Raw genomic sequence first — 112,614 nt, 5'->3', positions numbered from 1 at the left:
TAACAGGAAAGGACTGAACATCAGTGTGATGGGGTGGTCTGGGCAAGACCCCTGTCTGAGACTCGCCACCCTGCTTTTAAATTCCCCCCGGACACTACCAGCCCCCTCCAGAGCTCCCTAGGCCCCTGAGTGCCTACAGATGCCACCTTCCTGGAAGGGTTTCACCCCTTTCTTCTGGCTGGGGACTTGGGGAAAGGTGAGCCTGGGGTTCTTGAGCCAGGGCCCCTAATGACAGGCCATCTCCCCGCTGCAGGGCACTAAGCCCCAAACTTCCATGCCCACCACCGCATCCCAAGCCAAGCACATGGAGCATCTCTCTGGCATAAGCTGCCAGCATGCACGTGCGTGTACACACACACACAAAACCACAGGAGCCCAGCCTACACACATACATGCGACCACAGGAGCCCACACGACCACGGGAGCCCAGCCTCCACTATGTGGAAGGTCAAGCACAAAGGCTTTGTTAAGTGAATGTTCCCAGACCCCTGGCTGCTGGGACCCCTGGGGGAGTCACGGGCACCACCCTGGTGAGCCAGCCACCATACCCTCTTTGGACAGTGGCCCAGGCCATCTCCTCCAGACCAAGGTAGGCAGCTGCCCAGACCAGCAGGGCCCCAGCCCTGCACCCACTTCCCCTCTTGCCTAATCCAAAACTTGGCTAAACAGGGGACCCCCGGCCTGGTTCACATTCCCCTCCTCTGGTGACCCGGTAAAGCCCCCAAGGACACCAGGCCCTCCCTGCTCCTCTGAGAGGTCCCCGGTCACCAGTACCTGGAGGAGACAGACATCCCAGCCTAGGGCAGATCAAAATGTAATCCTGATTTTTTTTTTTAAAAAGTATTAAATGTCTCTTTCTACAGCCTCTTGCCTGGTTGTGGGGCGGGGCGGGGCGGGGCGGGGTGGGCCCTCCCGAAGGGGTCTCCAGCCAGGGTGGGGCCCACGTGAGCACCAGCCCAGAGAGCCTGGGAGGGATGGCTGTCATCTGCCCAGTCGCCAGCACAGCCCCTCCCCATAGCCACGGCTGCATGAACAGCAACCCCTCCTGCATCCGTGAGACACATGCCTAGGCTGTTTCTCCTTTATTATGTGAGCCCCTGCCGTCACACACCTCAGTCACACAGGAACAAAGCAGCACAAAGGCCCTGGGCCCATTCCCCTCACGCAGAGCCTCGGGGAGCCACATCTGACCAAAGGCTTCCCCGGTCCTTGGAGGCTGGTGCTCTCAGCTCCCCTGCTTGAGGACGCTGTAAACCTGCTCCAGCACATGGCACAGGCCCTGGTCCTTGGGCGTCCTGCTGGCCAGGGAGATCTGAAACAAGGAGGCCTGGTGCCTCAGGGCTGCAGCCTGCCAGGGGGCTCTCCTAACCCAAGCACGCAGCCGTGTCCCTAAAGCCACACCTCGAGGCCTGGGGACGTCATCCTTTGGGGGTGAGGTTCCTCCACACCTTCCAAATCCTGCTCTTACACGTGCCCCCCTTGTGTGCCAAGGCCACCCCACCCCACCCACCTAGCACCGGGCTGAGAGGTGACCAGTGGCAGCTTTAAGCCCTGGTCACGGTTAAGTCTGTCAAACAAGCAAATGCGTGAAGCTATCTCTCTGCAAAGCGGAGTGGGTAGTGTCTTCTGAGAACGACTCTCAGGCAGGAAATATGCGGAGCCCCTGCCGACACGTCCCGTTAACCAACGGTAGGGCCAGCGGGCTAAACAAACCCACTCCCAGCACCAGCCGCTCTGCTCGGTTCAGCTTTGCTGCTGCTTAAGATTCAGAACCCCTCCTGCACCTCCGTGGGCGGCCCCGGGACAAGCAGGGCCCGGAGCAGCATCTCCAGCTGGGATGTCCCAGGGGTGATGAGGTCTACGGGGCTTTTGCATTTTCATCTGCGTTTCGATGGTGATGTCCACCAGCGTCACCACCCCCATGTGATAAAACACGACTTTTCTTTGGTAGCATTCATTTCTGACTGAAGTATTTTTGTATAGGCCCAGGTAAGAACTCACTTCTCTTCAGGCTGCCCACGGATATATTCGGGGGGTGGGGGGGCGGGGCCCCTGGGGCTCCCGGAGATCTTTATAAAAGGAGGGGTTTGCACGGGACTCGGCATGAGTCTCACCTTGAGCTTGTCGAGGTAGGTGTGCTCCTGGTTCCAAGGCTCCTGGAACCTGACGAGGTCAGGGGCGCCCTTGTAGAACTCCACCAGCAGCATCTAAGGAATGGGGAGCAAGTGAGCCCCAGCAACCACGCTTCCCGGGCAAGGCACTCAGGATACAGCAGCAAGTGGGACAGACACTGCTGCCACCCCTCAGGGGGCCTCTAGTCTAATGCAGTGTGGCATGTAGACGTTACCCAGGTCCTGGAGAAATTAGGGGCTTGGCAGGAGGGCCCCCCGGAGGGGGAGACAACTTCCACAGAAGCAGCGAGCACACTGAATGGGATTCTTTATACCCGCCCCGGCCCTGACATGGCTCCACGGTTTAGCCAGAGCAGTAACATCAGTGAAGTCACAGGTGTGACGAACTAGCTCCGTTTGTTTAAGTGCCTGCTTGCTATTCGTCTGAGGAACACCTGAGGTTCTCACGTGTCCCCACTTGGAGAATCTCTGGCAGCTGCAGAGGCCCAAGGCGGGAGCGTCCCTAGCATGTTCCAGAACAGCCAGGAGGGCGACGGGGGAGAGGTAGGAGGGGCTGAGGCAAGGATCTGGGACTGGATCCTAAGAGCCCGTGATTTTCAGGAGCGGAAGAGGAGCCTGACTGGGCCCTGATGTGGCTCATTCAGTCAGCGCTTCCCAAGTCCTACAGTGTCACGTCCATCCAGCTGGGCGCCCTTGGCTCCCACCTGCTCCTCCCAGGGCACCCACCCCACCCCCACCCACCTCACGCGGTAGTGAACTCACCATCTCATGAAGGACGTCATTAGTCAGGAAGCCATCCTGGACGTAGGCCATTTCCACGTCCATGGGGATGCCATAGTCACTGGGCCTTTGCTGGTAGAGACACACGCCAGTCACCACTAGCTACCCCCAACCCGGCCCCCCTCCAAGATGGCAGAGCACAGCAAGAAGTGCCCAGGGCTGGGAGTCAGAGAATTAATACTGCAGGCCTGGCTCTGCACTCGGATCAGATCCAGAGCCGCGCGAGACCTTAAAGGAACCCAGGGCTTCCCTGGTGGTGCGGTGGTTGGGGGTCCGCCTGCCAATGCAGGGAACGTGGTTTTGTGCCCCGGTCCGGGAGGATCCCACATGCCGCGGAGCGGATGGGCCCGTGAACCACGGCCGCTGGGCCTGCGCGTCCGGAGCCTGTGCTCCACAACAGGGGAGGCCGCAGCAGTGAGAGGCCCGCGTACCGAAAAAAAAAAAAAAAAAAAGGAACCCAGCAATGCGACTAGGGAAGCAGGGTGGCACCCACCCCACCACACACAGAGGAGTGGCCATGGCTCCGGAATTCCTTTCTAAAGCTGATTTCTGACCCCGAGATGGACTTGGGGAATGAAACCAGACAGGGCTCAGGAAGGAGGCTACGTTGGTGGCAAAAGCAGCATATGCTACAGGTAGAGCACCCACCTTTTCAACAGCCCTCACCCCCACTGCCTCAGGGCAATGATTATGTTCCCATTTCACAGATGAGAGAAGCAGGCCCCAGCTCCCCAGATGAGCTCGGAACAAGAGTACTGGCTTCCTACTGCTAACAAGGCCTCCTGACCCCTCCCACGCCCACACAGGGGCCCGCCCACGCCTCACAGCCTACCCCCAGCAGCCCCGCCTACCTCAGGGGGTGGCATCACCCAGAAGGGTGAGATCTTGGACTCTGGGCCCGGGTTACCAGAGTAGTAAGGGGCTGGGGGAGGAGAGAGAGAGAAGGGACTGGGCATGGAGGCACGGTGGCCCGCTGGGGCCCCACGCCCACCCCTTCCCGGGACTCACAGCAGAGCAGGGCGAGGCAGGGCTGGAAGCCGTTGCTGGAGCCCTGCAGCCGCAGCTGGTAGTCCATCTGCGCGACGATATCCTGCAGCGACGGCAGCGCCGGGCTGTACGGGTGGCTATGATACCAGCCCACCAGGGACAGGCCTCGCAGGAGCAGGCTCTGGTAAATCTGGGGGCAGAGAGGCACAGGGCCGGGGGCTCTAGCAGCCCTAGTGCGCTCACGTGCCTGGAACCCATCCAGCCCCACGCGGCCAGCATTTAATGAGCGCCTGCTGTGTACCAGGCCTGAGGACACAGCAGTGACAGAGACACACCCTGCTCCACCCTCAGCGAGTCCAGTGGGGGGGACAGTCAACAAATAACGTAAAAAAGTTGCTGCTATATTCCCTGGCGGTCCAGTGGTTAGGACTCCACGCTTTCACTGCCCAGGGCCTGGTGTTCAATCCCTGGTCGGGGAACTGAGATCCCACAAGCCAAGGGGTGCGACCCAAAAAAAACCAAAGATGCTCCTCGCATAAATCTAAGGTAAAAGGTTATTTTGCTCACTGCTGTATCCTCAGCTCAAGGAACAATTCCCGGCACATAGTAGGCGCTCAATCAATAGTTAAATAAAGAGGGTAAAGAGAAAGGAAGAAGTGGGCGGAGAAACGTGCGAGCGCCGAATCCACACCCATTCTGTGCCCTGTGACAAGGTGAGTGTGGAGCGCAGGCGCGTACTAAGTACCCTATGAAAACATTAAGGACGGCAGCTAATACTTATCGGCCTTTACCAGGTGCCAGACAGGCTGAGAGGGGAAGGGGCCGGCGGCGGCGTCCGTACAGAAGGAAGTATGACGGTGGGGGTCACAGGTGAGGGGACCGGAGGTCACACACACCCATTTGCACCCTTGCTGAGCGGCGACACGGTGCTAGGCGCCATGACGCGGTAGCCAAGACAGCTGTGTCCGCGCCAGCCCTCCCCAGAACGCCAAGTCGCCGTGCGCCCCCTCACCTCCTCTTCCACAGCGGCCGCGGTATCCGCGTCCCCCAGCCGGCTCCGACAGGGGAAGGCTCTCAGCACCGTGAGCACTGCGCGGAGGCGGGAGAAGGTGTGGACATCGACCCCAGCCCCAAACACCCCCCTGCCCACAGGCCCCAAATACCCACTCTGACTGTTGATGTCCCAGCGGCCGCCTAGGTACCCCACGACCTGGCTGCGGGTCAGGTGGCTGTGGAAATCCTGGGGAGGGGAGGGACATTGGAAGACCCACTCAGACTGCACACCGCCGCCCCAAGGCCGTCCTGAGGGCCAGGGCCCCTGCGTTGTGACGGGGTCAGCCCACCCACCTCCTTCTTCATTCAGACATTGATTGAGTGCCTACTGTTTACCGGTAGCGAACAGAGCAGACAAGGTCTCTGCTCTCATGGAGCCAACCTTCCAGGGATCCTCTGGTCGGGGTGGGGGTGGGGGGACACCCCCTGCCCAGGCCTGAGAGCCCCTGACCCCTAAGGGGCAAGGTAGGAACTGGGCACACACCAGCAGGAACAGCACGTTGCTAGAGATGGCCACGTTGAACGGCTGGAACTTGTTGATAGCTGCGAAGGATGTTACTTCCACCAGGGTGTGTGGGTTCCTGAAGGAGCCAGGAGGGTTCCACAGCCTCAGGAACCCCCAGGCCCTTCCCTCACCCCCACGCTGGCTCCCCAGCTGCCCACAGCCAGCTCGGACCTGAGGCCTTGTCTCCACCCTACCCCTGCCTTTGTTCCCCATACGCCGGCAAGAGCTCACAGCGATGGGGGGTGAGGGTCCCGGCAGGCATGGGGTGTATCTGACCTGGCAGAGTCTCGACTACCCAGCATGCAGTAGCGCACAGGCACCCGGATCTTGTTTTCCACCCTTTTCCCTGGGAGCGTGGCCTCTGCGGGGTTGGGGGGTAAGGGGGAAAGAAAAAAAAAAGTCAGCGTCAGTTCCTTCCCCAGCCAGGAACTAGAAAATGAAGACCAGGCAGCCGGAGGAAAAAAAAAAAAAAACAACTCCAGGGGCAGCCTTAAAAATCAGGCAAGTGGACTGGGAAATCAGGCGGCAGGTTAACAAATCAGACAGAAGAGATTTAAAAACTCAGATGAAGGGCTCAGGAAGTCAGGTGAGGACCAGGCAACGGGGCAAAGAAATCAGGCAGCAGGGCTAGAAATCAGCCAACAGGGCAAAGAAATCCTATGGGGGAGCAAGGAAATCCGGCAGCAGATAAAGAAATTGGGCAGTGGGACCAAGAGATGTAGTATTAGAGCTTAAAGAAGTCAGGCAGTGAGAGTGAAATTAGGCAGCAGGGGCTGGGAAGTCAGCCAGGCATCTCGGGGGCTCTAAGGAAAAGAAAGGCCAGACTTGCCCCCACCTGAGTTCCGTCGGCCTCCTGCCCTTCCTCCTCCCCTCCTCCCCCCACCTCTCACCAAGGTAGACAGACTCCGAGGGGCCCTTCACCGGTGGTCTCCGACTCTTGTCCTCTGCTGAGACTTCTGTCAGAACCTCCTCCTCCTCTTCCTCCATCATTAGCTCCTCCTCCTCTCCTTCGCTGGCCGGGCTCTGGCGGGGTCGGGGTTGGGGGGACAGCGACGGGACTTTCAGCTGGCTGCTCCCTACCCTCCGGGCAAGTTCCACAGAGACCTCTGGCTGGCCTGAGCCTTCGGTTCCTGTCGTTGCCCCAGGTGCCCACTAGAGGGAGGGAGTGAGCAGAAACAATCGAGGCTGTGAACTAGCCTCGCAGGTTCGAATCCCGCCTCTGCCTATTACAAACAGACTTCGGGCTCTAGTCTCCTCATCTGTAAAGCGGCACAATGACCTCCAGCCTCACAGGGGTGGCGTAAGGGTGAAATGAGAATGCGTGCAAAGCATTTAGCATATGCCCTGTTGCTCCATTCATCCAGCAAGCAAGCCAGCACTTTGCATGGATTATTTTACCAGATTCTCTCAATAACCTCTCCCCCTACTCTCTCCTCAAGACCCCTTGCCGAGGTGACCTCTCTGTGTCCAAACACAATGGTCACATCTCAGTCTCTGTCGCCCCGCCCCCCTCTCGGCAGCGTCTGCCCGGGTCAGTTCCAACTTGCCCACTTCCTCCCCCCTCAATGGCTGGCCTGATTCACCCCATCATCAGCCACCTGGATCTGTACAATCACCTGCACCCCGATTCCCCGGCTCCTACTCTCACGCCCCGGCCCCAGTCCGTCCTCCCTACACCCTACAGCAGCCACCAGAGGGCGGCCGTGAGCACCTGAGTCAGGTCCCGCCCCCTCCTCTGCCCACAGCCCTCCAGGGCTCCCACCGCCCTCAGGGTAAAAGCCCAAGTACACCCCCCAGCCCATGAGGTCCTGCACGACTTGCCCCTGTCCTCCCCCCCGCCCCGGCCCTGGTCCTCACCTCCTCCCTCTCTGCCCCTTGCTCACTCTGCTCCAGACACACTGGAGCCTCACTGTTCCTCAAAAACACCAGCCACAGTCCAGCCTCAGGGCCTTTGCATGTGCTGTTTTCCAGAAAGCCTTAAGGCTCCCTCCCTCCCCTCCTTCAGTTCACTAATCAAATATCACCTTCTCAGTGAGGCCTTCCCTGACCACCCTAACCCTCCCACCACTCCCATCCCCTGCCCCTGCTTACTTCCGCCAACGTACAGTAAGATAGACTTATTTGTTTCTCTCTCCATGAAGGCAGAGATTTTTTCTCATTTTGGTCTCTGTTTTATCTCCAGCACCTAGAAGAGGGCCTGGCACACAGGTGGCATTTACTAAAATACTTGCTGAATGAATAGCCCTATGGCATGGTGTGAAAGTTAGTTTTAAAAGTCAACTTGGCTAGGATATAGTACCCAGTTATTTAATCAAACACTAGTTGAGATGTTGCTTTGAAGGCCTTGGGTAGATGTGGTTCACATCTACAGTAAGCTGACTTTCAATAAACAAGATTACCCTTGATAATGTCAGTAGGCCTCATCCAATCAGTTGAAGGGCCTTAAGAGCAAAAACTAAGGTTTCCTGGAAAACAAGGAATTCTGTCTCAAGACTGCAGCATCTACTCTTGCCTGAGTTTCCAGCCTGCCAGTGGCCCTAAAGATTTGCCAGCCAGGTGTGTGTGTGTGTAATACACCTGGGTACCGTTATCATCTCTATTTTACATATGAAAAGGACTAGGAACCCAGAGAGGGTCCTTGGCCAAGTTCAACCCAGCTGGTGAACATTCAAAGAATATCTATTACTATCATGGCATTCAAGACCCTCCCAGATCTGGTCCCTGTCGATGTCTCCAGCCCCTTCAGCTACTAAGGCATCTGAATGTCCAACTGCATCAGCTAATAATGGTTCCCTAAGGAGGCATGTGTTGCTTCCTACAAGGCTTTGCATATGCCATTCCTTCCTCTGGAAAACTCTTCCATTCATCTTTCTCTGACCAACTCCTGTTCATCCTTCAAGGCCCCAGCTCCAACATCCTCTCTCTGGTACTCCTTATCCAACAGTGAGTCAGGGAGGCTGAAGGACGCACCTCATCGGCAGCAGCTGCAGGTATATGGAGCTGGTTTCGCCGGAGCCAGGCAGCCTTGTACTTGTCCAGTTTCTGGCCCTTGTACTTGACAGAGGCCCAGCCACAGCCAGACTTCTTGGCCGGGTTCACCAGCTTCTTGCAATGGGTGGCCCAGGCGCTGGGTGAGTTGAACACCTGGCCCGTTTCCTGCCACACAATCCTCCCATCGGGCTGCAGGTCTCCCACGAACTTCTTCCCCTGCAGTGACAGTGGGCTGGCTGAGCCCAGGAGCTGGTACCCATCAAGACCCCTCCTCTGGGAAGTCCTCCCTGACCCCATGCTGCTTCCCAGGGTTTGGTAACCGCTTCCTGCTTCCTTCCAGGAAGGCTTCCAGCTTAGGTACCATCCCGATCAGCCTGGATTGGAACTGTCCAGTTATATGATTGTCCCCCCTCCCTTCACTGGACTGTGAGCCCCAAAGGGCAGGAACAGGGTCTGTCTTGATCTTTGCTGTGTCCCTAACACCCAACACAGCCTGGCACACAGCAGGTGTTCAATTCACAAATTGCTGCCACTCACAAAGGGCACAACAACAACAGTAACAATAACAGTAATAATAGCAAACACTTATAAAGCACTTACTGTGTAGCAGGCATACTGCTGAGCACTTTATTCACTGAATCCTCACGCAACCCCATGGGAGGAAAGAAAATCCCATTCTACAGATGGGAAAACTGGTATACGGAGAGGTTGAGTGAGGTCACACAGTCAGGAAGGCACTAGTGTCCTCTCTGAGCCTAAGTTTCTCCTTTGTGGAGTGGAGTGTTTGGTGAACAATGTTCTCCCGCCCAGAAGGGCTCGTGCTGGGTCAGGATGCTCCGTACCTCAGTTTCCCCTCCCCACACCGGGGCTCGGCCTGCTGCAAGAAAAGTACACTGGACTCCGGTTTCCCCTTTTGCACCAGCTAGGATGGGATGCGGCTAGGGGACGCTCACCAGATAGTAGATGGACAGCACCCCGGCGCCGGGCTCCAGCAGCGCGTCTTTGAGGAGCACCCGCAGCGTGACCGCGCGCCTGGTGAGCGCGCCCCCCGGCCCGCCGCAGCCCCCTGGACCGGCCCCGCCGCCACCGCCGCCGCCTCCGCCGCCGCTGCGCGCGCCACCCGATACCCCCGGCCGCTCAGAGTCCTCGGCCTCCGCCTCGTCCTCGTCCGGCGCCTCCTCGCCCGCGCCTCCCGCGGGGGACAGCGGCTCCGGAGCTGCGGGCAGCGACAGGCTGCAGCGGGGCCGCGCACCCCGAGCAGGTCCAGCCACCCCACCCAGCGCCTTGCCGGCCCCCTGCCAAGCCCGCCATACCTGCCATGGCCGCTCAGCCCCACGCCCAGCGGGCTTCTGGTTCTTTCTTCCCGGCACGTGACGTGGCTCCGCCCCGAGGAGGGTGGGCGGGTCAGCAGGAGCGAGCGGGGAAAGTCAGGCCTCGGGCCTGCACACGCTGGAGAAGGAGGTGGCGGCTCAACCCTCCGGGACCATTCGGAAAAATGAGGCCTGAGGCCACCTTCCATGGGAGGGGGCTGGTAGCCGAGAATTCAGAGTACCATTGGGGAAACTAAGGCCGGGGACTTAGGCTTTCGGAGAACCAATGACTCCACCCGAGGCCATCGCCTACAGGATTGAGGCCTGGGGCTGGGGGACAAGGGGGGCTCAGCCCACTACGACGAGCGAGGAAATTGAGGTCCGCGGCCGGGACCGGGGAGACACTGAGGCCTGGGATAATGAGCCACACTGCCCTGGGGCTACGGGATAGAATGGGGAAGTAGCCCCGTGCCACGACAGTAGAGCGCCCAAGCCGGTCGGCAGTCTCTAAAGGGTTAACTTCCACCCTCCCCGGCGGCCCTCGACTGATTCCATGATTGGATCACAACAGAGCCAGCCAACCAATTATAACTGGGTCATTTCATCTTCAGCCAATAGACGGTAGAGGCTGGATTCCTTTCAGCCAATCAGTGGTAAAGTGCTCCTCCTCTAGCAGTCAGCAGGAGACTCCGGCCTCACGCATCCAATCAGTTGTAGGGTCTTGTCCTCAGCTAGCCAATCAGCTTGCGGGTCAAACCTGGCTCGCGGCCTCCACCCCCCACCCAACCCTAGCGCTCCGTGCGTGTGGGCTGAGCCCAGCAAGTGCTCCGCACAGCTGCAGCCCATTCTTTTCTCGGTGGCCACTGTCCCGGGACCTCTGCTCCGAGGCGCAGGGCCACCTCCCAGCGCTGGGACTCACCAGCCCCTCGCAGGGCTTAAAGCACGGGGTGGGGGCTCCGTTAAGCTGCAGGGCACATTTGGCTGGGCTCAGCCGCAGATGGGTGTACCCGACCCCGGTCTGGAAGAGGGGACAGGATGTTAGGGGCGTGGGTGTCCAGCCAGGATGATCTGGAATCAGACTGGACCTGGCTCCAAATCCTGCTCCACCACTTCCCAGCTCTGTGACTTTTGCCAAGTGTCTCCACCTCCCTGTTTCCTCCTGGGGATAATAATTCCTACTTCAGAGTTGTTAAAGACCAGGGCTTGACAAAGAGTTAAGAGCTAGAGAATGTGAATGACTATTATTACTCATGATGAAATAAAATTTGTATTTTAAGGCAGGACAAGAAAAAGTAAACAAAATTCTCTGTTTGTTTGGACCTCCTTCCTCCTTCTCTCCCCAATCTGCATTACACATTAACCAGCGATCCTCAAACATGGGAAGATGGGAATGCCTACTCAACAGTAAATGTAACTTCTTAAAAGAATAGTGTTCTTTCCCAGCTCTGTAGGGGATCAGGATGATTTGCTCCTCCGTGGTTTTTTTTTTTTTCCGGTACGCGGGCCTCTCACTGTTGTGGCCTCTCCCGTTGCGGAGCACAGGCTCTGGACGCGCAGGCTCAGCGGCCATGGCCCACGGGCCCAGCCGCTCCACGGCATGTGGGATCTTCCCGGACCGGGGCACGAACCCGCGTCCCCTGCATCGGCAGGCGGACTCTCAACCACTGCGCCACCAGGGAAGCCTGCTCCTCCCTTTTACGGGCTTACCTGGACTATCTATCCTTGGTGAACTTTATGTAAAATATCAGTATGTCATTTTGATGTATGATCCTTTGTCTCAAGGCGGTCCAGTGGTTAAGACTCCATGCTTCCACTGCAGGGAGGGCGCGTTCGCTCCCTGGTTGGGGAACTAAAGATCCCGCATGCCCCGTGGTGCAGCGTAAATAAATAAATAAAATGTATATGACTGTGCCTTCAGCTTCTAATAGGCAGAACAGCTCTCAGCGCTTTCTGAGAATCTGCTTCCTCTGTTATAATCCTCAGTTTGGCACAAATAAAATTCCCTTTTTTCTTTTTCTTAACTTGATAGTTAAATTTCATTGACACTCACTTTGTGTCCAGTCCAAACCTCCTTTCGGAGTCATCTCACCACCCACGCAGGAGCTAGCAATCAACTAGGCATCCCCCAGACCCTTAGACTCAGCAGAGCTCAAACTGGCCCGTTTATTCCCCCATACCCTTGCCTACTTTCTCTTTGGCTCTCTTATAAAACCCAGGGCTGGACCTCGAGCCTCTCCCATCTGGATAATTTCCTAGGGACTCAGGTCTCCACACTCACCCACACCCTGTCCATCTCTCACCCTGGCTGGCCCCAGAGAGATCTTTATAAAATACAACTATGACCACCTCCCTCCCCATTGCCTTTGATAAATAAAATTAAAACTAACTGCTGTGTGGACTTCCCTGGTGGTACAGTGGTTAAGAATCTGCCGGCCAGCACAGGGGACACAGGTCTTAGCCCTGAGCCTAGAAGATCCCACATGCCGCGGAGCAACTAGGCACGTGTGCCACGACTACTGAGCCTCCACTCTGGAGCCCATGAGGCATAACTACTGAGCCTGCGCTCATAGAACCCATGCTCTGCAACAAGAGAAGCCACCTCAATGAGAAGCCCGGGCACAGAAAGGAAGAGTAGCCACCACTCGCCGCAAGTAGAGAAAGCCCGTGCGCAGCAACAAAGACCCAACACAGCCAAAAATAAATAAATAAATTTATTTTGTTAAAAAAACAACTAGGGCTTCCCTGGTGGCGCAGTGGTTGAGAGTCCGCCTGCCGATGCAGGGGACGCGGGTTCGTGCCCCGGTCCGGGAAGATCCCACATGCCACGGAGCGGCTGGGCCCGTGAGCTATGGCCGCTGAGCCTGCGCGTCCGGAGCCTGTGGTCCGCAATGGGAGAGGCCACAACAGAGAGAGGCCCACGTACCGCAAAAAAAAACAAAAAACAAAAACAAAAACAACTAACTGCTGTGACCTTATTAACCATTAACCATTTACAGCACCCCTATATGGCAGATAGTATAATCAACATTACCAGACAGTTCAGAAGATGAAGAGGTTGCCCAGAGGTACACAGTTCCTGAGTAGATTCCAAAGGCTATTCTTTGCTATGCGTATAAAGTCCAGGCAGCCCTATAACTACTAAGGAAATTGAATTTGTAATTTTAAAAGTCCCTAAAAAGGGACTAGGTATCTTCAAGATTCATAAATTGTTTAGCTACACGTTCATTTCTGTAGCAGACCTGACAAGTATTTGAGGTCAAAACCCTATGTGTTTTAAAAAAATGTTTTTTACCATGCTAATAAAAGTATTCATTTGCTTGGGGAAAAAAAAAAAAAGTCCCTAAAAAGAAATCTCCAGGTCCAGATGGAGAATTCTATGAAGGTTCAAAGACGAATTCCCAATTCATTTTTTTAAAAGATTTTTTTGATGTGGACTATTTTTAAAGTCTTTATTGAATTTGTTACAATATTGCTTCAGTTTTATGTTTTGTTTTTTTGGCCGCGAGGCATATGGGATCTTAGCTCCCTGACCAAGGATCGAACCTGCATCCCCTGCATTAGAAGGCAAAGTCTTAACCACTGGACCACAGGGGAAGTCTCCCCAAGTCATTTTATGAAGCTAGCATCTCCCTGACACCAAAACCAGATAAGAAGAGTACAAAGAAAGAAAACTACAGGATATACCTCATGAATCCAAACACAAAAATCCTTACCAAAATATTAATAAATAGAATTCAGCGATACATAAAAAGAATTATATACATCATGACCAAGTGAAGTTTATTCCAGGGGTGCAAGGCTGGTTCAGTATGCCAAATTCAATCAGTGTTTTCCACCATATTTAAGAGACTGTGGTGGGTGGAATAATGGTTCCCTGAAGGTGTCCATGTCTGAATCCCCAGAGCCTGTGAATATTCAGCTTACATGGTAAAGGGGATTTAAGGTTGCAGATGGAACTACAGTTGCTAATCAGCTGACTTTAAAATAAAGAGATGATCCTGGGACTTCCCTGGTGGTCCAGTAGGTAAGGCTCCACACTCCCAATGCAGGGGGCCCAGGGTTCAATCCCTGGTCAGGGAACTGGATCCCGCATGCATTCCACAACTAAGAAGCCCGCCCGCCACAACAAAAGATCCCACATGCCACAACTGAGACCTGGTGCAGCCTAAATTAATTAATTAATTAATTTAAAAAAATAAAAATAAAATAAAGAGATGATCCTGGATTATCTGCTGAGCCCATTGTAATAACCGGGGTCCTTAAAAGTGGAAGAGAGGGCTTCCCTGGTGGCGCAGTCGTTGAGAGTCCGCCTGCCAATGCAGGGGACATGGGTTCGTGCCCTGGTCCAGGAAGATCCCACACGCCACGGAGCGGCTGGGCCTGTGAGCCATGGCTGCTGAGTCTGCGCGTCCGTAGCCTGTGCTCCGCAACGGGAGGGGCCACAGCAGTGAGAGGCCTGCGTACCGCAAAAAAAAAAAAAAAAAGTCGAAGAGAGTCAGGAGGAGATAACTATGGAAGAAATTCAGAGTGATATGATGTGAGGTTCTTACCCACAGTTGCTGGCTTTGTGGATGGAGGAAGGAATGAGGAAAGCTTCTAGAAGCTGGAAGAGGCAAGGAAATAGATTCATTCTTTGAGCCTTCAGAAAGGAAAACAGCCCTGCCAACAACCTGATTTTAGCTGTGTGAGATCCACGTAGGACTCCTAACCTACAGAGCTGTAAGATAATACATTTGTGTTGTTTTAAGCCTTTAAATTTGTGATAAGTTATTATATCGACCACAGAAAACTAACACACAAGCTAAAGAAGAAACATCATAAGAACGTATCAATTCATGCAGAAAAAGCATTTGACAGAATTCAACACCCACTCATAATAAAAACTCTCAGCAAACTAGGAACAGAGGGAAACTACCTCAACTTGGAGAAGCACGTCTACAAAACTTCAGTTAACATTGTACTTAATGGTGAAAGATGGAACACTTTTTTTTCTTTTGGCCGCACCGCGTGGCATGTGGGATCTTAGTTCCCCAACCAGGGATTGAACCCGTGCCCTCTGCAGTGGAAGCATGGAGTCTGAACCACTGGAATGCCAGGGAAATCCCACTTTTCCCCTTAAGACTGGGAACAAGGCAAAGATGTCCACCCTCACCACTCTTATTCAACAGAGTCCTGGAAGTGCTAACCAGCACAATAAGACAAGAAAAGGAAATAAAAGGCATACAGATTGGAAAGGTGGAAGAAATGAAACTAACCCTATTTGCAGATGACATGATTGCCTGTGTACAAAATCACAAGAAATCTATCAAAAACGTCCCTTGAACTAAGAAGTGGGTTAGTTCAGCAAGGTTATAGGATAAGAGATCAGCACACAAAAATCAATGGCATGTCTGTATGCTAGCAATGAATGTGAAAACTGGAAGTAAAAATACAATGGCGTTTATAATTACTAAGAAAGAAAGAAAGAAAGGAAGGAAGGAAGGAAGGAAGGAAGGAAGGAAGGAAGGAAGAAAGAAAGAAAGAAAGAAAGAAAGAAAGAAAGAAAGAAAGAAAGAAAGAAAGAAAGAAAGAAAGAAAAAGAGAGAGAAGGAGGGAGGGAGGAAGGAAGGAAGAGAAAGACCATGTCTGTGGGTTGGAAGACTCAACACAGGACATAAAAGATGTCAAGTCTCCCTCAACTGATATACAGGTTTAGTGCTATTCCTGTCAAAATCCCTGCAAGATTTTTGGTAGATACAAACAAGATTGTTCTAACGTCCAGGCAGCCTAACGGGCTTCCTGGACATTGTATCACTCTCTGGTCTCATCTCCTCACCACTCTGGCACCAGACTCCGTTCTCTCCCTTCCAGGCCTTTGCTTAGGCAGGTTCCCCTCCTGATGCCCTGGCACTGACAGCTCCCAGCAGCTCTCTCCTCTGTTCCCTTACTCCAGCCAGGCCTCCCTGACCTCTTCTGGGCACCAGAGAGGAGGGGATTTCCCTAGGATCTCGGGACCTGCCCAGGCCCAGCCCCCATCCAGCCCTGGCAGGGGAGGGAGCTCGGGAGCTGAGAGAAGAGAGGAAATTCCCCTGGAACCTGTTTCTCTGCTTCCTGGCTCAGCTGGGGCACCCACTGTAGGGAGAGGCCAGGCCAAAGACTCGCCATGGCCTTGGCCCTGAGGCCACCCCGGGTCCCCAAGCCCAAGAGCAGCCTGCTCTCACACTACCACGAGAGCTTCCTGGAGAAGAAGGGACCCCGAGACCGGGTAAGACGGGCCAGGGAGCTGGCGCTGCTGGGTGGCCTAGGCAGGTGCAGCACCTCTCTGAGCCTAGACCTCCGCAGCCGGCCAAGGAGAATGCGGTGGGTGCTGGGTGGGGCAGGGCATGGACTGGGGGCTGGGAAAGGTTACGTCCCGTCCCTCTGTCTGTCTGTCTGTGTCTCTCTCTGTGTCTCTGATTCTGATCTGAGCTCTTTCTCTGTATTTTTCCCTGCCTGGCTCCATCTCTCTCTGTCTTGGTCTCTTTATGTCTCTCTCGGATACAAACAGGATCAGCGACTTTACTCCAGGAAATGGGGAGTCTTCTGATTCCCACACCTCCCCCCTCCTCCCCCCCACCCTGAGCTAACTCTGTGAACTTCAGACCCAGGGGTCAAAGTCAGTACAGATTGTGAGGAGGCACAGTGAGAATTAATGGGGGCTACGTCCCACAGGACCAGATACTGGCCAGGGGCCCAATGTGTGTGTGTGTGTGTGTGTGTGTGTTTGTTCTTCTCAGAATAAAGCCCAGCCTGGTTCCCACTAAGGCCCATCACCCTCCCCATCCGAATACTCATCTCCTACCAGTGCGCAAACCAACCAGGCTTTTCTCTGCCTTTGCCCTGGCAGTTTCCTCCTCCCGACCTTCGGCCTCCACGCATCCACATCCTCCCCAGCCTAGAAAGCATCCAGAGGCAGGAGATCTCAGGGGTTAAGAAAGAGCGCAAGGGCCCCAGAGGATGAGACCCAAGTTCACATCCCTGCTCCGCGCGGTCCTGACTCCCAAGCCGTGTACAAGTGACTCTGCATCTTTGTGCCTCGGTTTCCTCTATTATAAAATGGAGAGAAAAAAAAAAAGGACTCCCTTGGTCGTCCAATGGTCAAGATCCCACACTTCCGCTGGAGGGGGCGCAGGTTCTATCACTGGTTGGGGAAATAATATCCCACAGGCCACACCATGAGGCCAAAAACATAAAATTAAAATTAAAACTAAAACAATAAAATGGGTTGAAAAGGCCATAGGTATGGTTACAGAAGAGAGATATCTCTCTTTTTTTTTTAAATTTATTTTTGGCTGCGTTGGGTCTTCGTTGCTGCGCGCAGGCTTTCTCTAGTTGCGGCGAGCGGGGCCACTCTTCCTTGTGGTGCTCAGGCTTCTCATTGCGGTGGCTTCTCTTGTTGCGGAGCACGGGCTCTATGTGCAGCGGGCTTCAGTAGTTGTGGCACACGGGCTCAGTAGTTGTGGCTTGTGGGCTAAGAGCACAGGCTCAGTAGTTGTGGCACACGCACTTAGTTGCTCCATGGCATGTGGGATCTTCCCGGACCAGGGCTCGAACCCGTGTCCCCTTCATTGGCAGGCAGATTCTTAACCACTGCACCACTAGGGAAGTCCCAAGGGATAACTCTTAATATGCCAAGGATATGACTCAGCGCTTTGCATGTATTAATTCACCCAATTCTCACAACAGTCTCTAAGGCAGGTACCTTTTTTTGGTTTTTTTTGGCCATGCCAAGAGGCATGTGGGATCTTAGTTCCTGGACCAGGGATCGAATCTGTGCCCGCTGCAGTGGAAGCCCGGAGTCTTAACCACTAGACTGCCAGGGAAGTCCCAGGCAGGCACCATTATTATTGCCATTTTATAGGTGGGGAAACTGAGGCACAGATAGCTTGAACAATGTGAAATGGATGGCACATAGCTGGTGCATGACAAAGTAGGTCTGACCATGTGAGTTTAATCACTTACTGCTGAATTCCCAGTGCCTGGCATATAGTAGGTCTTCAGTAAATGTTAAATGTATGTATGTAGTATGTACCTATGGATGGACAGATGGGTGAGTGGGTGGAGGGAGAGATAGGTAAATGGATGGCTACAGAGAGCTATACTTCGGAGACACTGGAGGTTTGGTTCCAGACCACCACAATAAAGCAAATATATATTATTTATGTAGGTATGTATTTACGTATTTATGTATGTATGTATTTATTTTGGCTGCTGCCAGGTCTTAGTTGCAGCATGTGGGATCCTCAGCTACGGCAGGCGGGCTTCTCAGTTGCAGCATGCAAACTCTTAGTTGTGGCATGCAGGATCTAGTTCCCCAACCAGGGATTAAACCCAGGCCCCCTGCAATGGGAGCACCAAGTCCCACCACTAGACCACCAGGGAAGTCCCACAGTAAAGCGAATATTGCAATCAAGTGAGTCATATGAATTTTTTGGCTTCCCAGTGCCTATAAAATTTATGTTTACATTAGACTGTACTCTATTAAGTGTGAAATAGCATTCTATCTTAAAAAAACAATGTACGTACCTTAATTTAAAAATAACGCTGTTGGAAGAATGGCACCGAAAGACTTCTTCAAAGCAGGGTAGCCAGAAATCTTCAATTTGTAAAAAAAAAAAAAAACAAAAAAACAATATCTGTGAAGTGCAATAAAATGAGGCATGCTTGTAGACAGGTGGATGGATGGGTGGGTGAGTACATAAATGGCTAAAAAGGATGAATGGATGGATATGTGGCTGGATGAATGGATGGGTAGGCAGATGGATGAATTGATAGGTGGATTAATGGATGGATGATCGCTGTCAATATAAGAGCTACCCTCGTTATCAATATGGACTAACTAAAGTACCTCCTCTTTCAGGAAGTCTTCCCAGATTTCCCAGTTGGAGGGCTTCTCTCCTCCTCTGTGATCTCTTGGTCCAGGATCTATCCCTCCCTGAGGGTGCTAATTTCTCTTCTTTGGAGGATTTAAGTATCTATGCTTTCTCTATCTTTCTAAAACATCATTTTATTTTATTTGGCTGCACCATGCAGCTTGCGGGATCTTAGTCCCCATCCCCACCCCTCACCCCCAGGGATGGAACCTGTGCCCCCTGCAGTGAAAGCACGGAGTCCTAACCACTGGACCGCCAGGGAATTCCTGGAATGTCATCTATTTAGAAAAAGAAGGCATGCCCCATTTATTATTTTGCCTGCAACAGAGCTGAGCGCAGAGTAGGTGCTCAGGGAATATTTGGTGAAAAAAAACTCTAGAATCTTATAATCTGATCTGTATCAACCCCTTCGGCCTCCAGAGAGCTAGGACATTTGGAATTCAGAATCCTGAGGGGGAAATCCTGACTCTACAGACCTTCTAGTGTCCAGAGCCTTGTGAAATTCTGACTGTAGACTGAGCACCTAGCCCAATGCCTGGCACCTAGGAGATGTTAAATTTACAGGGTGGATAAGGGAACAGGAGGTTATATGTATGTATGGGTGGATGGGAGGGTGGAAGGATGAGAGGGTGGAACAGATGGATGAGTGGGTAGATGGATGGAAAACCATAAAGTGAGTTAGCACAAATTACTCCTAAAGCTCCCACCCCTGTAGGTTCCCTTTGGTCCTTTCTCAGAGAGTAACAGATCCCCAGAAGCCGGGCCATGGATGAGGAGGGCTTCCCCGAGAAGGCAACACTTGTTCAAAGACCCAAAGCAGGTGATGAAGGAAACTATGTAAAGATCTGGGAGAAGAGTGTTCAGGCAGAGAGAACAGCCAGTGCAAACGTCCTGAGGTAGACTATGATGGAGGTACCCAGCCTCGCCACCTCACCTCCTTCTCTTTCTCCAACTCTGGTCCACAGGATTACAAGAAGTTCTGGGCAGGCCTCCAGGGCCTGACTCTCTATTTCTACAATAGCAATCGGGACTCCCAGGTAAGGATGGAAATGAAGGCTCAAGAATTGGCCCACCTTGACCCCAGGGACCAAGCAGAGGACGTGAATGGTATGTCTAAGACAGGGGGCCTGAGGGGCCACAGGCCTGGTGCTCAGACCCTGTCTACTGTGCCCCCAGCATATGGAGAAGCTAGACCTAGGTGTGTTTGTGAAGCTCACAGATGAAGCTCCCTGGGGGAGCTCCCATGACCCTGGCATCCACTTTTGCTTGGTCCTGCGGAACCAGGAGATCAAGTTCAAGGTAGGTGTCTTAAGGTGGGGCTGGTAGGAGACCCTTCCTTGTTGTCGCACCCACCATTAACACATACTAGCATGGAGTCACACAAAGTTTACCACTGGGTTGGTGACACTGGGCAAGTCACTTAACCTCTCTGGGCCTCAGTTTCCTCAACTGAAAAGTGGGATAATATATGTAAAGTGCCCAGAACAAGATCTGATCCACAAGGACCATCACTGCCATCATCCAATCTTTTAGCTAACATTACTGAGCACCTACTGTGTACCAGACACTCTTCTAGTGTCACGGCAGTGACTAAGACAATTAAAAATCCCTGCGCTTAGAACATTCTCTAACACCATACCCAAAAATAAACTCAAAATAGATTAAAGACCTAAATTTAAGGCCGGATACTGTAAAACTCCTAGAGGAAAACATAGGCAGAACACTCTTTGACATAAATTGCAGCAATATCTTTTTGGATCCACCTCCTAGAGTAATGGAAATAAAAACAAAAATAAACAAATGGGACCTAATTAAACTTAAAAGATTTTGCACAGCAAAGGAAACCATAAACAAAATGAAAAGACAACCTACAGAATAAGAGAAAATATTTGCAAACGATGTGGCTGACAAGGGATTAATCTCCAAAATATACAAACAGCTCATACAGCTCAATAAAAAAAAAAAAAAAAAAAAACCCAATCAAAAAGTGGCAGGGGGCTTCCCTGGTGGCGCAGTGGTTGGGAGTCTGCCTGCCGATGCAGGGGACACGGGTTCGTGACCAGGACCGGACCAGGAGGATCCCTGCGTGCCGCGGAGCGGCTGGGCCCGTGAGCCATGGCCGCTGAGCCTGCGCATCCGGAGCCTGTGCTCCGCAGCGGGAGAGGCCACGGCAGTGAGAGGCCCGTGTACCGCAAAAAAAAAAAAAAAAAAAAAAAAGTGGCAGAAGATCTAAACAGACATTCCTCCAAAGAAGACATACAGATGGCCAAGAGGCACATGATAAGATGTTCAACATCGCTAATTATTAGAGAAAAGGAAATCAAAACTACAGTGAGGTACCACCTCACACCAGAAAGAACGGCCATCATCAAAAAGTCTACAAATAATAAATGCTTGAGAGGGTGTGGAGAAAAGGGAACCCTCCTACACTGTTGGTGGGAATGTAAATTGGTGCAGTCACTATGGAGAACAGTATGGAGGTTCCTTAAACAACTAAAAATAGAGCTGCCATATGATCCTGCAATCCCACTCCTGGGCATATATCTGGAGAAAACAGTAATTTGAAAAGATACATGCAACCCAATGTTCACTGCAGCACTATTTACAATAGCCGAGACATGGAAGCAACATAAATGTCCATCGACAGATGAATGGATAAAGAAGATGTGATTATATATATATATATAGTGATATATATATATGTGATATATATATGTGATATATATGTGATATATAATGTGATTATATTATATATATATATATAAAGCCCCTATGGCTGGAGCAGAGGGAAAGAGGGGGAGAGAGGGAGGGAATGAGGGTTGGGGGGAGGGAAAGGGGAAGGTTGTACAGGGCCTGTGGGTGACAAGGAGGACCTGGGCTTCTACCTTGAGGGAGGTAGGAGTCAAGGGAGGGTTTCAAGCATAGGAGATATATGATCTGACTTATGTTTTTTTTAAATGTTGATGTAATAACATTAAATAATAACAGTACCCCACATTACTAAGAACTTATATTCAGACATCATTCTAAATTAACCTGTTCACGCTCATTTAATCTTCAAAACAGCCCTTGGACACACAGGGACTCTTATTCCTCACTCCCATTTCACAGCTGACTAGACCGAGACTCATCGACACAAAATCTTTTTCTTTCCCTCCCTAGGTAGAGAGTCTGGAGTCTCGGGAGATGTGGAAAGGCTTCATCCTGACGGTGGTGGAGGTAAGGGTGGTCGTCCTCGGCCCCTCTCTCCCCCATTCCCTCTCTCCCCCATTCCCCACTAGGCCTGCTCAAAATCCTCTTTTTAATTTCCAACCTTCATTCCCCAAACAAACCTCTCCAGTATAGCAAACTGGTCACAAACTGGCGGCCTATGAGCCAGATGTAGCCCATAAACGTCTTTTGTTTTGCCAAAAAAGTGCTATAAATTTAAAAGTCATTGGCTTCCCTGGTGGCGCAGTGGTTGAGAGTCCGCCTGCCGATGCAGGGGACATAGGTTCGTGCCCCGGTCCGGGAAGATCCCACATGCCGCAGAGCGGCTAGGCCCGTGAGCCATGGCCGCTGAGCCTGCGCGTCCGGAGCCTGTGCTCTGCAATGGGAGAGGCCACAACAGTGAGAGGCCCGCGTACCGCAAAAAAAAAAAAAAAAAAAAAAAAAGTCAGCTGCTATCACTTAAAAAAAACCAGGAGTGTTAGTAAACATTCCTGATTTCTAGGTTACTCATTTGTTCCCAGTCTGCCCCCTGCAGGCCGTTGAGTTTGAGACCCTACATGCTAGCATTTGCTCTGTCCTCCTCATCACCGAAGTCCTCTCTATGCCCTCTTTGCCCCTGAGGTGTCAGGTGGCTCTGGAGCCCCCAGACCTGGGTTCCCATCCTGGCTGTATCCGCACTCTGGCCTCAGTTTGCCCCTCTGTGACATAGTCACAGCCTCCCATCCCCTGACGCCCCAATGCCCCCCTCAGCTCCGTGTCCCGTCCAACCTGACCCTGCTGCCCGGACACCTGTACATGATGGCCGAGGCCCTGGCCAAAGAAGAGGCACGACGTGCGCTCGTGATGCCCTCGTAAGTGCCCGAGGGTCTCCAGGATGGTGGCGGGCTGGACAGCCTGGAGCCGGAGAGGGCAGTGAGTGGCGTCTCCAGGCGTTGGGTCTTGAGCGTAAGACTGCTTCCGGGAAGGGGCGGGGAATTAGGTCTCACAGCTGGGAGCCCTACTGGGTGTTTGGGGCGGGTCTAGCTGCCTGGGGGCGGGCCTGGCTCTCCATGGGCGGGCCTAGGGGCCTGGGGGCGGGACAAGTTTTCCAGGAGAGGGTATAGGTGCCTGGGAGGCGGGTATGGGTCTCTGAGTGTTGGCCTGTGTGCCCGCAGGACAGCCTGAGCCTCCAGAGGCAGAGCCTGGGCCTGGGGTCGGGCAAGGCAGGGTCTCCAGGAACCATGTCGTGGACGGGAGGGCAAGGCTGGGGGCCCAGGGGCGGGGTTACGTGGGGAGGCGTGGCTGTGTCTCTGGGGGCGGGGCCTGTCCTGGTGAGTGACGCGGCCCGCCCTAGGTGCTTCCTGAAAGTGAGCCGGCTGGAGGCTCAGCTGCTCCTGGAGCGCCACCCCGAGTGCGGGAACCTGCTGCTCCGGCCGAGCGGGGACGGCGCGGGCGGAGTGTCGGTCAGCACGCTCCAGACGCTCAACGGGTGCGCATGCGTGGCCCCGGCGCCGGGGTGGGAGAGGCGTCGGGCGCGGGGTTGTGGTTAGATATAGGGGCGGGGCCGGGCAGAATGTGGAGCCGAGGGCGGGGCCTCCCGGGATTGAATCCATACAGGACGGTCCTCCTGGGGGGCAGTGCCAGGACCAGGCGCAGGGTTTTTCTAGGAGGTGGCGTCTTTCGAGGGCCTGGTCCCCAGCAGAGACCCACGCCAGGATGTGGAGTGGTCAGTGTGCAGGGGAGCAAGTCGGGGTTAGGCCCTCCATGGTGGCGGGGTCCGGACGAGAGGCAGGCCATTTTTTGTCCTCACCCAGGCCACTCACTTGCCCCTGCCCTTGCAGGACGCCGGTGGTCCGGCACTACAAAGTGAAGCGCGAGGGCCCCCAGTACGTGATCGACTTGGAGGAGCCGGTGAGCGCTGGGCCCGGGTCCCGGGAATTGCAATGGCTGGGGTCTGCTCCCCGTCCCCGCCAGCCCTGATAACATCCCCTATCTGACCCCAGTTCTCCTGCACCTCGCTCGACGCAGTGGTCAACTATTTTGTGTCGCACTCCAATAAGAAGCTGATGCCCTTCCTGCTGGACGATGACTACGAGAAAGTGATAGGTTGGTACAGCCTCAGGGAACTCAGGGGCCCAGTCCACGCCTCTCCCGCCCCCTCCCCGACCCGGACACCCTTGGGTCAGCCCCCAGCCGCCGTGCCTCCTTCAGGTCGCCCTCTCTGTTGCAGGCTACGTGGAGGCGGATAAAGAGAATGGCGAGAGTGTGTGGGTGGCGCCCTCGGCCCCCGGCCCAGGTGATGCCCTGTCCCCGCGGACGCCACTGGGGCAGAGTGGGGAAAGACCTAGGAACCTCATGGCGCGACCTGTGCCCAATCTTCTACCCAGAGTTGCAGGGACCGAGAAATTACCCAGACCTTGCTCTCTAGGGGCTTCCAGGTTATGGAGGGGGCGGGCATGGCTGGGCACAGATAGTCCCAGCCCTGAGGAGTCGAAGCTGGGGCTGGGGGGGTGGGGGGGGAAGGCGCGGCACCTAGAGCTGGGAGGAGAGGAGGCAGGGCAGAGTAGAGGGGAGTCTTCCTGGAGGAGGGGGTGTTTGCTGAAGGTCTCAAAGGATTTCAGTAGGTAGAGATGGGAAATCAGGGTGGGAGGTAGTCCCGATTACGAAGCAAGAAGAGACTGGAAAGGTCTGTGGAGTGAGCAGTATAGTTCTCCCTGGGCTGGGCAGATGCTTCGGACCCCACGTGCATGATGGGCCCAAGTATACATACATACATACAGGCCACACTCATGAACACAAACCTGTATGTATCCACCTGCATAATCAGAAGCCCTATGTAGATAGTGGCTCCACACATGCATGAATACGGGTGTCACACAGTTCCAGTCCCATGTAGCACACATATCCATACCTCACGTCACAATCACATACGTACACAAATGCAGACATACCCACTCAAGAGCACAAATTCAGACTTTTACACATACATGCATGCACACACTAATGTAGACAAGCACCCAAGCACATACCTTAGCATCCATGCGATGTCATGCACACATGTGTGTATAAACCCTTTGCATATATTCAACTTCCGCAAATTCACCCAGTGTCCATGTATATGCTACACAGGGACACACACACACAGACTCATAAACAGGCACGTGCACAGACACACATGCACAGGGACACATGCATGCAACGAGGTGTGCACATACATCCTCACCCTGAGGTGTCTCTGCACCACGTGGGCCCTGACAGTGACCACAGTTTCCCACCAGGTCCTGCACCCCCTAGGGGTGACCCTAAGCAGCTGCTTCCCTCGTCCATCGCACCTGTGTCCAGCCAGGACAAGCTGCCCCCACTACTGAACCAGGATGAGAACTATGTGATCCCCATTGGAGATGCCCCAGCTGCCAACTATGTGAACAAGGACGGTGGGTGGTGGCTGGGGTGGATGAGAGCTGGAGATGAGGAGCGGGCTAACGACTGGATGTGACATGCCACGTCTCTGTCCACGCAGTGCTTTCCCCTAGTCGACCAGTTGTCCTGAAGCCCAGGAAGTTGGCCATGTTTCAGGCAAAGACTCCAAAGCCACCCACTGTGCCCAAGTCAGGTAGGGGTCCCTCTTCCCAGCCCCCTGCCCATCCAGCCAAGAGCCAGCCTCAGCCTTCATCTGCCTTCTCCACCAGAGCCCAAAAAAGGCCTCAACAGTGGCCTGGCCAGGAAGCTGGCAGTCAGCTCAGCGCAGGCTCTCTCCTCCCCGACCACAGGTAAGGGGTCAATGCAGGGTGGGCTTCACAAGCGGGGGACCCGTGTGGTCACACATGGGTGACCTCCACACTTGGTTTAATGCTCTGCTGTGTCCATCTTGAAATTCCTCATGTCCACTGAACACATTTTTCACTTTATGCTGGGCCCCGAAAATTCTGCAGCAGTCCTGGGTGGATATAAGAGAGAACAGCCTGGACTGGGGAATCCCTGGTGCTGCTGAAGCCTCAGGGACCACCCCCCTCCCCACTCCCCAGGGCTGGCAGATGTGACAGCAGAGCTGAAAGTGAAACTGCAGAGGAGACTGGCGCTGCAGCACGCAGCCGAGTGCACAGGGGACCAGCGGGCCAATCTCCAAGTGTGAAGCGTCAGTCACTCAGATCCCTCCTCCCAGAATTAAAGCTCGCGACCCCAGGACCTGCGTGTTTGGCTTGGCTGGGTGGGGCAGTGCGGGGTCCTTCAGATGACTGCCCACAGTGGTCCTCAGCAAAACCTGCCTCCTGACCCTCAAGAAAAGCCTTTTTGGGGGGGCTGTGCCTCACAGCTCATAGGATCTGAGTTCCCCGAGCAGGGATCGAACCCGGGCCTCAGCAGTGACAGCTCCGAGTCCTGACCACTGGACTGCCAGGCAATTCCCAAGAAAAGCTCACTTTACAGCAAAGAAAGCTGAGGTCCAGAGAGGGCTAGGCACACCCAGTGCCACCCAGCCCTGAAAATAATACCCGCAGCACCGCCTGGCCAGTGTTTGACCTTTATTAGGAGGTGAGGTGGGGAGGAGGGCCCGCCCCCGTGCCCGCTCCCCACTGGTGACCCCCATCAGGAGTTAAGGCTCCAAGCAGCAAGTGACAGGAGGGTGCCCAGCCGAAACAGCCGAGGCCTGGAGGCGCCCCCCCCGAAATCAGCCCGGCTGAGGGGCCGTCCCGAGGCCTAGGTGAGGCTGGTGTTGGAGCTGCTGGTAGCACTGCCCCGCTTCTGCAGGCAGTGCACAGAGCTGGGGACCTGTAGGCCTGCCGTCACGTGGAAGCTGCCACACCACACCTGGGGCACGGCGTCAGGGGGGACACAGAGAGGCTCAGTAGTGAAGCCAGCCCTCACGCCACACCCGCTCTTACCCCTGGGCCGCGGAGGAGGCCTCACCGTGAAAGCCGGCAGCAGTGGCTGTGTGAACTTGGCCTTGAAGGTGTGCAGCAGCTGTTTGGTGCGGGCGTTGTAGAAGGACAGGAGGCCTGGGTTGGAGGGCAAGAGGGACAGGGGGACCGGTAAGAGGGGTTTGGGCAGAGAGACGGCGGACAGGGGTGGCCGGAGAGGTCAGCGGGGGCTCGGGGTCACCTTGGTGGAAGTCGCAGTGCACGCCCAGGCAGTCGGGCACGGGGGTGTCCAGCACCTTGGCCTTGTTGGCGTGCTTGGCAGTGAAGCTGACCTGCAGCCAGTTGTTGACGTACAGGCACCAGGACGCGGCTGTCTTGCCCAGCTGCTCGAAGCGGCCCAGGCTGCGGTAGGCCACCCCCAAGCCAAAAGCCTTGCTGTCCGGCTCATAGCGCACCTCCCAGTAATGCTCCCCGCCATCAATCAGCGTGTCCCCTGTGGGGCGAAGCGGGCAGGGGGGACTGGGTAGAATCGGGTCCCAGGTACCCTTTCACAAAGGGGCAACCAGAGCCCAGCTATTCCCTCCAGATACTGCTTGGTCCTCAGCTGTTCCTTCCAGATACTCCAGGCGTCCCTAGATATTCGTTAAGTCCGGATCTTCTCCAGGCCTCAACTAGATCTCAGCTACTCCCTGAGTCCACATCCTCCCCAGACCCCGGATCCAGATTCTTGCCGCCTCAGCTACGCCCCGATCCAGCTACTCCTGAGCTGCAGCTTCTCCGCACACTCCTGCCCCACCAGATGGTAGCTTTTCTCCTCACTCATTCCCAGAAACCAGCTACTCCCTAAATATATGCCCTCCTCGCCGCCACCTGCCACAAAGTACAGACCATACTGGCCTCCTCATTTACCCTGGCTTCTTTTTCAAGCTTTTTTTCTGGACAGTGGTGATTCCCCTGAACTCCAGGTCCTCCTCGGACTCCACCTTCTCCTTCACAGGATCCAATCAGTCCTGTGGTGCTAACCGCTCCTCTCATCCTAGCCATTCTCTCCACTTCTCAGACTCAGCGACTCTCTCTGGCTCCTCCACTCACCCTAAGCCACTTCCCCGAGCCCCTGTCTTGCTTCAGCTCCTCCACAAACCTGCCTGCTCCACAGGCAACTGTTCTTTCCAGCTACTCCCCGAGGCTCAGCTACTCCCTGAGTCTCAGCTACTCCACAGACCCCAGGAAATCCCCTCTCAAGCTCCTGCCCAGCCACTCCCCAGTCCAGAGCATCCATAAGCTCTGATTCCCCCCAATAATCCCTCAGCCCCAAATCTTCCCATTCCTCCAGTGTCACAATAACACATTATTGGGACCATTCCCACAGAAGCTTTGTTGATAGCTGCCTCAGTTTCCCCAGCCAAAGGAATTCTCTCCCACCACCCCCCATCAGGGTCCTGCCCAGAGTTCTCCTCTCTCCTCCCATCTTCCCTCCTCCTTACCCAGCACCGTGTAGGACTCAGCTGTGAAGCGATCCCGTCCCCCACGACCTGAGGGCATCCTCTTGGGAGATGGAGTACCTCTGTGGGCGACAGGGAAGGGGAAGTCTCAATTCAGAACTCACCTCTCCCATCGGAGGGCTTCCCTGGTCCACCCCAGCCACCAGGAACTTTTCATCATTCCTTGACTGTCTGTGGTTCTTTTCATACACAGGGCCTCTCATGTCAGAACACACCAGTGCCCTTCCTCATCTGGAAAACTCCTATTCAACCGTCAAAACCCATTTCAAAGTCTCCTCTCCCTTCATTCACTCTTTGGGTCCCCCAGCTCCACATCCCTCCCTCCACCCCAGCCTTGAGCACACTGGGCTTTGTGTGTCCATGTCCAGCTTGATCTCCTCCACCAGAGAGTCAGGGAGGGGAGAGGGCAGGCTACCTGGCTGGGGAGTTGACGGGAGACGCCGTCCGCCCCTTGCCATCTTTCTCGCGAGCTTTGATATCCTGCACCTTCCCGCCCATGGCGTCCCACTCCACGGAGAGATCATCCACCCGCAGGTTCTGGTGGGATGTGGATGCATCCAGGCGGAACATGAACGCTGGGGCCAGGCAGACGTGGGAGTCACAGAGATGGGGAAACCCGGAGGCACAGAGAGAGACAGACAGTGACCAAGACAGACCATGACAGGGACAGAGAACAGAAAAACACAAAGAAACAGAGACTAAGACAGAGAGAGAGCAAAAGAGACCAATGGACAAAGATTCAGAGACAGAGAGATACAGAGACAACAGGCAGAAAGACACCAAGAGACAAGATGGGGAAGAGTGGAGAGGGCAGAACATGTAGCCAGAGGAGTGAAGACCAAGGGCTTGTTGCCTAAAGGTATCCCAGGTCTGAAGCCATTTTCAAACCACTGTGCTGCCCTGTGCTTCCACTGGGGATTAATCCCCGGAAAGGGGATGGGCTACAGCATGACAGAGTTAAGCAAGATTGCAGAAGGACTTCCTATCAAGACATTCAAAGGTGTCACTGTGGGAGGCTAACAAATCTGACTTCAGTACTGATATCCCATTCCCAATTCTGTAGCGTGCTTAGCCATTTTTTGTAAGACAGAGAGAGAGAGAGAGAGAGAGAGAGAGAGAGAGAGAGAGAGAGTGTGTGTGTGTGTGTGTGTGTGTGTGTGTGTGTGTTTGTGTGTGTGTATGTGTGTCTACAAACCAGGTATAATGGGATCAACTTCAAATGCAAAGAACAATACCAAGTTTATACCAGACACTCAGGCTAAGGAAGCTACTGTGGACCGAGCACTGAGCTTCCTGGCAACCATGGCAAAAAGGGTCATAGAATCCCACTTAGAAGATTCTCCTCAGACACCAGTCCCTGGGGCCCTGGGAGTAAGGGGTTATGCTGTCTCAGCCAGGGCAGGGGTGGGAGCCAGTCACCTGGTGTCTCCAGGGTCACTGGCTCAGAGAACTCGCCTGAAACTGCCTTATTACAGGCCTTCACACGGAAATTCATGTATTTCATGTCAAACTTGAGACCTACGAGACAACAGAGGAATCAACATTGTGTACACTTTGAGCAATAGATTAGAGGCCCCTGTGTCCCACAGTAATCCCACCACCCTTCATTCTAAGGAGTATCTTATAAATGACATCCCTGAGAAACCATCCTTGCCCTCATTCACCTGTGGGGTATCACTTGGTTCTGCCCACAACCCAGACTGGCCAATCAGGATGCTTTATGGCTCAGTCACACCAATTGGTCCAGGGATAGGCACATGACCCAAACTAGCCAATCAGAATCTGCCCTGGGACTCTTAGTGTTATAAGAGCAGATCCTGTCTTTCCTCTGGGCTGGCCAGCTAGGAGGAAGCCCCTTTTGAGAAAATTTTCCAGCACGTCAGCAAGCCTCCTTGAGAATGCAGGCCCTAGAGCCAACGAGTGCCGGGAACGGAGCTGAGCGAGTCATTTGCTGGAACCCCTGGATCTAGCCATGCCTGGTTCCTTACTTTCCATACTACTAGAATATATCCTACCCTCCATTTCTATACTTTTTTAAAAATATTATTAATTTCTTCTAATCTTACAAAATAAAAGCAACCATCAAGCTGTCTTCTCCCTCAAGCAAAACCTCTTTGGAGAGCTGTCCACACCCCCCTTCTCGGCTGCTTCACTCCCTCTCCTTCCTCTGGCCTTGTTAATCCTCATCTTTCAGGATCTCCTGGCTGACCACTCCTTCCTTCGTGGAACATTATCTTTCCTTGGCAGCCATGGCATTGCCCTCTCCTGGCTGCCCCCTCTGATTGCTCCCCCTTGGTCTTCTTTGCAGGCTCCTCCATACCCTCAAATGTATGGGTGCCTCAGTCTGGAACCCCTGCTCACCTCACTCTGCTGACTGTCCCCTTCTCACCCTTCAGACACCACCTCTCCCCCCACAGCACTCACAGCCCAACCTTTAGCTCAGACCACACGTCCAGCTGCCTCCTGGGCATTCCTCACAGGGAGCCCATTCTCTGGGCATCCCAAACAACACTTAGTACCCCTTGCTCTGAAATCTCCCATAGATCCCCTTGCCCTCAGGGTAAAGTCCCCGTTCCTCCTCTCCCCTCTCCCTACAGTTGTTCCCTCTGCAAACTTAACTAGTTCCAGGCACAAAGGCTCAGTGTTCTGGCCTCTGAGCCCTTGATCAGGCTGTTCTTCTGCCTGGAAGTCTGTTCTACCCCCCTTCTCTTTTGGGCCTCAGCCTGGCTGTTAACCTCCTCCAGGTGCCCACCCAGACTGCCTCACCCTTCCTTGGAGCCCCTTTTCTGAGAGTAAGGTGGTTTGCTCAGCAGCGCCATCTACTGCCCCAGAGCTAAGACTACCTACCACCCAGGAGGCTTGGTTTCAGAATCACGAACCCATCTGACTTTTGACAGCGCGTGCCTCAGTTTCCTACTCTGCGACCCAACAATCATATCCCCAACACTGAGCAGGGTTCACATGAGGATGAGACGGGTCAAGGAATGTAAGTTATAAACTCTTAACCAAAACCTTCCTGTCTTCCAAACAATCAACGAGAGAGTAGGTGGACTGCAAATAACCACATAGGTTATTTACATAGGTGAGCGAATTCATCATTATCTTGAATATAGCAGGTCTTTTGAGGGATTCAAGTTCCTGCCCTATGGATTTTGGAAAAGGCCAGAGAGGTAAAGAGGATGCATCCAGAAGCCTGTGATGGAGAAGATCTACACCTTGATGATGGTGGTGATTACACAAATTTACACATGGGATAAAATTGCACATGGGATTACACAGGCACACAAGAATGAGTGCGTGTAAAACTGGTGAAAAGTGAATCAACACTGCAGAATGTACCCGTGTCAGCTTTCTTGTTCTGGTATTGAGTTCTAGTTATGTAAGCTGCCACTACTAGAGAAAGCTGGGTATAGCCACACAAGGGACTATCATTCAGCCTTAAAAAAAGAAGGACATTCTGACACAGGGTACCACGTGGGTGAACCTTGAGGACATGATGCTCAGTGACATAAGCCAGACATACTGTGTGATTCCACCTATATTAGGTACTTAGAGTAGTAACAATCATAAGGACTGGAAGTAGAATGGTGGGTGCCAGGGGCTGCGGGGAGGGGAATGGGAGTTAGTGGCTAATGGGGACAGGGGGACTTCACTGGTGGTCCAGTGGTTAGGACTCAGCTTTCACTGATGAGGGTGCGGGTTCGATCCCTGGTCGGGGAACTAGGATCCTGCAAGCCATGTGGTGCGGCCAAAAAGTTAAAACAAACAAACAAACAAACAAACAAAGCTAATGGGGGGCTTCCCTGGTGGTGCAGTAGTTGAGAGTCCGCCTGCCGATGCAGGAGACACGGGTTCGTGCCCCGGTCCGGGAAGATCCCACATGCCGCGGAGCAGCTGGGCCCGTGAGCCATGGCCACTGAGCCTGCACATCCGGAGCCTGTGCTCCGCAGCGGGAGAGGCCATAACAGTGAGAGGCCCGCGTACCGCAAAAAAAAAAAAAAAAAAAAGCTAATGGGGACAGAGTTTCAGTTTTGCAAGATGAAAAGTTCTGGAGATGGTTGGTCAGGAGGATGGTAGCACCACATCATGAACGCACTGAAAAGCTGATCTGTATACTTAAGAATGGTTAAGATGGTGAATTTTATGTTATGTGTATCTTACCACAATAAAAAAAGATTTGGGGAAAAAAATGGGATGTGTTTGATTCCCATGCAAAGGATAAGCCAAGAGTTTCTCAGGCCCTCTTGCAGGTTGCTGGCTTTTCTTTCCTGCAATTAGCATGATCATTATTAACCATGCATGCTGATTACAGATAAGGAGCAGGCTGATTACAGCCCAAGAGCCCTGGTGACAGTTATCTTGTCAGCAAGACTCTCCCTGCCCCTGAGGGTTTCCCTTGGCTCAGGCGGCTTCTTAACTCATTAGGGACCCCTAATTTTATCTTCCTTCAGACCCTCCCCTACCAGCTGGATGGATTCCCCGAGGCTTTCTGCTCTCTTATAACTGCCAAGGAAATCCCCAAATCCTGGGAGGGTAGTCCCCCAAACACCAGTCCACCAGAGGAGGGATTTTCACCCGCTTTGCTTCCCCACTACTCCAAGGATGGTGCTTGGTACCCTGTAGGCATTAAGTCAAAATGAATGAATGAATGAACGAACGAATGCTGGATCATAGAGATAAGACAGGGATGGAGGAGGCCCTCTCGCCCCGTACCTCACTCAGTTCCTTCATCTGTAAAATGGTGATGATAAGCATGCCCATTACATGTGGTAAAATGCTTAGCTCATAGTAAGCCCTCAGCACATGGTACAGTGGCTGTCACCAGTATCCTTTTCATTATTGTTATTTCTGCTGCTCCCCATCAGTCCAGCCCGGCTGCTCTCACACCCCACGTGCCTCGAGGATCCTCCATGAGCCCCAGGTTGACTGATGGGGAAGGGTGAGCTGCCCTTACCGGTCAGGGTGTATTCTGTCTGCTGGATGCCCTCGATGACCATCCAGGGCTGGTCCTCCTTGAGGCGGGGCGGGCCCTCAAAGTTGGTCCGCCGATACTCCAGCACATAGTGGTCAATCTTGTTGTCCTCGTCCGGCATGCGCCACACCAAGGTTACACAGTTGTCGGCCACCAGGGACTCGGCCAGGTCAATCACAGGGGCGCTAGGCACTGCCCAGGACAGAGCAGAGAGGGGTGTCAGGGTACTGTGCCTGCAGGGGCGGGCCTTGCTGTAACCCCGCCCACATAATAGACCTTCTTGGGGGCGGGGCATCCTCCAGATCCCAGGATTAGGGGCGGGGTCCCTCTGGGTTGTGGGGCCTGGGGGTGGAACCTCCTCAAAGGGTGGAGGGTAGGGAAGAGCTTTCTCAGGGTTTAACCAACAAATGGCTGGGCCTTCTCTGGATTCCACCATTTAGATGTAGAACATTTCCAGAACACTACCAACTGGGGGTGTGGCCTCTATGGGACTCCACCCCTGGTGGGTGGGGCTTCTTCAGGGCTCTGCCACAGGGTGGGTCTTCCTCATGGCTCCACCCACTGGGGGGTGGGAATTCTCAGGGCTCCACCCCAGGGCGGGGCCTTCTGGGGTTTCCACAAATGGCTGTCAGCCCTACTCTAGGCCTTATCTCAGGGCCCCCCAGACTCCCGGGCCATTTCCCTGCAATCTTGGCCCTCCAGCCCTCCAGCAAGTTCCCCTCTCACCAGGCAGGAACGTGAGCGCCTGTAGCATCCTCCGCTCCTGGGCAAAGTCCACCATGAGGTGACTCATGTTGTCGCTGACCTTGGCTTTCAATGACAGCCGGAAGGCGGGGGCCATTGTCACACTGCAGGGAAGGAGGTGGACGCCCAGGCCTAGTCCTCCGAAGTGTGTGTAGGGGACCCCCTCCCCCTTGTTCCTGTCCAGTGCTCTGGGCCAAGGGACCCTCACCTGGGCATTCCCACCTTCACAACAGGGGTGGGGCAATGGGGTGGGAGCCAGGTCCCAGCATCTTACCCATCTTTGATTTGCTTGGCAGCCTAGAAAGAGGGACAGAATAAAATCCAAAGAATTGTGTTGACTGAATCAGAAAGCCAGGATACAGATAGGAAGACTGAGGCCCAGCCAGGCATCTATGTGGCAAAGTGCCCCAACACTGGGGCGGAAAACCTTGGCTGTGCCCCGAAGGGATAGGGGGCGAAGACAGGCTCCCACCTCCACCTCCTGCCTAGTACCCAGTACATACAGTTGGCTGATTTAGCAAATAAAAATTTTATAGGATGCGCAGTTAAGTTTGCATTTCAGATAAACAGGAAATGATCTTCTAGTATAAGTAGGTCCCATCCAATATTTCAGACACACTTATATTAAATATCGCACGTGACATATGACTAAAAAATTATTCGTTGTTAAATCTGAATTTCAGATAAAGAATGAATATGTATTTTTGTGTAAGTATGTCCCATGCAACACTTGGGAAATATTTATACTAAACATTTGCATGAGATATACTAAAAAATTTATTTGTTCTTAAATTTGAATTTCAGATCAACCATGAAGAATTGTTTTTTTTAGCATATGTCCCATGTGATCTTTGGGATGTACTTAGACTAAATATTGCATGGGCCATACTTATACTAAAAAATTACTTGTAGTTGATCTGAAATGCAAATGTATCTGGGGGTCCTGTATTTTATCTGGCAGCCCTACCAGTCTGGCTTCCGAGGCACCGACCTGAGGAAAGTCCTCGCGGTCCGTGGCCTGCAGGGTCTGGTTGGCCGTCTCCAGAAGCTCCTCAGAGCTCTCCAGGGCTCGCGTGCAGGCAGCCAGCTGATTCTGCAGGTGCCATGACACCGAGAGAAGAGACACCTTACTCCACTGCCTCAAGCCCTCCCAGGGCTCCCCACTGCCTTCGGGATCCAGGGTACCATGCCCTTCTCCAACTGCAGATGGGAGAGGGAGGCTGGCCCTCTGCGGGCAGGGCATCAGAACCACCTGGGGATCCCTTCCTTAGATATGCACATGCCCAGGCCACACCTAAGCCCAGGGCTCCACATCCCCCAGGGATGGGAATCTGGGGTGTTAGGAGGTTGCCCAGGAGGTTCTGGTACAGCTCCAGCGACCCCAGCTTGGAATCTGAGACCCCAGGAGACTCACAGGGGGTGTTTGGCAAGGGGTGATGCCCTCAGATCTGGGGCACCAGTGGGAAGGGCTGAGAAATTGGAAGCGCTGGGTGAGGACAGGTGGGGAGGAATAGCCAGATGTACGGGTGGGGCTGCAGCAGTGGAGAGGAGGGGTGGATGGGAGAGGGGATTAAGGAGGAGAGCAGGTGGGTGGGACATTAATAGATCATGGCCAGGGAGGAGGCTGGGAAGACCCCGGGAAAAAGAGGAGGTGTGTCCGACACCACTAGAGGGTCTGGCTCTGGACACCGGGGACACTTGGGGACATCTCTGGGAAGGGGCACGGGAGGAGGAGCAGGTTTGGAGGACGATGCTAACTAAGGTCAGCTGGGCTCTGCTGAGTGCGAGGGGTGAGATGGGGGATGGCGTCTGGGCGGGGGTCCAGGAGAGCTCCCTCCCCCGACCCGCCCACCACACACACACACACACCTGCAGCTCATAGGCGCGGCTGGCACGGTCCTGCTTTATCTTCATGAGCATGCCCTCCTTCAGCTCCTCCAGGAGGGAGAAGAGGGACTGGAACTCGGCTTCCAGGTCCTCCTGCACCTTGGCCGAGTTCGCCTTGGAGAGACATTGTGCGGTCAGAACGGCTAGGATTGTCAAAGCCGGTGCTCAGGTGGGGAAACAGGCCTGGCCGTGGCAGCCAGGCCCATGAGTCCCATGGACATCAGCAGATTAGCTCGTATGGCTGCCCCTCCCTCCCTCCTGGGGGGTGACTTCCTCACCTCCACGTTCAACAGCATCTGCTTGAGGGAGTAAATGAAACTCTGAATCTCTTCATTTTTCACAGCCAGTGTCGTGATGATCTTCCGCAGAGCCTCCTGCCCCCAGGGAAGCGCGTGCACAGGTAAGCCCCTCAGCCTGGCCGGGCTCCCCGACTTGAGGCCCCCCATTCTGTCCTCCAGGCATCCAGGGAGGGCATGCGGGGGCCACTGTGCCAATGAGCTTGGGCATCCACCAACAGCAGGCCCTGGGCGGAGCTGTGGCCCTACAACCCTCAGGAAGCGGGCAGGCATTAGGCACCCTGTGCGTGCCCATTTCACAGGGGAGGAAACTGAGGCTCTGAGAGAGCTTCTCAGGAAGGGACAGACCCTGGGCCCCAGTTAGGTCTGCCTGAGCACAAAGCCTTCAACCAGGTACCTATATCCTGAGAGCAGGGCATGATCCAGGGTGAGGGGCTAGCTTGGGGAAAGAAACCCCAGAGGAAAAGGAGGCCTGCAGAACATGGGCTCATCTAGGGAAGAGGATACGCTGGGAAAAGGGATTAGCAAGGAGAAAGGAGGTACCTGAGGAAGGATTAGAGAGACCAGGTAAGTGGAGAAAGGCAAGGAGGGCTGGAAGAGGGGATGCGGGAGGGAAGGAGGCCGCGTGGGGGGGATGCTGCTGGGGCCTGTATCCCTAACCCAGGCCTCCGACGGGTGCTTTTCCTGGGGGCGCGGGATGGATGGGGTCACCAGTGCTGAGCTGGCGGGGCGTCCTCCGAGGAGGGGCGGGGCGGGGGCCGGGACACCTGGTCCGCAATCCGGGTGGAAGGCGTGGGGGATGGAATCAAGGCTGGGTCCCGGGTACTGGGAGGGTGAGGGGGACATGGAGGGGATGTGCCCGAACCCAGGCCAAGATGATGTGGGGTCGTGGCGAGGGTGAGGGGGCTGAGTCTAGCATCGGGGCTAGATCCGGGCGCGGTTGCGGTGGGGGTGGGGCTTCGGCCGCAGAGCAGCTGGGGCGGGGGGGCGGGGAGGGAGCTGCGGCATCACCTGGTCCCCTCCTCTTGTATACCCCCGCCGCGGGCCCCACCCCGCCCCGCCCCGCCCCGGTCTTACCCTCTGGTCCTCCATGGCTGCAGCCCAGGTCGTCCCCGGCCAGGGCCGCGGGTCTCACTCGCTCTTCTAGTCCCCAAGCTGCCTTTGCCGCTGCCGGTAGCCAATGGCCCGCCGAGCCCTCGCTGCCGCCGCCGCCGCCGCCGCGCCCCCAGTCAGCGCTCCATCACTGGCCGCAGGGCGCAGGCGCGCCCCTCGCGGCAGGCTGGGAAATGTAGTCCTTCTTGCGCTAGGGTCGCCGAGAGCCGAGACCCACAGAGCCCGGGTCGTACCAGCCGACATTGCTAATGATGTCTGAGCTGGAGAGAGTCCGGAACTGGGAGGCAGGATGCCTGGGTTCGACTGCCATGTGGCCGTGAGCCTACCCTACTCCTAGTGCCTCAGTCTCCCCACTCTCTCACCCACACAACTTCTCAGCTGCCACTCAAACTGGAATTCCACTGCAACCCACCTCCACCTGGCCCAGAGATCTGCCCCCTGCAACTACTCACGGCTTACATTTACTGAAAAGCCAAAGTCTTTTGCCCAAGCGGATGTTCAGCTTCCAATGCCGCCTTTCCCTCCCTAAATCACAACTGAACTCCTATGCATCCCACAAAGCCCCAGGCTCTCACATCTCCTCCAGAAGCCTCTCTGCCTGCCCAGAATCCATAGGGCTAGGAGGAGGCTGGGAGGCACTTCCTGGGAAAGTGTGGGCAGAGCGCCACCGCAGGGGCCTCCCTGTGGTTGACAGGAACAATTCTGCCAAGAACACTGACCCTCTTCTTTCTGGTTGAAAAAAAGGAGGTCACACTGTGGTTGGGGGTGAGACATTGAGGCCTAGGAGTCTGCCTCCTCCTCCAGGGTGGGTACTGCCGGCTGTGGGGTGATGCGTGCAGGGCTGGGAGAAAGTCCAGAGCTTGTGAACCCCCTCGACTGGGCCCCCAAACTTCTCCCCAGGCTGTGGAGACAGGGGAGCCACCCTACCTGCCGTGGGACTCAAAGCCATTAGCAGAAATCCCTTCCTCTGAACCCCAAAGGAAGACAACTTGGAGGCAAAATAACTGAGGCTAGGATTCTGCCATTCTGTCCGCTGCTCAGGCCTCTGCCACCTGCTCCCCTCCCCTCCCCTTGCCTCACCTGCCCTTCAATGTGTCCCCCCCAGTCTAGGTGTGTTTGTATAGTCTTTTAGAAGGATTTTCACTCACATGCTCTCCATCACATAGGCATACTGCTTTTCAAATTAAAAAGAAAAAACTTCTGGGAAACTGAGGCAGGAGGTGACAGGAAGTGGAGCCCCAAGCAGCAGTGGCCACCAGGCGTCTGCTGGCTGCCCGGGTGTCACATATACCTCTGTGGTGGGGGTGGAGTGTCACATATGTCTCTGTGGCAGGAAGTCCGTCACGTAGGAGGGGGAGGAGGGGGCAGGATGCCAGCTGGGAGAGGAGAGCCTGATGGGCCAGGAATGGGTTCCCTGGGCATCGTGCTGCTCCTCCTGCCACAGCTGTGGGGTGAGTACTTGGGCCTCCCTCCCCTCTACCCCCACCCTGTTGCGACCCATCACCCCAGCTTCCTGCCCCACCTATACAGAGCCCCTCGAAACCTCAGTCTCTCTGCTCTGCCAAATAGGCCCCATCTCTCTCCCTGATACTCAGAACTTTACAAGGGTTGGAGGGTTCTAGCAAGGATCCTCAGAGGGGCCCACAGGATAAAATTCACACCATGACCTGCGTACGAGTCTTGCGTGACCTGGCTCCGCTGGCCTCTCTCATCTCCTCTCTCCTCTGCATTCCCTCTCTCCCCCGTGGCCAGCCTGCTAACTCTTCTCTTTTTTCTTTTTTCTTTTTTTTTTTGCGGTACGTGGGCCTCTCACTGTTGTGGCCTCTCCCGTTGCGGAGCACAGGCTCCGGACATGCAGGCCCAGCGGCCATGGCTCACGGGCCTAGTCGCTCCGCGGCACGTGGGGTCCTCCTGGAATGGGGCACAAACCCATGTCCCCTGCATCGGCAGGCGGACTCTCAACCACTGCGCCACCAGGGAAGCCCCCTCTTTTCTTTTGTTTATCCCAGCACATCAAGCTTGATCCCACCTCCGGGCCTTTGCACCTGCTGTTCCCTCTGCCTGTTCCCTGGATCTCCTCTCTCTAGCGTCAGCTACAACTGCACCCCAAAGACCAGGAACTTGAAGGGGAGTCTAACAGACACCCCAGACTTCTCATGGCCCAAAGCAAACTCTTTCTTCCCCCTCCAGCCCTGCTTCTCCCTCGGTGTCCCCCATCTTGGCCCAAAGCCTCCACCATTCACAAAGTCCCTCAGGTTAAACCTTGGCAATCTGCCACTGTCCCTCTTTCCCTCTCTCTCAATTCAGTTCTTCTTGTAGTCCTTCTGGGGGCAACTTTCAAAATCTATTCAGACTCTGACCACTTCTTTCCAGGGTCCGGCCCACATCACTGGTCTCCTGGACCCTCACTTCCTGGCCTCACCTGATCTCCCTGTGTCATAGTCTGTTCTCACCATGGCAGTCAGGGTGATTTTTTTAAAACTTAAATTGGACCACATTTCCTCCCTGCTCCCCTGGTTTCCCATCACACTTAGGTTAACAACTAAACTGCTCCCCTTTCCCCGCCCCCACCTCTGTACCTCCACCACACCCCACCCCCATGGCCTGCAGGCCTCGAAAAAGCCATCCCCTGCTGACTTCTTGGATCCCACTTCCTCTCGCCAGCAAGCTCTTCTCCAGCCACGGGGCCTCCTCACTGTTCCTGCAACTTACCAGGCACGGTCCAGCCCCAGGACCTTCGCACGGCCCATTCCCTCTGTCTGGAGTGCTCTTCCTGCATATCTTCCTTCCCACGACTGACTACTTCTTACCATTCAGATCCCTGTTCAAATGTCACCTCCTCCGAGAGGCCTTCCCTGACCATCCTCTATAAGTAGATCCTCTCACTTCATCCTTATCCCCTACTGCCACTCCCCTTTCCTTTCCTCCATCAGGATTCTCATTTCACGACTCCCAGTGTCTCTCTCTCCCCACAGAACCTCAGCTCCACAAGGGTAGGGATTTTTGTCTTAGTCACCTCTGTGTCTGTGTCCACAGTGGCCAGGACAGGGTCTGGCTCACGTGAGGCAATATTTGTGTGGTTGAGAGCTGGACACGTCACACAGTCCACCTTGAAATCTCGCCAGTGCCAGGAGACTTATCCCCATTTCACAGATGAGGCCATTGAGCCTCAGCAAGAACCTTGCAAAGATCACACAGACAGCAAGCTTTCAGACTCTTACTGCCTCATCCCTGTGGGCTGGCTAATGCAGTAAGTCACACACACTTACACACACTGAGAAAGGCCTCACTCACCTCTTCTGTCCCTCAGCCCTGCAAGGAGCCACAGGCCTGAGTGTGCAGCAGGCACCCAAGTTGCTGCAGGTGCGGCAGGACAGCCAGGTGACCTTGGCCTGCCAGGTGATGCAGGCCCAGGCCTGGGAGCGGCTACATGTCGAATGGACCAAGGATGGTGACATCTTGTGCCAGACACACATCATCAACGGCAGTCTCACCGTGGGTGTCTGCGGGCCTCGGGGCTGTCTCTCCTGGCAGCCGCCTCGCAATCTCACCCTGCAGCTGGACCACGTGAGCCTCAATGACAGTGGGCTCTACGTGTGCTGGGCGACCGTGGAGATCCCTGATTTGGAGGAGGCCCAGGGCAGTGGGACACAGCTCCTGGTGGAGACAGGTATGAGAGCATGTGCGGGCAAGCCGGGGACTTGGAACTTCTAGAAATCTTAAAACTGTAGAATCTCAAACTCCTAGAAACATAAATTCTCCAAATCAGATTCCTAGGAACAGAAAGTCTGCAGATGCAAGAAGTTTGTAAACCAGACAGCCTCTGTTGCAACAACTCCACTCTGCCGTTGCAGCATGAAAGTCACCAGAGGCAGACCTACAGGAATGGCGGGCCTGGATGCCGATAAAACTTTATTGAAAACAATAGGCAATGGGCCGTATTTGCTGAGCCCTGTTCCAAGATATCACAATTATAATAACCCTTGAGGGCTTCCCTGGTGGCGCAGTGGTTGAGAGTCCGCCTGCTGATGCAGGGGACATGGGTTTGTGCCCCGGTCCAGGAAGATCTCACATGCCTTGGAGCGGCTGGGCCCGTGGGCCATGGCCACTGAGCCTGTGCGTCTGGAGCCTGCACGTCCGGAGCCTGTGCTCCGCAAGGGGAGAGGCCACAACAGTGAGAGGCCCGCGTACCGCAAAAAAAAAAAAACAAAAAAAAAACCCCTTGAATATATATAATCCTGGATTCTGATTCAAAACAATCCTCTAAAACATGCTATTCAAGTACATCCTACAAACAGAGAAATGCACACACTGTAAGTGGCCAGCTCAATGGATGTCTTAGTCTGTTTGGCCGCTGTTATAACAAAACACTACAGACTGGGTGGCTTATAAACCACAGATTTATTTCTCAGAATTCTGGAGGCTGGAAATCCAAGATCAAAGCACCAGCAAGGTTTTGTTCTGGTGAGAACCCTCTTCATGTTTCATAGCTTGCACCTTCTAGCTATGTCCTCACGTGGAAGAAGAAGCCGGGGGACTCTCTGGGGTCCTTTTTTTGGGGGGGCATGCCGCATGGCATGTGGGATTTTAGTTCCCCAACCAGGGATCGAACTTGTGCCCCCTGCACTGGAAGCATGGAGTCTTAACCACTGGACCATCAGGGAAGTCCCCTGGGGTCCCTTTTATAAGAGCACTGATCCCATTCATGAAGGCTCTACCCTCATGATCTAATCACCTCCCAAAGGCCCCGACCTCCAGTTACCATCATATTGGGGGTTAGGATTCAACATATGAATTTTGGAGGGTTGTATACAAACCACAGCAATGGATTCTCACAACCTGAACACACTTGGCTACCCACCACCATGCTCAACACACGTATCTGCTTCCTCATAGATGCCATCCTCATGCCCACCCCACCATCCTGACCTCTAACAGCATAAATCTATTTTAACTGGTTTCACATTTTACTTAAATAGACTCACAGAGTATATTCTGTCTCCGACATCTTTCACTCAACATGGTGTCTGGAAGATTCCTCCATGTTGGTGTGTGGAGCAGTGGCTCATCCTTGCTGCAGAGCGGCCTCCATCACCACCAATCATTCCAATTTCCTACTGATGACCATTTGGGCATATTCTGGGTTTTAGCTATTATGAATAAGGCTGCTGTGAACAATCTAGAACTTGTCTTTTGGTCAACATATGGACACATTTCTATTGTACCGAGGACAATTCCAGAATCTCAAACCACAAGATAGAATCTTGCAGTTCTAGAATCCTAGGGACATAAATTCTAAGCTCTGAGAGTTACAGCATATGTTCTGCATGGGACTGTCACTCCTAAGGAGGCAGTCCTTTGTTCTTGGGAGCAAAGAAAATCTTACTCTTGTTATGTACAAAACATCTATATGCAGACAGCCCATAAACAGTGTTACAGAATGTCTGCGGTATTAACATTTCATCGGGGAACAAATTAAGGTTCTTAGAAAGTCTACTTAGGGGAGTGATAATGAAAAAAGTTGAGAAACACTGAAATAAAGGAATGGAAGATTCTAGAATCTTAGAGTTGTAGTCTTAAATACTTTATTTACTTATTTTTAATATTAATTAATTAATTAATTAACTAATTAACTTATTTTTGGCTGTGTTGGGTCTTTGTTGCTTGCACAGGTTTTCTCTAGTTGCCCTGAGCAGGGGCTACTCTTCGTTGCGGTGCATGGGCTTCTCATTGTGGTGGCTTCTCTTGTTGCGGAGCAGGGGCTCTAGGTGTGCGGGCTTCAGTAGTTGTGGCTCGAGGGCTCACTAGTTGTGGCTCGCAGGCTCTAGAGCGCAGGCTCAGTAGTTGTGGCACACGGGCTTAGTTGCTCTGCGGCATGTGGGATCTTCCCGGACCAGGGCTCGAACCTGTGTCCCCTGCACTGGCAGGTGAATTCTTAACCACTGTGCCACCAGGGAAACCGGTCTTAAATACTTTAAAAAGAGAGACTCTTAGAATTTTTTTTCCTAAATATTTATTTATTTATATTTTGGCCGTGTTAAGTCCCAGTTGCAGCACTCAGGTTCTCTAGTTGTGGCGCATGGGCTTAGTTGCCCTGCAGCCCGTGGGACCCTAGCTCCCTGAACAGGGATCGAACTGGTGTCTCCTGCATTGCAGGATGGATTTTAACCACTGGACCACCAGGGGAGTCCCAGAGAGACTCTTAGAATTTTGCAATCACAAAGTGTGTAGGAGCAGAAAATTCTAGAATTCCAGAATCCAGAATTGAAAACCACTGACTCTCGGGAATTCCCCGGGGGTCCAGGGGTTAGGATTCCACGCTTCCACTGCAGGGGGCACGGGTTCGATCCCTGGTGAGTCGGGGAACTAAGATCCCGCAAACCGTGTGGCGCGGCCAAACAAATAAACAAAAAAGAAAGCCATGGACTCTCAAGGCTGGAAGCCACTTTCCCGATCAGCTAAGCCAGCTGCCTCACTTTACAGAGGATAACGCTGAGGCCCAGCAAGGGCCAAGACACATCCAACCACACACACAAGCCGGGGATGCAGCCAGCTTTCTCCAGAGCCCACCTCATGCATTTCCCCCACTCGGCATGACACCCCATTATAGGCCAAACCATAAGGGCCGGAGACCCAGGTTGACCCAATGGGGTCCTGCTCTCTCAGCGGTTCCCGAGGGCCTTGGGCACATGCCTGGCCCGTATCAGGCAGAATGAAGCACCACCCGGGCTCCCAGGCCCAAGAGACGCCCATTTGTCTCCAGCTGGCAGGACCCACCCACTGCCTGCCTCCGGGGCGGTGTGTTATGGCTGTCCTGCCTGCCCCCCACCCCTCCAGTGATGAGGGGGCCAATTACCAATTAGCAGAGGCAGGGTAGCAGAGGCACCAGGCTGTGAGTTGTTGGCAGCTGTGAGGGAGCGAGAGTGAGCGGGCACAGGTCCAGCTCCCCACAGCTGGCTTTCCCAACCCTGAACAGCTGCTTGGAACCCTGGGACCACTGCCAACTTTAGAACCTGCAAGATGAAGGGCTTGGGGGCTCTGGGTCTCGTCTTAGTCACAGGAGAAGGCGCCTTTGACTGGGGTTCATGTCAGTTATACAGACCTGAAAGCACATCCCCATTCTGCCATTCACTTGCTGTGTGACCTTGGGCAAGTGACTTGACCCTTCTGTGCCTGTTTCCTTAGTCATCAAAATTCAGCTAATAGTGCTTTCCTCATCGGATTAGGTGAATTTAAAGTGATTATATCTAAAGAGTTTATTGCAGGGTCTGGACATAGTAAGCCCTCAGTAAACATAAGTTTACTGAAGACTTACTATGTTCTATGATACTGATTATTCAGCAAGACTCAAAAATTCAGGCCCGTGTAAGTTTTTGTTTTGGTTTGGTTTTTTTCCTTTCCTTTCTTTCTGAAACAGGGAAGGGAGAGGGAAGCTGAGGGGAGAAACACCTTTGTTCAAAGCAGGGCCCAGCTGTTGCTTGTGTGTGTGTCTCCAAGCAAGTGACTCAGGCTCTCTGAGGCTCAGTTTTCTTGGGATTGACACAGTGTAGACGCTCAAAAAACAGGAGCCATGAGGACGATAGATCCCATGATCAGGATGATGGAGCTCATGGTGGTGTTCGTAAAGTTCCTGGTGAAGATGGTGGAGCTCAAAATGAGGATGATGGAGCTCATGTTCAGGGTGATGGGGCTAAGGGTGGGGATGATAAGGCTTGTGATGGGAGCGGTGGAGCCTATTATGGCAGGAATGGGGCTCATGACAAGGGTGGTGCAGCTCATGGTGGGGATGATGGAGCTCATGATGAGAAAATCCCGCAGTTACTTCACAATAACCCAGGAAGATAGGAATGATTAGTATCCTTTTTTCAAAAGAGGAAACAGGTTCAGGGCAAATCCCTGCCTGAACTCACAGAGCATGGCAGGGGCAAGAACCCTGAGGTCCCACACGGGGTAGACGGGCTCTTACCCTGAAGGAGTGCAGGAAGCTGGACTCGAAGGTGAGCTCCCCTGAGACGTAGGTTTCTTCTCGGCAGATGGCTGGCTACTGAACCGGAGCTTCTCAGGTGAGTTCCGCCCACGTGTCCCTCCTCCAGCCCTGCCCCCCGCGCCCCGCCCCCCGTCAGACCGCCCACAAACCACCACCGCCTCCCCAGGGCTCTCCTTCGCACTGCTGGTGACTGGGGCCGTGGCCGTGGCCGCTTTCGCTCTGGGCGTCTGGATCTGGGGCCGCCGCCGCTGCCGGAACAGAGACGCAGGTAAGGAACGGCGCAGGTAGCCGCTCGGAGGGCGGACGGTTCCCACGAGCACCGCCATCCACTGGCGACCCCGCCCCCTCGCGGCGGAGGCGGGAACTGCAGCTGCTTGACAAGGATGGAACGCAGACCCTTCTGACTTTGATACCTGCCCCTTTTGGGAGGAGCGAGGGTGAGGCTGGGAGGCAGAGAAGGGAAATAGATGGGGAAGGCTGGCCCCTACACCCATGTTTTTCAGAGGCATAGACAAAGCCTCCAGAAAGTGGGCTGGAGAGGGCCAGGCTCTCTTAAGTGATTCTCCCCTCTTGGTGTCATATCCCCCTCCTTCCAATGCAGGGAATCCAGTCTACAGCAATGCCCTATACCAGCCCCGGAAGGCCCCAAGGAAGAGTGAGGCAAGGCCTGTGTAGGGGAAGGTGCTGGACATCTCCAGCAAGAATCAGAAGGGCCAGAGCTTCTATTCGATCTCTTTCCCCTGGCCCCCCACCCCCAAGCGGCCTCTGGCTCCCAAGTCTTCCTCCAGCCCCAGGCCCAGTCACCCCATCTCTGCAGTTGGAGTCCTCCCTCCTGGCCCAGGCTCCTCTGGGCAGCCAAGGCCAAGAGGATTCCTTGAAGTGGGAAGACGAATCAGAACCCCCAGAGACCCAGAGAGGACCCCCCAGCAGCTACGTAAAGATGTGACTTATTCCAAGAGGATCACGAAGTCCAGCAGTTCACCCTGAGACACACCCCCTCCTCATTTCTATGAGGCTGGACCTCTTCCTTGCCCACAGAACACCCAATAAAGGCTCATGAAGAAAGCAAAGCCAGAATTTGTGGCAATTTGGGAGTGCTAAAGAGATCTAAGGAGCCATCAGGGGGGTCTCAGAGGACCACTGTGGTGAGGGGGCTCTGACGACTCGCAAGCCTTCCGCCTCTTATCCTTGGAGAGACATGTCCAATTAGCAGAGAAGTGATGCCCCTGGCTTCAAAACAGTGCCCGGAGCTGGACGCACCACCCCTCCCCAGCTGGTATCTCCCACCCAGGCAGGCTTGGAGTTGGGTGCAGGGGGAGATCGGGGCTTCCTGGCATTTATCAGCCCCCGGGGTCTCCTGCCCGACTGTCACCTTGAAGTGACACCAGCTGGGCCTGGCTGCCCTCCCCCACTTCTGCTGTTTCCATGGGGACAGATGTCCTTTCTGCAGCATCAGCCCTTGCCCGCCCGCCCGCCCCGATAGGGAGGAGGGGCAGGGTGGGGGCAGGGTTGGCCTGAGAGCCTCGCCCCCTCCGTTTCTCCATCTTTTTAATCTGCTGGTCTCCATCCACTGTCTCCGGGTTTTTATCTGCCTCCATGCCTCTCTCTCCCTGCCTGTCTCCAGCTCTCTGAATTCTGGTCCCTCCCCGTGAGCCATTCAGGCTCCAACCCCAGCTCCATCCCCAAAACGAGGAGCTGGGGATGCTCTTCCCCCTCCAAGGGTCTGCCTCCCCTCTTCCTTCTGAGGGGCTGAGATCCCCACCTCCCAGAAAGGACACTTGAAACACACAATAACTTATTTATTTTCCAGGCCAGAGGAGGGCTTCGAGACCCAATTCTGATCCGTAGAACCCAGAAGGAGGCTGAGCAGGGCGGCTCTGATGAAGACCCAGAGCCTGGAGGGGCACGGGGGTCTCTCCATACAGCCTTCCCCAGGACTGGAAAGACCTCCACCGTTTGCAGCCACTGATCTGGGTCCTCACAGCCCAGGGCGGGGGCGCTGAGGTTCAGTCAGGGGGTCTGTGAGACCACGGGGTACAGCAGGGCCAGATGCTCAGCGCCCTGCACGGGCAGTGGGCGGGAGCTATAATGGAGCACCAGCTCCGGCACGCTGGGGAAGGGGCCGCTGTACTGACCCAGCACGAACTGGTTCTCTCGGATCCGAGCAAACTTCAGATGCAGGAAGCCCTGGCTGCTCCTGGAGACAGGAGTCAGAGGGGGTTCCCAGCACTCCAGACCCGCCCACACTCTCCAACCCTAAAGCCACCCCCTCGTGGCCCCCAGGAGCCCGACGCTGGCATCCCCTAATATTTCTGATTAACAGCCGCTTGGCGTCAAGCTCTTGGCTAGTTGCACACTGCGGGGATGCCTTCCGAACTTGTCCCCTATCAAGACAGGCTGGAGCTCCTACCAGGTGGGGGTCCCTCCCCAGGAACACAGAAGGCACTTTCTCTCCAAACCTCTTGACACCTTGTGCTACCTGTCCTGGGCTCCTCACTAGTTACCCTCAGTCTAGGGTCCCTGGTTCCCCTCAAGCCCTAGATCTACGGTATGACTTCCTCTCCATCTTCTTGCGTACCTCCAGTGACAGGGAGTTCATTCTCAGTCGGAACCAAGCTGGTGGCCTCTATGGAAGCCCCGCCCCCTGGCCTGGAAGCCCCGCCCACGAGCCCCATAAGCCCCACCCCCTGGCCTGAAAGCTCTGTCCATCAGTCCTGGAAGTCCCGCCCACTGGCTGCTGGAGACACACCCCTCTGCTCCGGAAAGCATGCAGTCCTGTGACCCTCTGTCCCTCCAGGGGGCTGCGGTCTCACCTGAGGGATAGGGAGCAGTCCTGGGGGCTGGTCTCGCTGAGCCGCACGAGGTAGCTGCCTTCCTTGCAGAGCGACAGGAGGTTCTCGGCATCTGCCCGGCTCAGAGGGCCGTGAAACCACCTAGGGGGTGGGGACAGAGGTCTCCTGAAGGGCAATCAATCCCCCTTTCCAACACGTCCTGGGGCTGGATGCAGGCACAGCTCTTTCAAGGACTTGGGACGTCCAGGCAAACAAGTGAGACAAATTCCCTTGGATTTCTCAAGAGGAGCCTGGTTTTCAGGCAGACAAGGTTCTCCCTGGGAGGGAGCTGAACCCAGGTCAACCTGGAGCTGCTCTTCCAATTCAGCACATACCCCGACCTTGATTTTTACAGCCTCCCTCAGCTGAGTCTCCAAGAGTCCTCAACCCCTCCCTAATCCCCCAACTCGAATCTCTTGCATATCACTTGCATGAGATTCACCACATCCTGTATCCCCAACCCACCTGTACCATTTGTTACATAACATTTTTCTTTAATGTGCTCAAAGAGAAGTTAGCAGTGGGAGCGAAGTGTCAAAGACAGATGAGCACCAAATAGTTGTTTGTATTGAAAGAAAATCCCCTGTGCTTGTGTTAGTTAGGCAGTTCTGTACTGCCTACCTAAGAGGTTTGGGAATGACTGTGATAAACACACCCTGGTACTCACAGGGCTGGGCTCTGGGGGCTCGGGGAGTTCCCTGAGAAGCTCCTAGACTGGAGAGACACAGAGAACACCCAGACTCTCCCAGCTTGTGAGCTTCACCCCAGCCTAAAGTTGGGACCCCTTCAAAATCCTGCTCCTCCCACTTTCACCACAAGATCTCCTGGGGGTGAGAAAGATGTCTCTTTGATCTCAGCCTTATAAACCCCACTCAAGGGAAGGGAGGAAATCCCCTTTTATTCTGTGTGAGGCAGGCACTGTCTTGGAGGTGTTGAGCCCAAGGTTTGGAGAGGTTAAGTGACTTGCCCAAGGCCACATAGCCCTAAGATAGAGAAGGGATTTGAACCCAGAATCTGACGCCGGAGGGAATGGAGACGCCATATGATTCTGCTTTGCACCGAGCTGGGTGTCTGGCCCACAGAAGACACTGTCACCCAGCGAAGATTAGTTGAAGAAATGAATGAAGTGGATGAGTGAAAGTTCCTCCAGCCCCCCTGGCCCGAGGAATCTGTGGCTGGTGTGGGGCAGGGAGGGATTCAAGTCCACCTTCAACTTCCCCACTTACGGCTGTTTCTCCAGAGGCAGGGCCGGGTCCACGCGCTCTGCAGGCTGGGGGCTTCTGGGTGGGAGTCTCCGGAGTTCCTTGGCTGAGCCTGAGGTTCTTTCCCACTCCGGACCGTCAAACTGCACTGGAGAAGGTTTAAAGAGAAAATGGTTAAGTCCCGCCTATCTCAAGAGAGTGGGGTGGGGGCAAGCCAGTGGAATTTCAGTAGGAAGGCGGTGCCAGCTTAGGGCAACCTATCAGAACCCAGAAGAGGAGGGGTTGGGCTTAAGGCTGGGGCGGGATTGGTATGCAAGCAACCAATTAGCCTTCAGAAGAAAGGGGTGTGGTCATTCTTGAATCTGGTGGCATGGAAGGGTGGGCAGTTCCCTGAGTGATAAATCAGAGAGCAGGGGGTGTGGCTAGAGGGGTGGGTGGGAAGTTCTGCCGGATTTTGGCCAACTCATAGAGCTAGAAAACCACCCTCAATATACAGACAGGTAGACTGAGGCACTGAGCTCCAATTTCCCTCACAGTCATACAACTTCTGGGGCAGATTTGGGTACGCACAACTCTTCCTGGTCCAAGTTATTTTTTCCTTTTTTTTTTTGGCCGCACCATGCAGCATGTGGGATCTTAGTTCCCCGACCAGGGATAGAACCCGTGTCCCCTGCAATGGAAGAACGAAGTCTTAAACACTGGACCGCTAGGGAAGTCCAAGTTATTTTATTTCTTAAAGCTGACCTTATTATTCCCTCTTTACAGAAGAGGAAACTGAGGTTCAGAGACTTATCGAAGCTTACCCAACTCAGTTACGAATTGACTCCAGGAAATGCTACCTTCTTCCACAACGGCTACTGTGTAATTGAGCACTTTAGAACTCAATTTACAAGTACCCTATTCGATAGGTACTAGAATGATCCCCATTTTACAGGTAAGGGAACTGAGACTCAGGGAGATAAAGGGATTTGCCCAAGTGACACAAACCCAGATCTAGTCTGACATCAAACCTATTCCTGCACTATACTGAGCAGAATGAGTAGGTTCTATTGCACTCTGAAAGGGGTTTCAGGGAATTCCCTGGCAGTCCAGTGGTTAGGACTCTGCACTTTCACTGCCGAGGGCCTGGGTTCAGTCCCTGGTCGGGGAACTAAAATCCCGCAAGCCACGTGGTGTGGCATCAATCAATCAATCAATCAATCAATAAATGGGGTTTCAGTCTCCAAGGCAGTTACAGGTTCTCCTGGGAAGATTATGACTATCAGTCATTCACACTTCAGTGAGAATTAACAAACTACCAAAGTGACAGGTGATGGGGATTTACTCTCTAAGTTGAAACAGGGGATTTGACCAGATCAGGAAATAGAGGGACACAGGCATTCAGAGGTCAGGGTCAGAGAAGCACCTGCAAATGCCTTGGAGATGTGGTCTTTCTTCCACTCCCAGGGCTGGTCATACTCGTCTGCTGGCCGTTCATCCTCCTGGGGCAGCCGGCTCTGCCGAGGTTTCCACCCTGAAGGAGGCCCATCTCCCAGATCTTGGTCCTGCTCCTCATAGGGAGTGTCATATAGCTGCACCCTCCTGTATGGCAGTTCTGGGAGGCCGAGGACACTGGTCAGCTCCCACTCCCACCTGGGACCCTATCACCTTCCCCCAAGCTCTGCCCACTCACCGCTCATGACTCGCTGGGCATCGTAGGGCTCCATGTAGCCGTCATCCGGGGGTGACGGGTGAGGCTGGGCATCAAAGGGGTCCGAGTACTCGGTGTCGACTTCCAACTGAAGACAGAAAGGAAGGGGAGGGAGTCAAGGGCTCAGGGGGACCAAGCCTAGCTCTGAATACCCCTGCTGGGCGATACTACACCTCTTGCCTGCTGTCTCTGTGTCATCTGATACATCCCCTCCAAGCAAGTAGTTTTCTCTTCCACCCGCGAGCGTTTGCAGATAGAGCTTCCCTTGCTCTCTTCCTCTGTGCTGTTCTGATTCTCCCTGACACAAATCCTACCTCCCTCCTTCAATCATTTTAATGATTAGGTGCCAGTACTGTTCTAAAGGCTTCACATATATTTACTTGTAGTACCAATACTCAGTAAGTACCTTATCCCCATTTTACAGATGAGGAAACCAAGGCATAGAGAGGGCAAGTGACTTGCTCAGGGTCACACAGCTGATAAGTAAGAAGCAGCGTTTGATCCTAGGTTGTCTGCTTCCCCGAGTCCCTGCTTCCTCCTACCTTTCTCTGTGCCATTAACCACTACCTGACACAGCCTACCGTAACCCTCTTTGAAGCCTTCTCTGTCTCTCCACTGAGGGTTTGGGGTGGACCCCGTGATCCTCTAGGAAAAGTACTGGAAAAAAAAAAAGCATGGGCATTGGAGGCAGGTTTGGGTTCAAGTTCTAACAAGCTAGAGCCATGTGACCTTGGGCCAGTCGCTTCTCTTCTGTGAGCCTCAGTTTCCACTTCTGTAAAATGGGAGTAATAAGAGAGGAAGGGTGGAGAGTAGTGGTGAGGATGTTTAAGTGCCCGCAGGAAACTGACTCACTCAGATCTGTTTAAGGAAGATCCCTTCAGCTGCTAAGAGGAAGGGAAGCTGTCCAGAGGGATCCAGAAGGGGGGAATCAGGAAGCAGGAGGACAGGGGCACAAAGCCAGTCAGAGAGGGAGGAGGACAACCAGCGCTGTGCAGTAAAAAGGGGCAGATATCAAACTCCACCAAGCGGATGGAGGATTGGGGAGTGTCCGGCTGGTGCCCTGGTCTTTCCCTGGGGTAACACATAAAACACGCTCCCCAAAGTCCTGGGGAAACCTAGCCTGGCCGCCCCACCCAGTCTCCTGGGGCCACCCAACCTCTGGGCCTTAGCCACACACCTCTTCCCGGGGGCTGCCCAGCAAGACCTTGGCTCTGGCCACGTCGACTGCCTCCACCTTGATGAGCCGGTGCTTTGGAGAGTCGTACTTGGTGTCTCCAGGGCCCTTGGAGTCCCCGGGCCCCGCGGAGTCGGTCTCTAGGCGGCCATCTGCATCCTCATAGGGGTCCTCGAAGTCCAGATCCTTCTGTTCCCGGTAGGCCCGCAGGATGTCGCTGTCCGTGTAGTCGGGGGTGGGCGGCTGCGGAGGGGGCCTCCGACCGCCAAAGCTCAGGTAGTCTCGTAGCCACTTGGCCATTTGAGCGCGTGTCACCCCAAACCTGGCCACTGTCAGAAGAGGACCCACATGCCCTCTTCTGGGCCCCCTTCCTCGGCAGAGTCCCCAGGGAGGAGCAGGGGGAGAAGGAAGGGAGGAAGGAGGAGGAGAAAGATCAGGTGTGACCCTTGGCTGGGCTCAGAGGAGGGGGAAAAGGCGGGTGGGGGGAAAGGAGGAGACAGAGGAGGGAGGAAGGGGGAGGAGAAGCAAAAGCGCACCTTAGCCCGGCTCTGGAAGGACGGCGGGGGAAGGGGGCGCCGCGTAGGGCTCTGAACGCTGAGCGCGGGGTCGTCCAGCCAGAGCGAGGGGCATCCGCGGAGTTTCCGCGGGCAGCGCGCTCTCCTTGCACGGCTCGGCCACCCGTTGCCTCCGGGAAGCTCCGGGATCCCCTCCTGGGGGCGGGGGCGGGGAAAGCGCCGCCTGCGGACGCCCCCAAGCCCTGGCTCAGCCCGGACGCCTGGGTTCTCAGGGCAGCGGGCAGGCTCCCCGGGGACTCGGGCGCCGCGCGCAAAGTTGGGCCGCGGGGACGGTGACCCCGGTGCGGCGCATCCTTTGTTGCGCTCCTCGCCGCTCCGGGGGGAGCCCCAATCCCGCGGCCCCCGGCCCGGCCGCCTCGATCCGGCCCCAGTCGCGGGCACAAAGGAAAATAAAATCTCCAATCCCCCTTCACGCTTTCGGGGAGACTTTAGCCGCAGCCGCCGGCGCGCGCCCGGGAGGTGGGACTTTGGGGAGGGGGCTCTCAGACGGACGCCCCAGCCCCTACCAGCCCCGGGCCGGGTCCCGGGCAGCGACGTCAAGGCTTCCCCGCCCCCTCCCCTCCCCTCCCCCTGCGCTCCCCCCGGAGGTGACTGAGACCTTCAGCTGTTCTGGGGAGGGAGGGGAGCATCTGCCCGGGGAGGGAGGGGGTATGCGGGGCGGGAGGGGTGGGGGCCGAGGCCGCGGCGGCTGGACAGTGACCCGGAGGACCGAGGCTGGCAGGAGCGAGCGAGGAGCACGGGAGGTGGAAACCCACAGGGGCTGACCTTGCTCCGGAGAGCGAGAGGTGTTGAGATGGGGAAGGGGGAGAGGGAGGGGAGGTGGAAATTGGCCGGGAAATGGAGGGCTGGACTTGACCGCGAGCAGGGGTGAAATTGACCAGCAGAGGGGGTGAGCGTGACCACTATTGAGGGTTGAAATTGAACCAGGATCTGGCGGCGAAACTGACCAGGAGACTGGGTGTGTGGAAATTGTTCCAGAGGTCACCGGCTAAAATGGATATTGACGCAGCCGAAGGAAGGGGGGTTTGCAACGGAAGGGACGGGGTTCTGGCTTCCCCTCCCCCAGGAGGGCTCTTCTCCGTCTCCTCTCCCCAGGGGACTAATTGCAGGATGGGGGAAGGGGTTTGGGGCAGCTGGCCAGGGGAAAGGAGATGGTATCTGTGCCTGGAGTGTGCTTTCGGCATCTGTCCCTTTGTGGTTTCTGGGAGTGGAGGCCGGGAGGGGGACAGAAATGAGAGGTGTCTCGCCTGGCCTGGCTGCCTGTTGGCAGCTGCAGCTGTCAGGGGGCGAGGACACTAAAGGATTTGCGGGGAGTAAGAGAGGCAAAGGGAGCTGCTGGCCAGTTCCAGAGCAAACACATTTTTTTTTCTTTCCCCGTAAGGGGGCTTGCTCAGTGACCCCTAATAGAAAGAGTAAGAGAGGAGTAGTCAGGAAGGATGGAACCTCAGATTCCCTTCTCCAAGCCCCCTAGGTTGGGCGTGTGGCTTGGAGGGGAGGCAGGACCAGACACAAGTCAGAGCTGACACTGCTGTGAGCTCTCCCCCACTCCGCCCCCCACCAAAGAATAGTGGGGCCTGGGCAATGCCTATGCAGGCCACGCTTTGCTTTCCTGATTTGAAAAATGGGGTTTCTAATAGGAAAAACTCAGAAAGCTGGAGGAAGGATCGTCAGGAGGATGTGGCATTTTTTCCTGATGGGGAAACTGAGGCACAGAGAGGGGATCCACACCCCGCAGCTCATTTCTGCCTGGATGCTGTGATATGGCCTGGCTTGGGGTGGCATTCGACCCCCATCAGGTCTCTTCATGGAATCAGAGGTTCTCCATCTCCCCTCCACTGTTAGCCCCATTTTCCAGATGGGGAAACTGAGGTCCAGAGCCGATGAGGCAAGGCGCCTCACGGCAGCAGGGGCATCCGTATGTCCTCCCCTCCTCTTTCCTGCTTTGGCTGAGTTGGCCTCCACACGAACCTGTTGAACTCGGTCCTCCCTCCCGAAAAGCACTCACACAGACCCCCACCCCACCCCGCCCTCTCTGATCAGCGACAAGGCAGCATCCCTGGGGACTGCCCCGGGAGCACTGGCAGGTAATTGTCCTGTTTTCTGTCAGCTGCAAGGCAATACCCGGCTCCGGGATGAGCTGTTGACAGATCTCATCAAATCCGAGTCCTCTCCCTGTCAGATAAATACGCTATGTCTAAGGTATAAATATTTGAAAGGGGCCTTCTAATTCCGGTGTGTGTCAGGAATAGCAATTAGAGGCCCTGGAGGTAGAATCAAAAGGCGTTTGACTTTCCTGCGCTTTTGAGCTGGCTTCTCCTGGGGCTGCCCCCACTCCCACTGCAGGAGCAGGGAGGGGGCTTGAGGAGGGGCGGGAGATGGTGGATGAGGGTTAGAGCCAGGCTGGAGGTCCTGTGGCCCTGCAGTGGTATGACCTTGAATAGCCAGTAACCTCTTGGGTTTTGCCTTTCTGATTGGGGGAGGAGGGAGCAAGAGAGCAAAGCCAGGAGGCGGGCACTGCATGAACAAAGGCAAGAAGGTGAGTGGTCTGGGGGTCCTGGGCTGAGGGGACCTCTTTTCCCCCAGTATTCAGGGTCTGAAAGACGGTCTATCAGGGTCTCCTCCACCAAGGTCTCCTCCCGGGTAGCGCTGGGTTTCTGGAATCCCAGCCCACCTGACCTTGAGTAAGTAACCTGGCCTGTTTTCCCATCTATGAAATGGAACAACAGCTAACCTCTGTTGAGCGCTTACTGCCTGGCACTGTTTTGGGTGCCTTAAAAAAAAATTTTTTTTTAATAAATGTATTTATTTTTTACTTATTTATTTTGGCTGCATTGTGTCTTCGTTGCTGCGCACGGGGCTTTCTCTAGTTGCGGCGAGTGGGGGCTACTCTTCGTTGAGGTGCGCAGACTTATTGCAGTGGCTTCTCTCGTTGCGCAGCACAGGCTCCAGGCGCATGGGCTTCAGTAGTTGCGGCACTTGGGCTCAGTAGTTGTGGCTCACAGGCTCTAGAGCACAGGCTCAGTACTTGTGGCGCATGGGCTTAGTTACTCCACAGCATGTGGGATCTTCCCGGACCAGGGCTCAAACCCGTGTCCCTTGCATTGGCAGGCAGATTCTTAACCACTGCACCACCAGGGAAGCCCCTGAATAGTATTTTCTTGTATGGCATACAGTAAGTGCTCAATATATGCTTAGGGTGGATGGGACCTCAGGAAGAAGCCATAGGAGGTCCCCGGCTGGGGGCTGTGCCTGCTCTTGTCTCACGGATCCCCATGTCTGCAGGGGAGATAGGAGCCAAGGCACCAGGACAGGAGGGAACCAAGTGGGGATGACCCATGGTGGGGCCTATAACCTCCTGATCTGATGGAGGAGACACGGCCCTGATTTAGGAGCTCCTAGTCTGATAGGAGAGATGACCTCTGCTCTCAGAAGCTCCTGGACACAGCCCTGCCTTCAGCTCACAGTCTGATGGGAGAGACATGGTCCTGCCCTCAGAAGCCCCCAGTCTGACGGAGGAGATGTGTGCAAGCGTTAACAGGCTCCCAGTCGGAAGGGAGAGGCACGGCTCTGACCTTAGGAGCTTCCAGTCTGTTGGAGGAGGCATAAGACTGACCTTCGAAGTACCCAGTCTGACACAGGAAATATGTGCTTGCTTTCAAGGGCTCCCCGTCTAACACTGGCCTTCCAAGGCCCCAACCTGATGGGGGAAGCACAGACCATTCCCTGGAAGCTCCCAGTCTATAGGGTGTGGTGATCGAAGGTTTAGCCTTGGAGCCTCGCAGTTTCAAAGCCAGGTCCAGCCCCTCACCCACTCTGAGCCCTTGGCCAAGGAGCCTCCTGCCATCTGTAAAATGGGGCGGTGGGTAAGGGAGCATGTGCCCGAGGGCATGGGTTTCAGAGCCCTGGCATGGAGGGAGCTTGGGGCAGCGCTTGGCCCTCAGTGAGAGCTTGGGAAGCAGGAGCGGCCCCTTGTCTCCTTTGTGAAGCCCAGGCTCAGGAGGGAGGGGGTTCCTGCATAGGGGAGACCATCCCCCCAGTCCCTCTGATGTGCTCCGGCAGCCAGGCAGCCCCCAGGGGAGCTGATGGCGCAGATTCCGGATGAGGCCTGACAGCTCCCAAGGACCAGATGACAGACATGGAACTCGTGGGGAACGGGGACTGTTGGCAGTGAGCGGGGAAGGGCAGGCTCCAGAGAGCAAAAAGGGGGTGTGGATCTCGGGGTGGCGGGCTCAAGGCAGGGAGCGAGGGGGGGTGGAGGCTGAGGCCCTGGAGGGTCAGCACACACAAGAGACCCCCTGCCCAAAGTGTTGCTGTGCTGTCCCTCTGCCTGCTCGGCCCTGGGAACCCCTGCAAGAAAATTGGGGGCCAGGAGCCAAACTGTTCCCAGGACACGGGTGGGAGAACAAAGCGTAAAAGCCTGCAGGGAAAATAAGAATTAAAGAAACAATTCCAGTGCACTGTGGAGGAAAGGGGAGGGTGGCGGAGAGTGGGCAGAAGCGTGGGGCTCCCTGGGCCTCAATTTCCTCAACTGTGAATGGGGAGCTACCCACTCAGGCTACATACATTAATTGAGCACCTACTAAGTGCCTGGCTGGTCTTAGGTGCTGGGGACACACTCATCAACACATGGACCCTTGCAAAGCTCACTGTGCAGGGGGGTCTGCAGGTAGACCCTCAGGTGGCCCCCATGACCCCAACCTCCTGGTTGTCACACCCATGTGAGCCCCTCCCCTGGAACGTGGGAGGGATTTGTGGCTTGCTTCTAAACGTGGAACACGGCAACAGTGATGGGCCGTCACTTCTAGCAGACTCTCCTCATGAAGCCAGTCCGTGCAGGCAAGGAACCGAGTGTGGCCTCTGGCTAACGTTCCGTGAGTAAGTGATTCTGCCAACAACCACGTGGGTGAGCTTGAAGCGGATCCTACCCCAGTCGGGCCTTCCAGTGAGACCCCAGCCGCAGCCAACATCTCAGTTGCAGCTGTAACGGACCCTGAAGCCGAGAACCCAGTGAAACCACATCCAGATTCCTGTTGTTTTAAGCTGCTAGATTTGGGGATCACTTGTTACACAGCACTAGGTAACTAATACAGGGAGCCACAAGCAGTATGCACACCTCCTAAGGTACTCCCATCAGAACTACCTTACCCTGCCTTAACTGCAACATTAGTGCCACCTCTAGTATCATTTGTTTACATCTTATTATGATATATGAGTAAATATTTTGGCTTTGCAGTCACAGAATCGCTTTATTATTTTTTTTTGCAGTACGTGGGCCTCTCACTGTTGTGGCCTCTCCCGTTGCAGAGCGCAGGCTCAGCGGCCATGGCCCACGGGCCCAGCCACTCCGCGGCATGTGGGATCTTCCAGGACCAGGGCACGAACCTGTGTCCCCTGCATCGGCAGGCAGACTCTCAACCACTGCGCCACCAGGGAAGCCCGAATCCCTGTTTTAATCACTCACCTCTGCCACTGGAGAGCAAAGGCAGCCATGGGTGATATGCACACAAATGGGTGTGTAGGTGTGCCAATAAAACTTTATCTACAAAAACAGGCCACAGGCCACCTTTGGCCTGTGGATCACAGTTTGGTAACCCATGTTTTAGAATGGAGTCAGGTTAACAATAATGTTAAGTAAATAATAGCAACGGATGGTGCACGTACAAGGCAAAAATTGTGGTGGATTAAGAGCAATGGCAGTTCAGGAAAACAGTCTGAAGGAATGAATTGAAATGAAGCAGAGAGCCCTCAGCCCCCCAATTTCTTTTCACAACTACTTAAGCTGGGTGACTTCTTTACTTTTTTTGTTTTTATTTTTTATTTTTAGGCTGTGCCGAGCAGCTTTTGGGATCTTAGTCCCCCCACCAAGGATTGAACACAGGGCCTCGGCAGTGAAAGCGCCGAGTCCTAACCACTGGACCGCTGGGGAATTCCCTGGATGACATTTTAACCCAGAGTCTCTGAATGGCCCACGTCCAGGGCACTGTCTGCAGGATGCTGAGTTGGGGGAAAAACGGGCAGTGGTGCGCTGGTACGGGCTTCACAACTGGCTCTGGCGTGGGGAAGTGGTTTGAAGCATCTGCCGATTTCCATGGTGTAAACACTCCGTGGTGGCCAATTTTAAGCCATAAATATGATGCTGCTGGGTGCAAAACTGGGAAGAGATGCACGAGCCATCAGTTCTCACTAGCTGCCAGTGTGGGCTGGCTTCAGTCCCCACTGTCAGGGCTTTTTTTGTTGTTGTTGGTCACGCCGAGAGGCACGTGGGATCTTAGTTTCCCGACCAAGGATCGAATCCACGCCCCTTGCGGTGGAAGCGCGGAGTCTTAACCACCGGACCGCCAGGGGAGTCCCCGTCAGGGCTTTGGAATCAGAACCACCCAGGTCCTGTCTTCGCAGCCATGGAGCTGTAATATAAGACCCCCAAGCCCTCATCAGAAGCCCTGGCTGGACCCCGGTTCACCTCGTGCTGCCCCTAAGCAAGGAAATCACCATAGGAAAGCAAATCCCCAAAGTGGGGGCGTTTCATCCCCTAAACTCTGACAGTGAAAAACACAAAGCCTCATTATCAAATGCCAGATGACAGTCTGTGTGTGTCTGTGTGTGGGAGGAGGGCTAACATCTGTGACCCCGGGAGGGGCGGGAGACCAGAGATGGGGGCTGATCAAGTTGGGAAGCAGTCTGGCGGGGGCACAGGACCTTCGACTAGAAAATACTGCAGCAGGAGGGGAACACACGAGCTGGAATCTGGCAACCTTGAAAGAACATGAGCTTTGGAATCAGACTTGCTGGCTTACATGACCGTTATCAGCTTTCCACTGCTGCTTCACAAATTATCCCCAAACTGAGTGTATGAAACACTGAACATTTATTATCTCGCAGTTTCTGAGAGTCAAGAGTCCAGGACTGGCTAGGTTGCGTGCTTCTGCAGCCCCCTCCTCAGATGCTGGCAGAGAGAAGGCACCCCCAGGCCAGATCAGCAGGTTCCTTTCATGGGTTCCAGATGGTTCTGTGGCGGGAAGGGATGGAGCCAACCACTGGTGGGTGGGCTCACCCACGTGCCCAAAGCATCTCAGGATGTCAGCCGCGACGACCTCGAAGTCCTGCCAGAAGCTGCTCCAGGGATGTCGCCATGTGAGCTGGGGACCCCGAGCTCCGGAGGGGGGAAGGTGGGGGGACGGGAGAGAAACTGAGTCCCTCAGCTGAAGCCCTTGCTGACCCCACCAGCCTTGGAGGTCATTTGTACTTGTCCAGTGGTGACTCTGGTTGGTCCCAGGGCCTCCTGCCCCGACTATGGGCTGGAGCTGGCTGTGTGATCTTGACCTGGGGAAGGGCCTGGGGGCAGGGCTCAGTTGCTGCCGCTGCTGTCCTCGCTGTCGGAATACACACCCAGCTGGCTCAGGGAGGAGGTGCCAGACTTCTGGGGCGCAGGGCCAGCCACCTGCCCGTTCCTCATTGCATCTGGGGGAGAGGCGAGAGCTAGCCCACCGTGCCTCCTCGTCCCGGCAGCCCACCTCGGGACAGTTCCAGGCGGGCTCGGCCTGGGTGAGGCTGGGAGAGCGGGCTCGGCCATTCCTGCTTGTTTGCAGCCTTTGTGGAAAGTGCCTGGCAGACCCATCACGGTTTAAACCCGCACACCCCTTGACCCAGCAGTTCCGCTTCTGAAAGCTGATCTAGGTGGGCAGAGGTGCCCGTGCCGGGGGTGCAACACAGAAAACGGAATCACTCCAAGTCCCAAGTGACAAAGAGGGGCAGACCCTGGCTCCACCACCCACCCTGGCTGTGTGGCTTCACCTCTCTGGGCCTCAGTCTCCTCATCTGATAAATGGGATAATAACTGTTCTGATAACAATGGCTCATGTATCTACAAGGCTCACTGGTTGCCAGGATCTACTGCAGGCACCCGACATGGAGCAGCTCATGGAATCAGCCCCCAAACCCTACGAGGCCCTACGAGGTTGGTCCCGTTGTCATGAGCATCTTCCAGGACAGGAAACTGAGGACCGGGGTTGAGGGCCCTTGACCGAGGCCACAGAACGAGCGCGCGGAGGCGGAGGGATGCCTGCCCTGGAAGCCTGCTCTTTCCACCTCGTCGGGCCGACCTCACCCTAATTCTCCACCTCCCCAGAGTCCGAAGAGCCACACACACAGAGCATCGGCGACACAACCACCGAGGTGCGGACGTCCAGGAACCAACCTGGAGGCTGGGGCTGGTGTCTATGTACAACGGAAGACTGGGATATGGGCGGCCGTGGGATCGGACAATTTGTCCTACACGCCTCTACCTGACTCGGGTTTTAAAAGCGAGCACTTGCTCCTTTTGTAATTACAAGAAAAAAGGGAACGGCAGCCTTTCTCCCCTTACCCCTGGTTGGGGGCACACCTCACCCAGCACCGGGACAACACCGGGGGTGCTGTTGCCACCTGGTGGCCGCCCTTGGCACTGCATGAAGCTAAGGGACTGCAGGAACCTACCTGGGGTGGGCAGGACTCCTCCTCGCTGGATGCTGCGGCCCAGGTCTGTTTTCTTCACCACAACCAGGCCAGACAGTTGGGGACTGTTGCCAAAGGTGCCCACACTGCGCTCCCAGCTCTCCGCCTTCCTCTTGGCTTTTGGGGCCTGCAGTTTGTGGCGGGGGTAGCAGGGGGCAGGCATGACTGGGGGGTCTGTCCCAGATCCTGCTCCTTCTCTGGCAGCCCGGTTCCTAGTCCCCAGATGAGTCAGGATCTTTACCATTCCCACTCCCCCTGCTGTGCTGACCAACTCTCTTTCTCCTGCTCGAAACTCCTCTGTGGCCCCCCACACCCTGCGCTTACACTTCCTAAATCACACCGTGACCACTCACCTCCACGCCTTTACCCATGCCATTCCCTCCACCTGGAATGCCCCTTTTGCTTCTAGTTCACTTGGTGAACTCCTACTCATCCTCCAATACCCATCTCATGTATCTGCTCCCCTGGGAAGCCTTTCCTCACATTTCAAGCTCAAGTGCGTGCTGCACATCTGTGCCCGCAGTGGCCTCCACTGCCTTATTAACTGCCTCCGCAACCAAGCTGTGGGGTCCTGCCTTGTTCACTGCTGGGTCTGTAGTAGGTGCTCAATCAACATGTTTGAGGGAATGACAGAAGATGGGGGCACCCACTTTGGGGACCAGTTAGCGGGAGGCAGAGAGGGGCTCAGCCCCACCTCCAGCTCTTCAGTCGCACCAGAAGGGACCCCTTTTATCTGTTTGATGTTTAAATAGAGGAACTGGAAACCACTAGATGCAGGAGGCCCTGTCGGAGATGGGAGCTGAGGGTGCAGGGGGAGCATGACGGCAGGGGGCTGCCCGCACAGAGCTCACCATCTGGGGAGGAAGAAGGTGGATGAGCAAGTAGATGCTCAGGACACCACTGTCTTTTCCTTTTTTTGGCTGCACGGCATGAGGGATCTTAGTTCCCTGACAAGGGATCAAAATTGTGCCCCCTGCATTGGGAATAGGAAGTCTTAACCACTGGACCTCCAGGGAAGTCCCCAGACACCACTGTCTTGATCAGTGATGTGAAAGAAAGAAGTCAGGGTGGTGTGACAGCGTTGGGGGGACAGCTACTGCTGATCGGGGGTCAGCAGAGCAGAGGTCAGAACGCAGTGCTGAGGTCAGCAAGCAGAGATGGGAGGCAGGACTGAGCCTGGCCCATCCGAGGGGGCTGGCACAGCTGGGGTGGGGAGTGGGGGCAGGAGGAGGACACAGCAGCCTCACTGCCTCCCCCGTGTGTGGTAACCGAGACAGAGGCCGTCCGCTGGTGGCGCAGGGAGAGACCGGCAGTCCTAGCCGAAGCTTGCTTATCTGGCACCACTGAACTGACTGGCGGAGCTAGCTGCTATCCTTCACCTTTCATCAAACGCCATTACATGTCCCCATTAAACTAAACCCAGGGAACAGAGGAGTGAAAGAGAGATGTTTCCGTAAAAGTTATGGTGAAGTTTGTGTAAAGCAAAATACAAGAAGTCCACCATCAAATTAGCTACGAGCAAGGTAACTGTAAGAGACTGGCAGGTAGGCTTCCCTGGTGGCACAGCGGTTAAGAATCCGCCTGCCAATGCAGGGGTCATGGGTTCGAGCCCTGGTCCGGGAAGATCCCACATGCCACAGAGCAGCTAAGCCAGTGCGCCACAACTACTGAGCCTGTGCTCTAGAGTCCTCGAGCCACAACTACTGAGCCCGTGTGCTGCAACTACTGAGCCTGCAAACCACAACTACTGAGACTGCGTGCTGCAACTATTGAAGCCCACATGCCTAGAGCCCGTGCTCCGCAACAAGAGAAGCCACCGCAGTGAGAAGCCCGGGCACCACGACGAAGAGTAGCCCCCGCTCGCTGCAACTAGAGAAAGTCAGCTCAGCAGCAGCGAAGACCCAATGCAGCCAAAACTAACTAACTAACTAAATAAATTTATTTAAAAAAAAAAAAGACTGGGGGAAATCATACAAGGCCAGACTGCTTTGAAAGTACCTTCAATCTCTTGTTCCACTTGGAAGAAAAAAAGAAGAGGAAGCTTTAGACCATGAATTCTGAGGCTGGTTTATGCAAGAGAGACAGCGTGAGAACTCTGATCAAGGACACAGCCTCAAGGAAAACACCTTGGTTCTATGTCAAAACGTTAATGGGTGAGAGTGAGAGTACATGACCCCCAAACCTGCTCTCTTCAGACACTTACAGAATTCTCAGCTGGAACATGGCTGCCTCAGTGAAAGACTACATTTCCCAGCCTCCTTTGCAGCAGGATGTGGTCAGGTGGTTCAGTCCTGACCAATGGGGTGTGAGCAGAAGGATGTACTCAATCAAGGGTAGAGTTACCCTCAATGTCCTCCTCCCTTGTCCCCACCTCTTTCCACTGGCTGGGATGCAGACGTGGCACTGAGCTGCCTTGCAATGAGGGCATCATCCTTGGGATGGCAGGACAGTGAGGACCCAGACACCAGGGTCCACCTTCTCTGTTCTGCACAGCCCCGCACAACTGTTATTCAAGAGAAAAGTAACTTCCATGTAGTTGAAGTGGCTGTCACTTGGGTCCTGTCCAGTAGCTGGACTTGTATTTAACTAATACAGACCAGGAACATGTTTTGAATTAAAATAGTAAGTTTCTGGGGGTGTCTGTGCTATTTATGATTTTCCACTTTAACCCCCTCCTTCGATTAACAAACCAGAGTGGCCTTGACCACCTTGGATAAGACACCTGTGGCAGAAAATGCTAGCTCCCTCCCCACATCCTCTTCTTTCTTTCTGCCAGCAAGGGCAGCTAGAGGAGGCAGCTCCCAGCCTCCCTTGCAGCAGGATGCAGCCATGTGACTATGCCCGGCCACTGGGACTCGAGGGGAATGGAGGTGGGCTGCATGTGAACCCGGGCCTCCAGGCGCTGGCTGGTGGTCCTCCACACATGCTCCGCCTTCCTGCAGCTGGAACCCCAGGGTGCTCTGAGCCAGCTGTGACCGTGGAGTTGGTATCCATGTTCTAGGACGGGGCAGAACTAGGAGATGGGAGGAGCCTGGATCCCTGAGTGACTGCATGGAGCAGGGCTGCCTGGGAGTCCAGCCCAGGACTGTGAAGTGACTGAGAAATAAACATCTGCCTGATGTCTCTAAGTGTGGGGAGTCTCCTTGTTTCTGCAGCTGAAGCAGGGGTGGAAAACTACAGTCCAGGAGGCCTGCCACCTGTTTTTGTAAATAAAGTTTTATCGGCACCCGGCCACGCCCACTCATTCATGTACTATCTACGGCTGTTTAGTGCTATGATGGTAGAGTTGACCACTTACGACCCAGACTGGCCTTTCAAGACAAAGTTAAGCCAACCTCTGGCTTACTCTGTCCCTGCTTCACCTGAGAGCATGTGGAGATGCAGGCGGGCCCCACTCACCTCATCCAGGATGGCAGTGGGGTTGGGCAGGAAGGCCTGCTGGGGCTGGGTGGGAGCATCCTCCTCCTCTGAATCGGAGTCTTCCAGGAGTCTTCGTTTCCTAGATTCTTCCACTAAGGCCCTGTGGGAAGGAACGTGGGACTTGGGAACGTGCTCTGTTGTGGGACAATGGCCGGGACCCCCCCACACACACTGAGGTGCACTGCCTGGCTGCCCTGTCCTGATCTCACTGAGTGGGGGATGGGGATGCACAAATAACTTAAAAAAAATTCTTTGTCCGGGGGCTTCCCTGGTGGCGCAGTGGTTGGGAGTCCGCCTGCCAATGCAGGGGACGCGGGTTCGAGCCCTGGTCCAGGAAGATCCCACATGCTATGGAGCAACTAAGCCCGTGCGCCACAACTACTGAGCCTGCACTCTAGAGCTCACGAGACACAACTGCTGAGCCCATGTGCTGCAACTACTGAAGCCCGCGTGCCTAGAGCCCATGCTCCACAAGAGAAGCCACTGCAGCGAGAAGCCCGGGCTCCGCAACGAAGAGTAGCCCCTGCTCGCTGCAAGTAGAGAAAGCCCGCGCACAGCAACGAAGACCCGACCCAACACAGCCAAAAAAAAAAAAAAGTTCTTTGTCCACTGAGCCCAGTGGGGTGGTTAAGTGCCTGGAGACCAGAACCAGTCCGGGTTTGAACCCCAGCTGGGGGGCCTCAGTCAGGGCTGTACTGGGAGCTCCTTGAACCTCAGTTCTCTTGACCACCGTTAACGACAGAGCCAAACTCAGAACAGTGCCTGGCACCGAGGAGGGGCTCAATAAATGCAGACTCCTCTCACTGTTATTTATGGTATCACTGACCTGCCAACCCAACAGCAGCTAGTATGTGCCTGACCGTGTTCCAGGCCATGGATGCAGAGGTCAGACCAAGTCCCTGTTCAGAGTTTAGATGAGGGGAGATAGATAATAAATCAGGAAAGGGGCAAATCAACAAGAAGTTTCTAGAGAGTGGGAGGTGCCGGGCAAAAGCATGAACACAGCAGGACTGAGCCCATATCCTCAGAAAGCTTGGCTCACCAGGCCAGCCCTTGGGGTGGCCTCTGGATCTGGACTTGGGGGCTCCCTGTCCCGACACTGTCTGTGCAGACACGGGGTCCGCACAGGCACCCGCTCTCCTCCTGGGTCTGGGGTCTCGGCCGTGCCGGGTCAAGGTGCCTGCGTGACCGGCCCCCAGTGAGAACCCCGGGCTGGGTCTCGTGGGCCTCCCCGGGGACCGCCCCTCCCTCTGCTGTCACGTCCCATCTCGGCGGATTAAGCCTGTCCTGTAGGACTCCACCCGGAGAGGCGTCTGAAAGTCTGCGCCCGGTCCGCCAACTCTGCCCCACCTGCCTTTTCCTTATGCTGATTATTCCCTGTAACTTTTCACTGTAATTAACTCATCAAACCTGGGGGCGATCCTGGGGGCCCTAACACAGACGCCACGAGACACAAAGCGAGATGGGGAGGGGGATGCGGGGAAGGCCTCCCTGAGATGGTGACGCGTGAGGGAGCTGTGGAAAGATCCGGAAGGGGAGGTTCCAGGCAGAGGGAAGGGCCCTGTAGAGGCTTGGGGGGGGGCGGGCACGCGGGGACTCACGCCGCCTCCCGCTCATCCTCCGCCTGCTCGTGCTTCCGCTGCTCCTCCTCCGACAGGCGGTGCTGCCGCAGCATGGCCTCGAAGTCCACGTGCGCCTGCCGCTGGTTCAGGTCCTTGAGCTCCTGCAGGTTCTCCAGAACCTCCATCTCCAGCTTGGAGTCCTTGGTTCTGTTCTCCAGCACCTGGCAGGTGCGCAGACGCAGGGCTGAGTGAGCTGGGATTCCACCCCTCCACGCGGCCTGCCTGGCCTCTGGGGTCACCACAGGCAAGGGGAGACCCCCCCCACCCTGGGGCCTCGATCCACAGCACCTGGTCCCGCAGCTGTACCCATTTCACGGCTCGGAACACTGAGGCTTGGGGAGGGAAAGTGACTGCCCAAGACCATGTGGCTGGGTCAACGGTGGAGCCAGGTGGCCTGGGCTTCCAGCCTGGCTCCGTCACTAAGCGAAAGTAATAAAGATTAAAAAAAAAGACGATCTGAGCAACTGGTGTATGCCAGGCTCCAGGCCGTTTCCAGACATAATCTCGTTTAATCTTCGAAATAACCCCCACTTTACAGACAAAGGAACTGAGGCTCAGAGAGGTGAGGTCGGCCCCGCCAGGTCTCAAGAGAGGTGGCTTTGGAGCCAGGCGGGGCTGGGAATGAATTCTGCCTTGGCTACTTCCTGGCTATGTGACCCTGTTGAACTAACCTTCTGGGAAATGGCAGTTGTGGTGGTTTGAAAATACGTCCACAAATTCTTTCACGCTCCTCCCTTCCAGAGGTGGAGCCTAACTCCCCTCCCTGTGAGGGTGGGCTGGTGTAGTAACTCGCTTCTGATGACCACAACAGGATGAATGACGGTGTGTCCCTTCCGAGACAGGTCATAAAAGGCCTGGGCCTCCTCCTTGTTCTCTCTGGGACTCTTGCTGGGGGAGGGGGAGAAGCCCCCATGTTGTGAGGAGGCTCAAGCAGCGCTGTGGAGAGGCCCACGTGGACAGGACATGAAGCCTCCAGGGAATGGCCACGTGAAGGGGCCACCCTGGAAGTGGCTCCTCCAGCCCCAGTTGAGCCATCAGATGAGGCAGCCCTGGCAGACAGCTTGACTGTGACCTTGGGAGGGACCCATAGAACCATCTAGCGAAGCTGCTCCTGGATTCCTGACCCTCAGAAACTGTGGGATAATAAATGCTGGAAGTTGCAAGGTTTTGAGTCGACTTGTTACACGGGGACAGCTAACCAGTACCAGGGTAATAACCCCATGCTGGCCAGTGTAGCAGTAACTAGAGCAGCACATGGACAGCACTGAGGGAGCTCCAGGAATACAGCAAACTGCCTCTAAGGCCTATTTCCCTCCCTGCTGCTCCGCACGGCTGCTGAAGACATCAGATCAGATCTGGCATGGCTTGATCAGAAAACATAGCTGGCAGAGGCGTGAGGGTCCAGGAAGAGATGGGAATTATGGGGGTGGGAGGAGACAGAGGAGAACATGGACTTTCTACTATTTATGAGAAAGACGAAAAAAAATGTCCAGTTAAAGATGAAAATAACTTCTTTAAGGGACAACAAAAGGAGTATCAACATTTATGAATTACTATGTGCCAAGCTGTGTTCTAAGAGTTTTATGTGTATGAACTCATTTAACCCTCACCACAAGTGCACAAGGGGGGCACAATTCTCATCTCATTTTTTTTTTTTGGCAGTACGTGGGCCTCTCACTGCTGTGGCCTCTCCCGTTGCGGAGTACAGGCTCCGGACGCGCAGGCTCAGCGGCCACGGCTCACAGGCCCAGCGGCTCCACGGCATGTGGCATCTTCCCAGACCGGGGCACGAACCCGTGTTCCCTGCATCGGCAGGCGGACTCTCAACCACTGCGCCACCAGGGAAGCCCCTCATCTCATTTTACAGATGAGGACGCTGAGACACAGAAAGGCCAAGTGCCTTGGCCAAGGTCACACAGCCAGGATATGGTCAAGAGAACGTTTCCTTCTCTGTTTCTAGTCTTAATCCAAACTAGCCTAATGGGAACCTCCTTAGAAAACTGCGGGGCAGCTGGCTGCAGGAAGCACCTGGCGTTCTGAAGTCCAACTTCCTGACTCCCTGTGTTAGTTTTCTCTTGCTGTGCCACAATTTGCCACCAGCCCAGTGGCTTAAAACAACACGAATTCATTGTCTCCTGGTTTCTGTGGGTTGGGAGTCTGGGCCGACACAGCTGGGTTCCCTGGCAGTCTTGCTAGGCTGAGATCAAGGGCCCAGGGCCCTCTTCTGAGCTCACTCAAGCTGTTGGAGAATTCAGTTCCTTGTGGTTGTGGGACTGAGGTCCCTGCCTTCTTATTGGCTGTTGACTAGGGGCTGTTCTCAGCTCCTAGGGGCTGCCTGCTGTTCCCTGCCACGTGGCCACTTCCACAGTGTCGGTCCTTCATGTCTCTGACGTCCTCTGTCTCTGACTCTAGACCCGTATTAAGGGGACCATCCGGATAATCTCCCTTTTACAAGGGCGACTGTGCCACAGTTTAACCTAACATAACTCAGTCACAGGAATAGGATCCTTGTATGCACAGTCTTGGGCCTGGATGAGGTGTGTGACCAGGAGTCAGGGCTCTGGGCACATCTTAGAGTTCTGATGACCACACTCCCCACCCCATCACCCTGCCTGGAGGCCTGAGGCAGGAAGGGGCACTGATTCCACCAGCACCCAAGCACAGGCACACGTGTGTGCATTTACACATACACACACACACACACACACTCACCTTCATGGGGTTGTTCAGCTCCTCGTCCTCCCGTTCCTTCTGCACCCTCTTCTCCTCCTCCTCCAGGAGCTTCTCAGCCTGGAAGTTCCGCGTGGCTCCATGTTCCATGGTGTAGTCTGTGTTTTCGGGGTCTGTCTGGGAGGGAAGATTGGGCAGACATCACCTCCTACATCTCTGAGCATCAAGAGCTCCTGCTGAACAGCAGCCAGCAGCCTGGGACACCTTCTCTCCGTGTTTCACTCCTCTTAATACCAATTCTTTCTTTTTCTTGCCTTACGGCTTTGGTGAGTACAGTTCTTTCTTTCTAGTGCTCCTGTCCCCTTCTGCAGAATTGCTGAACTCCCCAGCATAGACCTGCAGACCCTTCTCCACCTGCCCACTCCCTCCCTGCTGCCCTTCACCTTCTACATGTTTGCAAATAAAAGTCTCTGGGTCTCTTCACATATCCTTTCTGGTGTGTGTGTGTGTCTGTGTGTGCGTGTGCACACACTTGACCTTCTTCCCTTAATTATGAATTACATATCAAGTATGTATAGAGCATGCTCCTATTTGTGTTTATAAAATGGAGAAGCAAAAATATAACATGGTATCCTGGATGAGACCCTGGAACAGAAAGGTGACATTAGTGGAAAGATTGAAACCCATGTCATGTCTGGAATTTGGCTAACAGTAATGATCCAGTGTTGGTTTCTTATTGTGGCGGATGCACTGTGGAAATGGAAGACGTTAACAGGAGGGGACGCTAGTGAGAGGCAGATGGGAACTCTCTGTGCTATCTCTGCAACTTCTCTGTAAATCTAAAAGTATTCCAAAATAAGAAGCTTACTACTTAAAAAGAAAAAGCAGGGAAGAGAGTGATGCCTGTGTGTGCATGTGTATGCAGGGCACTTTTTTTGAAAGCCATACAAGAAACTGTTATAAATGCCTCTATGCATGGGGGCTGGCTGGGCAGAGCGGAGCAGTAAACACATTTTCCAGTGTTAATCCTGCACTGCTGTGGGAATTCTGTTTTTACCATATGCTCGCTCACACACACACACACACACACACACACACACACATATGTATATATACACACATATGCAATCCTAGTTATTTGAAATTCTTCACTATAAAGGCCGATTTATAACATTTTGCCATACTTCCTTTAGTCTTTAAAAAAATTCATATGTATTCATTAATATCTAAATATATACATACTTCATAATTCAGGTAAAAAAACCATTTTCTGGAGACAACCCATATGTCCATCAGCTGGCAAATGGATAAAGAAAATGTGGCCCATCCATACAGTGGAATATTATTCAGCCCTGAAAAGGAGTAAAGCACTGATACATGCTACAACATGGATGGACTTTGAAAACATGATGCTCAGTGAGAGATGCCAGACACAAAAGGCTACAGAGTGATTCCACTGATAATGAAATGTCCATAACAGGCAATCCACAGACACAGAAAGTGGATTCGTGGTTGACAGGGGCTGGGGAGAGGGATGGGGAGTGACTGCTGATAGGGTTGGGGCTTAATTTTGGGGTGAAGAGAACATCATGGAATTAGAGAAGACAGCTTGGTACGTCAGGAATATAAACCACTGAATTATACAATTTAAAAGGGAGAATTGCATGGCATATATATAAATCATATCTCAGAAAACTGTTGTTAAAAAAGTAATTAAAGTATCATTTTTAATGTATTTTGTTTATTTTAACCAAATCTTGTTTTTTAACCGAAGGAAAAAAGTCCCTAGCAAAAAAAAATGCTCAAACAGTACAAAGGTATGTGAAGTGAAAACTATAAATTCTCTTCATCCTTTCCCCAAATCTTTAATACCACCCTTAGAGTAACAAAGTGAAAAGGTGACTGCTACTGGCTGTGCAATATTCCACTGTACAGTAGTTTGTCCCTTGAATCCCCTGTCACCGTACATCTAGGTTGCTTCTGGTTTTTTGCCTTTATAAACAACACTGCTGTGAACTTCTCCCCAAACCTTTGCTGTTTCCTGCGGAGAAGGTGAAATGGGATTTCCCTGGAGGGAGAGGACAGGAGCACTGACCCCCAGGGGAGGAAGGACCAGCCTGGCCGGCCACCTACCTTGAAGGTGATCTCTGCCAGGCAGCGCGTGCACTTGATGTAGAAGCGGAAGATGGGCAGGCCCAGGTAGGACTCGTTCTGCACTGTCTCTTTGCGGGCGTTGAACTTCTTGCCCTTGTAGATATATTCTCCACATGTCTTACACCTGTGGGTCAGGACAGGGACTCAAGCCATCTCGGTACCCTGGTTCTTACTGGTAGGACGCTTTAGCATTCTGGCAGATGGCTGCTTGCATACCTCCAGGGACGGGAAGCTCCCCACCCCCCCCAAGAAGACTGCCCCACTGTGTGTACTGATTCTCTTAGACGGCATACTCTTCTCATTAATATCTGCCTGGGTCTCGGCTGAAGTGTTGCCTTCTTGGGAAGCACCCAGACTACACAGACTAGGTGAGACTCGCCTATCACCCATTCCCGGAAGCAAGCCTGGAGTTCATGGGGCATCCTGACCTCCAAAGGGCGGATTCCACCAGGAGGGGTGCCACAAGGAGCAAGGCAGAGCTGGCGCACCCTGCCCTCCCGCGGCCCCTCCTGCTCAGATCGTGTGCTCCCTGGCCTCCTGGCTGTTCCTACAAACACCCCAGCTCGGCCCCTCCTCCGGGCCTTCACCCTTGCAATTCCCATAGCCCGTGACACCTTCCATCCCTCAGATCCCGGTTCTGCTGGCATTTCTTCCGACGTTTGCCTGACCACCCAGCGAAGTGCCCTCCCTCCCTGGCCACCGTCCAGTCCCTCTCTCTCTCGTGACCATCTATGTGTCCTACATGCACCTTTCGTGAATACACCTGAGCCCTTGTGTATTATCTCTACTCCCCACCAGACGGCTCGAGGGGGTCAAGTCTTTTTTATTTATTTACTTTTTTTATTTTTTTTATTTTTGGCTGCGTTGGGTCTTCGTTGCTGCGTGTGGGCTTTCTCTAGCTGTGGCGAGTGGGGCCTACTCTTCATTGCGGTGCTCGGGCTTCTCATTGCGGTGGCTTCTCTTGTTGCGGAGCACGGGCTCTAGGCGCGCGGGCTTCAGTAGTTGTGGCACGCGGGCTCAGTAGTTGTGGCGCACGGGCTTAGTTGCTCTGTGGCATGTGGGATCTTCCCGGACCAGGGCTCGAACCCGTGTCCCCTGCATTGGTAGGTGGATTCTTAACCACTGTGCCATCAGGGAAGTCCCTGGGCGGGGGGGCAAGTCTTGATGCCCACAGTGTCCCTGGCACCCAGCCAAGGCCCTGGTGCACAGCAGGTGCACAGCAGGTGCCCAGTAAGTGACTGCTGAGGGAAAACGAATGAAGGAGGGGAGAAAGAATACGTAAACACGGGCTGAATTTCACTAACAAAGGCGGCTTTGATTACCATTTCATTTCAGAGGGGCTAAGATATGAAAAATTGTGGTGAGGTACAGTAATTCCGAGGCGGTATGAAGGACGAGGCCTGGGGACTGTGATGGGGAGGGAAGGATGGAGAGAGTTGGGAGGGGGATCCGGAGGGTCTCTCTGAGGGGGTGAGATCTAAGCCAAGTCTTGAAGGGTGAAAAAGAGCCAGCCAGGGCTTCCCTGGTGGTGCAGTGGTTAAGAATTTGCCTGCCAATGCGGGGACACGGGTTTGAGCCCTGGTCCGGGAAGATCCCACATGCCGCGGAGCAACTAAGCCCGTGCGCCACAACTACTGAGCCTGCGCTCTAGAGCCCGCGAGCCACAACTACTGAAGCCCGCACACCTTGAGCCCGTGCTCAGCAAGAGAAGCCACCATAATGAGAAGCCCACGCACCACAACGAAGACCCAACTCAGCCAAAAAAGAAAAAAAAGAGCCAGCCATGTGAGAGCAGAAAGAAAAGTGTCCCAGGCAGAGGCAACAGCTTGTGCAAAGGCCCTGGGGCGGGAACGGACAGGACTGCTGGAGGATGTGAATGTACATACAGGACCCTGTCTCGTGTGCTCACTCTTACTACCAGTGACTGAGATCTCAACACAGGTACCAGCTACCAGCTGGGAGCTCCGAGACATCAGGGAGATTAGTCCTGAACGGCAGGAGGGTGAGGTCTGGCACGGTCACTCGCTCACTGGGTCCACGTCTGAGCCAGGACCGACGACCTGGTCTGAGCACTGGGGACGGGACGCTCTCTGTGGGTGCCGGGCACTGGGTCTGTCCACCACGACCAGTGCAGGGGCCCCGTGGGGTCGCTCACCTCATGTTGAAGGGAGCCATCAACCGCACCACGTACTGCCGGTCTTTGGGCAGCTTGAGCTTGGGGATCTTTGAAGGGTCGAAGTCGGGTGGGTAGTATTTCTGTGGGGAGGAAGGAAGGGTCAGGGGAGCTGCTTTCAGATGCAGCGGCAGGCCGGGGGCAGAGGGAAAGGGCTCTGGGGAGCTGTGTCTGGGGCCCCAAGACCACTCCCACGTTTGAGGATTTGGTGAGAGGACTCCTAGGACTCGCATACACTTGTCCCCATGGCTACTATTCATTACAGCAAAGGGATACAGAGAAAAACAAGCCAAGGGAAAAGGCATGTGGGGAGGGGCCCAGGGAGACTGGACACAAGCTTCCAGAGACTTCTCCTGATGGAGTCAATTCTCCCAGTGATATATTGTGACAACGTGTGTGAAATGTCCCCCAGGGAAGCTCAGGAAGACCCAGCACCCAGGGTTTTCATTGGGGGCTGGTGTGTAGGCACCTCTACCCGGCACGTATGACAATTCCAGACTCTAGACTCCCGGAGGGGAGCAGGTGCTCAGCATAAACCGCACTGTTTGTACAGTTTAACCCCAGGGAGCCATTCTTTTCAGAGAACATTGGGAATCATCCCAAAATTCAGGTTCCCGGATACCAGCCAAAGTCCAGCATTGCAAGCCAGCCTTTCTAAGGCAGCAGCCTCAAGCCTGTTGCATTAACTCTTTCTGCACAGGAGCCTGAGATGGGAGATGTGGGGAAGGAGAGTTTGGATTATGAAAGAGAACTACATACGATAATCAGAAAATAAAGCACTTTGCATTTGGAGCACTTACTAGGCTTCACGTAGTACACAGAGAGCTTTATGTCTCCTGCCTCATAGAATTCTTGCAAAGATGCTATGACACAGAGAATGGTGTACCCGTTCCACAGAAGAGGAAACTGAGTTCTGGTGGTTTCAGCTACTCAGGGTCACACAGTGTGAGCAGCAGAGCCAGGATTCAGACCCAGGGACACAGCTCTGGGGAAACTGTGGTACAGTGATTAGAAGCATCAGTTACAGAGCTGGCGGGGAGGGGTGTCTGGGTTTGATTCCTCTACTCTCTGGCTATTACATAACCTCTCTGGGCCTCAGTTTCCTCATCTGAAAAAGGGATAACCTGTCCCCCTGAGAAGACGTGATGAACAAGGCACTTAGAGCTGTGCCTGACACAGAAGTATCTACCAACAAGTTATGGAAATAACTGGGCTGCCAGTTGGATCCTCGGGATGGAAGGACTTTCACGGACTTGAAGTAGGGCACACTGCACTGGGGCTGGCTGGGGCTGAATTCCTAATATAGGTGTTTAAAAGATTAGAGCACTGAGTCACTGCAAGGGACATCATCCTGGGCTCCAAGCCACCAGTCTGGAGGTCTCCTCTCTACTCCGTCCAGACATCTTAGGCTTACACACTCCCAGGCTGGGGGAGCTCACCCCCTCCCTGGGAGCACACACCCTGCTGAAGGGCGGGGAACAGGGACTCAGAATTCCGGAGCGCTCTTCTCCAGAAGCTGAATCCTGCCTTCCAGAGACCAGCTCCACACCCCAAGAGTCTCAGTTTTCCCCAAAAGAACTGGGAGAAGTTGAGGCAATTGGAAGGGTCCCTGTCAGCGGAGCAGAAGAGCTTAGCAAAGCCTAATCCCTCCAAGGAACACGATTGGCTAGAACCCCAAGCGGGGAGAGACTTAACTAGAGCCACGCCTCCTGGAGGGGAGGATGTAAAGTGGGAATAACAATATCCTAAGGAAGCTCCTCCCCCAAGGGAAGTGATTGGATAATTCCATTCAGAAAATCCAATCAGAAGTGATGGGGTAAATAGCCTAAGCTCCGCCCCCACAGGTGACTGGGTACACCCCAGACTCGAAGGGAAGGCTTAGTGAAGGCCCACCCCCCGCAGAAGGTGATTAGGAGGAGTCTAGAGAGCCCCGCCCTGCAGAAGGCCTTTGGGGAAGAAAGCAAAGGCCCTAATAGAGTATAAATAGCCCTCTTCGGCCCGAGCTCCGAGATGTCCCGCCCCAGGTCGAAAACCCTAGTTGCCCAACACTTACGTTTAAAACTTTTCGCTCCGACATCTTTACCTCCTACTCTTCTCACGACCACGAGAGTACTGATCAGGCTGAGTGCTTGTCGAACTTCCCCGACCATCTATCCCTTCTATTTCCGCTTCTGTCACTTCCTTCGGCCACTGTTATTGGCTGCTGCGTACACAGCTTGCCTTTTCATTGGTTCAGATCCCCGCCTGTCAACATTCGAGTCCGTCTGTATTCCCTCCCCAGTTGCAACCTCGGTAAGGGCGCAACAAAAGGTTCCGGCGAGGGCTTCGCTAGTGGCGCAGTGGTTGGGAGTCCACCTGCTGATGCAGGGGACATGGGTTCGTTCCCCGGTCCGGGAGACTACCACATGCTGCGGAGCAGCTAGGCCCATGAGCCATAGCCGCTGGGCCTGCGCGTCGGGAGCCTGTGCTCCGCGGCGGGAGAGGCCACGGCAGTGAGGGGCCCGCGTACCGCAAAAAAATAAATGAATAAAATAAATTTAAAAAATAAATAATAAAAAAAAAAGGTTCCGGCGTCGCAGTGGATTTGAAGTTCCGAGGAGAAGGCGCTGCGCCCTCTAGAGGTGAGCAGCGACTGGTTAAAATTTCGTCGTCACGCGACGTGGCTGCTGGTCGCTACATTACCTGTGGTTTGTTCTTTTATTCAGCAAATGTAGAAGTCAGCGTTGAGCGCTTACCTTGTGTGTTGGGCTCCGGGAACCTACACATCGTTCCCGTGTCCCTAGCGCTCACCTGAGGACTGGGGCAGTTCTTACGATCCACGCAGCTCCACAAAGAAGCACCCCGGACGGCCCCGCCCCCCAAGTTTATCTTGAGTCACAGTTAGAGACTCAAAGACCAGGCTCCAAACCTACCTCCCCCTACAAACACTCGCTCCCAGATGTCCCCCCCGTTGTTGGCCTCTGAGTTGTCCCCCTAAAGAGGTCGTTCCTTCCCTAGCCTCTTCCCTTCCTTTTACAAATGTTTGTGTCAAAGACGTGCTCAGTCACTGGGGACACATCAGAGAATAAGACGTAAGATTTCTGCCCTCATGGAGATCACAGTCTGTCTGGTGGGACTGATGGGACAATAAACACACACAAAAACCCTTTCGGGTCCTGGTAAATGATCTGAAGATAATAAAACAGGGAGACATATGGAAAGTGATGAGAAGGGGCTACTTGAGATGTATGAGTGTCCTATGGCTGCTGTAACAAATTACCACAAGCTCAATATTTTTAAACAACACATTTATTAGAGTTTTGGAGGTCAGAAGTCTAAAATGGGTGGCAGGTTCCTTCCGGAGGCTTCAAGAGAATATCCATTTCCTTGTCTTTTCCAGCTTCTAGAGGCTGCCAGAGCTCTATGGCTCGTGGTCCTGGATCACTCTGACGTCTGCTACCACTGTCACATCACCTTCTCTGTCTCCCTCTGACCCTCCTGCTTCCCTTTTATAAGGTCACTTGTGATTACCTTGGGGCCACCTGGATAATACAATATAACTCTACTTCATTTTCATTAACTTTAAAAAATATATTTATTTATTTGGTTGGTTGCACCAGGTCTTAGTTGTGGCAGGTGGGCTCCTTAGTTGCGGCTTGCTGGCTCTTTACTTGTGGCATGCAAACTCTTAGTTGCAGCAGGCATGTGGGATCTAGTTCCCTGACTAGGGATAGAACCTGGGCCCCCTGCATTGGGAATATGGAGTCTTAACCACTGCACCACCAGGGAAGTCCCCATTTTCATTAACTTAATGAAAGATCCTCAGTCTTTTAAGGACCCTCAAGATTGTTAAATTAATCACATCTACAAAGTCCCTTGTGCTGTGTAAGGTATCACATTCACAGGTTCTGGGGATTAGGACATGGATATCTTTGGGGGGGGGTCTTTATTCTGCTTGCCCTAGATGAGGTGGTCAGGGAAGGCTTCTTGGAGGAGGTGACCTTGGAATTGAGACCTGAGTGAGATGTACAGAGAAGCTCCTGGATTGAGAAAATCCTTCAGAGCCTGGCTGTGTTGTCCCTTCCTCAGAGAGAGCTTCCCAGACAAACTCATGTCCCATTGGTGTCCACCCACAGTGGGGCTCACAACTGGGCAGCTTTTGAGGTGAACCAAACTGAACTGAACTGAATGGATTCATCATTCCATCCCAGGCGGAATACCCACGACCCCTGCCCTGACTCCCCCAGCCCCATCTCTTCCTCTGGTCCAGCCCTGACCCCGTGTGTGGCAGTGGGGATTCACTGTGTGTGTGTGTCCTGGTCTGTCCTCTCCTCCCAGGGTCTCATGTGGATCTGTTAAAAGAAGGAAGAGTCCTGATTCTAGTGACAATGATCCTTTTCTAATTAAACAATTTAAAAAATCTCATATTCACAGTTCACAAAACATTGCACTGTGTCAAAGGAGGCAGGGAGTACATCCCCATTTCGCAGACTGAGAAACTGAGGCTCAGAGAGGCAAAATCACTTGTCCAAGGTTGCCCAGCAATTCGGCAGCAGTGAACCCAAGCCAGTCAGGTCCCATCCACCCTTAGGGGGATGTCAAGGGCACAAGCCCCTCTTTGGGGGTGCAGGGAACCCCCACTACTTACCCAGGGTCATGGAGGCAACGGCGGGGAGACTCCAGGCGCTTGATTCCCCATAGTCAGTGAGGTCCAGAGCAGCCACCTGGATGCAGTACTTGGCTTGGGGCCTCACAGCCTTGAGGGTGAAGGATGTGCCTTCAATTGGTCCCACCTGAAAGCAGAAGGCGGTCTGGGTCAGTGGAAACAAGGAAGCTATGTGATCAAGCTTTCCGTCCCCATGTTCGAGCTGCTGCTCCAAGACTCAGGCATCAATGTCAATCCTCAGCGGCATGCCCTCTGCAGCCCCCTGTACATCTTCGGACATCTTAAACATCTTGCTGAGCAGGGAGAGCCTGTCCCTCCCTGGCCAGCCAATTCTTGGTCGACCAGGAGCATGCCTTTCATATAAAAACCAATCCACCCCGAGTCCACACCCCCATCCATCCCCTCTCTCTACTGGTCACACACCAGCCCACATCCCCACCCTGCCCTAAATCACCCCAGGGCCAGATGCCAAGCAACTAGAGACCACCCTGCAGCCGAGCCCACTGGAATTATTCAAACTTGTTTACCCTAAGCTGCTCACCTGCCCCGCCTAGCCTTCCCCGAGGAAACCCCAATCCACCTCTGGCCTGGGCTCTCCCCTGGTTCCCACTTCAGCCTCCTGATGTCCCAAAGTTGCCCACATGGCCCCGCGTGGCGTGATGTGTCCTCTTTTCTGGGGAAATGTAATAAATTCTTCTTTCGATGGCCTTGACCTCTCCATGTCCTCACTCAGGCACCTCCACAGATTAAAATCCCTGGGCACCAATGAGACACCCTCTCAGCTCTGCCTTTCGGGTTCTCCGCCCTGTCCCCTCTGTCCCCGCCACTCCACACTCTCCCTCCAACATCGGGGTCCTCCTCATCCTTGGCATGTCCCATGTCAGCCACCACCGGCAGCTTCCCAAGTTCAGGTCTGACTATGTCCCTCCTTCCTCTGCACAAGCTGTCCCATATGGCAGCTGGATGTGACGCTTTACATTTTAAATTTAGATTAATTAATCATTGCACAATCTTGCGAATACACCAAAGTTACTGGCTTGTGCACTTTAAAACAGACAGCTTCGTGGCATGTAAATTCTGTCTCAATTTTAAAATTGCAAGCATTTACAAAATTAAATTAATGAATACTACATCAACTTTAAAAGCCCATTCCGCACTCCTCACCAGGTTGCAACCGCTTGGCAGCCTCACGCGGCCCGAGGCTACCGTCTTGGACGGTGTGGATGTGGAACATTTCTACTGTTGCGGAAGGTTCTAAGGGACAGGATTGCAAAAGCCTAAACCCTGCAAAGACTCAGCTCCTCAGCCCAGCATCCAAGGCTGCCCAGGACACAACTGCCCTGCCCATATGCTCACTGACTGATACCCTGCCTTTATTTTTTAAAAATGGAAAACAATATATTGGTGCTCTCAATTGAGGTGAAATTCACATGACGTAAAATTAACAATTCCAAGGTGGATAATCTAGTGGCATTTAGTACATTTACAGTGTTGGGCAACCATCACCACCATCTAGTTCCAGAACATTCCATCCCCCCAAAAAGAAGCCCCATCCCCATTAGCATTCACCCCCTCTCCCTCCCCCAGCCCCTGACAACCACTAATCCAATCTCTGTCTCTCTGAATTTGCCTGTTCTGGACATTTCCCATCAATGGAATCACACACTGTGTATCCTGTGTCTGGCTTCTCTCACTGAGCATCGTGTTCTCAAGGGTCCATCCACGTGGTAGCGAGTGTCAGGGCTTCTCTCCTTTTCATGGCCGAGTGATGTTCCCGTGTGTGGAGGGACCACATTGTGTTTATCCATCATCCGTTGATGGGCACTTGTGTTATTTCCACCTTTTGACCATTGTGAGTGGTCCTGCTGTGAACATTCGTGTACAAATAATTGTTCGAGGCCCTGTTTTCAATTCTTTTGAGTAGATGCCCAGGAGTGGAACTGCTGGGCTGCGTTCACGTCGCACACCAGCACCCCAAGCTGTGACCCACACCCCACTGTACCTTTGCACATGCTCTTCCGTTTACCCGGGAACCGCTCTCCCCGTCACCTCATCCTCCTCACCTGGCGGAAGCGGGCAGCTCCGTGACGCTTGTAGCGGATCCGGTACTTGAGTGAGAAGATCTCTGGGAAGGGCCAGGACCGGGGGGGTTCCCATTGCACCCAAAGCCGCTGCCCAGGGAGGGGGCTCAGGCGCACACCTTCTGGAGGGTCTGGTTTGACTGACGGACAAGCAGGAGGCAGGGTCAGCGGAGGGCACATTCATTCATTCATTCAACCAACCAACCAATAAATATTAATTGAGGGTCTGCTGAGTGTCCAGGGATGTTCTGGATACTGGGGACACAGTAGTCCTGTCACGTTGGAGCTCAATCCCCCCAGGCAGAAGATAAGACACAAGAGGCAGATCCGAAGGTCATAAAGAGGAGGGAAGAAAGCTCAGGAGTGTAAGGAGGGTAGTGGGTTGCAATGTTTTTGGAGACATAACTCACATACCAGAGAATTCACCCTTTGAAAGTGTACAGTTCAGTGGTTTAGTATATTCACAGTGTCATGCAACCATCACCACCATTTAATCCGAACATTCCATCTCCCCAAAAGAAGCCCCATCCCCGTGAGCAGTCAGCCCCCCATTCTCCCTCCCCAGCCCCTAACAACCACAAACCCACTCTCTGTGTCTGTGGATTTGCCTGTTCTGGACGTTTCCCATCAATGGAATCACACACTGTGTGTCCTTCGGTGTCTGGCTTCTCTCACTGAGCATCGTGTTCTCAAGGTCCATCCATGTTGTACCAAGTGTCAGGGCTTCTCTCCTTTTCATGGCTGAATAATATGCCATTGTGGGGATGGACACGTTTTGTGTATCCATTCATCAGTTAATGAGCATTTGTGTCGTTTCTAATTTCTGCCTATTATGGATAATGCTGCTGTGAACATTCATGCACAAGTTTTTCTGCAAACGTGCTTTCCATTTTCTCTTAGATATATACCTAGAATTGGAATTGCTGGATGACATGGTAACATGTTTAGCTCTTTGAGGGACTGCCAGTCTGTTTTCTAATAACCACCAGCAGTGTATGATGGTTTGCAATTTAAAACAAATGCTTAGGGAGGACTCACTGAGGAGGTGACATCTGAGTTGAGCGCTAAAGGAGGTGAGGGAGTGAACAGTGTGGAGACCTGGGGGAAGAGCCTTGCGGGCAGGGGGAACAGCATGGGTAAGGGTCCTGGGGCAGGACTGTGCCTGGTGTGTTGGAAGAACAGCGAGGAGGCCCCTGTGGCTGGAGCAGAGTGAGCGAGGGTGGGAGAGGGAGGAGGGGAGGGCAGGGAGGGGACAGGAACAGATGGTGGGAGTCTTGGAGGGCTGTAGGCAGGGCAACAATGGGACCTGACTCAGGTGCTCACAGGCGCCCTCTGGTGGCTGCTGTAGGGAGGACAGGTTGTGGGAAAGAGGGCAAGAGCCCAAGGGGTGACCCGACTGGAGTGCTCACAGGCACCCTCTGGTGGCTGCTGCGGGGAGGACAGACTGTGGGCAAGAGGGCAGGAGCCCAAGATGGGACTTGACTTGAGTGCTCACAGGCGCCCTCTGGTGGCTTCTGTGAGGAGGACAGATGGGGGTGAGGGCAGGGATAGGGGACCAGGATGGAGGGGCTGCCACTGGTCCAGGTGGGCGGTGATGCAGGTTGGACCAAGTAGGGGCTCAGGAGAGGGGAGAAGTGGGCGGATTCTTGCTGAATTGTGAAGGTAGAGCCCACAGAATCCGTGAGGGATGGACAGGATCTCATCCTGACAGGTGGGAGGTGGGCGTGCGGGGGGGGGGGAGGAGCAGAAGCAAGGGTGACCCTCCGCACCCCCACTGCTGCCCCTACTCACTGACGTGCTCTGGGACGAACGGCACGAAGCTGCTGCTGACGCCCCGGGGGTGGACAGCCGTGATGTTGAGCACATAGGGCACCATGGAGAACATCTGGATGTCAGGGATGATACAGCTGGTGGCCTCCGGTGTCTGCTGGAGGCAAGGCCAGCTCTCCCCATGGGCTGCCACGCCAAGCCTGGACACCGAGTGCACTGTGAGGGTCCCAGCACTTCCTGCTGGCCCCCTGTGCCCTGGACCCCAAGTAGGGACAGCAGGTGAGGAGTCCTGCTCTTGGCTGTGTGATCCTAGGGACCCCTCACTCCAACATCACAGAGCCCGGGGGACCCAGGGTCGGGGGTAAAACCCCACAGGGAGATGCTAGGGTCCGGATTCTAACACTTTCTGGGGGGACTTCCCTGGCGGTCCGGTGGTTAAGAATCCGCCTTCCAATGCAGGGGACACGGGTTCGATCCCTGGTTGGGGAACTAAGATCCCACATGCCGCAGGGCAACTAAGCCCACGCGCCACAACTCCTGAGCCCGCGTGCTCTGGAGCCCACGTGCCACAACTAGAGAGAAGCCTGTGCACCACAGCGAAGAAGAACCCGCATGCTACAGCAAAGACCCAGCATAGCCAAGTAATAATAATAATACAGTTTTTAAAATAAATAAATAAAGCTTTCTGGAATGTCAACATTCCAGCCTTAGAATTCCAACATTCCCAGGTCTACGATTCACAGATTCTGGAAGCCGAAATAATAAGATTCCAATTCAATCGAGTTCTGACACCCCAAGATTTCAGACTCTAGAGCCTGGAGCTCAGCACCGTCCACAGAAACTTCCACAGCATCCAAAACGTTCTGCTTCTGCCCTGTGGATATGAAGCGCGGCTAGTGCAACTGAGTGGGACTTTTTGATTTATTTCATCTAATCTGAATGAAAAGTTTCCACCTATCAGAAAGCGTGGGAAAGTTCCTCAGAACAACTCAGGTGTGTGAATCTACTTTTCCAAACACAAATGTTATGAAATCTAATCAGAGATCAAGAATATCCGATTGGGGGACTTCCCTGGTGGCGCAGTGGTTAAGAATCCATCTGCCAATGCAGGGGACACAGGTTCGAGCCCTGGTCCGGGAAGATCCCACCTGCCGCGGAGCAACTAAGCCCGTGTGCCACAACTACTGAGCCTGCGTGCTACAACTACTGAAGACTGTGCACCTAGAGCCCATGCTCCACAACAAGAGAAGCCACTGTAATGGGAAGCCCGCGCACCACAATGAAGAGTAGCCCCCGCTCACCACAACTAGAGAAAGCCCGCGGGCAGCAACGGGAAGACCCAAAGCAGCCAAAAATAAATAAATAAATTTATTTTTTTTTAAAAAAGAATTTCTGATTGAATGTTTAGCACCTGAATTGAGGTGTGACACATGTGTAAAGCACACATGGAATTCCATGACTTAGTATAACAAGACCGAATGCAAAATTTCTCATTAATTTTTAAAGTATTGATTACATGTTGAAATAATACTTTAGATATCCTATTAAATGTTATGAAATCAATGTCTAGTATGTTTAAATATATGAATCGTATATAAGCATGTTAAAGTACATTGCATTCGATCATATTAAATGATAAACATTTGGAATATTTAGATACTATTTAAATAAAATATTAAAGCCAATGTCACCCATTTCTTTTTCTTTTTTAAATGTGGCTTCTAGAAAATTTTACCCTCCACATGTGGCTCACAGTACATATTTTAGGGAGTATATTTCTAAGGGTTGGTGGTGCTCTAGAATTCTGAGGGGTTCAGGCTCTCACTAAGTCCCCAGCTGCCCTGATCCTAGGGGGTCAGCCCAGATGTAGAATCCCCAGGAAGCCCTCCAGGCTCTCTGACCTGTACGTGGCAATGAAGGACGTGGGCCTGGAGGAGTTTGGAGCAGGCGGCAGGGTCCAGGAGCAATCCACTGCAATCGGGTACCTAGAGGCCTGGCACCGCACCCTGGGCTGGGTGGCAGCTGCTCGGGGACCCGGAGAGAGAGGGAGAGCGTGAGCTTCTGATTCACCCGGGACTGTCAAAGCCCTACCGTGGATTGGCCCCAACTCACTGCCAGCCAGTGCTGGGCACACATTAGGAGCCTAATAAAGGTTGTGGAATGAATGAGTACCTGAATGAAAGGCACCTACATCATCTCTCACTCTCGCTACAACCCACCAAGGCAGGAACTATTAGCCCATTTTCCAGATGGGGAAACTGAGGTTGAAGGAGCCACAGAGGGGACCTAGGGTTGGCGGGGATTTCTGGTGGGAGGGAGATGCTTTACCGGACCCCCTCTTTGTAATGGTTTTGTTTTGAATCACATGAAATGAATGGATACAATTAAAATTTCTTTCTCTCCCACCCTCCCTTCCTCCGGGCTGTGGCTGCCACTTCCTGGTCCCTTTGGGGTAGCTCTTGCCCTCTCTGTGCCTCAGTTTCCCCCACCCATGCAATGGGATGGTAACCCCCTCCCATCAGCAGTCATACAGAAGGTGTGTGAGCTCCCACCCCACCCAGAATGTTCCACGGCAGACAAAGTCCAGTCCTCAGAGAGTGTCCCTCTGCCCTGGCTCCCCCTACCCACCCTGGATCCCCACATACCTTCTCTCCCGCAGCAAAGTGAGCAACCCACCCAGAAGGTGAGGGTGAGGACCAGGACAAGTCTTGGGGCCATGGCTCAGGCGGGATCTGCTTTCAGGGGCTGGGGCAGGGAGCACCCTCAGGCAGGCAAGGGACTCAGGTCTCACCCAGGGGAAAGCCCAGCCCCCAGTCGAGGCCCCCTACTTCCCCTTCCCCTTCTGACTCACTGCCTGGTTCATGGGGCTCTGGAGGAGGAGTCCCCAGTCCCTTCACCGGCCACCCTCAGTCTCGGGTGCGGAAGGCCCCAAAGGTGGGGGCAGAAGGAGGAGGCCACGAAAGGGAGAAGTGGTGACCCTGTGGCCTTTCCCAGAAGAGACTTCCTTCCAGCTGCAGCGAGGAGGGGGCACGCCGGGGAGGGCGATGATGACAGGGAGAAAGACAGAGAGAGGCCAGGGCGGGGAGGAACAGAGAGCAGCTGGCACCGACAGAAGATGCCGGTCACTCATCAACCACAGAGATGGGGACCCCCCCCCGCCAGCCACATTCTACACTCCAGGCCACAGAGAGGCAGAAACCCAGGCTCTGGGAAGGCGGCCCTGAACCGTGGACATTCTCCAAGGGCCTGGGACGCCCGGGGACAGGCAGAGCCACTGCTGGATGCTGAGGAAACCTGGGGAACAGGCTGGACACGGAGCTGCCTTCCTGCCCAAGCTGGAAAGAGCCAAGAACCCCCAGGGGATTTCAGGGGGTTGGCCCAGGGGCAAAGAGGCTGTGGGAGGGTGTGGGACACTCCCACCAGGGCTGGGTTTAGGGTGAGGACAGTGAGGTAAGTCGTGCAGCCTCAGATTCTGTCTTCATTTGACATTTGCAGATTTTGTTCATCATGAACTTTTGGGAACCCATTCTGACTTTTAAAAATAGGGCAGTGGGCTTCCCTGGTGGCGTAGTGGTTGGGAGTCTGCCTGCCGATGCAGGGGACACGGGTTCATGCCCCGGTCTGGGAGGATCCCACGTGCCGCGGAGCGGCTGAGCCCGTGAGCCATGGCCGCTGGGCCTGCGCGTCCGGAGCCTGTGCTCCGCAACGGGAGAGACCACAGCAGTGAGAGGCCCGCATACCGCCAAAAAAAAAAAAAAATAGGGCAGTAACTGGGGAATTCCCTGGCAGTCCAGTGGTTATGACTTTGCACATCCAAGGCAGGAGGCGCGGTTCAACCCCTGGTCTGGGAACTAAGATGCTGCGTGGCGTGGCCAAAAAAAAAAAAAAAAAAGAAAGAAAGAAGAAAGATATTCCAGTAACATAGTAACATGGTGCTCCTCTCGGGGGCTGAGTCCTGCCTTGCTCTCATCACCCTAACCCCTAATCCCGGCTCTGGGCCGCTCCTTCCCCGCTTTGCAGTGGGAGCTCAGCAATCAGGCCACACGATGCTTTCATCCTCTGCTCCGTGAGCTTTTATTCCTGGGGTGGCGTCTGACGATAAGACCAGACGTGAGGGAAGGGACTCACAAATTCTCCGGCGCAGGGAAGGGTACACGGTCAGGGCCAGGGTCTAGACTGACCAGCGCATGCAGGGACCAGTGGGGCCGTGGAGGCAGTGAGGGATCCTTGGGAAGGAGCCCAGGCTGGTCTCCAAGTACGGATGGTCAGCGCGTGAGTCTGGAAGCCCCGACTCGGGGCCTGGAAGGCGGAGGGCGGTGCTCTGATCTCAGCGGCCCTGGGCCTGGAGTCTTTGCATCTGCAGGATCTGACTCAGAATCCGCTGTACGTCTTCATCCATCTGACCCTGGGGCGGGAGGTGGAGAGAAGCGTTCCCCACCGCCCCCCACCCAGCTTCTCCATTCCCCTCCCCGTCCCTCCCGGTCCCGGAGGCCATGAACCTCTTCCCTTGACCAGCGACCCATTGTACAGATGGGGACACTGAGGCCCAGAGAGCAGCAGTGGCGCACCCAAAGCCAGGGTGACTCACCTGAATGGCGTAGAGGAGGTGGCTCCTGTACAAGGCCACCACTGCACTGTGGTCCCTGGCAGCTTCCTGTGGGTGTGGGGAGGGCGCTCAGAAAAGCCGAATCCCCTCCAAGATATGCCAGAAAGCCCCCTTTGCACCCCGAGCCCCTATTTTGATGGCAGGCGCCGGCATGAGAGTGTTGCTTGCTAAAATACTGAACTGTTTTCCTTTCACACCTGGCCCATGTGCCCAACCTCCTGCCTGCCCGTCACCCTCCTGGGACCCCTGTGCCCAGCAGGTGGGCGAGGCTCTCACCTCCAGCTGCTCCCGTAGAGCCTTCACCTGGCCGCGAAGGGTCTCCACCTCCAAGGAGCCTGGGGCTCCCGGCTGGTCCTTCAGTGCCTCCTTAAGACTGAAGACTTCCTTGGACAGCTCTGTGATCTGAAGTGGGATCGGGGAGGGTCAGCTACCACCCTGAGCCCGGGGCTGGGAGCCTGCGACCTTTCCAGGCAAAGGACGGGCCTTGGAGGGAAAGTCGCCTCCTAGAGGTTAGCAAACTCTGCCCTGCAGGCTGAGTCCGGCCCATCGGCTAAGAATGGTTTCCACATGTTAAATGGTTGAGGGGGAAGAAGTCCAAAGAAGAATGACATTTCACGACATGTGCAAATTAAACCAAATTCACATTTCCATGGCCAAATGTACAAGTCCATTCATTGTCACAGTGTCTACAGCTCCTGCATCGGCGGCAGAGCTGAGCGCCGTGGCCAAGTAAGGCCCAAAACATTGACCGTCTGGCCCTTTACAGAGAAAGCTCGTGGATCTTGGAGTCCCGGAAAGTGAAAGCGGAGACAGACAGAACAGGAGGGCCGAAAGCAGCCTGGCCTGGTTGGGCTGGGTCAGACAGGCCAGGGTTTGGGTCCTTCTCTACCCTTCCCCTGCTGGAGATCTTGGGAAGATGACTTAAACCCTCTGAATCTCAGTTTCCTCATCTGTAAAGAGAATCACACTTCTCATCTTGGTAGGCTGCTGTGATTAAGTTTAAACTGTGCCAGCAAACAGCAGGCACTCAATAAATGCTGGGCTTTACAGTTATTTCTATAGATCAGAGGTTCTCAACCAGGGGAGATCCTGCCTCCCGGGGATGCCAGGCAATATCTGTGTTTGTCACCACTGGGGGTGCTCCTGGTATCAAGAGGGTAGGGACCACGAATGCTGCTCCACACCCCACAGTGCCCGGGATGGTCCCCCGCAAAGAATAACCTAGCCCCAAATGTCACTAGTGCTGAGGGGGAGGAACATTGCTACAAATAAACCATAATCCCTACCACAATTTTATCTTCATTTTACAGAGGTGGAAACTGGGGCTCAGAGAGGTCAAGTGACTTGCCCAGGGTCACACAGCAGGTTGGGGCTGGGTTTCTCTGTGTGCTAAAGCACCTGGGGCTCTGGGGGTCACATCCACTGTCTAGTGAGGTGCTGTGTGACTTTGAGACACTCAGTTTGCCTCTTGGAGCCTCTGTTTGCTCATCTGGAAAATGGGTTGATTTCCCAAGGCTCTTTCAGTTGGGACATTCTTAGATTCCCTCCAACTTCTGTCGAGTGGGGGGCCCCCGACTGAGCACAAGAAAAGGGGACCCACCTTCTTGTCCTTCTCCTTGGCGCTCTCCAGGGCCTCCTGGGCACGGCTCTGGGCCTGGCGTGCCCGCTCAGCCTCAGTACGTAGCCCCCGCAGCTGCTGCTCTGCGGTGGCCAGCTGGGCCTCAGCCGCGTGCCGTTCACTCTTCATGAATAGCGCCTCCCGCTGCACCTGCGGCCCAAACCCATGTGTGACCCTGAGGATGTCTGGACCCCAAAGATGCCTGGACACCAAAGATTGTGACCCTTCTATTTTGGTCTGAGGCTATTCAAGCCCATTTGGCCTCAAGGAATTTGATTCAGGGAAGTTCTGGATTTCTTTGGGCACAATGAACATTCTGACTCTGCCAAGCTGTGTCCTCGGACAAGTGACATAAGCTCTCTGTGTCTCAATTTGCTCATATGTAAAATGAGGACAATAAGAGCCTCCACGTCACAGGGTGATTGTGAGGATAAAATGAGAAAATACATGGAATACACTTAGAATGGTGCTTGGCACACAGTAAGTGCTATCTTCAAGTTTGTAATGTTGTTGGTGGTGTTATTATTACATAATGAACGTTATTACCATTATTATTACAATATAACCAATGTTCTTTTCTCTGCCAGTGGTGTGAAGGTTTGTAGATTTCTTACGAAATGAAGGAAAAACAGAAGAGTCTGGATGAAAAGCAAACAAATGCCCCAAAATTGATGACTGCATTTTCACAAAAATATCAAGATTGGAGCAGTGTTAGATTTGCAAAAACTGATCCTGGGGGGATCATTGGCCTTTATAGAAATAATAGGTCAGGGAAAATGGATAATAATTAGATGTTCCACTTAGTAAAGACCGGCTACACCTTAACAATTTAAAAAAACCCAAAAAACTAAGTCTGAATCAAATCAGGCTTGCAAAATTTACCCACAAAAGAAGTGATCATGAAGGAAGGTAAAATTTAGAAAATAGGGCTTCCCTGGCGGTCCAGTGGTTAAGACTCCACGCTTCCACTGCATGGGGCACAGGTTAGATCCCTGGTCGGGGAACTAAGATCCCTAAAAGCAGTGCAGCCAAAAAAAAAAAAAAGTAGAAGAGTATGTTCTTGGAAAAACAATAATCCTGGCTGCAATTATTAATCACTTGTACCATCACTGTCCTAAGTAAAATTAAACCATTTAATTTTCATGTGAGGACTAAGAACTATTATTAGCTCCATTATACAGGTGAGTAAACAGAGGCTTGGAGAGAAAAATGCTTTCCTGATGACAACCGACAAATGTGGCTTTTTATTCACATATTTGTTAAAAACAGTTGCTAGGTTTTTTTGCGGGGTGTGTGTGTGTGTGTGTGTATTTAAGAGAAGAGATGGGGTCAAAAGATCCACCTTCAGGACTTCCCTGGTTGTCCAGTGGTTTAGAATCCTCCTTCTTCCACTGCAAGGGGTGTGGATCAATCCCTGGTCAGGGAACTAAGATCCCACACGCTGCGGGGCAACTAGGCCCACATGCTCTAGAGCCCGCGTGTCACAACTAGAGAGCCCGTGTGCCGCAACTACTGAGCCCGTGCACCGCAACAGAGATCCCACATGCCGGGGACTTCCCCCGTGGCACAGTGGTTAAGAATCCACCTGCCAATGCAGGGGACAGAGGTTCGAGCCCTGGTCTGGGAAGATCCCACATGCCGCGGAGCAGCTAAGCCTGTGCGCCACAGCTACTGAGCCTGCGCTCTAGAGCCCACGAGCCACAGCTACTGAGCCCACGTGCCTAGAGCCCGTGCTCCGCAACAAGAGAAGCCACCGCAATGAGAAGCCTACGCACCACAATGAAGAGTAGCCCCCGCTCACCGCAACTAGTGAAAGCCTCCTGCAGCAACAAAGACCCAACACAGCAATAAAGAAAGAAAGAAAGAAGGAAGGAAGGAAGGAAGATGGCGGGCTTCCCTGGTGGCGCAGTGGTTGAGAGTCCACCTGCTGATGCAGGGGACACGGGTTCGTGCCCCGGTCCGGGAAGATCCCACATGCCGCGGAGCGGCTAGGCCCGTGAGCCATGGCCGCTGAGCCTGCGCGTCCGGAGCCTGTGCTGCGCAACGAGAGAGGCCACAACAGTGAGAGGCCCGCGTACCGCAAAAAAAAAAAAAAAAAAAAAAAAGGAAGATGGCAAAAAGGGCTAACCATTAGAAAAAATGATGGGGTCGGGCTTCCCTGGTGGCGCAGTGGTTGAGAATCTGCCTGCCAATGGGGGGGACGTGGGTTCGTGCCCCTGTCCGGAAAGATCCCACATGCTGCGGAGCAACTGGGCCCGTGAGCCACAATTACTGAGCCTGCACGTCTGGAGCCTTTGCTCCGCAACAAGAGAGGCCGAGATAGTGAGAAGCCCGCGCACCGCGATGAAGAGTGGCCCCCACTTGCCACAACTAGAGAAAGCCCTCGCACAGAAACGAAGACCCAACACGGCAAATAAATAAATAAATAAATAGATAGATTGTCTCCTATTAAAAAAAAAAAAAATGATGGGGTCAAAATGGCCAAAAGGTTTTTAAAAAGAAAACACCAGTTGAAACACCCAGGAGGTCAGAATGGCTGCAGGGTCAAAGGTCCACCTGGATATATCGCAGCGTCAAGTCTCTGCAGGATTGAAACCGATGGGGTCGAAACATCGCACGGCTGTGGGGTCAGAACAGACCACCAACTGGCTCCTGGCTGTGCCTGATGAGGATCTCATCACACTCACCTGGAAGACCTCGGCGCTGGTCTTCTCGTGGCGTCGCCCCAGCTCCTCCAGCTGCCCCTGCAGCCGGGCCACGTCGGCCTGCAGGGCATCCACAATGCGCTCGTGCTCCAGGCGGGCCACGCTGCCCACACGCTCACGCTCCAGCTCTGCCCGCAGACGGGCGGCCTCCTTGCCCGTGGCCACCACCTCCTGCTCCAGGCTGGCCGCCCGGCCCCGCAACTCCAGGGCCTCCTCCTGCAGACGGTGATGCTCCGAGGCCGGCACCACTGACTGGCGGAGCACCTCAGAGGCCTCACGCAATTCCACCAGGCCCCGCCGAGCCTCCTCACAGGCCGCGGCCAGCTCAGCAGCCCGGGCCTCAGCCACGTCCCGCGCCTGGCCCAGCTTGATGGCTGTGGCCCGCTGCTGCTCCCCGGCGGCTGCGGCCGTAGCCAGCTGCTCCCGGAGGGCCTGCAGCTCCCGGCTCAGCTCCAGCCGCAACTCCTCCCGCTGGGCCAGCTCTGCCCGCAGGCCCCGAGCCTCCTCCTCGGCCAACAGCCGGCCGGCCTGGGCCTCGTCCAGCCGCGCCGAGGCCGCTTCCAGCTCCCGGAGGCGGCAGTCCCGGTCTCGGAGGTCCTCCCGGGCCTGCTCCAGGGCGGCCCGCAGCTGGCCTGTGTCACCGCTGCTGACCCCGCCAGTCCCACTACCCTCGGCCTCCGCAGGCTCGCACTTGCCGTGGGCCGCCTCCAGCTCGGCAGCACTGGGGTGCAGGGTGGGGCCTGTGGTGACCCTGGGGGTCGTGGCCTCCACTCCCATGGCCTCCGTTTTTGTGGTCCCTGTGCCTGTGAGCTCTTCCTGCACAGCACCTGTTCCACTGGCCTTCCATTCTGGTTCCTCTGTTTTCATATTTGTGGACTCTGCTCCCGTGGCCTTTGCTTCTGAGTTTCCTCCTTCTTCTAGAGTTTTCGTTTCTGTGACCTCAGCTCCTGTGGCCTTTGTTTCCACGCACTCGGCGCCCACACCCTCTGTTTCCGTGGCCTCAGCGTCCGTGGGTCTTGTTTCCGTGGCCTCAGCCACCATGGATGCTGCTTCCAAAGCTCTGGCTTCCGTGGTTTCTACTCCCGCAGCCTCCTCATCTGTGCTCTCAGCTCCATTAATTCTGGTTTCCGGAGCTGCAGTGCCGTTAAGCTCTGTTTCCACTGGTCCGTTTCTAGCGGTCTTGGCTCCTGGGCCGTTGCCCTCCCTAGGGGCTGCCTCTTCTCCAGGGCCCTCCTGTGCTTCCTGCTGCTCCAGCGCCTGCAGGGCCTTGGCATGCTGCCTGCGGAGCTGGTCAAACTCAGCCCGGAGAGAGTCGTACAGCGCCAGAGGGACGACCTCGGCCAGACTGTCAGCCTCCATCTCGTCCTTCTCGAAGTGCTCCAGGATCTGACGGCGGCAGGGGAGCCAGGCAAGAGGTGAAGTGGCCATGGGGGGCACAGGGGAGCCATGCCACTTTCCCTGTCCACAGACTCAGCCACGTGCCCGCCCAACCCCCCGGGGAACAGCCCCTCAGGTCCTCAGGTCTGTCCCCAGCCAACCCTCCCAGGCCTCGGTTTCCCCACCTGGACCTTCTCCATCAGTTCCTGGTTCTGTCTGGTGAGCGTGGCTACCTGCTCCTGCAGCGAGGCCAAGAGCTCCTGGGCCGATGGGCTTAGGTGCTTGGAGAGCAGCGCCTCAGCCCCTGGCAGGGGACACAGAGTCAGGCCCCAGGGTCCTGGCCACGAGGAGTGGGAGCTGGGGGTCTGGAGCCATGGGTCAGGGCCCCTGGGGCAGGCAGGCTTTGGGGAGTGGAATAACTAATGGGGCAGGCCAAGCTCCCTCCCAGATGCAACCTCTCTCTATGCCTATGGGTCAAGGCTCCAACTCCTGGGGCCCCAGACACAACGAGTGGGGGAGGGCAGGTGGGAGCTCACCTGGGAAGTCGGGCAGCTCACCCTCCTCGTCCTGCAGGGTGGCCACGTCATAGCTGGTGTTCTCCCTCTCATTCTGGTTGGGGGGTGATCAGGGTCCAGCTTGGGGTCTTGCCCTCCCTCCAGCCCCCATGTTTCCCCCAAGTTTGTGACCATAACTCCAACAACTAGGGGTGTACGTGCCACCTGGTCACAGGGGACCAAGAGAGGGATGGGAGTGAGTCCTTGAAAGGGTGTGTCTACAATTCTACATGGGGCCACGGCTGTCTGCCTGTGTGTGAGTACCTGCAACAGTGGTTCAGGGTCTGTGGGCCTGCGGTGAGTGTGTGTGTGCACGTGTGGGCATGCACAGTGGTCCCGGTCTCTCCTGTGTGAATCCCCGTGACTGTGTGTGATTTTGCACTTGTATTTTAGTCTGTGGTGTGTGACCGTTCTGTGTTTCTGTATGTGTGCATGTGCGTGAATATGGTTGTGTACATGTATCTATGTTTGTGTAATTATGTATTTTGAGAAATACTTGTGTGTGTACATGTATTTGTGGGTGTGTTGCCTAGGTGCGTGATTGAATGAGAAATATCTGCTGTGTGTGCCCAAGTATTTGTTGTGCATGTGTGATTATACACCCACAGATGTGTCTGTTGTGTGTTTGCCTGTTGTATGTGTAAGACCACATGTATACAAGCGTGGTTGTTCATCTCTGCATATACGTATGTGTGATTCTGTGTTTTTAAAAGTGTCTATTACGTGTACCTGTGTTTGTACGTTTGTCTGTTCTGTGTTTGCATGTGTGTGAGACTATGTGTATTAGAGTGGTTACCATGCAGCTGCAGAAGAGAGGCCCTTCCCCCTGGTGGCCCCGCCCATGGTGGCCCTGCCCCTAGAAGCCCCACCCCTGCCCTGCTCCCCGCTGGGCCCACCTCCAGCAGGGACAGCCTGCTCTGCAAACTTTCCACCTCCCGTCCTAGACTCTCCTTCTCCTCCTGCTTCTCTGCCAGCAGCTGCTGTAGCTCTTGCACCTGCAGGGAGGCAGTGGGGGGCTCAGTGGGTCTCTGGGGGAAAACACTGGGCAGCTGGCCGTCCAGCTTCCCCCCACCTTCCACCCTACCTGTCTCTCCAGGCTGTGGAGGGAGCTGGCCTCCGCCTCTGGCAGCTGACGGAAGAAAGGGGCCTGGGCTTGGATCTGGGCTGGGGGGCCTCCCTGGCCCACCTCCTGCTCAGTGGCTCTCCATCCCAACCACAGACGTCCTCTGGCCTATTTTGTGCCAGACCCCCTTTAGGGCCACTAATTCGTTTATTTATTCATTCACTCACTTACTCAAATATTCATCCATCCAGTAAATACTTATCAAGCATCTACTGTGAGCCAGGCACCGTCAACCATGTCTGCCCTCGTGGGCTTACAGTCCAATGGGTGAATATGAATAAAATATATGGTACATCCAATAGCAGTAAGTGCTTTGAATAAAAATAAAGGGAACTGTGAAGTGAGTGGGGGGTGTAACAATTTTAAATAATTTGGGTAGGGGAGGTGTCTTTGAGCAAAGACCTGAAGGAGGGGAGGGAGGGAGTCAGAGGGACATCTGGGAGAAAGTGTTTCTGGCAGAGGCCACAGCACATGCAAAGGCCCGGGGGCAGCACCGTGCCTGGCGTGTTGGAGGAATACCGAGGAGACCCGTGTGTCTGGAGAGGGAGAAGAGGTAGGGTACCCCCAAAATGGTACCTGCTGCAGGCTTAGCCCGAGGCCCATGTCTCTGAGGCCCCTCACCTCCTGCTTCCTCCGTTCCTGGTGCTGCTCCAGGCCCCGGATCTTCTGCAGCAGGCGGCCCCTCTCCTGTCGCAGCCGCACGATCTCCTCATAGGCATCTTGATCATCCTGTCCCCCGACCCCGGGAACCCACCACCTTTACATGAGGCCCAAGGACTGTACCCTCGCATACCTGAGCCAGAGCTTTCGCCCCATCCTGCCTGGAGTCCCTCCATGCCTCCCCCCCTCCAAGGCCAGGGCATCTCTCACCGGCATCGGGATATTGGCAGGGGGCTGAGGTGCCTTTCGCTTCTTGGGGGCCCCTTGCTTTTCATGGCTGGACACAGAGTTCTGGGGGGAGGGGTAGAGGGGGTACATGGGGGACATGCCAGCCTCCCACCCAAATAAACCAACACAGCCAACCCACTCTCTGTCACCAGCCCCAACTGTGCCCTCACTTCCTGTGTGATCTCGAGTGAGTCCCTGCCTCTCGCTGGTCCTCACTTATCCCGGCATAAAAGGGGGCAAGACCACATCTCCTGAGAGTTCTAAATCTTATGTTTTACCCTCTGCCCCTCTCCATGCCCTGGTACTTTCCCCAGCGAGACCCAATTGTTTACGATTCTTTCCCTATGGAGCTGAGACGCTGTAGTGCTGGAAGAGGGAAAGAAGCCAGACCTGACTCCTTCACTGACTGCACCAGCCCTCACCCATCTCAGTTCCCTCTACCATCCCACCCTAGCCCCATCCCCCCAGTGTTCTCACTGAGTCTTGGGAGTTATGCTGTGGGTGCTGCTGCCACTTGGTGGCAGCGTACCCTGAAGGCTGCATTCCTCCCAAACCTGGTCCTTCCAGGTACTAACCCTGAGTCAAGGGTCCATCTCTTCCTTCTCTTCCCAGGGAGCTTGGGGCAAGGGGGAAGGTCGTGTGTGCACAGGGAGAGGGACTTGTTCGCTGCTTAGGGATCCGTACCTGAGATGATGCCTCGCCTGAGTCATCCTCTGGGAGGGCAGGGGAAAGAGGGAAGCAGGGTCAAGCACTGTTCTAGGGATTCCACTCCTAGCCCTAGGAAGGGCATTAGTGAGCCCAGGGGACTTGAGAGGGCTCCCAATTCCCCCCAGAATCAGGACTTTTAAGGTAGGAATCAACCATTTTGACAGAATACTCATAGGAGGGGCCTTGAAACTCTCAAAAAGAGAGAACAGTGGCATCTCCAGGATGGGGCAAGTGGAAGGGCCAATTCTTAGGTAAGGTAAAGATCCAAGAGTATGGATGATCCAGGAAAACAGAGTTGACCCCTAGGCTATTCTAAAAGCTCTGGGGTTCCTCAAAACTGTCCTGAGTAGTGTGACGGGAGCAATGAAACCTCCTATAATACAAATAGGGATACCTTGAAACTATCCACAGTAGGGAGGGAGAGAAAGGGGTGACAAGAAATTACCTAGAAGATGGAGGAGGGTGCTCAAAATTGTTCAGAGGTGGGGTTTGCATACCGCTGGGTGGTGAGGGGCGCTGGGCGGCCTCCTGCAGGAGGTGTAGGATGAGTTTGTCCCCTGCCAGGGCGCCGTAGTGAGCAGCGTCCTGGCCCAGCGCATCAGTGATGCCCGGCCGGGCCCCACCCTGCAGCAGCACCTCCACTGTTTCGGGGCTGGCTCCCTCACAGGCCAGCATCAGGGCCGTCCTACCAGAAGAGGAGGCTACTGAGGGGGTGAGGACATTTTCAAACCACCACACCCTCCTCAACACCCAGGCTGGGTAGGGGGAGGAGGACAACTAGATCGCACACCCAAAGAGGTTAAGAGACTTGCCTAAGTCATACAGCACACAATGGACTGGCTGAGAGTGGAGATGCTCACCTGCCCTGAAGGTCCTGGTCATTTGCAGCAGCCCCTTGCTGCAGGAGAAGGCGGCACAGATCTGTGTGACACATCTGAGCTGCTATGATGAGGGGTGTTGTACCCAGCTGGGGGAGGGGGTTGGGAGAGGGATGAGACAAGGCGTGAGAGAATGACTCTGGGAGGTGGGGAAGCCTATGACGGCCCCCAAGCTTCCCTCCAAATCTTCATACTTTTCAAAGGGTGCCTGGGATGCTGCCACTTGGTGGCAGCATACCTCAAATGCAGTATCTTTCCCCACAAGATCCCAACGACTCACCCGATCTCGGGGATTCAGATGTGCCTTGAAGGAGCAGAGCATTTCTGAGCAGGAGATGCAGCCGCCAGCGGCTGGAGAGAGAGAGAGAAAGGTGGGTAGGAAGGGCATGGCTTTGATATTTTCCGGGGGCCTTCTGCCTGAGTGTGATTCTTATGCTTTATTTCATGAGAAACTCCCACCTCCCCCAGAAGATCAGTGACAAAGACATGACTCCTATTTTACAGACGAAGAAACTGAGGCCCAGCCAGGCCCATGGTCACCCAAGGGGTCAGAGAAAGAGCCAGGATGAGGACCCAGGTCTTCTAATTCCCAGTCCCAAGCTCCTTCCACATTCCACTGTGGGTCCCTCTTAGGGTGGAACGTTTCACCGATTTTCATGTATTTAACCCCTTTTGATTCAACCAGCATTTATTGTGTACTGACTATATACCAAACCCTCATACAAAGAGTGTTAATATTTACTAGAGAGATCAGACCTCCGCTGAGGTTGGGCAGGCTTCTTGGGGTTTGATCTGAGCTTGAGTTTTGATGGTGAAAGGGGGAGGGTAGAGGTCACTGCATGGACATGGACCCCGAGGCAGGGAGGAGCTTGGAAGGACTTGGTCATCAAGAAAGTAGGACAAGGTGCATTATGTCCAGAGCCTCAAAGAGAGAAGGAAGGGCTTTGTGCAAGGAAGTGTTGCTGGAAAACCATTAAACTCTTGGACTTCCCTGGCGGTCCAGTGGTTAAGACTCCACAATTCCACTGCAGGGGGCGCGGGTTCGATCCCTGGTGAGGGAACTAAGATCCCACGTGCTGTGTAGCATGGCCAAAAAGATAAAATAAGAAAAAAAGCTAAAAAAAATCATCAAACTCTATATGATTACCTGCTGTGTGCCCAAGGACTTATGGGGTTTTGTTTGCTGTTTTAATCCCATTGCTTAGAACCGAGCCTGGCACACAGCAGGTACTCAATATTTATTGAAAGAAAAAAACCATGGAGCTTCCATAACGTGATCAAAGGCTTTGCCACCACTAGGTGGCAGCGTACTCCAACTGCAGGGAATGTTTCAACAGTGAATAAAACTCCAGAGCAAATGTATTCCACGCTCCCAAGAGGATAGACGTTTCTTGAGTCATCAAGTGAAAGACATTCCCGAATGTCATGGGCACGGTGGACAGATGTTGGGCTGGGCCCTGGCTCAGGTGGGTGGGTCCCTTCCCTCCCTCGGGAAAGGAATTTGGATTTGATAACTATGAAGGCTGCCTGGACCTTTGGCCTTCCTGAGATAACCTAGGAGTTCCTTGAAGCAAATTATACTCTGGTCACCCTCTGATTGTCCTCACCCAGGCCCAGCATACAGTAGGCTGTGCTTCTGGGTCAGACGGCCTGGATCCTCCCCACTTTCTTGCTGATAAGCCTCAATCCCCTTGTCTGTCCAATGATCATCGTCCATGGCTCAAAGGGTCACTGAGGATAATGCAAAGCCCAGTGCCTGGCACACAGTAGGGGCTCTGTGAGGAAGGAGGTGGAATGTCCTAGGCAGGTCCCCAGAGCCCTAGGTAGAATAATTCCCAAGCCTAGCACCCTCTGGGCCATGGTGGCCAGGGCGAGGCCAGGCTGCACCCACCTGCGTGATGCAGGGCCGTCCACCCACTACTGTCCACAGTATCCACCACACAGGATGCCTGGGGGGGAGAGGCGTGTCATTGGAGGTGGAGCCATCTCTGTTTAGGAGCCATCCCTGTTGCCTAATTTCTCTAGGAACTGCCCCTCCTTGGGCTCTGCTGTATTTCAGGCTCCTTGCCTCCCCCATTCTCCCCTCCCACCTACCTGCTCTGTGGAACCCACTTCTCACAGGCCCCCAAATGACTCTCTTGGCTTTTATGAAAATTGGTGAGAAAGAGGGATTAGCTGGGAGCCCAGGGGCAGCCGGGGGTTTGGGGAGAAGCTGGGCTCAGGAAATAGCTGGTATTGGGAGTATAACTTGGGTGTGGGAAGTAGCTGGACACTCAGGGAGTATCTGGTTGTCCAAGGAGTAGCTGGGACTCAGGAGTAAAAGGGGCCAAGGAATACGAAGGATTCAGGGGTAACTGGGGGTTCAGTGAATTCCTGGAACTCAGGAGTAGTCAGGGCAAGGGAGTATCTGGGGCTGGGAAGTATCTGAGGCAGGAAAGGGCATGACCTGCAGTAGTTGCTTCAAGCATTGAGGGTGCCCATACTTGGCGGCCAGGTGGAGGGCACTGTAACCTGAAAGGGAGAAGAGAATGTACTGAGCTTCAGATACTCAGGGAACTTCCAGTTGCCCCCCAAACCTGTGTCAACTACTTGTGATGACTCTAACAAGTCCCCAAACCTGGGTACTTCTCAAAACCGTGCTACTCCCTGGGACCAGAGACTCTCCAAGCCTCAGCTAGTAGGTGTCCCAGACAATCTCATCCCAGCTACACTCCACATCCATCCACTCCTCAAGCACTACTGTCCCCAGCTACTCCCCAGGTCGCCAGCTACTCCCCAGGTCCTCAGCTACTCCCCAGGTCCTCAGCTACTCCCTCGGTCACCAGCTACTCCCCAGGTCCCCAGCTACTCCCCAGGTCTCCAGCTACTCTATATAAGCTCAACTACACCAAAGTGCCAGCTATGCCACTTTCTTTGATACTCTACAAATTCCCAGTACCCATACATCCTGGCTCCTATACTTGTTGCCCTGAAGCTTCAGATGTGGCTATGCCTCATGCCTAGCTATTCCCTGAGTCCCAACTACTCCCTCTGGCCATGTCTTCTATCACAGTTATCCCTCAGGGCCCTAGTTAAGTCACACACCTAGATTCTCCTTTTGTCTCAGCTACTCCCAGAGCTCTAGGTAACTCTAAAGCCCAGCTACTCCATGCACCTCAGATACTCCCCTCCAAAAAAACTGTACTTGTTATTCTCACGCCCCCAGATCCTCCTCAAGCTCAGATGCTCCTCTGTTTCCATTACTTCCTCTGACTGAGCCACTACCTGAGTCCCAGCTCTCCCCGATCCACAAGTTGACTCACTCTGTTTGCTGCCGGCCATGGTCTCCATCCTTGGGTACCACAGCCTGAGTCGCCCCTGTGCCTCCCTGGGGGGTACTGAAGAGAACCCCCCCTTTTCAGCAGGACATGGAGGCCATGAAGCAGGGCCTGGCTGGACCCTCAGGCTGGGCACCTGGTCTGAGTTCCTCTTCCCTCCCTCAGGGCCCGGCGGGTAGTACCTGCCCCATCCGTGCTCATAACGTTGGCGCCGTGTGTCAGCATCACCTCTAGACAGCTGGCTGCACCCCTCATGGCCGCCAGGTGGAATCTGGAGGCCAGAGGTCAGGGGTCAGCTGCAGGGTGGCCACCCCTCAGCCATCACACCCCCAGGACGTGGGCACTCACGCGGACTTGCCCTCGGGGTCCAGCTTCGTGGGCACCAGCCCCTTGCGGGCAATGAGGGAGGCCACCCGTGCGGCATCATTGTTCTCCACGGCCTGCAGCAGCCGCTCGTCACTTTTGCCCCAGTCCTGGCTCTGTGGGGCACACCCAGGGGAACATGGGACTGGCGGTCACTGCCCCTCCCCGCTCCCCCAGCAGGGGCTCCGGGCTCTCACCACCCGGCCTGGGCACTTGCCTGGCGCCTGCCTCTGGCTGCCGGCTTCGGGATGGGGCAGGGGCCGCAGGGTGGGCAGGAGCCAAGGTCAGTGGGGCTGAGCCGCAGCTGCCGGGGGGAGTGGTCCTGGGTGGGGGCCTGAGACAGCATCCCTCAAGCCTGGGTCCCCAGCATCTGCCCCCAGGTCCATCGCCCCAGCTGTCATACACCACTTCCACCATCGTACCATTAAACCATCCCCAGATCAGCCCCCAGCATCTTTCCAAAAAGTTGTCCCCCAAACCTAGGCCCGCAGCCCATCCCTTAGTGAAAGCCACCTTTCCAATATCACCTCATCATATCCCTTTCTGAACCACCCTCCGAAGTCTTCCCATAGGAACCCCTAAAACGGTTGCTTCAATGTCCCCCAGCACCATCCTCGGCCATCTATCCTTTGACTGCCTCTGAGATGCCACAATTGTCTCCCAAACGTCCCAAGATCTGAAATGCATTCCAAAATGTCTTCCCCAAATTCCTGACATGTTCTCCAATATCATCCCCCCAATGACCCCATCATCTGTCCCCAAAATGTCCTCCCCTAAAATCTTCCAGATGTCCTCCAAAACTGTTCTCCAAATGTCAATACCTTTCCCCCAAAAAGATCACCCAAAACAGCATCCAAATTGTCCCCACAAATGATCCCATCCAAAACTGTTCCCCAAAACTGTCCCTCTAAATGCCCTCTAAATTCTATGTCCCCATCTGTCCTCAGAACTGTCCCCCCAAATGTCCCATCCATCCCCCCCAGTCTCTGCCCCGCCCCCTCCCTCCTCCCTGATCATCCTTCGCGGGTCTGAGGCTGGAGGGTCTAGGCTCTGCGAGGTCAGGGGGCGGGGAGGGGCGGGACGGGGAGGGGAGGAAGGGCCCGCGCCCGCCACACTCCCGCGCCCCTTCCCCCGGCCCTACCGCGAAGGAGGCGGCGGCGCAAAGGCACAGCTGCTTCATGGTGTCCAGGGCGCCGGGCGGCCGGGCGGCCGGGCTCCGGGAGGTGACCAGAGGGAAGGGCCCGCGATGCCGGGGCTCGGCCGCCCGGCCCGCGCGGTCCCGCCAAGCCCCGCGCCAACCCTCCCCCGCGCACCCCGCCTGCTGCCCCCCCTCCCGGCCCCTCCCCTACGGGTGGGGGGGAGTGCCAGGGAAGGGGGCTGGGCTCTGGGGGAGGGGCACCGCGGTGGCCCGACCTGACCTTCTTGCCACCGGGAGGCTGAGGCAAAGAGGGCCAGGCTCCCAGGATCTCCATGGACCCGCCTGCGTTCGTCTCCGCCTCTCTGGGGGGGGTGGGGGTGGGGAAGAGGGGGAGTGTGGGATAGGAGGGTGGTCTCAGGTGACTCCCGGTCCGGTTCCACTGCCGCTGGGCTATCCGGGCTCTCCCTCAGTCATTCATTCACTCATTCATTCATTCATCATCCACCAGTGGGGCTCTGCAGTCTGACAAACCTGAATTTGAATCCAGGGCACCCCCCCCCCCGCCACGCCCCCTGCCCTCCACACACCCGGATTTACCATCTATAAGATCGGCCCAGATACTTACCTGCTTTGAACTTCACTTTCCTCATCCAGGAAATGGGTTTCATATTAAACAGTACCTACTGCAGAGGGTTACTGGGAAGACTAAATGAGATGCTATATATGTGGCCTGGAACATAGTGCGCCATAAACACGGATTCAAAGAAAGATGTGGTTGGGCTGTGTGCATATCTAATACTGAATCCTAGGGACGCAGGACATAGTAGGTGCTCAGTTAAACCACTGAAAGACAGAGAGGACACAGCCTTTGGCTCTAACTCCAAGGGGCTGGGAGGGTCTGTGTTCTGCTGGTTTTCTCAGACTGGGAGCCCCTTGAGAGCAGGGTCCCACTGAGGCCTCCCTGGCAGAGGCCAGGGTGGGGTGGGCAGTTGGTGAATGTTTGCTCCGTTAATGTGTGACTCACAAGGCCAAGCCCTTTGAGCCATGTGTATTTCATTCATTCAGTCCACTCGTGCTACAAAGTGCCTGACACTGCACTGGGCACTGGGACTCAGTGGTGACGAAGATAGATGTCCCTGCTATCACTGAGGTCCCTGGGGAGACAGATACACCCATGGATTTATGAACCAAGGTGATCAGGGCTATTATGAGGGAAGCCCAGGTGAGCTGGGAGCTCAGAGAGGACTCTTGATATCATCTGGGGAGTCAGGGAGGGCTTCCTGGAAGAAAGGACATCTGAGCTGAAACTTGAAGAATGGGCAGGAGGTGGGGAGTGGCAGGAACAAGATCATGTTTGGGAGAAATCATGAAATAAATTGCTCTCCTGGACCAGTGCGGTAGCCTCTGCCCTGGTCCAGGACCTGGGGCATGGGGTGGGGCGGGGGTGTGCATACTTAAGGGTGGGGCAGAGGAGGAGAGGTGCTAGCATAGGAGCTGGAGGAGGGGGTCCTGGGAAGGCGGGGGAAACCAGGAGTGTGGGGTGTCAGGAGAGCCACAAATGGTTCCAAAAGTCAGGACAGTCAACTGTGTTGTGGATGCAAATTCGAGAAGGGATCAGGAGAAGGGAGAAGACTGGGATTACAGGGGAGAGAAGGGATGCGTGAGGAGACAGGCCTTCAGGAACCCAAATTTAAGAGCAGTGACTGCTGACAGGCACTGGGGCTTTGAACCCAGCTTGGCCATTGTATAGTTGCTGTGTGACCCGGGGCCAGCCATTCTCCCTCTCTGGGCCTCAATTCTTTAACAAGGGGATAGATAATGGAACGAACACTATAGAGCCGGGTTCCTCCACCCAGAGGCACTGCTGACACTTGGGGCCTGGTCATTCCCTGGGGTGGGGCCAACCTGGACTCTGTGGGGTGTTGAGTGGCACCCCTGGTCCAGAAACACCCCCCCCCCACCATGTGACAACCGTAAACGTCCCAGGTATCACCCAGTGTACCTGGGGGCAGGATCACTGCTGTTGTCCGTGATTATTCTTAGACACCTTTAGGCAGATGGAGGGAGAGGTGGGGGCAGGTAAATGGAGAATCTGCTGATAAGCAATTGGGGAGTTGGAAGGAGGGTGTTAAGGGCTCCTCTCTCCTCTTACACCGAGGGGGGGTGGTGTGACCCTCTCAGGCTTGTCCAGAGAGGAGACTGAAATGGATCTCCCAGCTCAGGCCTCGGATTTCCAACTGCCCTCGGCCTGTCCTTCTGGATGCTAGACAAGCTCAGAAGCCCCCCGCAGTGGGCCAATGGCATCGCTGTCCTGGTAGGGGCTTAGGCCAAGTCTTAGCATCATCTCACTCCTCTCTCACCCCACACCCAACCCAGCAGCCAACCCCACCAGCTGTAAACTACGTCCAGGGACCCCTTCTCACCCATGGTCCAGCCCCATCACAATTCTATCCGGAGGTCACCTCCTCCCAGGCCTCCCTGCTTCTGTCCCCCTCCCTGGTCCACCAGGTTCCTAAAGCCTGCATCAGAGCATTTCTCTCTTCTGCTCAAAAGCCTCCAGTGTCTTTGCTCAGCATCAAATGCTAACTGCTCACAGAGCCCAGGAGGTTCTATGGCAAGGGGTCTAACTGCCAACTGACGTCCCCAGGGCTGGGGTGGGTGGCAAATCCCAGCCCACCCCACCCCCTCCTGGTTTGGTCCAGCTCAAGAGCTAAGAATGGTTTTTACACTTATAAGTGGTCAGGGAAAAAAAAAATCAAAACAAGAGTAATACTTCCTGACACATGAAAATTATATGAAATTCTCATTTCAGTGTCCATAAAACAAGTGTTAAAAATGGATGGGGCTATGCCCATCCATTTTTAAATGGCCTATGGGAATTCCCCGGTGGTCCAATGGTTAGGACTCCATACTTTCACTGCTGAGGGCCGGGGTTCAATCCCTGCTCAGGGAACTAAGATCCCACAAGCTGTGTGGCGTGGCAAAAAAAAAAAAAAAAAAAAAATTTACTTTCTGGCCCTTTACAGGAAAAATGTGCCTAGCTTTGCTCTAAACAATCCTCCTTGTCAACTCTCTGAGCTCATCTCCCCCTTCCTTTCCCCTGGTCCGTGACATCCTGTTGCCGTGGCCTCCTTTCTGGTCCTCAGACAGCTCTGCCCACCTCTGGGCCTTTGCCCTTGCTGTGTCCTCCACCCGGAATGCCCTCCTTCCTCCACTGCCCACAACGCTGATTCCTTTACTGTCTTTTGCACTGGAAGACACCTCTTCAGAGAGCCCTTCTCTGATCACCCCTTGTCACTCTGACCCCTTAGTGGGGGGTTATTTTTCCTTCATCATTCTTATCACTACCTGACATCATCCTGTGTACCTTTCTGAAAATATTGTTTCTTCTTGATCTCTCCAAAGAATGTCACCTCTGCACAGGCAGGAATTTTTGTCCCCCTTAGTCACTGCTGCTGGATCCCCAGCAGGTACCGGGTATAGATTTTGAAGGACCCGGTGCAAAATGAAGATGCAGGGCCCCTTGTTGAAAAATTATGAAGAATTTCAAGATGGGGAGAAATGAGTATGAAACCAAACATGGGGCCCTTCTGAGTGGCAGGGTGTGTGTGTGTGTGTGTGTGTGTGTGTCTGTGAAGCCGGGGTGGGTGTGTGTGTGTGTGTGTGTGTGTGTGTCTGTGAAGCCGGCCCTGATCTCCAGCCCACAGTAGGTGCTGAATAAATGTTTGTTGAATGAATTAAAGGAATAGTGACTCATTTAAAATAAGGTCACATATCTAATATATATCTATATGAACATTTGTTCATTTCAAGAGTACTTTTCAGGGCCTCCCTGGTGGCGCAGTGGTTGAGAGTCCGCCTGCCGATGCAGGGGATACGGGTTCGTGCCCCGGTCTGGGAGGATCCCATATGCCGCGGAGCGGCTGGGCCCGTGAGCCATGGCTGCTGAGCCTGCGCATCCGGAGCCTGTGCTCCGCAACGGGAGAGGCCACAACAGTGAGAGGCCCGCATACCACAAAAAAAAAAAAAAAAAAAAAAAAAAAAAAAAAAAAAAGAGTACTTTTCAGGGCATCCTAATAATAAACTACAAGCTACAAAATTCAGTCAATCCCCTAGTGCCTGTGTTGATCTAATAGCAATAAACTACTTTGTTCAAAGTGAAAAAAAAAAAAAGAAACAGTGACTCTGGGAATAAAAGTGAGGGAGAGACAGACAGACAGATTTTCCAAAAAGTGTTGAGGCACTGGGAGTTTACGAATCTCTAAAATTTTCTACAAATCCGCAATCTTCTTCCATGTAGGATTTTTCTAAAACCTGAAATAAGGGCAGGAGATTGATGGGAATCCAAAGACTAGGCTCCTGGCTTCAGTTAACTCCCATCTTTTTTTTTTTTTTTTTTTTGCGGCATCGCGTGTCATGTAGGATCTTAGTTCCCTGAACAAAGGACCAAACCCATGCTCCCTGCATTGGAAGCGCAGAGTCTTAACCACTGGGCCACCAGGGAAGTCCCTCCCATCTTATGGATGGAAAAACTGAGGCCCAGAGAGGGTGCGAGAAGGCTCAGAGCAAGTAGGACGCTCTGCTGGGACCTGGCAGAGCAGGCTGTATCATGAGAGAAGCAGAAAGGCGCGGGGAGGGCACGCCGGGCGGGTTGTGCGCTGAGAATGGGAAACGGAAGGTCCGGAGAGATGGAGACGGAGGTGGAGACAGACCACTGCAGTCGCGGGTGTTTGCTTTCTTCCCTCGGGGCAGCCGAACAAAAGCTGAACCTGACTCCTGCATTTGGCAGAGAAACTGGAGCCTGGCAGGTAGAGGGACTGACAGGGGTGGGGGGCGGTTTTCGGGGGGAGTGGAGGACCAGCTTCTCCTCTCCTGCCTCCCCCAGGCCTCCCATCTGCCGCACCCGCTCCAGCCCAGGCAGGCTCTGCTCGCTGCTCCCGCCCTCCCTGACACACCCAGAGACCCTCACACCCAGGCTGAGGTTTTAACACCCCTCTATTCCTGCCTTCCTGACACTGTGCCAGGCACCTATCAAAACACACCCACGTCCCAAATTAGGTGTTTTTTTTTAAATTAAGGGTACTTTAATTCATTTATTTATTTATTTTTGGCTGTGTTGGGTCTTCGTTTCTGTGCCAGGGCTTTCTCTAGTTGTGGCAAGCGGGGGCCACTCTTCATCGCGGTGCGCAGGCCTCTCACTGTCGCGGCCTCTCTTGTAGCGGAGCACAGGCTCCAGACGCGCAGGCTCAATAGTTGTGGCTCACGGGCCCAGTTGCTCCGCGGCACGTGGGATCTTCCCAGACCAGGGCTCGAACCCGTGTCCCCTGCATTGGCAGGCAGATTCTCAACCACTGCGCCACCAGGGAAGCCCCTAGGTGTTTTTTTTGTTTTTGTTTTTTTTAGCGGCACAAACATTTTGAAGGATTGGATTTCAATAGGACTCTGCTTTTGAAGTTCAACAATCCTGTGGTTTGGTTTACCACTGGCTACAACTTCTCGGGAATTTTTAGCAGGAAATGTGAACACTAACTAGGAATCAATTTCAAACGGGATGAAAATTTTAGGATCGTTTCGCAGTGAACGAAGCTAACCCCATGCCACGTTTTGTAGGGATTAACAAACAATTTATTCCTTGCTCTGGTGCCGTGTCTCTCTCTCTCTCTCTCTCTCTCTCTCTCTCTCTCTCTCTCTCTCTCTCCCCCCCTCCCCCTCTCCTTCCCTCTCACTTCAATCAATGCACTTTCCCCCCAACCAAGGCCCAATAACACAGCCCTAGTAACACCGGTGTTCCTAGTAACACAGCGGGGGAGAAGGCAGGCATCTCACTTCCTAGCTGTGTGACGTTGGGCAAGTTCCTTAACCTCTTTGGGCATCGTTTACTCATTTATAAAGTGGAGATAAAAGCTCCTACCAGGCTTCCCTGGTGGTGCAGTGGTTGAGAGTCCGCCTGCCGACGCAGGGGACACGGGTTTGTGCCCTGGTCTGGGAAGATCCCACATGCTGTGGAGCGGCTGGGCCCGTGAGCCATGGCCGCTGAGCCTGCGTGTCCAGAGCCTGTGCTCCACAGTAGGAGAGGCCACAACAGTGAGAGGCCCGTGTACCACACACACACACACACAAAAAAAAACTCCTACCCTACATGATTGTTATGAGGGTTAAAGGAGCTGACATCTGCAAAGCACATGGAAATCTCCTTGTAGTGTTAAAAACAAAAATGGGATGAAATAAATAAAAATGAGTTCAACGGCATTGAATTTAAATTTTAAACGTTAAACAAAATGAAAGGAATGTTAAAATTGACAAATAGGGCTTCCCTGGTGGCGCAGTGGTTGAGAGTCCGCCTGCCAATGCAGGGGAAACGGGTTCGTGCCCCGGTCTGGGAGGATCCCACATGCCGCGGAGCGGCTGGGCCTGTGGGCCATGGCCGCTGAGCCTGTGCGTCCGGAGCCTGTGCTCCGCAATGGGAGAGGCCACAACAGTGAGAGGCCCACATACCACACACACACAAAAAAAAAAAAAAAAAAAAAAAAAAAAAAAAAATTGACAAATAATAAAAATACATTTAAAAATCATTTTGAGGGGGGGAATTCCCTGGCGGTCCAGTGGTTAGGACTCTGAGCTTCCACTGCAGGGGGCACCGGTTCGATCCCTGGTCAGGGAACTATGATCCCACAAGCCGCGCAGCACAGCCAAAATAAATAAATAAAATAAAAATCAGTTGGGAAAACTTTGGAAGGCCAGAGAATGGTGGAGATATACACAAAGTCACCTAGCTAGTCAGGGGCAGAGGAAGGATTCGAACCCAGAGCCACCTGACTTTAAAACCAGGCTTGGGACTTCCCTGACGGTCCTGTGGCTAAGACTCTGCTCTTCCACAGCAGTGGCCACGGGTTCGATCCTTGGCTGGGGAATTAAGATCCTGCATGCTGTGCAGCAAGGCCAAAAATATTTTCTTAATTAAAAAATAAAACCAGGCTTGTTCCTCTGCTCCGTTTTTGACATTCAAGGACTCCTCAGGCTGGGCCCTCTCGGGCCTCAGCTCCCCCTCACATTCTCTGCTCCAGCCAAAAGAACCTCTTCATCATCCCATTATGTCCCTGTATCAACCAGGCTCTGCCCAGCCTCCAGACCTTTGCTCACACTGGTCCCCATCCCCCTCCCTGTGTGCCTTCACTTGTCTAACTAAATCTTCCCCGTCCTTCCAGGCTCTGCTCCAGCACCACCTCCTCCAGGTAGCCTCCCTGATTGCCTTGGGCCTTTAGGATGGGAAGGCCCTATCATGGGAGAAAGACCAAGGGCTCTAAAGTCAGACACGTGTGGGTTTGAATCTCCCTGTTGCCACTTTACTCTGTGACCAGGAGAGGTGAGTTAACCTCTCTGGACCCTGGTTTCTTTGTGCTGTAATTGGGAAGTCTAGCCTGACAGAGGCCAGTGCTCAGGAAGGCTGGCTGCCAGATTCTACATGTGAATGCTCTCTTAGCTTCTGTCACTCTGTGCCCTGGACCAGCCTGCACACTGGCAGGGACTAGTGGGGCTGGGAAGGAGTGGGTAATGAATGAGGAAGGAGTGCAGTCTCTGGAAGTTCACAGCCCAAAATATAGCTGCAGGAGAAGCCAGCTAGACCCCACCTCAGGGCCTTTGCACTGGCTGTTCCCTCTGCCTGGAATGCAGTTCCTGCAAATACACACATGATTTCCTCCTCCTTTCCCTTCTGATCTTTACTCTAATATCAGCTTCTTGGTGAGGTCTTTCCGGACAACCTGCTTTAAAACTGCAACCATCTCCCCTGCTTCGGATGCTTTAAATTCCCTTTCTTTGCTTTGTCTCCCTGGTACAAAATATGCCTTTTCACTTATTTATCTTGTTTAGCATCCATCGCCCCAACACAGCTGTCAGCTCCACAAGGGCAGGGATTTCGGTCTGCCCTGTTCACTGCTGTGTCCTTTGTGTCTAGAACAGCACCCAATACAAATATTTGCTGAATAAATACTCAGAAGCAAGAAATCAGGGTCCCTGAGAAAGTGAGGCCCCAGAAAAGCAAGTGGTCACTGTAGCTGGGAATAGAGATCTTCCGGAAGAAATGTTCTTGGAACCAAATTGTGAGCGATGGGGAGGATTGGATGCACAGTAGTACAGGGAAGGGAATTGCAGGTGGAGGGAACAGCCTGGACAAAGGCATGGTGGCTGAAAAGCTTGAACAGGAAGTAATGTGGAGATCAGGGCAGCAGGGGGCAGTAGAGAGGAAAGGGAGGGGAGGTGGCCAGAGGCTAAAAGGGTAAACTTGAACCCGTGGATGGTGGGGAACCATGGAAGAGTTTTGAACAGGGAGGGGCTTGGTCATACGGAAGCTGCCAAAAGAATCTGGTGACAGACAGAGGACAGCAGTCCAAGGGCCCAGTGGATCTTCGGCCAGGTCCTGGGGAACAGGAGCCTGAAGTTGGGGGACATCGGGCATCTCAGTGGCCTCAGACTAACCTCTGTCTTCTTAAATCGTGCCCGGAGGGTCTTCATGGCCAGTGTCAGGTGTTTCTCCTCTGCCCAGGCCACCTACAGAAGGCCAGGGGGTAAGGGACATCAATCCTGGTGGGCAGGAGAGTCGTCCCCCTCCCACTCCTCAAAAGTACCACTTCCTCCTCCACCCTGGCCATCCCAGCCCCTACAGCAGGACATGGACCTATCCCATCTTCTAACTGCTGTGTGTCCTTCAGCAGGTCACTCGCCCTCTCTGTGTTTTACATCCCTCTTCCATAAAATGCAGGAAATAATCCCCTCTTAACTAACTTGTGGCCAGTTTCCTGTGACGTCCCTAGCATAGAGCCTGGCAAACAGTAGGTGCTCAATAAATGTATCCCACCAGTATTCCCTGTTGCCCAAGTAGATCAGGCTTTTTCTGGTTTCAAGTTTTTATCTGTGCAGTTACTTCTGCCTAGGATGCCTTTTTTTTTTTCCTTCTCTGGTGAACTCCTATTCATCCTTCACAGCCCAGTTCCAAAATCCCATGGTGTTCTGATCAGCTTTGCCTCTTACTAGTAGGCAGAATTCTAACTCCTCAAATTGGGTTCCCCCAGCTCTTCCTCTGCCCCACCCCTGGCTCCAGAGGCTGGAAGTGTCTGGACTGGTTCTGTTTTCTTGAATAGTTAGGGGCTCCTGGGGGCCCAGGCCCAGAGCCAAGGCGTCTTAGCACAGAGGCATGTTTCTTGGAAAGTCAGAGAGAAAATCCTTGCAGCTAAGTCCCCTTACACCAGCCTGGCTCCTGTGTGAGTAAGAGCATGGAGGCAAGTCACCCAAGGTGGGCAGAGGTCTGGGGTGATGGCTGCATGCATGTGTGTGCACATGTGAGCACAAGGTATGTATGTGCATGCATGTCTGTCCAGCTTAGCCTGTTTTGTGTTTCGTGTATGTGCAGGTATAGAGGTCAGGCAGGATCTCAAGGGGGCATTTTGCCAGGTGTCTGGCTAGGAATTCCTTCCTATGTCTGAGTGGGATTTCTGTTAAGACATATCCTTCACCTGTCCTTTCACCTGCTCACCTGCCCATGAATTCTCCAAATCATCTTTCCACCCATCCACTCACCTGTGCATCCATCCTCCCACCCAAGCACTTCTACATCCACCCACTGTCCATCATCCACTTATGTTCTCATGGTTCTCCACGTACCCTTCAACAGTGCTCTATCCACCATCCACCCACCATCCACTCACCCATCCAGTCACCCACTGGCCACCACCCACCCACTCATCCACCCAACTCATCTTCTCATGTCTCCACGCACCCTTCAACCATCCTTCATCCACCACCCACCCACCATCCCATCCACCTGCCCATCCACCCACCCAACCACTCATCCAACCACCTATCTACCTCAACTATCCACCCACCCATCCACCTATGCACCCACCCATACAGCCAACACCCACCTACCATCTACCCACCCAACCATCCTTCATCCACCATCCACTGACCCATCTACTTACCACTCATCCATCCAAAACCCACCCACCCATCCATCCACCCTCCCATCCATCTACTGCCCATCCTTTCATTCACCCCTTCAATTTACCCCATTCAATCAATGTACCCATTCACTCACCACCCACTCCACCCACCCTTTTTCTTTACTCCTGTCTAACAGACTCAATCACACCCAGAGCAGGGTGTAACTGACACCCAAGAGAGAAGTCCGCAGGTTGCCTGGGCAGGAGGGAATCCGCAGGCTTGGGGGAGGGGGAAGTACCGTCATCTAGGGAGCCGCTTCCTGGAAGAGGTGATGATATATGAACAGGGCCTGATGGCTGGGCAGGATATTGAGCTGCAGCAGCAGAAAAAGAGGGTACGTACCCTAGACAGTGCAAAGGCTGGGAAGTGGGAGGTGCACGCATGAATGAGTGTGTGTGTGGGTGTCAGCCTGCCTCAGCATAGCTGGGACACACACCAGCCTTTCCTTTCCCCCACATGCCAGGGATCAGGGGCAAGGAGCCTGAGGCCCTAAGGGGAGCCTCCATCCCAGGCCTCCCTTAACTCCTTCCCCTCCTACCTCCTGCAGCTCCAGTGACTCCAGCACCAGGCCACTGTGTCCACTGCCAGCTCTGGTTACCTGCTCCCAGCTGGGCCACCAGCTCGCACCAGCAGCTCCCAGCTCTCAGCTCTGACACCTGATCAGCTCTGAGCGGGCAGCTGCCCCAGGGGGCCGGGGATGAGCAGAGGGAGGAGACAGGCTGGCAGCAGGGCTGTCTGTTGGCCAAGGGGCTCTGGTGGGAAGACACCAATGTTCTTCCCGACCACGGCTGGACGGATTTCAGTTTCTGGAATGAGCCATCCTTTTCCTCTCTTCTCAGCCTTTGTACTTGCGGTCCCTATGCCAGAAGCCCTCTTTCTGTACCTCCTGTCACCCCCAACTGGCTGATTCTCCCCACCTCAATCGTACTCACTGTTCAGATCTTTGCTGCAACATCCCCTCCTCCAGGAAGCCTTCCTGCTTGCCCCCAGGCTGGGTCAGGCGCCTCCTCTGAGCTCCTTCATTGTCCAGTGCCCTCATTACAACCCACTCACACTAAGTCACCATTGCCCGGTCACAGGGTGCTGCCTGTGTTCTCCAGCGTCTCCCCAGTAAACAGTAGGTGCTCAATACGTTTCTTAAGTGAGTCCTCAAGGCCTCCAGCCCCAGTGATTGTGAGCAGTTCCTCCAGCCTCTTGGTGAAGTCAGGACCTGTCCTGCTGAGTGATAATCGTCCACCTGGATAACGTTCAGATAACTTAGAGTGGCGTCCGTGACCCTCCCTAGTGAGGCCCCAAATTGCCACCCCCTGAGGCCCCCGCACACATGCACAGGTACCCTGCATTTGTAAATTTAGAAACTTATGAAATGTGCAGGGGAAAGAACCTTGGACTCGAAGCATAAGTCCTGAGTCCCTTGTCTCAGGCTCTGTCCTGTGAGGGGTGGGGTGCGGGGAAGGGGAGCATCAGTTTACTCATTTGTAAAAAGGGGAAAGAGGGAACCGATAGCTTTCGCCCCTCATTTTAGAGGTGACTAGAGAACTCTCACGTGGGCAGTCCCCTAGTTTCCAGCCAGGGTCACTGGACAGCCTTTTTCCCGCCACTCTCCACATCCTCAGCACAGTAGGAAGCTGGCTGCTCTTTGCCAGCAGTT

General features: G+C 54.3%; 8 protein-coding genes across 13 annotated transcripts; 2 read left to right on the top strand and 6 right to left on the bottom strand.

Moving 5' to 3' along the window:
- Positions 1 to 1,065: 1,065 nt before the first annotated feature.
- MPND (MPN domain containing) lies at positions 1,066 to 12,051 on the bottom strand (the record flags this gene model as incomplete). Its single annotated transcript, XM_079701446.1, has 14 exons — positions 1,066 to 1,312; positions 2,115 to 2,207; positions 2,895 to 2,984; positions 3,764 to 3,834; positions 3,921 to 4,089; positions 4,912 to 4,988; positions 5,067 to 5,139; positions 5,437 to 5,533; positions 5,734 to 5,818; positions 6,348 to 6,480; positions 8,428 to 8,664; positions 9,402 to 9,743; positions 10,678 to 10,776; positions 12,037 to 12,051. 14 exons carry the CDS (start codon positions 12,049 to 12,051, stop codon positions 1,226 to 1,228), a joined length of 1,668 nt encoding a protein of 555 aa, XP_079557572.1. The 3' UTR covers positions 1,066 to 1,225.
- Positions 12,052 to 15,900: 3,849 nt separating this feature from the next.
- On the top strand, positions 15,901 to 26,010 carry STAP2 (signal transducing adaptor family member 2; the record flags this gene model as incomplete). The annotated part of the gene is made up of 13 exons (XM_079702784.1): positions 15,901 to 16,002; positions 19,615 to 19,686; positions 19,826 to 19,948; positions 21,812 to 21,868; positions 22,610 to 22,710; positions 23,193 to 23,327; positions 23,680 to 23,749; positions 23,842 to 23,944; positions 24,069 to 24,134; positions 25,117 to 25,272; positions 25,359 to 25,451; positions 25,528 to 25,608; positions 25,864 to 26,010. The coding sequence occupies 13 exons, from the start codon at positions 15,901 to 15,903 to the stop codon at positions 25,968 to 25,970; spliced, it is 1,266 nt and encodes a 421-aa protein (XP_079558910.1). The 3' UTR covers positions 25,971 to 26,010.
- Positions 26,011 to 26,533: 523 nt separating this feature from the next.
- FSD1 (fibronectin type III and SPRY domain containing 1) lies at positions 26,534 to 37,187 on the bottom strand (the record flags this gene model as incomplete). Of its 3 annotated transcripts, XM_079702045.1 has the most annotated exons (13): positions 26,534 to 26,644; positions 26,744 to 26,832; positions 26,936 to 27,187; positions 28,179 to 28,258; positions 28,612 to 28,771; positions 29,616 to 29,714; positions 33,151 to 33,360; positions 33,895 to 34,016; positions 34,187 to 34,209; positions 34,904 to 35,005; positions 35,782 to 35,913; positions 36,078 to 36,173; positions 37,173 to 37,187. In XM_079702045.1, 13 exons carry the CDS (start codon positions 37,185 to 37,187, stop codon positions 26,534 to 26,536), a joined length of 1,491 nt encoding a protein of 496 aa, XP_079558171.1. The 3 variants fall into 3 exon arrangements, with proteins under 3 accessions (XP_079558171.1, XP_079558170.1, XP_079558172.1); XM_079702044.1 differs by lacking the exon at positions 34,187 to 34,209 and having other exon boundaries at positions 33,895 to 34,044; positions 34,900 to 35,005; XM_079702046.1 differs by lacking the exon at positions 29,616 to 29,714.
- A 1,426-nt stretch (positions 37,188 to 38,613) lies between these two features.
- On the top strand, positions 38,614 to 46,182 carry TMIGD2 (transmembrane and immunoglobulin domain containing 2; the record flags this gene model as incomplete). The annotated part of the gene is given in 7 exon segments (XM_079701445.1): positions 38,614 to 38,659; positions 40,184 to 40,201; positions 40,519 to 40,878; positions 45,242 to 45,271; positions 45,362 to 45,463; positions 45,797 to 45,867; positions 45,871 to 46,182. Coding segments are annotated over 7 exon segments (939 nt in total).
- A 1,023-nt stretch (positions 46,183 to 47,205) lies between these two features.
- On the bottom strand, positions 47,206 to 52,392 carry SHD (Src homology 2 domain containing transforming protein D; the record flags this gene model as incomplete). 2 transcript variants are annotated; one of them, XM_079702251.1, is made up of 6 exons in its annotated part: positions 47,206 to 47,392; positions 48,009 to 48,128; positions 49,253 to 49,376; positions 50,634 to 50,822; positions 50,901 to 51,006; positions 52,096 to 52,392. In XM_079702251.1, the coding sequence occupies 6 exons, from the start codon at positions 52,390 to 52,392 to the stop codon at positions 47,206 to 47,208; spliced, it is 1,023 nt and encodes a 340-aa protein (XP_079558377.1). The 2 variants fall into 2 exon arrangements, with proteins under 2 accessions (XP_079558377.1, XP_079558378.1); XM_079702252.1 differs by having other exon boundaries at positions 52,153 to 52,392.
- Positions 52,393 to 59,673: 7,281 nt separating this feature from the next.
- On the bottom strand, positions 59,674 to 75,340 carry YJU2 (YJU2 splicing factor homolog). 2 transcript variants are annotated; one of them, XM_079702233.1, is made up of 9 exons: positions 75,250 to 75,340; positions 73,179 to 73,279; positions 71,003 to 71,147; positions 68,912 to 69,046; positions 66,179 to 66,360; positions 64,557 to 64,677; positions 63,529 to 63,660; positions 61,140 to 61,284; positions 59,674 to 60,125 (listed from the first exon to the last, which is right to left on the bottom strand). In XM_079702233.1, exons 1-9 carry the CDS (start codon positions 75,271 to 75,273, stop codon positions 60,013 to 60,015), a joined length of 1,098 nt encoding a protein of 365 aa, XP_079558359.1. In that variant the 5' UTR covers positions 75,274 to 75,340; the 3' UTR covers positions 59,674 to 60,012. The 2 variants fall into 2 exon arrangements, with proteins under 2 accessions (XP_079558359.1, XP_079558360.1); XM_079702234.1 differs by lacking the exon at positions 63,529 to 63,660.
- A 2,475-nt stretch (positions 75,341 to 77,815) lies between these two features.
- On the bottom strand, positions 77,816 to 84,410 carry EBI3 (Epstein-Barr virus induced 3; the record flags this gene model as incomplete). 2 transcript variants are annotated; one of them, XM_079702624.1, is made up of 5 exons in its annotated part: positions 77,816 to 77,968; positions 79,905 to 80,062; positions 81,714 to 81,892; positions 83,594 to 83,717; positions 84,338 to 84,410. In XM_079702624.1, the coding sequence occupies 5 exons, from the start codon at positions 84,408 to 84,410 to the stop codon at positions 77,816 to 77,818; spliced, it is 687 nt and encodes a 228-aa protein (XP_079558750.1). The 2 variants fall into 2 exon arrangements, with proteins under 2 accessions (XP_079558750.1, XP_079558751.1); XM_079702625.1 differs by having other exon boundaries at positions 83,594 to 83,714.
- Positions 84,411 to 85,835: 1,425 nt separating this feature from the next.
- Positions 85,836 to 101,024, bottom strand: ANKRD24 (ankyrin repeat domain 24). Its single transcript, XM_079702721.1, has 20 exons — positions 100,971 to 101,024; positions 99,815 to 99,945; positions 99,649 to 99,737; positions 98,596 to 98,660; positions 98,041 to 98,098; positions 96,430 to 96,500; positions 96,132 to 96,238; positions 95,769 to 95,956; positions 95,248 to 95,276; positions 94,546 to 94,626; positions 94,297 to 94,404; positions 93,637 to 93,681; positions 93,449 to 93,547; positions 92,535 to 92,607; positions 92,184 to 92,302; positions 90,604 to 92,007; positions 87,899 to 88,066; positions 86,575 to 86,700; positions 86,281 to 86,346; positions 85,836 to 86,097 (listed from the first exon to the last, which is right to left on the bottom strand). Exons 1-20 carry the CDS (start codon positions 101,007 to 101,009, stop codon positions 86,020 to 86,022), a joined length of 3,144 nt encoding a protein of 1,047 aa, XP_079558847.1. The 5' UTR covers positions 101,010 to 101,024; the 3' UTR covers positions 85,836 to 86,019.
- Between the last annotated feature and the right edge of the window lie 11,590 nt (positions 101,025 to 112,614).

This window comes from Hyperoodon ampullatus, assembly GCF_949752795.1.
Source record: "Hyperoodon ampullatus genome assembly, chromosome: 4".
NCBI classification, from domain to species: domain Eukaryota; kingdom Metazoa; phylum Chordata; class Mammalia; order Artiodactyla; family Ziphiidae; genus Hyperoodon; species Hyperoodon ampullatus.
The sequence above is the reverse complement of the archived record's forward strand: the minus strand, read 5'-3'. Positions and strand labels throughout refer to the sequence as shown.

Excerpts from the sequence above, each read along its gene's own strand:
- YJU2 (XM_079702233.1), bottom strand. The coding sequence starts at position 75,273 with ATGTCGGAGCGAAAAGTTTTAAAC. Across the intron at positions 66,361-68,911 it reads AGCTGAACAACCCCATGAAG|GTGCTGGAGAACAGAACCAA; the intron begins GTGAGTGTGTGT and ends CGCACCTGCCAG. Across the intron at positions 63,661-64,556 it reads CCACTGCCATCCTGGATGAG|TTGTGCGGGGCTGTGCAGAA; the intron begins GTGAGTGGGGCC and ends CTTGAATAACAG.
- ANKRD24 (XM_079702721.1), bottom strand. The coding sequence starts at position 101,009 with ATGAAGCAGCTGTGCCTTTGCGCCGCCGCCTCCTTCGCG. Across the intron at positions 96,501-98,040 it reads GACGGCCCTGCATCACGCAG|CCGCTGGCGGCTGCATCTCC; the intron begins GTGGGTGCAGCC and ends CTCTCTCTCCAG. Across the intron at positions 95,957-96,131 it reads GACCAGGACCTTCAGGGCAG|GACGGCCCTGATGCTGGCCT; the intron begins GTGAGCATCTCC and ends CTCTTCTGGTAG.